The sequence below is a fragment of the Bos javanicus genome, chromosome 3 (assembly GCF_032452875.1).
Source record: "Bos javanicus breed banteng chromosome 3, ARS-OSU_banteng_1.0, whole genome shotgun sequence".
NCBI lineage: Eukaryota > Metazoa > Chordata > Mammalia > Artiodactyla > Bovidae > Bos > Bos javanicus.
In genome coordinates this window covers 106,017,956-106,132,721 of record NC_083870.1, presented here as the reverse complement: position 1 = coordinate 106,132,721, position 114,766 = coordinate 106,017,956, and the positions used below count along the sequence as shown (strand labels likewise).

At 44.1% G+C, this 114,766-nt stretch overlaps 2 protein-coding genes, 1 long non-coding RNA gene, 1 other non-coding gene and 1 pseudogene across 4 annotated transcripts; 1 reads left to right on the top strand and 4 right to left on the bottom strand.

Annotated features, from left to right (window-relative positions):
* Positions 1–587: 587 nt before the first annotated feature.
* Positions 588–14,148, bottom strand: LOC133244774 (large ribosomal subunit protein eL19-like; annotated as a pseudogene).
* A 14-nt stretch (positions 14,149–14,162) lies between these two features.
* On the top strand, positions 14,163–57,904 carry ZMPSTE24 (zinc metallopeptidase STE24). The gene is made up of 10 exons (XM_061412377.1): positions 14,163–14,490; positions 16,413–16,559; positions 24,750–24,836; positions 30,157–30,273; positions 30,990–31,142; positions 32,442–32,583; positions 37,103–37,287; positions 51,518–51,622; positions 53,221–53,364; positions 56,206–57,904. Exons 1-10 carry the CDS (start codon positions 14,368–14,370, stop codon positions 56,428–56,430), a joined length of 1,428 nt encoding a protein of 475 aa, XP_061268361.1. The 5' UTR covers positions 14,163–14,367; the 3' UTR covers positions 56,431–57,904.
* On the bottom strand, positions 21,730–21,801 carry TRNAR-ACG (transfer RNA arginine (anticodon ACG)). Its single transcript has one exon. It is a non-coding gene; the product is annotated as a tRNA-Arg (tRNA).
* Positions 49,314–56,206, bottom strand: LOC133244775 (uncharacterized). The gene is made up of 2 exons (XR_009735515.1): positions 55,753–56,206; positions 49,314–55,155 (listed from the first exon to the last, which is right to left on the bottom strand). It is a non-coding gene; the product is annotated as an uncharacterized LOC133244775 (long non-coding RNA).
* A 13,537-nt stretch (positions 57,905–71,441) lies between the features above and the next one.
* Positions 71,442–86,676, bottom strand: COL9A2 (collagen type IX alpha 2 chain). Its single transcript, XM_061412370.1, has 32 exons — positions 86,475–86,676; positions 85,148–85,222; positions 83,912–83,947; positions 83,766–83,828; positions 82,669–82,722; positions 82,509–82,544; positions 82,393–82,416; positions 82,010–82,063; positions 81,665–81,718; positions 81,497–81,544; positions 81,213–81,269; positions 81,076–81,129; positions 80,689–80,742; positions 80,269–80,322; positions 80,107–80,160; positions 79,933–79,986; positions 78,692–78,745; positions 78,243–78,296; positions 77,955–78,008; positions 76,952–76,996; positions 76,536–76,589; positions 75,743–75,796; positions 75,427–75,480; positions 75,270–75,341; positions 75,010–75,045; positions 74,798–74,842; positions 74,676–74,708; positions 74,324–74,470; positions 73,999–74,053; positions 73,495–73,683; positions 72,663–72,740; positions 71,442–72,217 (listed from the first exon to the last, which is right to left on the bottom strand). Exons 1-32 carry the CDS (start codon positions 86,544–86,546, stop codon positions 72,018–72,020), a joined length of 2,067 nt encoding a protein of 688 aa, XP_061268354.1. The 5' UTR covers positions 86,547–86,676; the 3' UTR covers positions 71,442–72,017.
* Between the last annotated feature and the right edge of the window lie 28,090 nt (positions 86,677–114,766).

The window sequence follows — 114,766 nt, the reverse complement described above, 5'->3', positions numbered from 1 at the left end:
AAATTACCCAGCCCATAAAAAATAACCATGTCATATTTCAGGGTCTCTTGCTTTCTGAGATGGCCCAATCACTGTCTGTGGGGCATGCTTCTCTCTAAACAAATCCATTTCTTACCTATCACTTTGTCTTTCACTGAATTCTTTCTGCTCTGAGACACAAAGAACCTGATCCTCAGTAAGTCCAGACACCAGGTGAGTGATTCTAATGAAAAGACCATGGATTCAAGTTCCAATCAGAGGTGTACCATTTCAATGTCAGGTAATGAAGGGCCTTAAATTTCATACCATTACTCTTGGAAATGGCCCAGTATAGATTTTTAAACAGGGGAGTAACATACATTTGGTAGTCTGTGCGGGAGACAGAGGATACAATGAGCAAGATGCAAAAGAAACTGAGGGGGATCACCTTGTTCCTGGCTCTCAGTTCACGAAAAGATAGGTGATTCACACCACAATCATAAGAGACTGATACCAAATACTCATTCCTAGTGGGGGAGGGTCATTCTTTTCTTGAGATCAAATCACTTATGTAAAACACATCAATTAAGAGATCTTGGATGCTTGGCAAGCAGAGAATCAAGGCAAAATAGAGAAAAGGTTTGAGAGCTACTTTACCATTCAGGTTAGATGGGGTACATGAACTGCCTTATACCGGTGGCCACCACTCTAAGGAGGAGAATCCTTACTCACCAAATTCAGTCTCTCTTCTTTGGCAAAACCCAGACAACGGCCTGTTTTGAGGCTTCCATGTCAGTCTCCACACAGGCCAGCCCATCTATTTTTTTTTTGGTAGATGAAGGCTTGTTTTTTATTGATTTGTGCAGTTGCTGAGGCCACTGTACAGAGAAGAAGGGGAGAACTTTATTTCTTGGTCTCTTCCTTCTTGGACAGAGTCTTGATGACCTCCTCCTTTTTGGTCTGGAGATGCTCTTCATGGTGCTTGCGGGCTTCCTTGGTCTTAGACCTGCAGGCCTCAGCCTGGTTCACCAGAAGTTTCTTTTGAGTCTTGTCTGCCTTCAGCTTGTGGATATGTTCCATGGGGATCTGCTTGTTTATGAACACGTTATCCTTCACCTTCAGGTACAGGCTGTGATATATGTGGTGGTTAATCTTCTTGGATTCATGGTATCAGCTGAGCAGCTGGCACAGAATTATCATCCTCCTCATCCAGGTTAGCTTCTCGGGCATTTGAGCATTCTTCCCATTCTGGCTCAGAGGGTAAAGTGTCTGCCTACAATGCGGGAGACCGGGGTTTGATCCCTGGGTCAGGAAGATCCCCTGGAGAAGGAAATGACAACCCACTCCAGTACTCTTGCCTGGAAAATCCCATGGATGGAGGAGCCTGGTAGGCTACAGTCCATGGGGTTGCAGAGTTGGATACGACTGAGCGACTTCACTTTCAGTACCCTTTTGCTTACCTATGCCTATATGCCTGCCCTTCCGGCAAGCCAAGGTGTTTTTCCGGCATCAACCCCAGGAATGGACAGTCACAGGCTTCCCCATGATCAGCCCATCTTTGATCAGCTTCCACATCTGCTGATGGGAGTTGGCATTGGCGATTTCATTAGTCTCACTGGGGTCCAGCCAGACCTTCTTTTTGCCACAAAAGAGGACTCTGGAGGCAAGCCTCTCCTGAAGTCTAAGCATACTCATGGCTGCAGCTGCAGCGGCCAAAAAAAAAAATGTATTTTTTTTCACTGATGAATTGACATTTATGGAGCCCCTTTCTTATGCCAGGTCAGGGCTAAAGTTACAAAGGATGAATAGGGGCTGCCTCATGGAGCTCTCCAGCCCATCTATCAATACTATTTTTCTGCAAAGAGGAACAAGTTATTACTCACTTTCCATGATTCACTTCTCTAGAGCTACACCCCTACCAACCAAGTCCCAGGCACAAACATTTCTCACCTGGATCTTCTATGAATTGAGCTCCTAACTGGACTCCCTACTTTCATCTTTGTCCCCTTTCAATTTATTCTTTACAGAGTAGCTGAAAACATCATATTACTCCTTTTATCAAAACTTTTTAATGGCTTATTATTTCCTTCTGCGTAAAGGTCAAATTCTTAAGTAAAAGCCTATGCATTATGGCATGACTGCACACTCCCCGCTCCTTCTTACTTTTCCCATTCTTTCCCCAGTCTCTTCCTTCTCAAATATGCTAAACATTGTCAGACCTCAAGGCCTTTTTGCTCTTGCTGTTCACTGTGCATGGCACACTTATCCCAGCCCCACAGTTTTTCTCTTACTTTCTTTGGGTCTGTCTGTACTCAAATGTCAGCTAATCTTGTAAACAGATAACATATGGGGCCCTCAGAGAAAAAGAACCAGGCATGGCTTTCTTGACATAAGAGAATCCATTTTTGGCCTAAGCCATTTTGTGATCTAAGCCTGGCCAAAATGGTTGCCCTTGAACAGGTCTTGGTAATTAATGAGCTTAAATCATGTTCCGATGTCAGATCTGGACCATAAAGAAGGCAAAACGCCAATTAATAATGCTTTTGAACTGTGGAGAGTCCCTTGAATTTGAGAGTCCCTTGGACAGCAAGGAGATGAAACTAGTCTATCCTAAAGCAAATCAACCCTGAATATTCACTGGAAGGACTGATGCTGAAGCTGAAGCTCCAATACTTTGGCCACCTGATGCAAAGAGTCAACTCAGTGGAAAAGACCCAGATGATGGGAAAGATTGAGGGCAAGAGAAGGGGGTGACAGAGGATTAGATGGTTGGGTGGCATCACTGACTCAATGGACATGAGTTTGAACAAACTCTGGGAAATAGTGAAGGACAGGGAAGCCTGACATGCTGCAGTTCATGGGGTCACAAAGAGTGGGACAGGACTTAGCGACTGAACAGCAACAACAAGGGAACAAAAGAAGGCAGGAACAAAGGAAAAGCAGCCAAGAAACAGTGCTGCTGCTGCTGCTGCTAAGTCACTTCAGTCGTGTCCGACTCTGTGCGATCCCATAAACGGCAGCCCACCCGGCTCCCCCGTCCCTGGGATTCTCCAGGCAAGAACACTGGAGTGGGTTGCCATTTCCTTCTCCAGTGCATGAAAGTGAAAAGTGAAAGTGAAGTTGCTCATTCGTGTCCGACCCTAGCGACCCCATGGACTACAGCCTACCAGGCTCCTCCGCCCATGGGATTTTCCAGGCAAGAGTACTGGAGTGGGGTGCCATCGCCTTCTCCACAAGAAACAATTGTTGAGTGCTAAAACAGAGCCTTTTAACAATCTGATCTATATCTTTGAGCTGTTCTTCAGGCACTGAGGTCTCCACCTTAGTGGCTTCCCTTGTGGATCAGATGGTAAAGAATCTGCCTGCAATGCAGGAGAGCTGGGTTTGATCCCTGAGCTGATAAGATCCCCTGGACAAGGTAATGGCTACCCACTCCTGTATTCTTGCCTGGAGAAGTTCATGGATAGAGGAGCCTGGTGGGCTATAGTCTATGGGATGGCAAAGAGTTGGACACAATTGAGGAACTAACACACAAGGTTTCCACCCAGGTGGAGGATGGTAACTGTCAATACATGCAAAGATCCCAAACTGGTTGGAAACTAAGGAATGATAATGTTGACCTGTTTTGACCCTCAATCAACTAAAGCTTGGGTTCTGGCAAGCTTTGCCCCAATTCTATGCTGAATTCTCTTTAGCTTGAGCCCCTTCATGAATATTCATGTTCCCACAGTTCAGAACTTCCCCAGTTTTGCTGTTTGGGGAGATACTGCTGTAGGGAAAAATCCATGGTGTCCTCCTTACTTGCTGTAAGAAATAAATCATACTTTCTCCCACTCTTTGGCTTGCTTGTGTCTTTTTTGTTGTTTTTGTTTTTGGCTGCACCATATGGCTTGCAAGATCTTAGTTCTCTGACTAGGGACTGAACCTGGGTCCTCAGCAGTGAAAGCAAAGAGTCCTAACCACTGTGATAGGAATGTGTGTGATAAGTCACTTCAGTCGTGTCTGCCTCTTTTCAAACTTATACAGTGAAGCCCGCTAGGCTCCTCTATCCATTGGATTTTCCAGGCAAGACTCATTTCAGTTCAGTTCAGTCAGTCAGTCATGTCCGACTCTTTGCGACCCCATGATTCACAGCACGCCAGGCCTCCCTGTCCATCACCAACTCCCAGAGTTCACTCAGACTCACGTCCATCGAGTCAGTGATGCCATCCAGCCATCTCATCCTCTGTCATCCCCTTCTCCTCCTGCTCCCAATCCCTCCCAGCATCAGAGTCTTTTCCAATGAGTCAACTCTTCACATGAGGTGGCCAAAGTATTGGAGTTTCAGCTTTAGCATCATTCCTTCCAAAGAAATCCCAGGGCTGATCTCCTTCAGAATGGACTGGTTGGATCTCCTTGCAGTCCAAGGGACTCTCAAGAGTCTTCTCCAACACCACAGTACAAAAGCATCAATTCTTCAGCACTCAGCCTTCTTCACATGACCACTGGAAAAACCATAACCTTGACTAGATGAACCTTTGTTGGCAAAGTAATGTCTCTGCTTTTGAATATGCTATCTAGGTTGGTCATAACTTTTCTTCCAAGGAGTAAGCGTCTTTTAATTTCATGGCTGCAGTCACCATCTGTAGTGATTTTGGAGCCCCAAAAAATAAAGTCTGACACTGTTTCCACTGTTTACTCATCTATTTCCCATGAAGTGATGGGACCAGATGCCATGATCTTCATTTTCTGAATGTTGAGCTTTAAGCCAACTTTTTCACTCTCCACTTTCACTTTCATCAAGAGGCTTTTGAGTTCCTCTTCACTTTCTGCCATAAGGGTGATATCATCTGCATATCTGAGGTTATTGATATTTCTCCCGGCAATCTTGATTCCAGGTTGTGCTTCTTCCAGCCCAGCGTTTCTCATGATGTACTCTGCATAGAAGTTAAATAAGTACGGTGACAATATACAGCCTTGACGTACTCCTTTTCCTATTTGGAACCAGTCTGTTGTTCCATGTCCAGTTCTAACTTTTGCTTCCTGACCTGCATATAGGTTTATCAAGAGGCAGGTCAGGAGGTCTGGTATTCCCATCTCTTTCAGAATTTTCCACAGTTTATTGTTATCCACACAGTCAAAGGCTTTGGCATAGTCAATAAAGCAGAAATAGATGTTTTTCTGAAACTCTTTTGCTTTTTCCATGATCCAGCAGATGTTGGCAATTTGATCTCTGGTTCCTCTGCCTTTTCTAAAATCAGCTTGAACATCTGGAAGTTCACGGTTCACATACTGCTGAAGCCTGGCTTGGAGAATTTTGAGCATTACTTTACTAGTGTGTGAGATGAGTGCAACTGTGCGGTAGTTTGAACATTGCCTTTGGCATTGCCTTTCTTTGGGATTGGAAAGAAAACTGACCTTTTCCAGTCCTGTGGCCACTGCTGAGTTTTCCAAATTTGCTGGCATCTTGAGTGCAGCACTTTCACAGCATCATCTTTCAGGATTTGGAATAGCTCAACTGGAATTCCATCACCTCCACTAGCTTTGTTTGTAGTGATGCTTTCTAAGGCCCACTTGACTTCACATTCCAGGATGTCTGGTTAAAACCAACAAATAAAAGAATACTGGAGTGGGTTGCCATGTCCTCCACTAGGGGATCTTTCTCACCCAGGGATTGAACCTGCGTCTCTTATGTCTCCTGCACTGGCAGATGGATTCTTTACCACTAGTGCCACCTGGGAATAGGAATAGAATAGTTATACAGGTAGCTGTGAAAGTTCCAGTTTCTAAGTCATATCCAACTCTTTGTGACCCCCATGGATTGCAGCACACCAGGCTTCCTTGTCCTTCACTCTCTCCTACAGTTTGCCCAAATTCATGTCCAGTGAGTTGGTGATGCTATCTAACCATCTCATCCTCTGTAACCGCCTTCTCCCTCTGCCTTCAATATTTCCCAGCACTGTTACCCAAAGGTGTGTGGGGGGTGGGGTCCAGCTGCTCAGTGCTCAAAAGCCAATAAGCAGACCAGGTTGGTGGAAAGTTAAGTTTGCTTTATTTCAGATGCCGGCAACCGTGTGTGTGGGGGGTGGGGGTAGGGTGGCAGACATCTGTCCAAAGGCCAATTCCCCCCAGCTTCCTGCCAATAAGGTAGTGGTGAGAGTTTTTATAAATAGAGTGCGTTGGGGGGCAGTGGGTTACATGCAGAAATAGCACAGTCATCTCTAACAGTCATGTTCAATTGGTCATCAGTGGTCTGACCAGCATCATCTTGGTTGTTTTAGGAATAGTTAAATCTTCAATTTTAGGGTGCATTTGTTCCCATTTCTTTGAGGTCAATTCTCAGAACTGTGGAAGCTCAAGTCCTGGGTACAGTCTGGTCAGCATGTAGTTAACTTCTCCACCTGGTGTTTTGGTATCTGTAAGACAGCTCACAGGATATGGCTCAGAACATTATCTATAGCTCTTGAGAAAGAACTAAAGGTCCTTGACTATGCTTAATGACTACATTATTATTAGTCTCCTTTGTTTTCCTGTTTCCACATTTCTCACTTCTCTGATTACACTTATTTTTTGACTAAAGTTTTCCACAGGCAAAAGGCAGGCGGAGGACATGGTGTGGGGTCAAGGACCATATGGTCCTGCTCCATTTCAACATCAGGGTCTTTTCCAATGAGTTGGCTCTTTGCATCAAGGGGTCAAAGTATTGAAGCCACGTCCAGTGAATATCCAGGGTTGATTTCCTTTAGGACTTTGGGAGAACACTGTATGTCAGTGATCACTCAAGAAAGCTATCAGAACAAGATCACGAAACTAAGTAGTCTTGCTTAACTATAAAGCCAATAAGAGCACAAGATATGCCTCCAGGTTATTAGGTAAAAGAAAAATGTCACTACCCTTCTACTGATTTGAGTAAGCACTACGAGAACCCTAGTTTTACCTCATAGGGTCAGACGCTGTCTTCCCAATATGAAGGAGGAGCTAATGATGTAAACCTGATGTCTACTCAAACAAGGGGGTCTTTCCTACTCCAAAACTTTCCTTTGATTATAAAATTGTAGCCCACTTAATCCTTAGGGCAGAGCTCCCTCGCCTGCCCACTTTCATCTCTTTCAAGCTTCCTATATTAATAAATCTACTTCTTGCCTATCAGTTTGTCTCTCAAGGAATTCTTTCTGTGATGAGACATCAAGAACTTGAGCTTCACTAAGTCCTGAAATCAGGTGTGTGATCTTAGTTGGAAGACCATGGGTTTTGCCAGGGTTCAAGTCTCAATCTGACATGAACAGTTTCAACTGGACTGCCAGGGGATTCCCATTGGTTGTGTTCTTTGGCTTGATACCCACCATAAAGACTGGTGACCCAGTCTTTTACATAAGAACCTGAGAGGTTTTCCTTGACCATCTAATATGAAATAGTGCCCATCCCAACACTGCATCCTTCTTTCCCTACTTTTTATTCATAGAACTTATCACATCCTCAGCTTTTACTGCTGTATACGTGCTTCTTAGCTATCAACTGGTCATCCACTTCAGCCCACTAAGAAAGTTAAGTTTCAGGAGAGGAAGGGGCTTTGTTTGGTTCACTGTAGTATCCTCAGCACCTAGAACACTGTCTAGTACTTAGTAGACATATATTTGTTAAATAAATGATTAAATTCCAGTTTGACTTTTAGAAACCTCATACCAGCTTTCTGATCCTCTGTCTCCTCAGACTAATGGTGACAGATCAACTAAGGTGTGATTCTCCCAAGTATGGTGAGCTAGTAGTTAGTCTTTATTGGGCACTAACTAAGGGCCAGACACATGACTAAAAGCTTTACATGATTTTCTTCATTTAATCCTCACAAAATGAGGGGGTAAATACCATTATTCTCATTTTACTGGTAAGGAAATGATGCACAGAGGTTTACGTTATTAATATGTGGTATAGCTGTGAAGTCCTAGCATGCAAACAGTGACCCTACGTCTGTACCCTTAGCCACACAGTCTGGGTGGCAGGGGCTTCTGTGAGGCTCTGAACTGAATGCAGCAGGCTGGATGGACCCAGAGAGGAGACAAGATTGAAGAGGACACAGCAATGAAAGTCCAAGAGAGCATTTTGAGAAAAATGTTTATCTCCTTTCATTTTTAAGTTGAGATCTAATTTGTCTTCTAAAAGAAGGCCGACGACCAAACAATTGATGCTTTCCAACTGTGGTGCTGGAGAATACTCTTGAAAGTCCCTTGGACTGAAAGGAGATAAAATCAGTCAATCCTAAAGGAAATCAACCCTGAATATTCATTGGAAGGACTGATGCTGAAGCTGAAGTTCTAACACTTTGGCTACCTAACCTTGAAGAGCAGACTCGTTAGAAAAGACCCTGATGCTGGGAAAGATTGAAAAAGACCCTGATGCTGGGAAAGATTGAAGGCAAAAGAGAGCGGCAGAGGATAAGATGGTTAGATAGCATCACTGACTCAGTGGTCATGAATTTGAGCAAGCTATGGGAGATAGTGAAGAACAGGAAAGGACAGCACACCAGGGGGTGCGGTCGATGGGGATGCAAAGAATCATACACGACTTAGTGACTGAACAATATCTAACAGTTTTCATCATAAATTGAAATAGTTGCAATGTATGTAAATCCTGGAAAACTGTCAGTCAGTTCAGTTGCTCAGTTGTGTCCAACTCTGCAACCCCATGGACTGCAGCACTACAGGCTTCGCTGTCCATCACCAACTACCGGAGCTTACTCAAACTCATGTCCATCGAGTTGGTGATGCCATCCTACCATCTCATCCTCTGTCGTCCCCTTCTCCTCCTGCCTTCAATCTTTCCCACATCAGGGTCTTTTCCAGTGAGTCATTTCTTTGCATCAGGGGGCCAAAGAATTGGAGTTTCAGCTTCAGCATCAGTCCTTCCAATGAATATTCAGGACTGATTTGCTTTAGGATGGACTGGTTGGATCTCCTTGTAGTCCAAGGGACTCTCAAGAGTCTTCTCCAACACCACAGTTCAAAAGCATCAATTCTTTGGCGCTCAGTCTTCTTCATGGTCCAACTTTCACATCCATACGTGACTACTGGAAAAACCATAGCTTTGACTAGATGGACCTTTGTTGGCAAAGTAATGTCTCTGCTTTTTAATATGCTATCTAGGTTGGTCATAATGTTTCTTCCAAGGAACAAGCGTCTTTTAATGGCTGCAGTCACCACCTGCAGTGATTTTGGAGCCCCCAAAATGAAGTCTGTCACTGTTTCCATTGTTTACCCATCTATTTGCCTTGAAGTGATGGGATCACTGACTTGATGGACATGAGTTTGGGTAAATTCTGGGAGTTGGTGATGGACAGGGAGGCCTGGCGTGCTGCAGTCCATGGGGTCACAGTCAGACACAACTGAGCAACTGAACTGAACTGATGGGACCAGATGTCATGATCTTAGTTTTCTGAATATTGAGTTTTAAGCCAACTTTTTCCACCCTCCTCTCACTTTCATCAAGAGGCTCTTTAGTTCTATACTTTCTGCCATTAGGGTGCTGTCATCTGCATATCTGAGGTTATTGATATTTCTCCTGGAAATCTTGATTCTGGCTTGTGCTTCATCCAGCCCAGCATTTCTCATGATGTACTCTACATAAAATTTAAATAAGCAGGGTGACAATATACAGCCTTGACGTACTCCTTCCCCAATTTAGAACCAGTCTGTTGTTCCCTGTCCGGTTCCTAACTGTTGCTTCTTGACCTACATACAGATTTCTCAGGAGGCAGCTCAGGTGGTCTGGTATTTCCATCGCTTTAAGAATTTTTCAGTTTGCTGTGATCCACAGTCAAAGGTTTTGGCATAGTCAATGAAGCGGAAGTAGATGTTTTTTCTGGAACTCTCTTGCTTTTTCGATGTAATTGTAAATTGTAAATAATGATGATTTAAGATAAAATCTAAATCATTAGTCATAATATATCCAACAGGATCTACATAACAACCGAATAACCATCATCCAGTTAAAATTACATAAATGAGGTCTTCAACATTCTGTAATTCTACTGTTTTTCTACAACTTATATTTATGTTCTACTTCCCCATAGAATGGTATCCAAATGTAATACGTTTTATGTTTGAAAAACATTTTACTGATCACGTCTTTGCAATAAAAATATGTATATAGGTAAAACTTTAAAATATTTCCTGTAATCGTTTGACTGTATTAGAAAGAATTCTTCTGAACTAATTATTATAGTCATCCTTAACATGTAACTGCTAAAAATGACATGATTACAAATTTGATAATACATAAACATAAAAGGTAAAATTCTACTGGAAATGCAACTCTCGGTGAGATAGATGGGGTTTCTCTATCAATTAATTCATGTATCTAAATGACTACTTCTTACTGTTAGATAAAAGGGTTCCCTTTCAATTTTATTTCTTCTTTTAGTTGATACAGTGCTGAGGAATATTACTCACAAAAATATATGATAATGCTGGTAGTTTTGTTAGAAGAATATTAATCAGTTCTTTGGTTTTATGGACAAAAAAATACTGCCTGCTATTTCAGTAAACAAAGAATGTTACCTATAAGAATTCCCTGCTGCCCCAGTGGTTAGGAATTTGTGCTTTCACTACAGTGGTGCTGGATTCAAATCCTGGTCAGGGAACTAAGATCCTGCAAGCTGCACATGGTCAAAAAACAAGAAAACATCAACAGCAAAAACAGAGAATGTTGCCTGTCATCACATCATCAGCTACTGCAGCTGCCCCAACATTGTGCCCTGAGAGGAATTTAGGATGGAGAAAATGAGCATACTGGCCCTGGATAGTAAAACATATATCAAAAGGAATAATTACAATGAGCCCAGAGTCTTACATATTCCCATTAACGGAGAATTGATGCTTTTGAACTGTTGTGTTGGAGAAGACTCTTGAGAGTCCCTTGGACTGCAAGAAGATCCAACCAGTCCATCCTAAAGGAAATCAGTCCTGAATATTCATTGGAAGGACTGATGCCGAAGCTGAAACGCCAATACTTCGGCCACTTGATGCAAAGAACTGTAGCGCTACAGTCCATGGGGTCGCAGAGCTGGACATGACTGAGTGATTGAACCGAACTGATTCACAGAGAAGCACTGAAACTATTAACTTGAGATGCCTGTTTTTTGTGCTTAGCAGTAATCTTTTCGTGTTTGACTACATGTTGTTTTTTCCCCAGCAAAAACTCACTTATCCTGGTTATCCCTTACTTCTTTGAAACAGTCCCTCAGAGTTCTGAAAGGCCTTCCCAGGTTATAGTCTTCAGCAACGTCCTCAAAAAAAACCATAATTCTCAGCTTTTAGGTTTTGCATTTTTTTTCACCGGACAGTTTCCTTCTGACTTTATGTCAAAAATCCAATAGTGTTCCTTCATCAGCTGACACTTCAATTAGCTCCACCACTAATTTTGTTGAAACGAAGAACTTATAACCATCTGACTTGCAAAAAAAATTGTTATGCTGTCATTAGGTTCCTTAACTTTCTCAAGGGACCTTTAATTATACTGATCACTCTCACTGAGAGGCATTTAGGAAGAGATGAGAAATTCGAGATACTGTTAATTGCAACACATCTTTAGCATTAAAATATCACTTTAAATATATCTTAGCTGCAGCTGCAGCTCAATTTATTGTAAATAAGAATCATGCAAATTAGCAAGGCCAGTCTCTTTGTCAAACTAGCTAAATCAGACTTCATTTAGAAAAATTTTCAAGTCAAATCAATGTGCTAACAGGTGTTATTGTGACCACAAGTCATTTGTAAATTTCAAGACACACATGGCACTGAGTTTTGATAGAAATCTGTTCTTAGATAAGGAGTAAAGCTCTTTCACTTGAGGTATTTTTTTAACTTTTCATTTTATATTGGAGTATAACTGATACAATGTTATTGACACTTCCAGGTGCACAGCAAAGCCACTCAGCTGTATATATGCATATATTCTCCCCCTCCCCTGTAACCAATCATCAGTTTGTTCTCTGTGAGTCTGTTTTGCAAATAAGTTCATTTGTATCATTTCTTTTCAGGTTTTGCATATAAGCAATATCATATTAGGATACTCCTCTTTCTGTGGCTTCACTATGATCTCTTGTTCATGCATGTTGCTGCAAATGACATTATTCCTAATGGATGTGTAATATTCCATTATATAAATACACACACACACACACACACACACACACACACCATGTCTTCTTTATCCATTCCTCTGTTGGTTGATATTTAGGTTGCTTCCCTGCACTGGCTATTGTAAACAGTACTCCAGTGAACTTTGGTTGTATGTATCCTTTCAGATCGTGTTTTTCTCTGGATATATGCCCAGGAATGGGACTGCAGGATATGGTAGCTGTTTTTAAAGGAAACTCCATACTGTTCTCCGGAGAAGGCAATGGCACCCCACTCCAGTATTCTTGCCTGGAAAATCCCATGGATGGAGGAGTCTGATAGGCTGCAGTCCATGGGGTTGCTAAGAGTTGGACATGACTGAGCAACTTCACTTTCACTTTTCACTTTCATGCATTGGAGAAGGAAGTGGCAACCCACTCCAGTGTTCTTGCCTGGAGAATCCCAGGGATGGGGGAGCCTGGTAGACTGCCGTCTCTGGGGTCGCACAGAGTCAGACACAACTGAAGCGACTTAGCAGCAGCAGCAGCAGCCACACTGTTCTCCATAGTGGCTGTATCAATTTAAATTCCCAATTTAAATTTAAACAGTGTAGGAGAGTTCCTCAGAGAAGGCAATGGCACCCAACTCCAGTACTCTTGCCTGGAAAATCCCATGGACGGAGGAGCCTGGTAGGCTGCAGTCCATGGGGTCGCTAGGAGTCAGACACGACTGAGCGACTTCCCTTTCACTTTTCACTTTCATGCATTGGAGAAGGAAATGGCAACCCACTCCAGTGTTCTTGCCTGGAGAATCTCAGGAACGGGGGAGCCTGCTGTGCTGCCGTCTCTGGGGTCGCACAGAGTCGGACACAACCGAAGCGACTTAGCAGCAGCAGCAGCAGCAGCAGCAGCAGGAGAGCTCCTTCACTTCAGGTATGTCTAACCTAGCTCTTTGCTTTAATCCAGGTCACACTCTCTTTGGCAAAATGCCACCTCTGACTTCACTTGGGATGGGAGCGCTGAGATTTTTAAATGAAAATTCCCGCATGCTGCAACTACTGAGCCAGCCTGCTGCAACTAGCAAAACCCCCAGTTAGGTCTTAAGACTTTCACTGCTGTTGCCTGGGTTCAATTCCTGGTGAGGAACTAAGAGCCTCTAAGAGGTTGTTGTTTAGTCGCTAAGTGTTGTCCAACTCTTTTGAGACCCCATGGACTGTAGCGCCCGCCCCTACCCGTCCCCCCTCCCCCGCTTCCCCCTCCCCCAGACTCCTCGGTCCATGGAATTTCCCTGGTAAGCATATTGGAATGGGTTGCCATTTCCTCCTCCAAAGGGGTCTTCCAGACCCAGCGATTGAGCCTGCAACTCCTGTGTCTCCTACATTGGCAGGTGGATTCTTTACCACTAAGCCACCCGGTAGCCCATACCTTGCCTTACCGCTTCCATTTGGCTGTTCCTCAGTTGTATTCTTATAACAAACCTGTAATGTAAGTGAGGTGTTTTCCTTAGTTCTGTGGGACGTTCTAGAAAATTTTTGAACCTAACCGGTACAAAGTGGCAAAAGAAAACAAATTTCTTACTACGGCCCACTCTCTAACATGCCTAAATTCAGAACAGCTCAATAAAGTAAAAATATTACACTTACAATGTCTACTCCCACTCTTAACTATTGCTTTAAAGTTTCCCCGGGATGCACACCATGGTCTGCGAAGCACCAGTTTAGAGGAATGATTTCTAGAGCCTGGGAAGCCGGCTCGTCTTCCGTTTTTCCTCAGGGCTGGAACAGCGGTCCACTCTGTTCGTTCCCACTTAGCCCCAAATACAATGGACTGGTCCTGGCCGCGGAAAGTACAGCAGAGACTGTAGCCCAACCAGGACAAGACCCGGAACAAGAAGTAATTTCCCCTCTGGAGGCTAGAAAGCGGAGATCCCGCCACACTGCCCCGGATAGACAGGAAACGGGAACCCTTAGCAGGCACCCGGCGTGAAGTGGAGGGGGGAAATGTCGGTGCAACGCAGCAACAGGGACGCTGGGGCTGGCGGAGGCCGGAAATCAGCGTCAGGATCTTCCTCAGGCCGGAAGTGAGAAAGGTGGGGCTTGTCTTGCTCCTGCAGACACTAGGCGGCCCTAGGGGGCGTCAGCATGGGGAAGAGTGTCTGTGTAACACTGCGGGCTGAGAGGAGGGAATTGGATGGGCGGGGTGTCGGTATAGGGGCGTTCGGGAGGGACGCGTATTGCTGTGACACTGCGGGGACTCTCTGAGGGGACGGGTGTCGGTGTGGCACCAGTACACGCTGAAGGAGCCGGCGGAACCGGGTGGCCATGGGGATGTGGGCATTGCTGGACGCGATGTGGGAGATGCCGGCCGAGAAGCGTATCTTCGGGGCCGTGCTGCTCTTCTCCTGGACAGTGTATCTCTGGGAGACCTTCCTAGCACAGCGGCAGGTGAGCCTAGACAGGGCCCACCTGACCCCGACACCCGGCCTGCCTAGGCCAGCCTCGTTCTCCACTCCAAGTCCCTGGATGATTGCTGCGGCCACAGCAGCAACCTTGACGTGATGGGTCCCTGTGAGCCTCCTATCTTGGCCCGATGGCGGGGTAGGCCTTGAGGGAATCTGGTGCTTCAGGATGTTTTCCGCAACGTGGTCATGGGCCCCAGGCTGATTAGGGCCTGGTGAAAGGGGAATCAGGGCTTCCGCCTTGTCAGGCCTGAGCTCTTGTACCTACCCCACAACTTCCTGAAGATTCTCGGACCCAGACTTACCTCCTTTATGTTTGGCAGCAACCCATAAGCCTTCAGAAGGAAGGTGCTAAAAGTTTAGAATCACAGCTTCCCCATGACATTTGTGTCTCGCTTAACCATAGGACGAGGAAGCCGTTTTCTGAAAATAAAGATTTCTCAGTCCTTCCAAGACCCTGAACTCTTTTCCCTTAAAAAAAGAAACACATATGTTGGTTTTTGCCCAAAGAACAGTATTTTCTTAAAAGCATATTTATTGTTTTTGTTCAAACAGTAAAGTAGAAAGTTACCTAGTAACAGTTCCCTGGAGATAATCAGAATTAACAGTTTGATGGATTACAGATCAGAACTTTTTTTTTTTTTTCTGGCAGCACGGTACTATTGGAGGGATCTTAGATTCTCTACTCGCCCTGGCAGTGGAAGGGCAGAAGTCCCAACCACTTAACCATCAGGGAATTCCTGAAATGTGAACTTTTAAATGAGATAGATTTTTAAGTGTAATTGACCAGTCTTTCACTGCTGGTTTTCTTCTATGTTGGCACTGAATTGTCAACTGTGATGGTTAGGAAAACCTTTCCTTTTTTAATTGCTGGAAACTTTTTCTTGAGCATTACATTTTTTTCTCCTCTGCAAATTTTTCCTCTCAGATTGCATTCTGTATGAATCTTTAAATCGAAAATTTTAATTTTTCTATGTCTGTCAATGTTTGGATTCTATCTAGATTTCTTTTTTTTAGTCCATGATATCCAAAGAGGTGTTAAGCTGTATAGCAGTAGGTTCTCTGACTAAGCTCTTAGGATACCTTCATTAGTACAAAATCTTTAGGCCTAGAGGAATACCTTTGCAGAAAGTAAGCACACAGAATGTAGTGTCTAAATTGAAGATGGGTTATTGAACATCTACCTATCTTTAATAATAAGCCTAGTTATAGTAACTACTTTTTGGTAGTCTTCTTTATTCAATTATGCTTTAATGTAACACCAACTACCAAGGGTTTGTTAAGGTATCCAATAATAAATAGAAAAGCCATTTGTTATAAAACCATTGTAGAAAATGCTGTCCATTATATTATGTGGAATCTGTTCCCTCTATTATGTACCATGGGCTGAAATTACTTTTTAGAGTTTGGTATAATAAGAGTTTCTCTCTTGAGGACCTGATCTGTTTCTGTCATTTTTCAAATTTCCCTTAATTTGGCTTCTAGAATCAAATTTAATGACTAGTCCCTGTAGCTGTTAATACCCATGGTTAGCATATTTACTTTCTTCTATCCAGGGATTTGTTTTCTGTGTGATAGGATATATATTATTCCTGGAATGATTGGTAGCCTTTGTAATGTTACAATTTTGGTTTACCTGTGCAAACTTAAGTGTGATGACAGCTTTGATTTTATTTTCACCTGGTCACCTAGTTTCAGGTTTTCTCCTTTTACTTTCTTCACCAGTTGTTTTTAACGGTCAGTGTATTTGATCAATGCAGTATTTGTGCACGTATAGAGCAAATTCATCAGGCTTAAGTGGCAAGTTAATGTTATAAGCCAGTCAATGTTTGATTGTAAACAACTATTGTAATAAGTAACAAGTTGGCTTGACTGTTTCCTTAAGGTGTTTTCTTCAAAATATTTCAGAGACGGGTATATAAAACTACAACTCATGTACCGCTGGAGTTGGGACAGATCATGGATTCAGAAACATTTGAGAAATCTCGACTGTATCAGCTGGATAAAAGTACTTTCAGCTTCTGGTCAGGACTCTATTCAGAGGTTGAAGGCACTGTGAGTACCTTACTTCTTGGAGAGACAATCTCTCAAATTATTTAATACCTTGTAACGTTTATTTTCATTTTTGTGTTCTGTGACACAAAAGAGGGTAGGTACCACACCTACAAGTCCCAGAATACTTTCTTAACCTTTACTGTTGATAGTAATGAGTGGGAGCAAAAGAGGCAGAAACATAACTGTCTATAGACAGTTGAAAATTGTGGAATATGGTAACTGTTACCCTGAGGCCACACAGGAAAAAGGAACCTTACATTGTTAAGTTATTTTTGTAGCAGTTTCAGCTTATCTTCTTGCCTCATTCATGACTCTAACCCATCTTCCACATTGCAGCCCAAGGAATCCTGAAGCACAATTCTGATCATGTTATTCTACGTAAAACCTTTTGCTGGCTCACTGGGGCCACTCACTCATATGTTTCCTTCAGAGTAAAGTCTAAATTTCCTGGCATGATTTAAGGGGTCCTTTTGACTGGGGCATTGCTTACTTGAGCCTCATCTTTTTATTCCTTCCCCCAAATTCTTCCCACTTCTTTATTGTCCATCTCACACCCAGATTGGTTTCTTATGACCTTGAGTCTTTTCACATGCTGGTATCTCTGTCTGGGCTGGCCTTCCTGTCCCCCTTCATCTCCACTCTTACACTGGGGCCTGATTCCTACTCTTCCACTAGGATCTGAGACATCATATCTTCTAAGAAACTCTTTGAAATTTCCCCATCCCTCAAGTCTGGGTTAGGCAGCATCCCATCATTATTCCCATCAGAGTACTTACTTAGCACATTGTATTGAATTTGCCTGTTTGGATGACAGACTGGTAGTTCCTTAAAGACAGGGTACTTTAAAGTCTTGTTTATCATTTTATACCAAGTATCTGGCATATAATAAGCATATAATTCATATTTACTGAATGAAGTAATGAGTGACAGATAGTTTTTACTTAGTAAAACAGGGCCGGTCTTTCCCCATGCTAAAAGAAGAGAGGCTGTACAGTACCAAGCTGTTTCTCTGTTTTCTTCTTGTGATCTTTCCTGGCCCCTGACCCTGGTACTTTTTTAGCCAATTTTCCTAACTGCCCCTCCACAGATATCTGTATGTCTGTTTCTGTACTGTCTGTGTATATAAAACTGTGCTTTACACATAAAATGAGTAAGATTTCTTCACACCCGCACCCATAAGACTGATTCTTGGTTTTCCACCCCTGAGAACCATGGACCCTGGAGAAGGAAATGGCAGCCCGCTCCAGTATTCTTGCCTGGAAAATCCCATGGACAGAGGAGCCTGACAAGCTATGTCCATGGGATCACAAAGAGTTGGACATGACTGAGCAAGTAAACAGCAGGAACAATGGAAAGTGCGTACTGTTGAGGTTTAGAGCTGACTGAACTGCAGTGGCTTGAGTTTGAATTTAAGCTCAATCATACTAGCTTTGTGACCTCAAGCAAGTCATTCAACATTTCTGTGCCTAAAATTTTCCATTAAAATTGTGTGGTAGTAATAGTTTCTCATTGATGTGTTGTTGAGAGGATTGAAATTAGTTAATATACATAGGATGCTGAGAACAAGGTCAGATCCACTGTAAATGCTCCGTGAGTGTTGTCTATTGTGTTTTTTATCATCATAGTCATGGTTGTCACTAACCCCCAGAAGTCTTTTATTTATTTACATTTTTATTATTTTTATTTATTTATTTTTTAAAGACAGATCTGCTACTCTTTATCTATTTATAAAACTTAGTTTAAAACTCAGCACCATTCTGTTATTCTGAAATGTGACTCATTCTATGTATCTATCATATATCTAACTGAGCCAAAACACCATACTCTACTTATTTCATTAGGCACAAAATTAAGTTATATAAGTTAAATTTTGTTGAAGTTTTTAAGAGCTACTATTGATAAATAGTACAATATAGAGTGATATATACATGAATAGAATCCATAAGTTTATATTAATGAAAAATGGGTATATATTCTTTTTTTAAAAAAGACTAGACTGTTTTTTAGAGCAGTTTTAGGTTGACAGCAAAACTGAGTAAAAAGTGCAGACATCCCCATACACCCTGAGCCCCCACATATGTGCAGAACTCTCCCACTGTCAACATCCTGAGTCACAGTGACACATTCGTTTCAATGGATTAACCTACACTGACACATCGATATCACTCAGAGTCCATAATTACATTGCCTTGGTGTTTCCCATTCTGTAGGTTTGGACAAAAGTATAATGACAAATATCCGCCATTACTGTACCATACAAAACAGTCTCACTGGCCTGTGCTCTGCCTGTTCGTCCCTGCCTGCCCGCTCATCCTTGGCAACAGCTGATCTTTTTATTATTCCCACAGTTTTGCCTTTTCCAGAATGTCATGTAATTGGAATCTTATAGCTTATAACCTTTTTAGATTGGCTTCTTTCACTTAGTAATAGGCACTCAAGTCTCCTGTGTCTTTTCATGGCTTGATTTTATACTCTTTTTAAGAGAATATTCTGTCATAATTTCTCCAGAACTCTTTTAGATCCCTCAATATCACTAAGAGAAAGATTCCTAAATTGAAAATAAGGTTTTAGGTACTTTGACTGTAAGCATCTTTGCTGCAAACATTTTCTTCACATAACCAATTGACTGTAAGGCATTTTTGCCATAAAAGATAAAATAATGAAAAATAAAAGAGGGACATTAAAAAAGACATAATGAAGCATGTAAAATTGATACCAAAATTAAGACATTATTGCAAAATGTAGAACTTTGAATGCATTTAAAATGTGTGTGAATTCATGTCAATACTGTGTAATAACTAATATTATTTTGTAAATTGTACATAAGCATTTTTGTCTTCCAAGTCTTTTGTTCATAGTATTGTATACATTTTTTTCTTGTTGATTTGTCTCATTGTTTAGTATTGCACTTTTTCACTAAAACTTATTCCTTTGTTAAGAGAAGTACTGGTTTACAAATCCTAGGATGCATATTTGTAACTGAGCCCTATATTGCTTTGTTAAAGCCTCTCTACTGTATTTTTTTCTGGTGTATTGTAATATGTCCACTGATAGATGTTCCAAAATTCTATGGGAAATATGGGTTCAATTGTGCACCTTTGAGACCCTCAGTGCCTCTTTCTCCTGTGAAGTAGTGTGTTTCAAAGTAAGAAGCCAAATCAGTAAAGCCATCAATAACATCACTAACTGAAGGTTATGCTAACTAATTTTAGGCAGTTGAAACCAAATTGTCAACCCCCAAACTGTCAACCAGTTGTTTTATCTTTCATAAGAAATTTCTTTACAGCCAGTTGGTTATGCAGTGAAAATGTTTGCAGCAACATATTTAAGGCAAAGAAGCTTATGGCAAAAATACAGACACGTGAAAGTAATTGAGATTGGCTACCATAACTGTTTCATCAGTAAACGAAACCAGCTGTTTGTAGCTTTGTTAAATGATTATAGAATTGTCTATTAAGTCACAAAATTTGCATTGACAAATATGTATTATTAAGACTAGTGTGGTTAGAACCAAGTTGTTAGGAAGCTTTCTAATTTCCTTAAGATTCTGGAAAGTGGCAAAGATTCTGGAAGAGGCATTTTAGAAAAATTAATAAATGGTCTGAAAAATAAAATTATATTGCCTTTTGGGGTACACAGTGATTGCTAGTAATTAGTCTTTTCGGAATTGACTTTTTATTATTTTTACTAGTCCAAGCCAAGTTTATTTACTGCGATATTGAAGATTAATATTAAAACTCAGTGCCTTCCAGCCAAACCAGGAAAAATATACATGTGTGATATATGTGAATTGTATCTGGTTTTGGCTAATTTATCTGAAGCATTTCTTCTATTAGAGACATGGTCCAAGTAGGAAATCAGCCTTCAGATGCAAGTAGAGGGGTAGAATTAGACACTGTCCTTTCCCCTCATTGATGTCTGATTCTTTGAAATTCATTCACTTAACCCCTACAAGGCCATTATACAATGACAGGGAAAATATTTTCAGTCTCCTTGGCTGTCACATAAACCATTCTAGGAAAGATGGGTGGTAGCTTGTTTATTGTGCTTAGTGTCCATGGGAATGGCTCAGTTTGTTCTAGGAGATGACAGAGGTTAGGAGAATCCATATATAGAATGAGAGACCTTTGTAATGTGCTATGGCTCAAACTAGAAGCTGTACTGATGGGCTAAAGCTGGAACAGTAACAGTCATCTTCATAATAATTGTGTGAGTTGTGATTTTCACTTCATATATTGCTTTTATATTTATGGTTTTGTTTGATGTTAACAACAATGCTCTGAGGTTCTAGAAGGGCTTCCCAGGTGACACTAGTAAAGAACTGGCCTGTTATCACAGCAGATGTAAGAGACACGGGTTCAATCCCTTGGTCAGGAAGATCCTCTGGAGGAGGGCATGGAGCAAGAATACTCCAGTATTCTTGCCTGGAGAATCCCATGGACAGAGGAGCCTGGGAGTACAGTCCATAGGGTCACACAGAGTTGGACATGACTGAAGCGACTTAGCCACACACACACTGAGGTAGAAAGTATATAGGCATTATTATTCTCTTTTTATGGATGAGAAGGCAAAGGCTCAGAGAAATTAAACAGCTTGGCCATATAATGGCCAGGTGACCCTCACTGCCAAATGAGAGAACGGAGTTTCAGACTCTGTTCTTCTGAATCTGAAAAAGAAACCATTCTTGAAACTCTCGGACTGGCAACATGGATATAGTAAATTTATCCTTGGGGAATTAGTAAACTATATTTGCCATTAGATAAGAAGCGTTTTGTGTTACTTTGAAATCCTGTTCTGTTTGAAAGCAAGTTCATTAGTTCCCATTGTGTTGATTAAAATTAATTGGTTTGTAAGCTTTGGTCACAAAGAAAAAGTACAAAAACTAAATTAGACTTTCTTGCTGTGCTACTTTCTACCCAAGGGAACATAAGAGGCCCATGTGACCAATTACAGATGCCACTGTTCACACAAACGTGACAAAGCACCCGGATATAAAATGTCCCCCCTCTCTGAGACGAGCTTTCCCGCTATCTCATAGTGATAGTGAAGTCGCTTAGTCGTGTCCCACTCTTTGCGACCCCATGGACAGTAGCCAACCAAGCTCCTCCATCCATGGAATTTTCCAGGCAAGAATACTGGAGTGGGTTGCCATTTCCTTTTCCAGGGGATCTTCCCGACCCAGGGATTGAACCTGGGTCTCCCGCATCGTAGGCAGACGCTTTACCATCTGAGCCACCAGGGAGGGCCTGCTATCTCATAGTCGTCACTAAAGAGCCCTCTCAAGAAATGGAATGGTTGGGGAGTAGAGTAGGGCAGAGTGGAAAAATTTCAAACTAGCTTCTCTAATTTCTGATCAGTTCTGAGTGAGCAGTTCATCCTCTTTGAGTCTCATTTTTTCTCCTCTTTTAAGATGAGAAGCAGATAGATTAGTATTGTATTTCATATGATTTGTGACAAGGACTGAGTAAGATAATATAAATGAAGCAATTAGTACAGTACTCAACACAAAGCAATGACTTAGTCTTTGGGTTTCTCTGGGCAAGTTACTTTAACATTTCTGAGTGTCAGTCGCCTTATCTATAAGATAGAGATTACTGTGCTCCCTAGCCTGGCTGCTTTTCAAGACTTTAGTGAAATAATATATGTGAAAGCAGGTGACTTGTTTTTCTTGGCATCATTAGTTCTTTTTAAAGGACACCTGTCTATACAGAGAAACTTTATGGTTGGCTGTGTTTTGTTTTTTGTTCCCCAAAGCATGCCAAACAACATTAGCATTAGCTGTTTCCAGATGCATTCAGAGTTCATATTAAAGCTACCCTTGACACTTACTTAAAAGCTGGACTTTTAATCATAGGTGTTCCAGCCTTTTCCCCAAAGCATTATAAATCCTTAATTCTGCATTATTTATTAGTATTGAGAATAGGATGAAGGAAATGCCATTCCAAGTCAATTAGTTCAACAAGTGGAGCATATACCACACAGAGTGGTGCCAAAGCATGTCCTCTGGGAAAATAGTTTATATCCAAGATTGAGTTAGTTAAAATGGAAACGATGGATATAGAGTTAAGGGGGCCTTACTTTTAAAAAGCAGTTTATTAAAATAGTGATTTTCAGACCTTGGTTGTACACCGCATATAACTGGAGACTGACTCTTGGGCCCCTCTCCCAGTTTCTGATTCTGGTTCTAAGGTGGAGCCGGAGACGTATTTCTAGCAGATTCCCAGGCAATGCTGATGCTGTTCCAGAGACCATATTTGAAACCTGTGGTATTATATCAATCCCCTGCATACTGGTAAAACTCCAAAAGATGGGGACTTCTCTCGTGGTCCAGTGGTTAAAAATCTGCCTTGCAGTGCAGGGAATGTGAGTTCGACCCCTGGTTGGGGAACTAAGATCTCACATGCTGCTGGGCAGCTAAGCCCACACAGCGTAACTACTGAGCCTGCGTGCCGCAACAAAAGATCCCACGTGCTGCAACTAAGACCTGAGGTAGCCAAATAAATATTTTTAAAAATCTGAAAGATGAATAGATCAAGTATGAGTGAGATAGTGGAAAACAGGAATGCTCTAATGGGAGTATAATTTGGTATAAACACTTTAGAGAACAGGCTGATAATGCCAAATAAAGTTAAAACTCACCACATATGGATCTAAAAAGATGTAGAGTGTAAAAAGCAAGTTGTAGAATGATAAATACAATATGATCTCATTTATATATATTCTTAAAAAGCATAGGTAAACCACTATATTAGGCTTCCCTGGTGGCTCCAGTGGTAAAGAATCCTCCTGCCAGGCAGGAGAGGCAGGTTTGATCTCTGGGTTGAGAAGATCCCCTGGCAAAGGAAATGGCAGCCCACCCCAGTATTCTTGCCCAGGAAATCCCATGGACAGAGTAGCCTGGCAGACTACAGTCTATGGGGTCAGACAGAGTCAGACATGACTTAGCAATTAAACAATACCACTAGCACCAAACCACTATGTTATTTATGGATACATATATAAAAATGGAAAGTGGATTGGAAGGACACCTGTGCAATATATGATAATGCCCCAAATTCTCAAAGCCACAAGGAACCATGTCTGAATGGATGGGAATATTGTGCTTCTGACCAAGGAGTGTGATCATTGTGTTTCCAAGGTTTCATGGTGAAAAAACAAGATATTGACTCCTCTTGGACAAAATGCTTCCACAAACTTGGTATCTGTTGTGAGAAGTCATGTTTTGTAAGCATATATTCTTTTCACATTTTTGAAAACTGCTCCCTCATTCATATGTCTTGTTGGTTTGGTGAATATCTCTGTTCACTTTATCTGCTCAAGACAAAGGGTGGTGCTGAGAAAGGGGCCTACTCCTGTGAAACCCTGATTCCCACCTCAGGATTCTCTTTTTCCTTATCCAGAGATGGCTCTGATAGCCTATTCTGTCCCCCAGTTTGGTAGGTGGACATGTTTAGTTACACCAATACTAATACTTTGTTCTAACCAAGAGAGCTGTTTCCTTTCAAGGAGAAGCCAGTTATGGAGCCATAGAGCCTGGCCTAAATCCAATTTCTGTCACTCGTAGGAGTTTTGATAAGTTGACTCAGTCATTCTAAGCTTAGTTCCTGATTCTTAAGGTCTTTTGTGGTCTTTTGACAAAAGTTTTTTTTTTCTCTCTCTCTCTCTCTCTCTAAACAGCTTTATTGAGATAAAATAACATATACAATTCATCCATATAAAATGTATAGGCGAAAAACTTTTGCTTAACAGTCTAACCTTAGTATCTCAGTTGGTTTCTATTTGTCTAAATGTGTGTTTTATCCTAAATAAGATAGGTCTCTCTCTCTCTTTTTTTTTTTAACATACTCTCATATGGTAGTTTCTGCTGCTGCTGCTAAGTCGCTTCAGTCGTGTCCGACTCTGTGCGACCCCATAGACGGCAGCCCACCAGGATCCCCGGTACCTGGGATTCTCCAGGCAAGAACACTGGAGTGGGTTGCCATTTCCTTCTCCAATGCATGAAAGTGAAAAGTGAAAGGGAAGTCGCTCAGTCGTGTCCGACTCTTCGCGACCTCATGGACTGCAGCCTCTACCAGGCTCCTCCGTCCATGGGATTTTCCAGGCAAGAGTACTGGAGTGGGGTGCCATCGCCTTCTCCAATGGTAGTTTCTAGTACTGCTTAAATGTGACCAACATATGCTTGTTTTACAGCTTATTCTTCTCTTTGGAGGAATTCCGTACCTTTGGAGAGTCTCTGGGCGCTTCTGTGGTTGTGCTGGCTTTGGACCAGAATATGAGGTATGTCATTCATTAGCATATATTTGTCAGTCTTTTCTTCTTCCTTGGCCAGCTTTCTACTCAAGTTAATTTTTTGGCTTCTATCTAATGAAGGGTTCTCTGTGTAGTTCTCATCCACTTACGTTAAGATAATATACATTACTGTAGTAAACTCCAGAATTTCAATGGCTTATCACAGTAGTTTATTTCTCAATGACATAATAGTCCAGTGTGAGTATTTTGGTAGTCGACAGGTGACATCCTTTTATGTGGTAAGCCAGAGACCCAGTCTCTTCTTATATGGCTCTGCCACTCCCTAAGTGCCCCTATGTTCTCTTCATCCAACAGGCAGAAGGAATGGAGGGTGGAGAAAGTGCATCCCCTTCTTAACCTCCTTGTCTCCGAAGTGATACCTGTCCTTGGCATTCACATTTCTTTGGTGAACCAGTCATTTAGTCTCAGTTGCAAGGGAGCTAGGTAATGTAGCCTCTGGGTAGGCAGCTGATTCTTAGAAACTTCTTTCTGCAATCAGTGAAAAGTAAAGCATGAATTTTGTTGAACTTATGCTAAGCAGATCCCTGTGCTACACATGTATAGCAGATACTTTCAACAGAGACAGAATGTATCTCCTAGTGTCTCCACTGAGCTCCTTGAGTTGGCGGCCCACTTCTGGGAATTCTAGGTACAGTGTTGGAATCAAAGCCTTAGACCTGAGACTTTGCCTATAATGGATGCTGGGACACTGTTTTTGACTTTTTCTTGGTAATTGGTCTGTTCTCTCCTTCCTGTTTATATGAAATGATGCGTTTCTTCAACATGACATGTATAGGTACCTTGGGCTTTAATTCAGCTCATCCTGTGTCCCTTTTTGTATACCATTTTCTAAGGAAGCCAAACTCTTTTAAGACCTCCTCTTCCTGTGATATCTCTGTATTTTTGTAGACATGTCCTGACCTGCCATTGCACTATTGCTGTTTACTTGCTTGTTCTCTGCATTGTTTTGTAAACAGTTTAAGGTGGTTTTCTGTAAACATGGCTGGTTCCTAAGAGGCCTTCTTTGACCACTTTCAGCTACAATGTCATCCTTCTGGCACTCTTCAGTGAAGCACATCGCCTTATTTTATTTTCTTTACAAATGCATTTACCACTGTCTGCATTTATCATTACTGTCTGAGCCACCAGGGAAGCCCTCCATTTATCTTATTGTTTATTTGTTTACTTTTGATCTATCACCCTGACAAAACTTTTAGGTTATAAGGGGACAGAGACCTTACATATTTTCTTCACTGCTGTGACTTGTGCCTAGAACAATGCTAGTCACAGAGTAGGTACTTCATAAATATTTGTTGAATTAATGAACCCAATCTATATACATACATATAAAAATATTCCTTACCTTAACAGGAAGTTTTTTATATAATGTTCTTAGACATTATCTTTGCATTTAACAATGTTTTAGAGCTCTCTTTCTGTCTGTGTATATAAATCTTCATTTTCTTTGATGGGTGCCTGGTACTGGCAGCAGTCCTCACTCAGCACCATTCTGATATACACACATTTCCATTTCCTTGGTTTAGTTAATAACACCAGCCCCTCAGCAGTTTTGAATTTCACTTACCACAATATGTTATGTGCATAACTGCGTAAAGTACAAGTTCCCTGCTAGCTCTTCAGTTCACAAATCACTGTGCAAATAACAGATGCTCATACAGTGACTGATCACATCACTCTTCAAATTCTGCCAGTGGCTGGTCACTGCCCAACTGCTGTTCAGTGATTCAGAGTGTGCAGTTGTGTTGTCTCCTGTCTCCCAGCTATAAACCCACATGACATTTCACAAAGATGGATCACTGAAAGAGGGAATTGGCCAACAAAGATGAAAGTATAGGGACTTCCCTGGTGGCCCAGTGGTTAAGAGTCTGCCTTCCAATGCAGGGGACTTGGGTTCCTGCTCTGGGAAGATCTCACATGTCATGAAGCAACTAAGCCTGTGTGTGACACGACTGGAGAGCCCATCTGCTCTGAAGCCCATGTGCTGCAACTGGAGAGAAGCCTGCAGGCTGCAACAAAGAGCCTGTGTACCACAGCTAAGACCTGATGCAGCCAAATGAATAAATACTTAAAAAAAAAAAAAAGTAAAGAAAGATTGGTATTGAAATTCACATCTAATGTACATGGTATAGAAGAAAGAGCTGATCAAATTCTTACCTAAAACAGCTCTTCTTGGTTTATGTTTTTTCACAGTGTATGAAGTATTAAAATACCTCTTTCTTGGATCCCAATAGTCCTTATTATATACATGATATTCTTATTTTTGCCAGTTGGACAGGGAGAAAACAATATTGTACTATTATTTCATATAACTTATTGTTGAATGGAAAAGTCAGTAATGAAGCAGCATATGAAAGTAAAAGTATGTGAATATCCATACAGATTTTTCATATAACTAGTGTCCTAGTGATGAATATTTAAGTTGGTTCAGTTTTTCTTGATTGCGTATAGAGGTGTCCATTGTTGCAGACAGGTTTCACATCTCTGAGAAACCTGAACTAGTGCATACCAAAATTTGAAAAGTAGTTTCCTCTGGAGAGAATTTTGGCAATTTTTATTTCCTTATTTTTGCTTATCTCTTAAAATTCAGTAGTAAGCATGTACTTCTTATATAATGAAGACCAATTTCTTCACTAAAAAAAGAAGAGGACTAAGTGGATCTCAACATATCCTTAGGCATAGGTAGTGTGTTTTTCGACAGGACTTTCTGCTTTCCGGGATTCCCGGATAGCTCAGTTGGTAAAGAATCTGCCTGCATTGTGGGAGACCTGGGTTCGATCCCTGGGATGGGAAGATCCCCTGGAGAAGGGAAGGGTTATCCACTCTAGTAAACTGGCCTAGAGAATTCCATGGACTGTATGGTCCAGGGGGTTGCAAAGAGTCAGACACGACTGAGTGACTTGCACTCACTTTTCTGCTTTCAAGAATACCAACAAGTGGTCTCATAATTAGTGTCCTTACTTTTTGACAGTGAGATGTGGCCCAACCTTTTCCAGCAAGTGCTCAACTTAAAGACTCAGAACGCTCTAGAGTTCTGTTGCCACGTTATGAATATGAGCTGGAATGAGTAGGTTCATCTCAGACAAGAGATGAAGTGTGCCATCAGGCCATTTTGGTCTGGATCACTCTACCCTCATGGCACAGGACTTTATAATATTCTGTGTCCTGGAACCTTAAGTTATTCACTTATGGCGCTAGAGCCCAGATCATGTTGCCTTTGAGAAGCTATAAGTCAAAACCCTTTCCCCTCACTGCCCAGTAGATCTTGTTTCTAAGATATTTTCTCCTTTCTGAGTTAGAATTAGGGTTCTTCTGAGAAAAGTCCTGGGTGTTTCTGTATACTCCAGTTTTCCCAGTGTGACTGTCACACCTCCTTTTTTCAACTAAAGTATTAATATCTTCCTCAACTCAATCATTTTTCTAAATGCTGGCTTACAGTTATCTGTTAGGAGTAGAAGGGTCTTAGAAAAGAGTAGTGAAAAGTAGCATTTTGGGATTGGATTATGAAAATCGTTAAAAGCATAATGAGTTTGCAGTCTTTTAGAGCCCTTACAAATTTTTTAAGTAGAGAAGTGGCATTTTAGATTCATCTGAGGTGTGTGTAGGATGGATTGGAAGGGGAGGGATTGATAATAGGCAGGGAATGGTGCCGGCTGTTTTAGTGTTTAAGGCAAAATCATTTAAAACACCCTTGGAATCTTAGTGTTTAAGGGGGAAATAAGCCCAGTGATTAGGGAATTAGACCTATATTAATTAATTATTTGGCTACATCACACGCAGGATCTTTTTTGTAGCACCCAGACTCTCTAGTTGTGGCACATGGGCTCTGGAGCTTGTGGCCTTCTGAAGTTGCAGCAAGCATATCCTGTACCAAGATTACATTATGCTCTGTTATTTAATATGGTTATATTTTTTGAAGATGGAATTCTGACTCAGTAGTTTTGAAGAAGGTCCTGGAATCTGTTTTGTTTGTTTTTAAAAAATATCTCATTTCCCATTTGGGGACAAATGCTGAAATAAATCACCTGCATGTTGTAGCCAAATCTCCTTTCTTCCTCTTCCCTTCTCCCTTTTTCTATGTTTAGAAACACAGTGGCTGCATCTTTACTAACAAATCACATATGCTTTGGTGGTATACTCCCATTTAAAAGAATTCCGTTTTAAGGGCTACCCTGGTGGCACATTGGATAAGAATCTGCCTGCCAGTGTAGGAGACACAGGTTTGATCCTAGTCCAGGAAGATCTCACATGCCTTGGGGCAACTAAGCCCAAGTACCGCAACTATTGAGCCTGTACTCTCGAGCCAGTGAGCTGCAACTACTGAGCTACCTGCAGCTGCTGAAGCCTGCAAGCCCTATAGCCTGTGCTCCATAAGAGAGGCCACTGCACTGAGAAGCCCACACACTGCAACTGGAGAGTAGCCCCTGGTCACGGCAACTAGAGAAAAACCCACGCGTCAGTGAAGACCCAGCACAGCAAAGAATTAATTAATTTTTTTTAAAAGAAAGAATTCAGTTGTCCACTGGGGAGTAAGAGGGAAAGTGCTAATGTGGTGGGAGGGAAAGAGAGGGTTCTGTTTGCTTCATTGCCCTTTCCCCTTCCCCACAAGTCCCTTTATGCTAATTAGTCCTTGTCTGCCACTATCATAGGAAAACATTTGTGAAGAGAAATGAGGCAGTTCTTAGCTTTTGATTTCCTAAGGATCTGTTGTAAAGGCAATGAAAGGAATCCTTGAGAACAATTGTCTCTCTTGGATTCGGGCTCTGTGAAAATTTCAGCACATTCTGCCCCACCTGCCCTGGCCCAGCTTTTCAGATGCTCCATTATGTTTCTCTAGGCCCATCATCTTGTCATCTTTCACTTTCAGGATGCTCTTTTCTTTCTCCTTGCTTTTACAAATTCTGTGGAATTCCTCTTTGTCTCTTCTGTTCCACTAATTTATCTCTTTCTTCAGAGTAGCACTCCCAGTCTCATCAGCTTTGTAGCCTCTTGAATTCATCAGCATATGTGGCTGTCTCTCACTTTTAAGTTCTTTTAACCATTTTGTCTGTATGACTTCAAGTTAACTTTCATATGCTGCCTGTGTAATTAAAGAAGTATTTTATTGCCCTCCTATCTTACAAATAAGCCCTGAGGGTGGAGGTGATGTTTTAGACCTTGTGTTACCCATAGAATCAAGCACATTGAGTTATAGTAAGTACTTAGTGTATACTCATTGATTTGTTCCCTAGTAATTTGTTTGAGGAATGAATTAATATTAAAAAACTGCCTTTTTTCCTCTTGTGTTTAGATCACTCAGTCCTTGGTGTTTCTGCTGTTGGCTACACTTTTCAGTGCATTGACTGGTTTGCCTTGGAGTCTTTATAATACTTTTGTGATAGAAGAAAAGCATGGTTTCAATCAACAGGTAAAATAGAGAATACAATGTTCTCTTTTCAGTGTGAAGCTCATTTGTACTTCTGTCCTCTGCTGGTAGTAATTAAAACATAATTTTCTGTTTTGGAGAAGGAAATGGCAACCCACTCCAGTATTCTTGCCTGGACAATCCCATGGACAGAAGAACCCTGCCAGTCCATGGGGTCACAAAGAGTAGGACACGACTGAGTGACTAACAACAACAACAATTTGCTATTTTACAGCATGAATTAATCTAGAAAAAGGGAATTGCAGATATGGTAAAGATCATAGTTTAAGGTCTTGCCATAAACTCTTCTACTACTAACATCTAGTGTTTTTCAGCTGCTGCTGCTGCTGCTGCTAAGTCGCTTCATTCGTGTCCAACTCTGTGCGACCCTAGAGACGGCAGCCCACCAGGCTCCGCCATCCCTGGAATTCTCCAGGCAAGAACACTGGAGTGGGTTGCCATTTCCTTCTCCAATGCATGAAAGTGAAAAGTGAAAGTGAAGTCGCTCAGTCATGTCCGACTAATAACATTTAAATAAGTTCATTTTAAACTGTAAAATGCAGGGCATTGACTTATTCTCTTAGGCCACCTGTTGTCATATAGTCTTTATATGACTGCCTTTTCATTTTTAAAATTGCTTTAATAATGTATCCGTTTTATTCACTCATTATTTTAAAAGCAGTTTCTCAGTTTCTTGTGATGACTTTTTATTTTTTCAGACTTTGGGGTTCTTCATGAAAGATGCGATCAAGAAATTTGTTGTGACTCAGTGCATTTTATTACCTGTATCTTCACTTCTACTTTACATTATTAAAATTGGGGGAGACTATTTTTTTATTTATGCCTGGCTGTTCACACTAGTTGTGTCTCTGGTGAGTGAAATCTTTGTTTCGATTTTCTTTTACAAAGTGTACCTTGGTGAGATATCTGTGATTTAATCTTTGTTAGCATCTATATGGTTCTTAAGAAGCAGAAGAAATATAAATAGGTGCTCATATAAATTCCCTTTTTGTTTTCTGCTTTTAGCTATAGAAATAGGAGAGCTGACTCTGACCATAGATTTTCCCCTCCTTATACTGACTCTTACAGATTCTAGAAGCTAGTTGTTAGTTACTTTTAATTATCCAGTTGTTAGGCAGTTTGGGGCTGTGCATTTGTGAGTTGCCACCAGAGTGATGACTGACAATTTTGATGACCCTTGACTGAGCTCCAGTGTCTAAAAACCGTGGATATTTTGAAGAGAGAATAGATGTAAGTGGGATAAGAAGAAGAAAGCATAACCGTATTTGTTTTCTTCTGCCCTCCTTCCCCGCATTTCCCTTCCTCCTTCTTCCCTTTTCCCTCTACTTCTCCGTCCCCTGTGCCCCTCCCTTTTCCCTGTCTCCTCCCTTTTCTTTCCCCAGCTCCCTCTTCTTCCTTCTCAGCCTCCTCCCTCTCCTTCTTCCTTTCCTCTCCCCCATTATCCCTGCCTCCCGTGTTCTTTTCCTCTTCTCTTTCCCAAATTCTAAACTGCTTCATGGCACAAACACTATGTACAACCCAATCAAAATGCTCTAGTAACAGCCCCCAGAAAATACACCTATCAGCTCTTCAGCTGCACTCGTGATGAGGTTACCGTGATGCTCACCATTTCACTTCCAGCCAGTGGGTTATAACTGCAAAACGGGTGCTAGTTGGACTTACAAATATATGTTGTATGGCTAATTGAAACTAGAGGGGAGAGAGCACAAGAAATGCTCCCAAATGCTTAAAGAAGTGCTGTTTCAGCCAGTGTGTACAATTGTGAACTGCAAGTCATTAGTGTTAGCAGGCAGATTAAGCTCTAGTAGTTCTTTTTTTAGCAAACACTTCAAGTCTATTATGATTACCCTGAAAGAATTCCAGGTTATGATGGGCTTATGAAGTGTCAGAAATACCCAAGATAGTTTTGAACAGACCATTTGGCTTCTTAATTATTATCATCTAGGGACTACTCATTTTGATTTATTTCATCAAACGCATATTAAGTGCTTACTGTCTGGTACCGTTTGGGGCTGGGGATACCAGAACAAATAAGATAAGGTCCCTGTTTTCAGGGCTGGGAATTACATAATTGTTTTTGTATTGAATTTGTATAGTGAGTCGTTTCTCTTTAAGGACATAATCAGGTTGTTCTAACATTTGTTTTTCAGGTGCTTGTCACCATCTATGCTGATTACATTGCCCCTTTATTTGACAAATTCACCCCTCTTCCCGAGGGAAAGCTGAAACAAGAAATCGAAGTCATGGCGAAGAGTATTGACTTCCCTTTGACTAAGGTGTATGTTGTTGAAGGTAAGGCTCCCTGGGGTAAGAAGGTTTTATTTGAGTAATTTGTTTTAGTTGAATACTTTATTCTTAAAACTTTAATAAAAGATCATGTCAGTTGGTTTTGGGGGGGGTTGTTTGTTTTTGTTATTTAAAGATTAGGATTTTCCATTTTGGCTTTTGAAGATTTATAAGAATTGATAACATAGTCCAGGGATAGAAACTGGTGGCCTGATGCCAAATCCTGCTCTTGCCTCTAGCTGTGTTTGTTTGGCTTTACAGTATTGCTCATTCGGGGCCAAGGCCTTTTTCACTCCTTGTTATGTCATGATACTAGACTGATTTATTCACTTCTGCTGCCTACCTGGCTTCTTTAGGTAATGGAATTGGACTCTGGCTTTGGACTCAGATCCCATTGGCACTGGTTTGGGGGCTTGGAAACAAAACCAGTGTTATTGGCTTTATCTCCCCCAAGACTTCCAGTGTTCACCTGCAAATTACCCAAGGCTGGTACCACTGAGTACTTTATATTAGTTATATTCTGCTTTTCTGATGACTGCCTTTGAGAGTTAAGCCATCTACGTTAGCTTGTGTAAGACTACTAAAGTCTCAAGGAGTCTTTCATCAAGGAAAGATGAATTAACAGTAACCAGAAGAGTAAAGAAATCTTAGACATTTGGTGGCCAACTGAAGGCACAGTTGGAACGTGTCTATGGGGAAATGGTAGAAAAATAAACCAATGCATACTACTTCTTTAGCCTCTGAGATTATTATTCTTTTAATTAATATTAAACTAGTAGCACAATGATGAGTATATTAGAACAATCTCTGAGGCACTTTTACTGAGGGAGCAACCTAAGTTGCCGACCACTTAAGTTATAATCAGAAAATGTGAATGCTAATGCTATGGCAATAGAGGTAATTGAGAAGATATGTGAAATATACTATCAGTACTATATGATTTTAGCTGAAATAGAGAAGGCTTTATGGAGGGTTATATGGGACTTTACGGGAAAATCAAGATTTGAGTAGTGGGGGTAGCATTTCAGAGGTCAGGTTGTGGAGCCAACAGGCTTGGGTTTAAATTCTAGTTCTATGACACAGTCCCTTTTTGACTTTAGGGCACTTACCTCTGCTAAACAGAAGTTACTCATCTGTAATGCATATTTTTGTTGTTGTTAATAATGGTAACAATCCTCAAAAATATTTTGAGTGAATGAATGTTGTCACTAACAGTAGCAACACATATTATGGATTTGTAAACTGAAAGGAAAAACCAAGTGAAAAACCAGTAGTCTTGCTCTCAGAAAACATCAGAGAGCAGGTACTGCACAGAGAATTAAACTGGTGTGAAGTGACGAAGAATGGCTGAGTAGATGCTTTAGATTAGGTCATTAGACAAGACTTCTCCAAGCAAATGAGTTTAAACTGAGATCTGAAGGAAGGAGCCATCCATGGGGAGACTGTCCAGAGCTTGATATTTTCAAGAAAAAAGTCCAGTGTGGCTGCCGCATGGCAGGAAAGTGTTTTGACATAAAATCTGAGACATAGGCAAGAGTCAGACCACATAGGCCTTTGTAAATCAGGGTAAGAATCTTGAATTTTCAGTCCACAGATAAAGCTATGGAAGGTTTTAGGCAGGAAAGTGACATGGCCTTGGTTTTTACTTTTTAACCTATCTTAGGTTGCTATATAGAGAAGTTGGTAGGGAGGCTAGAGTAGAAGCAGTGTGAGCAGTCAGAAGGCTGGTGCCGTTCAGGAGGAGAGAATGGTTATTAGACTAGAGTAGTCTATCCTGATGGCTCAGTGGTAAAGAATCCACCTGCCAGTGTAGGAGACCTGGGTTCGATTCCTGGATCAGAAAGATTCCCTGGAGGAAGAAATAGCAGCCCACTCCAGTATGCTTGCCTGGGAAATCCCATGGACAGAGGAGCCTGGTGGGCTACAGTCCATGGGGTTGCAAGGAATTGGACACAATTTAGCGACTGAACCTCAACAACAGTAGTAATTGATGGAGAGAAGTGGGTGTATCACGGATGTGTTTTAGAGGTAGGGTTGATGGAACTTGATAATAGATGACATGTAAAGGAATAAGGGAGCAAGAGATCTCAAAGATAATGACTTAGATTTTTGGCCTAAATGATTGGATAAATGATAGGCTACTGAGATGGGAAAAAACTGGGAGAAGAACAAGTATGTGAGAGTTGAAGTTCTGCTAGGTGTGTTATAATTTGAGATACCTATTGAATATTGTACCAGAGTTCTACAAGCAATAATTAGTTGCAAGTCAGCCATAGAAACCAACTATGGTTAATTTAACGTGAAAAATTCCTTATTGAAACAATATTTGATAAGTCACAAGATCACAGGAAAGTTAAATTTGCCAAACTTGGGAAATGGGCTCTTCACTGGGAGACTAGGAACTCAGAATCACCCTGAAGAACCAGTCTGGTGAGGACACTGCTGTTGGAGTTTAGCAGTTTGCATCTCTAACACCCTCCCACTAGCACCTGCAGAATTAATTTCTCACTGCCCTGCTTCCTCGTGTAATTAGCTACTATTCAGAGTCCCCAGTGGGTGCATCTGATGGACTGAGCCAGGGCACTGGGCTAGCTGTCAGGAGTGCTGGGGAAGCAGATATCCAGCTTTTTTGGATTTCTTAAATGAGAAGCAATCTCTCACAAGGCTTGCATGATGCCAAATTCCCTAAATCCTGCAAGGGGATTCTAATACTGGTCAGGGAGAAAATGACACATGAGAATATAAACAACAAAGATGCACTATAGACGTCCTTGTGGAGATGTAGGCTTGTCAAATAGGCAGCTGGATATGAGTCCAGAGTTCTAGGGAGAGGCCAGGGCTGGACATAATGGTCTGGAAAGTATCTGGCATGTAGATACTTCCATGGATGAGGGCATTCAGAGAAGAGAAGGGGGCTCAGGTCAGGGTCAGCTGAGGGGGAAGAGTGGGCAAAGGAGGCTGAGGAGGAGAGACCACTGAGGTAGGAAGAAAATGAGGAGAAGATGGTGTTTCTATTGGGATAAGAGAAGAAAGTGTTTCAAGGAGGGAATGCTCAACTGTATCAGATGCTGCTGAGAGGTTGATTAAGATAAGACATCATAAACAAAAGATAAAGAGACAGCTGGCAGTGCCATACAATCACATAGGACATTTTGGTGTTCAGAATTCTCAGATATGTTACTTCATACCTCAAATGGTATGATAAATCTATTCAGTAAACAAGCATTATTGAATAAATGCTACATGCAAGGCACAGTGATACAAGAGCTTATGGTCTTAAACTTCAGTGAGTATAAGAATTCCCTGGAGAATCTGTTAAAAGATTCCTTGGCCCCATTCCCAGACATTTTGACTTATTGGATATTTCTACTGTTTATGTCTAACAAGTACCTGTAGGTGATTTTGGTGTAGGCATTCTTTGGGCCATACTTTGAGATCCTTGGGCCAGTGGGAGATACTAAGACATTAATTTTGTTTTGCTTATCTGCCTATTTCCATAGATAACTTCAGATAACTTCTAAGAAATATTTTTAAAGTAATTAAAAAATTAGGAAAGATAGAAATGAAATAGAAATATAAGATGCAGATACACAACTTTCCAGATGCTAAGATCCTATATCATTGATAAAATTGGACCACATGTTTGGCTCTTAACTTCCAGGCAATCAAACCAAAAAGTCCTAGCCTCATATCATAAACAGGAAAATAAAGCTTAAAGAAATTAAGAAAGTTTCTTGCATTTATACAAATAATACATGGCAGAGCCAAGATTGGAACTTAAAGTTTATTGTTAACCAATAAATTCACTGCACATGACAGAACATAAAATATAATGAAAATAAAGAAAAATATAAAGAAGAAAATAAATATCAACCATAGTTTAGCTACTGTTAGCCACTGCTAAAAATTTAGGGCTTTTTTTCTAGTTGATTTTAAGATAGTTTTAATTTTTTCTGATTAAATAAGTATACTTACTTTAAAAGCTTTGGAAGAGAAGAAAGTGTAAAGGAGGGAACAAAAATCCATGTTTCTATAAGCCAGTGATAAACACTTCAGTATTTTAATATATTTCTTAATAGGCTTGTGTTAGGCTTTTCTATTTACATGTACATTTTTTCACAACAGTAATGGAATTTTGTATACACGAAGTTTTATATCCTTTTCAGTATGTTGGTGAGCTTTTCCTATCTTGTTAAAATATTTTAAAAGTATAGTTTTTTTCTGGCTGCTTAAAATTCCAACTCATAGCTTTATCATAATTGAATCATTCCACGACCATTGGATATTTAGGCTTTATTTATTTATTGTTAGAAAGCTGCAACGAGCATAAATATTTGTTATTATGACTGAAGAGAAACAGACACTCTCCACTGCTGGTAGTGATTTATGTTGATATAATATTCTTCAGGTATTAAACAATTTGAAAATGTTAACGTCCTTTCCAGTAATTCGGTTTCTAGGCATCTCTCCAAAAGACCCCAGACTTTTTAATTATTTTCCATGCTTTGAACTGTCTTTTCCTTAGGATCTAAACGCTCTTCCCACAGCAATGCTTATTTTTATGGCTTCTTCAAGAACAAGCGAATAGTTTTGTTTGACACTCTACTAGAAGAGTATTCTGTACTAAACAAAGACATCCAGGAGGAGTCTGGCATGGAACCCCGCAATGATGGAGAAGGGGACAGTGAAGAAATAAAAGCTAAAGTTAAAGTGAGTTCTTCTTTTCCTAAGAGACCCTGGCTTAGTTTTTATAAACAGTTTCTGTGACAGCTCAAAATAACCTTAATTTCTATGTAGTGAGTGTTGAACTCAGGGAGACTATCAAATAAAAATATAACTGCCCCTTTATAATTATGGTATTTGGGAAAGAATATCACTGTTGTTACATGTTAACTATCTTTCAAGCTTTCACAGAATGTTCACAAGTATAAGATAGGAAAATTTGTATGATTATAAACTGTTTTTAAAACAGGGACTTTATATATAATTCCTGATATGTTTATGATTGAAGAATTCCCACAGACAAGATAAAGAGGAGATAATAATCATCTCATTTTTAACTTCACTGAGAATATAGTAATTATAGGCTTTGGTGATGGAGAGACTTAAATCTGAATCCTGTTGTCATTTAGTAGCTGTGCATTTTGGAGTATACTGTGTAACTTTGTCAGTTTTCTTTTGTTTGCTTAAACATTTATGAATTGTAAACTCTGCTGAGATACTTTCTTTGGAATTCAGAAACGAAGAGGGAAACCTTGCTGTCAAGGAGCTTATAGTCTAAAGGGGAGAAAGTCATACAAGCACAGCTCCATATGGTAGCAGCAGCAGCAAAGCTATATATACTGGATGCAGTGATAGCATAAGAGAAGAGATTTCTTTAATCTGACCTTATAGTCTGAGAAAGCTTCTTCTGAATCTTCTAGATGAGGTCAACTGATGGTAATTAGCAAAATCTAATGGCACCCCACTCCAGTACTCTTGCTTGGAAAATCCCATGGACGGAGGAGCCTGGTAGGCTGCAATCCATGGGGTCGCTAAGAGTTGGACACGACTGAGCGACTTCACTTTCATTTTCATGCATTGGAGAAGGAAATGGCAACCCACTCCAGTGTTCTTGCCTGGAGAATCCCAGGGACGGGGGAGCCTGGTGGGCTGCCGTCTATGGGGTCGCACAGAGTCGGACACGACTGAAGTGACTTAGCAAAGTATACCAAGACTAAATGGGGAAGGGGAGACAGTGATAAGAAAACAATATATGTTTAATCAGAAACAGTCTCTAGTAGTTGCATATGTGATGGGACGCGTCATCGGCTTTGATGGCATTCAGAGATGGTTTGAGATCTGTGTAACTGTGCAAATAAGTTAAGCTCTCTAAATCTTTGATTTCTTAACTGATAGACAATGCCAGCAGGGGCTCTCATCTTGAAACTATTGACATCTTGGACCAGATAGTTTTTCACTGTGGGAGGCTGTCTTGTGCCTCATGAGATGTTTAGCAGCATCCTTGGCCTCTCCCTACCAGGTGCCAGTATCAGTCCCTCCTTTCCCAGCAATTGTGACAATGGAAAATGTCACTAGATATTCCCAGATGTCCCCAGGGTTGGGAGAAAGGAGGCAAGATCACTGCTAGTTGAAAAACACTGAGATAAAGATGCCTACCTTTTAGGGTTGTGAAGATTAAATGAAATAATACATGAGAAAAACCTGTGTACTCTGAGTACCAGTAGAAAAAACTGTTATCATTGAGCATCTGTTTTGATTTTAAAGAGATGGTCTAATAGAGTGCCTGGACTGTTATAAATATCTAGATGGAACAAAATGTGAAGGGGTTAAATAGCGTTGGATGAGGGTTAACTCTTTGGATTGTATTTTTTTTTTAATAGATTTATTTTATCAGGCTATTGGGATAAAAGTCATTTTGGTCTGACCAAGGATCATAGGATTTTAAGCTAGTAAGAGCTCTTAAGGTCATCTTATAGATAGGAAAACTGAAGTCCAGAAAGAGTAACCAGGTAAGAACACTGGGGAATCATGCACGTTCAGCAGGTCAACTTGCTGAAGTGGTATCTACATACAGGGTAGATGACGATAGCCAGACCTGCGTGTTAGATAGTGGTCTGCTGGTTTCAAGCAATCTAATGAAATTACTGACCTTTAGTATCTATGAGGGAGAAGGCAATGGCAACCCACTCCAGTACTCTTGCCTGGAAAATCCCATGGACGGAGGGGCCTGGCGGGCTGCAGTCCGTGGGGTTGCTAGGAGTCGGACGGGACTGAGCAACTTAACTTTCACTTTTCACTTTCATGCATTGGAGAAGGAAATGGCAACCCACTCCAGTGTTCTTGCCTGGAGAATCCCAGGGACGGGGGAGCTTGGTGGGCTGCCATCTATGGGGTCGCACAGAGTCGGACACAACTGAAGCGACTTAGCAGCAGCAGTATCTATGAGACCCTGGAGGAGGAAATGACAGCCCACTTAGTATTCTTGCCTGGAGAATCCCATGGGCAGAGGAGCCTGGTGGGCTACAGTCCATGGGGTCACAAAGAGTCGGACATGACTGAAGTGACTTAACACATCTAACACAGTATCTATGAGAACAGTATTCTTTGGTTTAGCAATCTTAGAAAAGGTTTGGTTTAGATCTTAGAAAAGGTTAGTCTTTTGAACTATGTTGAGTGGAGTTTGAGTTATTTTGCTAGCTTCTTAAAGAGCCTGCTTTATTTCATTGATAGCTGCAAAAATTTAATTTTTTAAAATTAAAAAAAATTTTGTTTGTGGTTGTGCCAGGTCTTCATTGCTGCATGCAGGCTTTCTCTGGTTGTGGTGAGTGGAGGCTACTCTTTGTTGTGGCATGCAGCCTTTCCATTGCTTCTCTTGTTGTGGAGCACAGGCTTCAGTAGATGTGACACGTGGGTTCAGTAGTTATGGCATACAGGCTTAATTGCTCCTCAGTATGTGGAATCTTCCCAGACCAGGGATTGAACCAGTGTCCCCTGCTTTGGCAGGCAGATTCTTATCCACTGTACCACGAGGAAGTCCAGATGCAAATATTTTAGCATGTATGTATAAATTACATAGTCTTGCCCTAGAGAACCTGTAGTAGAGGAGACTAGATGTGGCTCATAGTTTAAGGCAGGGGGTGGTAAATAAGTGGCTGAAATAGTGTGACTTTTAGAAATTAAGAAATGAATGCAGATTCTAATGGTTAGACAGATTTCTTAAAAGAGAGGAAATATTTGAACTAGGCAGAATTTTGACTTGGGGCTGGAGCTTTTCAGGATGAAGATATGCAATGAATAAAGCTATAAAAACAACTGCACAATGGCTATTCTAAGACTAATGAATAAATGGATTCTTGCAGAAGGGGATAGAAAGGTAGGCCGGGACCAGTTTGTAAAGTACTTCTTCCTGAAGACATTCTAGTGGTTGTTTTCAGTGACCTGAAAAGTTTTGATTGATTTGGGTAGAGGCCAAGGGGCTTCCCTGGTGTTTCAGATGATAAAGAATCTGCCTGCAATGCAGGAGACCCAGGTTCAATCCCTGGGTCAGGAAGATCCCTTGGGAGAAAGAGGCCAAAGCTTGTTTTAGGAAGTTTAAGATTTGATGGCAACATATATGATAGAGCAAAGATTAGAGGCAAAGGGGACTACTAGGGACTTACTGCATCAGGATCACCAAGATAGGCATGAAATAAGGGCCTACACTAGAGTGAGAGGTCAGAATAAGTGTGGAGTCATAATAAAAGATGGATTTAAAGGACTTATGGTGATTGCTATTGTGGAGACTGAAGGAGAAAGTCAAAGATTGACCCAAATCTCATGTATTGCTTTTTAGTGCATGTATACAGGTGAGGTGATTTTGGTAGGATATCAATATTTGAAATTTGAATGGCTATATGTGTATTAATGAATATTAGGAAAAAGATCAAACTAGTGTATCATGATTTCATGAAAATTGTCATTTGGGATAAGGCTAAGTTAAAAAGTGAATTTATTTTTAAAAAGATATTAAATAATCACACAGCGGATACACAAGTGTGGCAGAAGTTTAGGATATAGTGGTTTATTCAGCACCTGCTACTGTATACCTACTACACATATTAATACAACACAGTGGGGAATGCAGAAATGATTTTAAGTCTGGAGAGTGTAGAGAGGATGAAGTGTTTCAATTTGAGCAGATGTTTAAAGAAGAAAACTAAATCCCTCTTCTTAGAGATAAATATTATTAACATTTCGATGAGTATCTCTATACTGGCTATTCACATTTTAAAAGAAGTCTAGGAGACTTTCTCCCTGCAGTTTATCCTTCAGAAGACAAATTCAGTAATTAGAACAACCTGTCTCAAAAGCATTTTAAGTGAAAGGAAAAATTTAAATATATAAAAACTGTCCCTTTATAGAAGAAAACAAGTATTTCCCCAGCAAGAGCTAGGGTCATGTGAATGTCTTCCCAGTTGATAAGTATAATAGAAAGAGGACAAGATCCATAGGTGTGAATTTGGGTTTTACCCACTGCTTATTAGCATGATAATCTTAAGACATTTTAACTTTCTGCCGTCTCTAAAATGAAGATAGTACTTCCCATCTTGCCCAGCTTGCTGTTGTGAGGATCCAATGAATCAGCTTGTGAATTTTATTTTATGAAAAGGAAAGTGCTATAGAAAAGAGAAAGATACTTATTTTTTTTCTTATATGTAAAATTAGCATGGGAAGAAAAGAAAATCCAATTTTATCTTAAGAATCTATTACAAATAAAAAAGTTTCATTTTTGCAAAAATGACCCTTATTTAAGCTCTTGTCATTCCATATCTTTGAACATGACTCCATGGAGTTCTGAATAGCTTCCTAAATGCAGACATCAAACCAAGATACAAGAGCCTATGTTTTCTTATAGAGACCTGCTTGTTTTATAAAAGGATTAATTCATAGTTCAGATTAAGAAGCAATGAGGCTGATGATAGCTGCCTTGTAGTAGTGGAGATTAACAAACTGTTTGTAAAATATCTAATAATACAATGTCTGGTTCATAGGTCATTTAATGAATGGAAACTGTTATCATTATTATTAAACATAGCAGCCTATTTTGCTTATTACTAAAGTAATAGATAAATTAGAAAACATGAGTAATCCAACTAACCATAAACATATATCTATTTCTGTGGTTTTTTTTTTATTAAAAATCATTTTTCCTCTTATTGGGTATATGGGTTTCCAGTTTTTTACTGTTAAAAATATTCTTGCAATGAATATTTTTGTATGGAAATCTTCAGTTACATCTCTTAATTTCCCCCTTAGAATAGATGTCTATTAATTAGTGCTTTGTTCTTCCCTCTTGATGGCCATTCCCTGAAGGCACAGGTACACGTGTTTCTTAGCCATTTAAGAAACTAGGCTAGTTAGCTCTTTCTTTACTTTCTCCACCAAGTGTATTCTGACCTAGATTCTGATCTTTAAAAGGAAAAGAGATAGTAAATGTAAAAGCTGTCTTGCCAATCACTTTTAATCTATCCCTCTTTTTCATGCATCTACCCAGCCTTGTTTTTAAGTGGTCATTTTCCTTAAAGATGAGGAATTGGTGAAGAAATGGAAAACTGGTAGAATAGCTGGATTCCAGTATTTTGCTGCCTGTGTTCCCATTAGGTTGTGTTTTTCTAAGGTGTAGAAAACAAAATCAGTTCCATGTTCATCTGTTTGTACTTCACTCTTTTAAGTAGCTGGAGTTTATTTCAAAACTGTTAGCCTTCACTTTCTAGAATATATATTCTCTCATTGCTTGCTGCAGAACTGATAAGTCTCCCATAGATGAAGCTTTTTTTTTTAAGCTTTTTTATTATTTTGTTTAAATTTTTATATCTTTGTTGACATTTATTTGCTTGATGTCTTAATTGATACGATGTGTTAACATTCTCTATTATGATACATTTGTCAGATTTTCTTTGTAAGTCTGATAATTTTGAATGAATATATCCTGAGGCGTTAGTATTAGGAACATATACATTTAGAATTATGTGTCCTCCAGGTAAATTGAATCTTTTATCATTCTTTTGTTACTTTCTTTAATAATCCTTTTTGCCTTTAAGTTGATTTCGTCTGGTGTTAATACAGCGACACCATATAACTATTGGTTAATATTTGCTGGATGTCATCCTTTAACTTTTTAAAAATAGTATCGAGATAGAATTTACCATTGTAACCATTTTAAAGTGTACAATTTAGTGTTTTTTAAGTATATTCTTAATGTGCAGCCATCACCATATCACTTTCATCCTTTTACTTTTAACCTTACCATGTGTATTTGTCTCACACATAGATATACTTTGTGGTTATGGTTGCTTTTAAATCCAAACTGACACTAGCTTTTTTTTGACTAGCTTTGTTTGTTCACATATATTGTGATTACAGATATATTTTAAATTGTTTCTGCCATATTATTTTATGCCCTTTTTTCCCCTTTATCCTTTTCATATCCCCGCACCCCACCTCCACCCCAAACATACATCTCCTTCTGCTTTATTTTTAGAAATGATGGAAGGTTTTTAAAAAATTACATTTGAGTTTTCATTTAGGTTTGAAGGTTCATATGTGACTGTTCTTTTATGGTTGCTGTTAAAAATAAATCATGCCCACAAAGCCTAAAATCTTAAAATATACAATATCTTCACTGCTTCCTAAACAATCCAGGAACCTTAAATAAACAGTTTGATCTAATGACCCCTTTCATGTTATATTTTAGTTTTATCTTGTTCATTTTTCTTTTTTCTTTTTGGCTGCATGCAGCATGTGTGATCTTAGCTCCCCGACCAGGGATCAAACCCACGTCCCTTGCAGTGGAAGAATGGAGTCTTAACCACTGGATCACCAGGGAAGCCCCTCACACATTCCTTTTAGAAATTACTTTGCTTCTTCCAGAAGTATATGCTTTAGAAATTTCTTTTTTTTTTTTTCATTTTATTTATTTATTTTTTTAACTTAACAATAATGTATTGGTTTTGCCATATATCAAAATGAATCCGCCACAGGTATACATGTGTTCCCCATCCTGAACCCTCCTCCCTCCTCCCTCCCCGTACCATCCCTCTGGGTCGTCCCAGTGCACCAGCCCCAAGCATCCAGTATCGTGCATCGAACCTGGACTGGCGACTCATTTCATATGTGATATTATACATGTTTCAATGCCATTCTCCCAAATCATCTCACCTTCTCTCTCTCCCACAGAGTCCAAAAGACTCTTCTATACATCAGTGTCTCTTTTGCTGTCTCGTATACAGGGTTATTGTTACCATCTTTCTAAATTCCATATATATGCGTTAGTATACTGCATTAGTGTTTTTCTTTCTGGCTTACTTCACTCTGTATAATAGGCTCCAGTTTCATCCACCTCATTAGAACTGGTTCAAATGTATTCTTTTTAATGGCTGAGTAATACTCCATTGTATATATGTAGAAATTTCTTCGGAAAATTCTGGTTTTGTTTTTATTTTGCTCTCATTCTTGATGTCAATCCAAGATTGACAGCTGTTTCTCCTAGCACTTTAAAGATACCGTTCTATTTTGTTCTGGTTTCCTTTGTTCCTGTTGAAAAAGTCTGCTCTGAGCTTAGTTGTCTTTTACTTATTTATTTTTTAGTTCTTTCTGGTTATTCTTAAGATTTCTCTTTGATTTTTGTGTTGTGCAAGTATGAACTTTATCCCAGTCCTGCTTGGGATGTATTGTAGCTCCTATAAGGACTCATGTCTTTTCCTGAAGTTTAAAAAATTTTTTCCATTATATCTTTTTTTGTTTTGTTTTATTTATTTATTTATTTTTAAATGTATTTATTTTAATTGGAGGCTTACTTTACAATATTGTATTGGTTTTGCCATACATTGACATGAATCCGCCACGGGTTTTATCTTTGAGTATTGCTTCTTTCCCATTCTCCCCAGTTTATCTTTCTGGAATTCCAGTTAGATGAATGTTATACCATCTCATTCTGTCTCCCACAGATGCTGACACTTTTAAATTTGTCTCTTGGAGCTCCACATTCCAGTTCATAGATTCTTTCTTTAGCTATATTTAGTCTGTTCTTTGACCAGTCCATTGTGTTTTAAAGTTCTGTTTGGTTCTTTTTGAAATCAGTCATTTCTGGTAGCCTCTTTTTCCTTTCTCATGTTTTCAGTTCCCTTGTTTGTATGTTTGCTGTGCTAAGTCGCTTCAGTCATGTCTGACTCTTTGCGACCCCAGGGACTATAGCCTTCCAGGCTTCTCTATCCATGGAGTTCTCCAGGCAAGAATACTGGAGTGGGTAGTCATTCCCTTCTCCAGGGGATCTTCCCGACCCAGGGATTGAACCCGCATCTCTTACATCTCCTGCATTAGCAGGCAAGTTCTTTACCACTAGCGCCACCTGGGAAGCCCACCCTTCTTTGTTTATTTCATATTCTGTATCTGATGGTTCCATTATCTGAAGTCTTAAGGAACTACTGCAACCCTGTATTGTTTCTGCTAACTCTTATTTACTGTGGCTTGTTTTCTGAAGTGTTTGATAATTTTTACTGTAAATTCATAATAGTTCAGTAATCTTAACCTTCAGGAATCTTGAAGGGTCTGGGTTTAGGGTATATTCCTTAATAGAGCATTTGCATTTGCTTCTATCAGTTGCCCCTAGTGCTAGCAAGCCAGCTTGGCATTTTCTGGTCCGTGCAGATAATGTTTTTGACTTTTTTTTCTTTCTTTTTTGCCACGCATGCCATTGGGCATGCAGAATCTTAGTTCCCCAACCAGGAATCAAATCCACACCCCCTGCATTGGAAGTGTGGAGTCTTAACCACTGGACTACCAGGGAAGTCCCATGATTTTAATTTCAATAAGAGACTTTTGTTTTTCTCCACTTTAGGTGAGCTTGACACAATTGGGTTATTTTGCCAGCATTTTTTCCCTCTAGCTCACTCTTTGACTCAGAGTATAGCCGTTCATAGTTTTATACAAGGAATGTTAATTTCAACTCCTCAGCTTTGGCTTTTCCTTACTTTAAAGTAAACTTAACTGTATGTTTAAAAGGATATTTGTTTTACCTTATTAAGCATTTTTTAGATGTTTTTCAGAGTATGTGTGTATTGGTGAGTGAATGTAGGTATGCACATGTGAGTGTGTGTATAAGAAATTGTTCATTGTGTCTTGGCACTATTTAAATTGAACCTGGAAAGTTTATAAACAATGAGAGTTTTATTTGGCTTTGTAAACATTATATTGTGTCATTCATATGACCACCTATCATTTATGTTTATTTTAAAAGCAGTACTATAACAATATACAAATGATTACATATTTGTTAACTAAAAATTATTTATTTGATAAATGTTGAATAATTTATTTTTCTATCTATACTTGTGTAAAAGTTGAAAGCACAGGTCTCTGGCATCAGACTACTTGGCTTCAAATCCCAGGTTTTCTGTTTATTGGCTTGTGGCCATAGGAAAATTAGCTAACCTCTCTGTACCTAGATTTTCTCATCTGTAAAGTGGTAATAAGTATTCTTAATTCATATCATGATTATGATGTATAAATAATACAGTATATAGCACAGAGGGCCTGGTACATAGTCAGTGTTTGGTACATGTTAGCAACATTTGTTGTTATTTTTTTTTTTTTTTTAATCTTTCCTGACCTATTCTTCATGTGTGTTGAAAGAAAAAAAAAATATATGCATGTGTGTATGTATATTTTTGTGTGTATATATATATGTATTTACATATATGTATTTTTAATGTTGGTTTGAGGAGCTATGATAAAATTAAGGAAGTAGAAGTCCAATAAATTTTAACGTTAAATTTAACTTTATTAAAGTAATACAAACATATTGTTTAAAAGTTAAGAGTACAAAAAAGCATATGATGAAATACAGTAGTTTCCTGTTCCTCCCTTCTCTGTGCCTCTCACCCCGTCAGGCTCCTCTCCCTACGGATTTCAGCTCTGTTAGCTTCTTCTGACATTTATGCACATCATTTATATATACAATGTATGTATACTATTATCTACTGACACTGTCTTGCCTTTTAGTCATGGTAGACGAGGATTTAGCTCTTGGCCTAACATGTGCTCTGCTCCTACCTTCCCCCAATTCTTCCAGTATAGTCCAGTTACAGTTCTTGTGTGTGTGTGTTTAATTTATTTAGTTTTAATTGAGGGATAATTGCTTTACAATATTGTGTTGGTTTCTGCCATACATCAACGTAAGTCAGCTGTAGGTGTACGTATGTCCCCTTCTTTGAACCTCCCTCCCACCTCCCGCCCCATCCTGTCCCTCTAGGTTGTCACGGAGCCCCAGTTTGAGTTCCCTGAGCCGTACAGCACGTTCCCACTGTCTGTCTTCTGTATATGGTAGTGTGCTATTTCCATGCTACTCTCCATTCATCCCACTCTTTCCTTCCACCCCCCAACATGCACCCCACCCCCCACCCCATCCATAAGTCTGTTCTCTATGTCCGTCTCTCAGCCAATATCAAAACACTATTGAAAACGTTATTGTTAAACAATATTGTACCTTTTCACTGCTGAGAATATGTTACCTTTTTTTCCCTCTTGCTTAATAATTGCTTAAAAAAAAAAAAGTGCTTAGTGTTCCTTTTTCTTTTTGCTAATTCTTCTCACAACTTCTGCCATGTCCCAATATAATTTCCTACAAGGTTAATTGCATCATTAACCTTATTAGTTTTAGTCCCCCTCATCCCTCCTACACCCTGGGAGAGAGCTCTGTTCTCTTTCTTTGGGGTATTTCTCTGAAGTCCTGCTCTCAGCTCTCATAGCAGACCTCCCTGTGGTTATTCTTTTATATTTGGCTGTGCCAGGTCTTAGTTGCGGCGTGTGGGGTGGCATGTGGGATCTAGTTCCCTTACCAGGGGTCAAACCCAGGCCGCCTGCTTTGGGAGCACTGAGTCTTAGCCACAGGACCACCAGGCCATTCTTGTATTCCTTTTCCTTTTCTTTAGGTTGAAATCCATGTTGATCTACTGTATTCTCTGAATAGTGTGCATCTTCTACAAGTTTCTTCAGCTTAAAAGGATGCTATGGTGACTGAAAGAGTGCGATCATGGCAGTCCTCAACAGATTGTCTTTTGCACATTGTTCAAATCCGAATGGGTTTTCCTCTTTTATCTGGTGTACAGTTGTCATTCTGGGGTTGCCCTTTACCGTTAGAGATTCCCTTCACTTCTCTCCTTCACTGGGTCTCCTGTGTTCTGTATTCCATGACTTTTTGTTCTTAATTTACTCCTTCATTTTAGTAAAGAACATCCTCCAGCACCTTCCTGAGAAAGGTTGTGTAGTAAAGTAAAGTTTTTGAGTTCTTGCATCAAAATGCCTTCATTTTTCTGTCACATTTTTTTCCTGTCACTTGACTGGGGTTTAGATTTCTAGATTGAAAATACTTTTTCCTCAGGATTTTGAAGGCACTGTTCCATCACCATCTTGATTCCAACATTGCTGGCGAGGTGTCTGAAACCATTCAAATTACTGATCCTTAGTATGTTACCTTTGGAGAAGGCAATGGCAGCCCACTCCAGTACTCTTGCCTGGAAAATCCCATGGATGGAGGAGCCTGGTGGGCTATAGTCCATGGGGTCACTAAGAGTCAGACACGTGGAGCGACTTTACTTTCACTTGGAGATACTTTCAATACTTTCATGCATTGGAGAAGGAAATGGCATCCCACTCCAGTGTTCTTGCCTGGAGAATCCCACGGACAGGGGGGCCTGGTGGGCTGCCATTTCTGGGGTCGCACAGAGTCGGACACGACTGAAGCGACTTAGCAGCAGCAGCAGTATGTTACCTTATTTTATTCTTCTGGAAAATTGTTGAATCCTTTCTCTGTGTTCTGAAATTTCACATACCTTGGTGTGTGCCTTTTGTTTTTTAAAATTGAAGTATAGTTGATATACAATATTACACTAGTTTCCAGTGTACGACCTTGTGAGTCTGTTTTTACCCATTGTATTGGGTATGTATTTGGCCCTTTTAATTTGGAAGTTGAAGTTCATTGGTTCTAGGAGACTTATTGAAATTATTTTGTTGATGATTTTCTCCTCTCTATTTTTTCTATTCTTTCTTTTCAGAGTTCTATTATTTGAGTGTTGGCTTCCTTATACTGAACTTTCTTACCTTTTCTTCCCTGCTTTTCCATTTGCTTATCTCTTTCTTCTATTTTCTGGGAGATACATCATCTTCCAATCATTCTATTAAGCTTTAATTTCTAAGAATTATTTTTCTCTGTCCCTTTTTTTTTTTTTTTTGCTGCTCTAGGTCATCGTTGCTGCATACAGGCTTTCTCTAGTTGCGACCAGCGAGGGCGGCTCTCTAGTTGTGGTGCACCGGCTTCTCACTGCAGCAGCTTCTCTTGTTGCAGAGCACGAGCTTTAAAGCACAGGCTCGGTAGTTGTGGTGCACAGGCTTAGTTGCCCTGAGATATGTGGCATCTTCCTAGGACCAAACCTATGTCCTCTGCTTTGGCAGTTGGATTCTTAACCACTGGACCACCAGGGAAGTCCTGAATTTCCCATTTTTTAGAGTATCTTCAGTTTTTCCATGAAAGCAGTATCTCTCTAAATTTTCTCCTTAGGTGATTTGTTTCTTCCATATTGCATTTTTTCTGTATCTGGTCTTCCATCTTGACTCTTACCTTGTGTATCTTATAATATATACAATTGCTTGTCTACTTCTTAGTAAGAGAATGGGCTTCCCTAGTGGCTCAGTTGGGAAAGAATCTGCCCGCAATGCAGGAGACCTGGGTTCAGTCCCTGGGTCGGGAAGATTCCCTGGAGAAGGAAGTGGCAACCCACTCCAATACTCTGGCCTGGAAAATTCCATGGACAGGAGCCAGGCAGGCTGTGGTCCATGGATCGCAAAGAATCAGACACGACTGTGCAACTTTCACCTTCTTTGAGTTTAGTAAGAGAATGGGACTAAAAGCCTGGTTGGGTTCTCTGCGCCTGTACATAAGGTTTATCAACTTTGAGCTTCACTGTGGTATGTCCTAGGGGTGCTTGCAGTTGGGGAATTCCTGTTAGGATCTCCTGGTCTTTCCTGGTAGAGGGATCAGAGTTCCCAGGGAGTACTCTTCCAGGCTTTTGTCTGGAGGGCAGTGTTTTGAAAGCCAGGTATGAGGAGAGGGCTAGCTTGGGAGAGGGAGTGCTCAGTAGTCAGTGTACCATACATACCATTAGGTAAGCAAATCCACGGTCTGTTGCTGGTGTTCTCAGGCCTTCAACTATGCTGAACTTCCAGCTGAAGTGTCCTTTTCTTTGCCCTATCCAAAACGAGCTTTTCAGGCTTTTGCCAGGATGAGGGACGAGCAATTGCCTTTTGCTTGAGTGTGGAGTTGGAGAGGAATCTGTACCATTTCTCAAACAGCTCTCACCCAATTCTTATATTTGCCACAACCTCTTCCTGTTCCTCCCAGTTCAGAAGTACCTGGGTCCTTTGAAGACACTGCAGTGTAAATCAGACTGGTTCTATATATTTTCTCCACTGCTGGCTTATGATTCAACTTTCTTGACCTGCCTAGTCCATATTTATTTGTCTGCTTTCCTGCTTCCAAAATCTTGTTACTATTGCCAGCTCTCCTGTTTTCCCTATCCTGTTTATGTCTTAAAACAAACAAACAAACTCTTGATTGCAGTTTTACTGGGGTTTTTGGAGGGAATAAAATTAGATGTGAATGTTCCTTCTGCCATTTTAACTTGGAGGTCTCAGTTTTTAAAATGGCAATACATGGTGTTTTTGAAGGTCACAAGTGACATGTACTTATTTGTAGATAATTTGGAAAATAGGAATCATCTGAGGTAGTTAAACATCACTGTATTTCTACCATACAGAAAAAACTGTTAACATTTTGATATGCTTTCAGTCTGTTTTCTTTATTTGGGTATTTTTACATACACATTTGTCTTTTTTCATGATTGGAATCATACTATTTATTTTTAGTTTTGTTTCCTGCTTTCTTCACCTAATGAACCATGTTCCCATGTCAGAACATACTCTTTCAAAACGTTTCTAATGGATGCATAATATGAATGTTGTTTGACACTATCATGAGCAGTTTCCCATGTTATAACATAATCTTTGAAAGCAAAATTTCTAGTGGGATTATAATATGGCTGTTACATGACTTTGTCATGATTTATTTAACTCTTGTCCTATTGATAAAGATTTATAGTTTTTCTAACCTAAATTAGACTCATGCAGTCAGAATATGTGTGTCTGGTTCATGATTCTATGTTTGAGCTTAACCCAGTATCTAATGTGGAGTGGCTGGAGGAATGTTTTGTTCAGTGAATGAACAGTTTTGCACGAAAGTCTGATTGTTTCCTTAAGTTAGACTCTAAAAAGGACTCTTACTTGGTTAAAAGGGATAAACTTTTTGAAGTTTCTTGATAGTTTATTTTCAATTTGTTCTTTGATTCAGAATAAGAAACAAGGATGTAAAAACGAGGAGGTGCTTGCTGTACTAGGCCATGAGCTGGGGCACTGGAAATTGGGACACACAGTCAAAAATATCATTATTAGCCAGGTAAGTCTGGAGTAATTCTCTCTCTACCCCTTTTTTCTTGGCCACACTGCCAGCTTCTCCAACCAGGGATCAAATCCATGCCCCCTGCAGTAGAAGCACAGAATCTTAACCACTGGACCACTAGGGAAGTCCTGACAATTGTCTTTTTATGGCAGGAGAGTCAAACAATAAGCATAGCAGGCATGAGAGTTCACGTAGTAGAGAAGTGAAGACAGACTCTGTAGCCGGGCTTCACGTTACAGCTTGCTGACTTACTGCCTTTGTGACCTCAGGCGAGCTCCTGAGCCTCGCTCTGCCTCCATTCCCATTGAGTGGTGATACCTCATAAGACTGAAAGAATTAAATGAGTTAATACATGTAAAGAGTTTGGAGTAGTACCTGAAATGTGGTAAGTACTACATAAATATTTATTGTTGTTAGCAGTTGCTCAGCTGTAGGAGCTGTGAAGATCAAAAGGAGCCTAGATAAGTTGGACATTAAAATGCTTTTTAAAAAACATTTTTTCTCTTTTAAAAAAGTCATTGTACAAACATTGAAAAGAAATTGAAAAAAGTAGTAAATATAAAGGAGAAAATACTTTCTGTAACATTCCTCTTTTGGGTATTTATACCACTAAACCAACAGAGTGACCGTAGTTTTCAGGCTCTGAGTGAAATAGCACTCTTGTTTTTTTGACTGGTTCTGAGCATGTATGGTCTCAGATGCGTCTTTAATGGTCTTTGTAGCTTTCTAAAAGGTCAGCTGGTTCTGGGTGATGGATCGCATGGGAAGGCTTGTGTACCTGCTCCTATCGGCACTTTTCTGTTGCCTTACATCTGTAGGTATAAAAATGAGTGCCTTGGATGGAAGCTATGTTGTATGGATACATGGCAGTGAGTAAGACATTAAGTCCAAATGCACATTTATTTAAGTACTCAGTTTAATAAGGAAAATCACTGCTCCATTCATGAAAGAAGGGGTCCAATAGCCTACTGTGAGGGTAGTGGGCTGATCCCGGAGGTGCCTCATCAGGGCTGGAGTTGATTGCCTCTTCTAATAGATTGGGCACTTCAGCTGGAGCCAGTGGGCAATGTCTGCATTGTTGATTAATGCATTGACTCAATCCCTGTCACCATGGCCACTCTGTTCATGAGCAATTGACCAAATCCTAGAGTGGCTGGGCAGAGAAGCTGGCTAACATCCACAGAGCAGGTATCTTCTCCACCTGAGCATTGACAGAGCCTCCTCTGCTGTGGAATCGTTTCGGTGAAGATTCTCATTAGACCTAAGTATTATCATACTCTGGGCTAGTTTTGGAAGTTTTCCCACATACCTTTTTTCCACATCTCCTTGTTAGCTGTCCTCTAGTTTGTTCCAAGGCCCTAATCACCCAGCTAAACCAATATTTGCTCACTAATAACGAATTAGTATATATATACCCTCAACTCAGGCCCTCTCTACTTTTAGAATAAAAGTAAAACTATAAAACCACCTAAGTAACTTTTCCTGTGGTCACGTTAACATCGTTCTTAAAAATCACAGCATGATGTCTTGTTCTACTGATCCCACAATGAAATTAGGTTAGTAATAACTTAGAAATTTTGTATCCTTCTTTCTAGATGAATTCTTTCCTGTGTTTTTTCTTGTTTGCTGTATTAATTGGTCGAAAGGAGCTTTTTGTTGCATTTGGTTTTAATGACAGCCAGCCCACTCTGATTGGACTATTGATCATCTTCCAGTTTATTTTTTCACCTTATAATGAGGTAATGTATAATCTTTAAAATTATCACACATATGCTCTTGTCTATTGCAAATCTAGAACCTTGAGAGTAGTGAAAAAAGAAACAAACAAAACTATAGTTTTACCAAGCAAGTTTAGTCCCTTGATTTATTGGCCAGTATAAGAATGTAGCAGAAAAACCCAGACCCAAATAAAAGGTGCTTCTATATTGTTAGGGGAAAAAAAGTGGAGAATTAGACTTTAGTGGTGAAAACCTCGATGTAGCATGTACCTCAGAGACTTGGTAGATGGAAATTAACTATTGGAACACTATGTCCTAGACCACATTTTGTTAAGTACTGGCAAAAATCTGTATGTGAGGGGACAAAACAACTGATAATTGAGTGTGTGTATGACTGGATAAGACAGATTGTATGACAGTGTTCCTGTGGTTGCATTTCCTGACCACCTGCTTCATAATAGACTTAGCATCTGACTCCAGATCCTCTGAAGAAAAGTTGGATGTTTTATGGTAAGCAAAGTTTGAGAACCACTGCTCCATGACTGCTCAGTAGGGGAACGCTGTATATGTGATAAGACATGGATTAATGAGACTGTATATGAATAAATCCAGTGATGGCAGCATACTAATTGATTAAGCTTCCAGAGTAAGCCAAGAGATCAGGGATCTTGAGATATCTCCATTCAGAAGAATTCTTTCTTTGGGACAAGTTGTAGAGTTAAGGTTTTAACTTTCTCCTTAAAAGGGGGGGTAGGGTGAGGTATAAGGCACCAGGAAAGAAAAACAGGGAGGAAGAGATCATGTTTGTATAGCATTGTCCACAGAATGTGCATTTATTTTCCAGAGAAGTAAGATTTATTATCATTAAACTCTAAATGTTTTAATTTTTTAACTTTTGTTGAGAATACTTATAAAGTGCTGTATGCTGATTGTTACTTCTTAAAGAGGTTATAGAACCGCTTGTAATGATACTGTGGAGAAGGAAATGGCAACCCATTCCAGTATTCTTGCTTGGAGAATCCCATGAACAGAGGAACCTGACAGGCTACAGCCCATGGGACATAACTTAGCGACTAAACTACCACCATAATGATATTGTCATTTCTGTCTTCAGTCACAATTCAGGAATGTCTTAAAGACACTGAGCTATGTGTATGAAATATCCCAGAATCTTCTGCTCTTTATGCAGTCATGCTGTTTATATAACTAATTTTCTTATAATCTCTTCGCTGACTGTCAAGCTAATAATCCTTGCTAATGTCAGTGTACCTTTCTGATATGGTCATTATTTGTTTCTAATTTTCTTCTTCAACCAACTATAGACTGGGAAATCAGATAATCAAACTCATTAGGTAAAAGTTACTGGATTCTGACTGAGTGTATAAGTGTCCTCTGGTAAGTAAGGCACCAGTAATGTTAATCTGCTTTGGGCATCTAATTTGGCCTCTCAGTTTTTGGTTTTATCTCCTTTATTTTGAGTAGTTGAGTTCACATCAAAAAATAGCTAAGTAAATGTGGGATATTAGAGTGATTTGAAATATAATTAATTTAGAGATATTAGCAACTGTTTTAAAAACCTCAATGAGCCCAGGGTATTCATTTCAAAAAGACTAAGTAGTTAAACAGAAAAACATACGTTTATGTCCACATTTAAGAGGTCATAAGAAGAAAGTGATATTTTCTTGGGAAATGGGAAACATGCCTTATCAAAAGGATTTGAAAACCTACAGTGGAGCAGGTGGGCGCGGGCTAGTGTCTGCTCAGGGTTTATTTGTGTCACAGTGAGGTTCAAGGGACAGCTGCCCTGGGACCCTTGAAATCAGGAGACACGTAGACAGACAGATTAGTTAATGATTATAACCCAAAAAGTACATTCAAGATCTGGAAAGAAATTTCAGGTAGGAGCCAGGTATTAGCTTTGAACATGTCTAAGAAGATATCAGGAGCTCCCAGACTTTATGCTGAAGCTCTGGATCTGCTGATGGCAATATGAGGTACAGTTGAGAGACTTTAAACTTTCTTTTTGCTTTATTGCCTGATGTATCTTAAGGTAAGAAATAGACATCATGTCATCCAACTTATAATATTAATACTTCAGTATGCAAATAAATAATTTTTCCCTCAGAAATTTCTATTTTCAAATGAAACTTGTCCCCTTCCTAGTAGTCACCCTCAGAGACTGAATATTTATTCTAATGAAGCTACCATAGCTCAGAACACTCTAGAAAATTCTATTTTGAGGCCATCATTAGAGGCTATAGTGTGTGTGTATACATGTATATATATCTATACATGTATACTTGGAATATTCTCAGTGAAGACTGTTGTTAACATCTAAAGATGGATAAGTGAGCAAGAATATTTTTTTTAATGGAAAAAAGAGTCTGAATATAAATCACCACATCTTACCTCTGAGAAAGATGGTGTCATGGGCTTTGGAGTCATCGAGAATGTCAGCACTATCACCTTCTGTTGTGTGACCACAAATAAGTTGTCTCACTGCTGAGACACCCCTTCTTCATCTGTAAACAGGAGTAAGAGTAATCACCTTGTAGGATGCTGGAGAATGTAAAATGCCGACTCAGTGCTTGGCCCATGGCAGGTTCTCAGAAATCAGTATCTCTTCATTAAGATTGACATGTCTTTGGATATATGTCTGTTTCTGGTCTATCTGCTTAAAGAGGGAAAGGCTCAATTTCTAATAATTCCCCCACCCTAGGGTCTCCAGAACACAAGTGAGGTTTCTTTTGGCTTGCTGTTTCTCTTGTCCTGAGCTGAACTTCCTCTGCAGTATTGGCTCATGAAAGCTTTAGTAACAACAAAGAGGGGAAGTGGTTAAAATGCTTTTATTTCCTTTTTCAGGTTCTTTCTTTTTGCCTAACAGTCCTCAGCCGCAGATTTGAGTTTCAAGCTGATGCATTTGCCAAGAAACTTGGGAAGGCCAAAGACTTATATTCTGCTTTAATCAAACTAAACAAAGACAACTTGGGATTCCCTGTTTCTGACTGGTTGTTTTCCATGTGGCATTATTCTCATCCTCCACTACTAGAGAGACTTCAAGCTCTGAAAAATTCAAAACAAGACTGAGTTGCCCAGGGTCTGCAACTGAAGACATTTCTGATTATTTTCTGTCCTGGCAGCATGTTCTGGCTCTTGATGTTTTTAACTTTTTTTTTTTTTTAAGGAAAAATGATTAAGTACAGAAAAGCCAAGCTTTAAATACATTTAATATCTCATTTCAAAAATGATTTTAATAATCCATTTCTTAAAGAAAACACTGGATGAAATTTTGAGGCTTAATGTTTTTAAAGGCATAGTTTTATCTTTAAAATCTAGTTTACCATCAACTTGTAAAATTATTTGAGAAAATACAGAACTTGTTTTATTTACATGTTTATATGGAACCTGCATATAAGGTATTTGGGGGCATATGTTTAAAAGGGAACACCACCTCTGAATTCTCTCTGTAAGGCAGAAACAGTGGTCCCGAATCACTGTGCTCATACCTAAGTTGAAACTTATTTCTACTTTTATGCTGTTATGATTTAAGCTGGCCAATCAGTGTTTTAAATAAGGAAGAAAGATAATTCGTAAGGCTGATGTTATACAACTGAAAGTAGTTAGAAATATGCTCTCTACTATTCTACCAAATTTCTCTGTTCCCTTTCTCGTTATACACTGATCAGGAATTTCTGATATTTTAAAATTAGAAATTATGTACAGAGTATTTTAGATCATTGGGTTTTCTTTTTGTTTTTTAGAAAATTTCAGTCTATCTTTCTTTCCACCTGGTGGGTATGATCCCATTAGGGATAATATAGTATTATCCCAAACATTCATACTCTTAAGTATTCAATAAATTGTGCATCCTTTTGCTTAGCAGAAATTGCCATATCAAACAGGTTTTGCTGTTAAAAGTGGGAGAATTGTGGAAAGAAGAAATGACATTTTAAGAGACATAAGGGTGAAATACTGATGATTCTCTTATGATGTTACAGGAAAAAATATAATTTTCTATCTCTTTGGACAGAAAAGTTTCTGTTTTTATTTTTCTAATTTTTACCAGTAAGTCATGAGTACTATTTTATTTAATCAAGCCTAATTCCATTTTAGAAAATTATAGTTCTTGATATGCAGGCAATTTTTATTTTCAAGACAAACGTTATGAAAGATTTCCAGTTTCTGAAGCTGCATGTTTGACTCAAATCTCCGTTCACTTTCTGAATGAGACCCAACTTTGTGCCCAGAGTCCCACCCACTGGTGATGTATATACTTCCTGGGCATTTATTCCAAAGTGGGATCAACTGTGTGCACTTGGCCTCTGGCCAGAAAGTCTTTTGCTTAGCTGATATTTGGATGATGTCTCTACATGGAAACAATAAAAATAAGCCTCTAGTTTAGTATCGCATTATTTATTTTCCTAAGGAACAGTCCTATGATTTTATCCAGCATCTTTTACCTATGAATTCATGCTGTGATAACTGCCTTTCCTTCCTTTCTTGCCTTTAAATACAAATTTCAGTTCTACACCAGTGAAACATTAAAAATTGCCAATGCAGATTGATGTACTCTGTCTTTGATTTGACAAAATCTGTCTGTCATTTGTTACCTAGGATGTATGCTTATTACACTAGAGGAGCTGAGTGCTAGTAGTGAAGAGTAGAAGGAACAGCCATAGTGCTGCGTGGTGGCAGGACCATTGCTGTACCTCACTCAGAGCCCTCTTAACTGCCTTCCTCCTGCTCCACTCCAGAGCGTTACCAGTTCTTGCTGACGTCTCCTCGGAAGCGTCATTCAGAACCATCCTTCTCCATTCCCGTAACTTCTCATTGTCTTGGTCTGTTTGGTCTACTCCAGCTGCCTCTTCAGTCTTCCTTTTGTCACATGAGTGTATGTTCCTCGGTTCTTTGTCTCGTCACAACAAAGATTTGGAGCGACGGACATTAAAGCCCTCGGCGCGTCACAGCTCTTAGGTCTTGGACAAACTGTGCTACAGCTCTTAAGCAAATCAGTGTTACAGCTCTATTTTATTTAGAAGATAGCAGGAGAATCCAAGACTTGAAGAGAAGAGAATGGAGGAGTGTGTGGGGAGGGAGGGAGGGAGAGAGAGAGAGAGCGCATGCACGCGGGAGAGAGAGTCCGTGAGAAAACGCTTTGGCTCCTCCTTTTGTATGTTTTTTTTCTCCACCTGGGCCTGCCCTATGCAAATTGGGCTTAGCCAGGAGTACTGTTTGTTGTGCCTGAAGTTTTCACTCTGGTCCTTGGACCTTCCTTTGACCTTCCTTGTCTTAGCCACCGCCATTTTGGACTCCTTTTCCCTATTCTACCTACCTAACATTCCCCCCTCAAGAGATGGGACGCCCAATTCTTTGGGAATAGGGGCGTCGAGGTCTTTCTGGCTACTTCCTGCTGAACTGGGGTGGCGAGGGGTATTGGGCCTCCCCCTCTTGCTAGTCTCAAGCCTCAGAGTCCTTATAGCAGTGTCCAAGGGTTTGTGATATTTTCTGTGGTCAGCTGTAGTTTTATATCTTTGTTGAACTGGCACTGCATGTTGTAGCTGGTTGACAGGTGTATTGAGTGTCCTCTTCTGTTTTCTTCCACGGCTTGACTCGTGAGTAGTGAATCCAGGAGTCATGTCCTGGTACCTTGACTGCTGTGGGGGTAGAAAGTATTACAGGTTAGGGGCCCTTACATATGGGCTGGAGTTGAGCCTTTGGGGACCCATCTTTCCAGACTTTAATTAGGACTTGAGTTCCTGGAGCATATAGTGGTGACTCTTTAGAATCTTTTGGGTCCTGGTTCATACCCCACAAGGGTATATCCTGTTGGAATTGCCCAATGGCTATGGTGTAAGACTGGAGGGTCTGAACCTCTGGATCTAGGAAGAAGTCATTGACGTAAACAAAAGGTCTCCCATATAGCATCTCATAAGGACTAAGACCAACCTGTTCCTTAGGGGCAATGCAGGTGCAGAGGAGAGCTATTGGTAAAGCCTCCTTCCATCCCAGGGAGGTCTCCTGGGTTCTCTTTTATCGCTGATTTTAAGAATTGATTGGCTCTTTCTACTTTTCCTGAAGATTGAGGCCTCCAGGCACAATGGAGATAATAAGTAATGCCCAATTCTTTCGAGACTCCTTGGGAGACCTTAGAAGTAAATGATGTCCCGTTGTCACTTTGTAATGACCTGGGCAGACCAAATCTTGGAATGATTTCATGGAGCAGTTTTTTAACTACCTCCTCAGCCTTCTTGGTCCGGGTGGGAAAGACTTCAATCCATCCTGTGAATGTATCTATAATAAGTAATAGGTATTTATAACCTTGAGAAACTGGCATCTGGGTGAAGTCCATCTGCCAGTCCTCTCCTGGGTAGGCCCCGTGTCATTGGATGGGCTGGGCCAGTGGGGTCTTCGAGCTCCTTGGAGGTTGTTTAATTGGCAAGTGGGACAAGAGGAGACCACCTGTCTTATTATAGTTGTTTGGAGGCCTGTTCCTCTGAAGGACCTTTCTAGTAATATTTGGAGGGCCTTTTCTCCTAAATGAGTAGTGGCATGTAAGGAGTTAACCAACTTCCATTGGAGGTTTCCAGGCAGAAAAAGGAGTCCCTCCTTTTGGAACCACCCCATATGATCTTCTGGAAAGCCCTCACTCTTAGCTTTAAGAGTCTCACCTTCAGTATATGAAGGAGTTTCTGGCAAATTAGTCTGTGGAACTTAGATGGCAATCCCTATTAGGTCATGGTTCTGTAATGCTGTTCTCCTAGCTGCCTGATCAGCTTCTTGGTTCCCTCGTGCCACTTCTGTGCTCCCTTTTTGGTTTCCTTTACAGTGGGAGACAAACCTCAGTAGGCAGATGGACTGCCTCCAAGAGTCGAAGAATCTGATCACCATATTTGATTGGGGACCCTCGGGTGGTCAAGTGGCCCCTTTCTTTCCAAATAGCCGCATATGCATGTAGCACCAGAAAGGCATACTTGGAGTCAGTGTAAATGGCTATTCTTTTTCCTTTTCCCAGCTCTAAAGCTCGAGTCAGGGCTATGAGCTCAGCTCATTGGGCTGAAGTACCTGGTGGCAGAGGCTTAGCCTCTATGGTCTCAAAATTAGAGACTACTGCATACCCGGCTCTTCTTTTTCCATCCAAGACAAAGCTGCTTCCATCAGTGTGCCAGATTTCCTCAGGATTGGTCAGAAGATCTGACAATCCCTCTCGGGGTTTTGTCCAGTGGTCCAAGGTTTCTAGACAAGAGTGAAATGGGAGAGAGCCCTTGGGGGTAGGTAGGAGGGTGGCTGGGTTAAGAACCTCACAAGGGGATATAATGAGGCCTGGATTTTCCATCAGCATTACTTGATATCTGAGGATTCTTTGATCAGACATCCATAAATGTCCTCTCCCATTTAGGAGTTGTTTTACTTGGTGGCTGGTAAAAATAGTTAGTTTGCCCCCAAAGGAGATTTTTAAAGCATCTTCTATCATGATTGTAATAGCTACAAGATTTCGAAGGCAGGGGGACCAACCTTGGGTAGTTGGATCGAGCCTCTTGGACAAGTAAGCTACAGGCTGGGGCTCAGACCCCAACTTTTGAGTTAACACTCCCAAGGCTATTCCCTCTCTTTCATGGACATAAAGTTGGAATGCTTTTTCTGGGTCTGGCAACCTCAAGGCAGCTGCCTGAGTTAAGGCCTGTTTTATTGTAGCCTCTGCCTCCTTTTGAGGAGTTCCCCGCATCAGTGGGATTGAATCATCTCATCCCTTTAAGCTTTCATATAAGGGCTGGGCAGTTAGACCATAGTTGGATATCCAGATTCTACAATAACCAGTTAGCCCCAGGAAAGCTCACAATTGTTTTTGAGTCGTGGGGGAGGGCAACTGGAGGATTCCTTGTACCCGATCAGAGGACAGCCTCCTGGACCCGTGTGTAATCTGAACTCCCAGATAAGTGACCTTTGTCTCGACCATCTGTGCCTTAGCATGGGAGACTTTATATCCCCTTTCTGCCAAGAAGTTTAGAACCTGAATTGCATGTTATTGGGCACTTTTCTCATCTGGAGAGCAGATTAGTAGGTCATCTACGTATTGTAATATTTTCCCATTAGGTCCCAGGTCTAGATCTAGGAGATCCTGGCTAAGGGCCTGTCCAAACAGGTGGGGGCTATCTCTGAACCCCTGAGGTAATACTGTCCAAGTCATCTGTTGGTGTTTTTCTCCTGGAGCTTCCCACTCAAAGGCAAAAAGGTATTGGGATTCTTTAGCCAGTGGTATGCAAAAAAATGCATCTTTTGAGATCCAAGACTGTAAACCACTTGGCACTGGGTGGGATTTCTCCCAAGATTACATAGGGATTGGGTACTGTGGGATGGAGGAGGGCTACAGCTTCATTTATGATCTGGAGACCTTGAACCATTCACCAGGTTCCGTCTTTTTTCTTTACTGAGAGGATTGGGGTGTTACATGGCGAACTGGTGGGGACCAATAGCCCACAAGCAAGGAATTTATTTATTAATGGCTGTAGCCCCTCCCGAGCCTCTCTTTTGAGAGGATATTGTTTCCAGTTAGGAAACCGAGTAGGATCTGGGAGGACAATGATGACCGGTTCAGCTTGGTGGGCTCGTCCAGGAATCCCCTGGTCCCACACCTGGGGGTTAATTTTGTCTTCCCATAGTTTTTGGTCCCTCTCTATTGAAGGTATAATGGGTTCTTCAGTAGTAACCAGGAGCTTTAGAGCTCTAGGGGCTGAAAAGCTTCCCATCACAAGGGTGGTCCCCAGTTTAGTGAGTATATCTCTTCCCAATAAGGGGGTAGGACACTCAGGGACCACCAGAAACTGGTGGGAAAATATTTGTCCATCCCAGCAACAATGAAGTGCTCAGGTGAATCTTTTAGTAGTTGCTTTTCCTGTAGCACCCAAAATGGTACAGGTTTGGGAAGAGAAGGCTCCGGAGTAGGAGATCAAGAAGAGTAGGTAGCCCCTGTGTCAACCAAGAAATTCTCGGACCTACCTGCCACATCCAGTTGCACCCTTGGCTCCAGCCCCGTGATGGTTATCTGTGACAGGCGGCTGGCTGGAGTGGGCTGCTTCAGTCCTCTTGAACCATCGTGAGGGTAGGCTTGGCGCTTGACCTTGAGGCTCTTGGCACTTCACCTTGAGGGTCCCGAGGGCAGAGTGCCGCCCAATGTCCCAGTTGATGGCATTTGTGGCAAGCCGTTCTAGGAGACTTGTCACGGTTTGGACACTCTTTGGCCCAATGCCCTGCCTGTCTACAGATCAGGCATCTGTCTTGTGCCTTGTCCTTCAAGGACTCGGGGTTTGCCATAGGGCTTCTCTGGAGGGCGGCCAGCATCTGGGCATGCCTTGTCTCTTTCTTTCTCTCCTTCTCCTGGGCCTTGGCCTCCTTCTCCTGTTGTCTGTTATAAAAGGTATTGGTGGCTGTCTGGACCATCTCATCTAAAGAGGCAGCAGGGTCCTGCTGTTGTAGCTGCTGTAACTTAATTCTGATATCTGATGCACATTGGGACAGGAATTTGTCCTTTAAAATCACCCATCCCTCGTAAGAGTCTAAGTCCAGGTTGGTAAACTTCTGGAGTGCCTCTTTTAGCCTTTCCAGAAAGGCAATGGGGTTCTCATTGGGCTCTTGAGTTATTGCTGAGACTGGGCACAGTCCCACAAGTAATAGACTTCTTTATGTTTCCATGGGTGGACTTCCTTAGGAGCTTTCTTTCACCTCCTTAGGGGTGAGTCTTTCTGAAGCTTATCCTACCTAGAACTGTTGCAACCTGAGAGCCAGGCGTCCCTGGGTCAGGGTGCAGATCCCCAGGCAGGCTGAGGCGTGACAGCCTCCTAGAGATCCAATCCCCGGGCAGGTCGAGGCGTGACGACCTCCTGGGCCCCTGGGACTAGAGGATCCCCGAATAGGTTGAGGCGTGACAACCTTTCGAAGACCGATCCCTAGGCAGGTCAAGGCGTGATGACCTCCTGGGACCCCCCCGGACTGGAGTTTGGGCATCCCCAAGATCTCCAGTGTGACCAGTATTGGGTAGGATTAGGGGGTTGGATATTACAGAGTATTTCCCTCCCAAGGCCAGCTATTTTCTGGTTGTCTCTCCAGAAGATTGTAGAGGCAACCTTGTGGGTCTGGATGGGGCTCAGGAAAAGAGCATGAAACAGAAGGGAAGGGGGCAGAGCACAAACTTTGAAAGAATGACATAGCACAAGGGTATAATGTAAGCCAATTAAAATCAATTGGGTCCAAGATGACAAGTCAAATTCAAGTAAACCTTCATCCCCAATCTATAAACCAAGAGACACACCCAGAGGTGGCAGGACAGCTCCAAGGCACAAGGTCAGAAGAGGGAGGAGTGGGTGGTTCCCCAATGGCTGGGATGATCCTCTCACTCATTAGCATATGAATTCCATCCCCTCACAAAACCTAGCCAGGCCTAATACCATGGCCTCAGCCCTTGCCTTCGGCAATGGTTCACACCCTGAAGGGTGGATTCTTTCTGGATCCTAACAAATCTACCTCTTATGCTTTGTCTTTCAGTGAATTTTTGCAATGAGACATCAGAGTCTGAGTTTCATTAGTTTTGGCCAGGCTTGAGTCCCGGGAGAGAGCTGAAGGACAGGAGGAAAAAGCAGTGGGAAAAACATGCCAAGGAATCCCCTTCATAGCCCGCCGGAAAATTTGCTAAATATCTGACCCGTGCTCACAGTTTCATTGGTCTGATCTTTGGCACAGAGAAGAGAAAGGACAGAAGAACCCCCACCGGCTTGTGTAACAGCTACTGGGGCTCAGCAGATAGCGCCTTTGGGACATGCTGAGGAGTAGCCTCTCCAGAGTCCCTCAATTGTGCCCCTGCTGCCCGCCTGTTCGCGGGAGGTTCGAGGAAACAAGAAACGAGAGACTGTGAAGGTCCCTCCAGCCATAGGAGCAAGGACCTCTTACCTTAACTGGAGGTCTTCTGGAATCTGAGACTGGGCCACGTGAGCTTTCTGCTGAGTTCGGTTTTCGTTGTCCCGGTTTCCAGCACGATGGGCCTTCCCCTGCGCTGGGTTTCTTCACCTTCCGCTTCTAGCGCGGGAGCGTCGCTGAGTTGGGCTCCTGCTGTGCTTGGCCTCTTCCACGTAGAGGTTGTTTCAGCCAGGTTATATCCAAGTCATGGCACCATAGATGTCACGCGAGTGTATGTTCCTCGGTTCTTTGTCTTGTCACAACAAAGATTTGGAGCGACGGACATTAAAGCCCTCGGCGCGTCACAGCTCTTAGGTCTTGGACAAACCGTGCTACAGCTCTTAAGCAAATCAGTGTTACAGCTCTATTTTATTTAGAAGATAGCAGGAGAATCCAAGACTTGAAGAGAAGAGAGTGGAGGAGTGCGTGGGGAGGGAGGGAGAAAGAGTGAGAGAGATAGAGTGCATGCACGTGGGAGAGAGAGTCCGTGAGAAAACGCTTTGGCTCCTCCTTTTGTATGTTTTTTTTCAACCCCCGGGGCCTGCCCTATGCAAATTGGGCTTAGCCAGGAGTGCTGTTTGTTCTGCCTGAAGTTTTCACTCTGGTCCTCAGACCTTCCTTTGACCTTCCTTGTCTTTTAGCCACCGCCATTTTGGACTCCTTTTCCCTATTCTACCTACCTAACACTTTCATGTGGCAGCAATAACTAGCTTTTTAATACGTGATTGTTTTGACCTGGTCCCCTAGAGTTTATGGTGGAGAAGGCAATAGCATCCCAGTCCAGTACTCTTGCCTGGAAAATCCCATGGATGGAGGAGCCTGGTAGGCTGCAGTCCATGGGGTCGCACAGAGTCGGACATGACTGAGCAACTTCACTTTCACTTTTCACTTCCATGCATTGGAGAAGGAAATGGCAACCCACTCCAGTGTTCCTGCCTAGAGAACCCCAGGGACGGCAGAGCCTGGTGGGCTGCCGTCTATGGGGTTGCACAGAGTCGGACACAACTGAAGTGACTTAGCAGCAGCAGCAGCTACAGTTTATGGGAGGCCTAGGGATGGCCAGAGGCTACTACTGGTAGGTTCCTGAGGTATTGGCCATTCAAGGGAGGGAGAAAGGCCAGCCAAGGAGGGAAGGAGGTTGTACTCTGTACCCTAATAGTTGGTGGACAGAATGAAGTAGATCAATGCCTCAGATAAAATGGCATGGCCTCAGCGGGGTTGATTTCTGAATCTAAGGCAGAGTCCTTGCTGTGTGTATATACTGCCTTTGTCTGACTTGGTCCTCTGCTAAAGTCTGTGAGCTACTAGTAAGTGATAACCTCTGTTTAGGAGAGGAGCTGGGATCAAGTCAGTGATTTTAATACCAATGATGGTCCCAGCTTGCCGTTTAACCTGTATATCCTCATGGTCACCCCTAATCCTTTGTGTGGTAACTCCCCTCCCTGAGGTCTCCTTCTTCCACTCGGTCTTTGTCATCCATCTTTTGGTTTCTTTTGTGCATATGTACTTCATGTAGTTTTGATTGTTTTGAGAGTTCTACCGTCATTTGCAGAAAAGTTTTCCCATAGAAGAAAGCTTACCTTGAGGGCCTTAAGTTCTGTCTTAGATGCCATACAAAGAAAAAGTACAGAGAACCCCTTTCCAAAAACTCCTGACTCAGGATCATGATGATGTGAGCAAGTAACTTCTGTGCCAGGCTATGTACAGTCTGGTGGATGAGCAGGAACAATCCACAGTGGGATGGCATAGCCCTGTTCAGATAATATGGATAGGGAGACCTCTGCTCTTCTCTTATCCAGGATGGTTTCCAGGGAGGAGGATTTCCCAAACAATTTGAACAGATAGGAAGATACCTCCATGTGTCCTAAAACCCTGTGAAGCCAGGACTGTTCCCACCCAGCGAGGAGGATGAAGCCTGCACCTTCAGGAGAGAGCTCCCCTCTGGCTGTCTGCCTGATGAATGACAAACAGGGAAGCTCCACTTAGGCTGAGGACCCAGGGCAGGGCTCTAGAATGTAACACACGACTTACTAGGGAGCCCTTGGGTAAGAAGCTGACTGAGCTTTTATGTCTCTCATCTGTTATTTAGTCAGCACATATGGTGCCCCACACGGTACCAAGCTCTGCTCTAGGTGCTGCAGGATGGGTGAGCAAATAAACCATAGAAAGAGCCCCACCTCATGGAGTTTACATTCTAGGGTGGAGAAACAGACAATCAAAATAGAAATTAGATAGTAATACATGTCTTAGAGAAAAAGGAAGGCCTGAGGTGTTTGTGGGGTAGGAGGGAAGTTGTGGAAGTTGTAATTTTAAACAGGATGGTTGTAAAAAGGTATCACTGAAGGTGATGTTTGAACAACGCCCTGAAGGAAGGGAGTGAGTGATCCCTACAGGTGTTTGGGGGAAGAGCATTCCAGGAAGAGTGAACATGAACAGCAAGTGTAAAAGCCTTGATCTGGGAGTAAGCCTGGTGTTTTAGAGACACCATGAGGCCAGAGAGGCTGGGATGGGGTGTTCTAAGGAGATACGGCAGGAGATAGTCTGAGGGGCAGACATGCAGCAGACTTAGAGGGCCTTGTAGGCCACTGGAGGGACTCAGGCTTTGGTAGACTGCAGAGGGGAAGCCATTGGAGGGCTCCGGGCCAGGGAGTGGCATGATCTAAGTGTTAACAGGATCGCTGGTTACTAGGGTGAGGAGCAAAGGTACAAGCTGGGGACTAGTTGGGAAGCTCTTGCAATACTTCCAGCAAAAAAGTAAAAATGGATACTAGGGTAGTAGGGAAGTGATGAGAAGTGGTTGGATTCTGGAATTTTGAAGGCTGAGCCAACAGGATTTGCTGATGGATCAGACCGAGGTACAAGAAAGAGTAGAGTAGAGAATGTCTCCAGCATATTTAGCTTAAGTCACAGAGAGGATGGCATTGCCAGTAACCGAGATGGCGAGCAGGGGGATTTGGAGGGGCAGACCATCTTAACATTTTTCTCATGTTAAAATTGAGATATCTACAGACCTCTAACGGGGGATGTTGAGTGAGCAGTCCGATAAATGAATTAAGGGGAGAGATTCAAGCCAGGGAGTTTAGGAGGAATTTAAAGCCACTAAACTGAATGAGACCACAAGAGGAGTGAGAGAAAAAGATGTGTCCCAGTCATGTGGTCCTCTGACTTTCACATGCTGGGGAGATGAGAGACCCAGCAAAGGAATCTGAGTAGGACACGGTGGTGAGCTAGAAGCCAAAGTTTGTTTTAACTTTTTAAAAACAACTTTTTATTCCCATAAAAAGGAGGAAAAATATGGGATGGTAGCTGTAAGGAGACATGGGATTGAGAGAGACTCATTTTTTAACATGACAAATGGGGATAATACCTGGTTTTTTGAGCTATCTTAAGGGTTGAACGAGATCACGTTTGCAGGGCATTTAACACAACAGATAATAAGAGCTCGATAACTGATTAATAACAATGATAATGATATTAATAATTCATCATAATTGCTATGGTGTAAATAAGCACAAAAACAGAAGTGCCTAACGCAGCTGGCAGTTGGGGTGAGGAGAGGGTTACTAGAGGACACGATTAACTTTTCAAAGAGAAGGAATCAGTTGGACACGGTCAAGGGGGTGCAAAACTATGAGAACATGGGGTACTTGGGACTATGAGATGTTAGCGTGAGAAGTGAGGCTGGAGAGGAAGAGGGCCACGTGTAAAGGCCTGTGTGCCATAATAAAGCAAATGGATATTATCCTGAATAATACAATCAGGCATTTAGCAGATATGTATTAAATCCCTGCTAAATGCCATACATTGTTGTAGGCTCTGAGGGTACAGCAGGGAATAGGACAAGATCCCCTGCTTCATGGAGCTTATATTCTTGTTGAAGAGACAAAGAACAGCACTCAAAGAATGAATGAATAAATATTTGCTAAACAAATGAGTGAAAAGGTGGTCAACAGGTTGGAGATGAATTTGCAAGACAAGGTGAAGGCAGATAGAGTTACAGATGATGCAGGTTTCACAGTCCTGGGTACTAGGTGGATGGTAGAACTAGATACTAAGATAAGGGACCCTGAGGAGCAGGTTAGGGGCAGGGGGCAACCAGTTTTGGATGAGTTGAGTTTGAGGTGCTTAGTAGAAAGGTATTCAAAGGGGCAGAGGACACATTTCTCCTCATCCACTATAATTGGTTGTAACCTCATGAACAGCATGAGAGTGGCAGCTCCAAAATCACTGCAGATGGTGACTGTAGCCATGAAATTAAAAGACGCTTACTCCTTGGAAGGAAAGTTATGACAACCTAGACAACATATTAAAAAGCAGAGACATTACTTTGCCAACAAAAGTCCGTCTAGTCAAGGCTATGGTTTTTCCTGTAGTCATGTATGGATGTGAGAGTTGGACTATAAAGAAAGCTGAGTGTCGAAGAATTGATGCTTTGGAACTGTGGTACTGGAGAAGTCTCCTAGGACTGCAAGGAGATCCAACCAGTCCATCCTAAAGATCAGTCCTGGGTGTTCATTGGAAGGACTGATATTGAAGCTGAAACTCCAATACTTTGGCCACCTGAAGTGAAGAGCTGACTCATTTGAAAAGACCCTGATGCTGGGAAAGATTGAGGGCAGGAGGAGAAGGGGATGACAGAGGATGAGATGGTTGGATGGCATCACTGACTCAATGGACATGGGTTTAGGGAGACTCCGGGAATTGGTGATGGACAGGGAGGCCTGGCGTGCTGCGGTTCATGGGGTCGCAAAGAGTCAGACACAACTGAGCGACTATAAACACAACCTCATCTCTCACATTACTGCCTGAGCTCCGTCTCCCGTCAGATCCGCAGTGGTATTATATTCTCACAGGAGCATGAACCCTTCTGTGAACTGCACATGCAAAGGATCTAGATTGCTCGCTCCTTATGAGAATCATCTCAAAACCATCCCCTCTAATCCCCTGTCTGTGGAAAAATTGTCTTCCAAGAAACCAGTCCCTGGTGCCAGAAAGGCTGGGGACTGCTGCTCTGGACCATCTTAAGAAATGCCTCAGCCACACACAAGCTGAGACCAAATCCCTTCCTGGTTTGATGATTGGTGAGGTCCTCTCTGAGCATCCTGAACATGGTTATACATTCACTGAATCACTATTTTATTGAGTACCTGCTATGTGCCAGGCACTGTTTTGTTTTTGTCTTTGAAAGTCTTTTATTTTTCTCTTTACACATGATTTTTTCCCTACGTATAGAGTATGTATGCATATATGTATCTTTGGTGAAACGTTTAAATTCTACTCAGCACATTTTGATTATATAGTCTTATCAACTATATAGTCACTTATGTTTTACATAAGCTCCCTACCAGGCACTGTTCTATGTGGTGGGGAATGGAGTGGCCTATGAGACCAGAGTTTCTGCCTTTATGTGTTATTTGTTGTATATGTTGAATAGGGACAAGTGCTAAGGAAAAATAGTAAAACCCAAGATGAATATCAATACTGGGGTAGGGATGAGAAGGTCACTTTTGAGTAAAGACCTGACCTGAGATCACGGACTATATTTTGGCAAAGAGCTTTCCAGGTTCAGAGCATAAATAGCATGCATGTGGCACAGCATGTTTGAGGAGCAGTGCAGGGGCTCGAGCAGCTGGAAGGAAACAAACCAGGGTCCAAGCATGGACATGAGATCAGAGAGGCTTGTAGATCACAGTAAGGATGTGGGTTTTTCCTGAGTGAATCACCTCCAGAAAGTATCAGAAAGGCTACCTGTCACTAGTCCCTGGGAGTCAGCCCCCTTTTGGCTCCTTCAAATGCCTCTGAGTCATAAGGAATGAAGTGTAACCCTGCTTAAGATCTGTGAATCATGTAATTCAAATCCTCCAGTAGACCTACTCAGAGAAAGTCACAGAAAGGGACAAGAAAGGAGGCCAGGAAACCTCAAGGACTAAGTAGACTGGCTCTTTAAGCCCAAAGACTCAAGCACCAGGACAAGTAAAGAGCCACGGCTTTGGAAAGGAGAATGCTTCCATCAGGTATGATGACCTGGGAGCCGGCTCGGGCCGGTCTTCACTGCCCTCTGCAGCCCTCATCCGCTTCCCCTGCACTGAACGCTCAATTCTTTCTGCATTCCAAGTGTCCCCCCAGCGGCCTATGGCAGCAGCAGGGCCTTCTGAGGGGCCTGGGATGCTGTGATTCAGGGTTTGCGAAAGCACTGGGGGTGAAGTCAGCTCTGTGGGCCCCAGGGCTACCTAAGAGTAGCCCTCTGTCCCTGGAGGGGTAAAGGAGCTGAGAAGTCACCCATGGTGTGTGTGTGTATGGAGGCAGGGGAGACTGTTGAGGGGAGTCCTGGCCTCTGCTGGTCAGGGGAAGAGAAGGCTGCTTCAATACAAATGGGGACATGCAGCCAAGTTTGGGGTGAGGTGTAGGAGGGCCCAGACTTCATCAGATGCTGGGACCTCAGGCTGGAGTTCTTATGTCTCCTGGAGGGAGCCAGCACAACTCTTCAATAATGGAGCCAAGGGGTTGGTCACTCGCTGAATTTCAACAGCTCCCACCATCACATGGGTCGGAGGCACCTGCCACACCCTTTTCTGCTCCTGCTGCTTGGAGTAGCCTTGCTGGCCTACACAGTTAGTGAGGCTGGGAGCCCCCAGCCGGTCACATCCGAGCCAGTCTCCCCTGGATGTCCTCAGTGAGAGTGGCGAGACCGAATGTCACTTCTGCTCTCATCATCCAGGTTCAGGCCTGTTTTTCTCATGGACCTGGTAACCCCTGGAAGAGCCAGGTCCTCCCATCTTTGGCTGCCAGCTCCTGCCCCAAGACCAGCACACGCTGACTGCCAGAACTCACAGAGGACCTCCTGTGGGCCAGGCTCTGGCGAGACACTGGGTACTCTCTACAGGATAAACGAGGCAACCTGGGTCCTTGCCCAGCTGTACAAAGGCTGGGAAGGGATCTGCCCACAGCGAGATAGCAGGTCACCATCCTGACTCTACCTGCAGTGTTTCCCACAGGTGTTCCTAAAATAGGCCAGGCCACCCTCTCAGTTCAGGATGTGCCCACAGGAAAGCACCCCACCTTCCACCCTCCCCCTTCAGGAACCCCTGACCATCCTGCTCAGGTCGTGGGGGCCCACCCCTAACCTACGAAAAATTAAGCTCAGCACTCACATCTTGGCTTGTACCCAAGTTGAGGGTTTTTATTTACAGAAAGGCCTGGGTGGATCTAGGGTTTGGTGGGAAAGGGTGATGCCAGGAAGGGAAGGGAGATGGGTGTTTAAATACTCAGATGGGAGGAAGGCAGGTAGGAAGCAGAGGACTGGCTTAGGGATGGTCCCCTCCGGGCAGTCACCCAGTAAGCCTGGGGGTGAAAACGGGATCAGGAACTAGCAAAGGCCTCGGTCCACTTGCCCCAAGGAAAAGATGGCCAGTGGAGGATGATGCAGATTAAGGACACATTTGTTTTGATGACATCCAAGCAGTGCTCCAGGAACGAAGGCCACCCCATCCTCTCTGGACCGTGGACTCTCCAGTGCCATGTGCCCTGTTGGCCTCACCTTTTCATCTGATGCCCTCCCTTCCCTTCCCCCATGTTTTAGAATTTCCTTTTCCTCAGGACTCCTGGATCCCAGATGGAAGGTCCTGGAAAAGCTAGTTTCCTGGACTGAGGCATGGGGTGCATGTCCACCCAGAGGGGCCTGAGTCCTTTCCCCCCCAGGATGCCCACTGGGCTCTGTCTTGGCCTGATGCTCATGGCCCCTTGATGGATCCAGGCTCCGTGAGGCGTCCAGAGGCATAGGCTGAGGCTCCAAGGCAGGCTGCAGGTTCACAGAAGCCTGGCAGCCCAATGGGGCCTGGCAGGCCAGGTCGACCTGCCTCTCCTGGGGCCCCTGGAGCCCCTCGATCTCCATCTTTGCCGTTGATTGCCTGACCAGGCCGGCCAGGCAGTCCTATGGAAGGGAAAAGGTCAAGACATCAAGGCCTCCTCCTATCTCGGCCTTCGAATTCCTCAGTCTCTCAGGGAAACTGAAGTCAAGGACACCATAGAAAGAAGGGACTCTGCCTCAGACACGGTTCTAAGAGAGTCATGTCTCATGGTGCGTTACTCCCAGTCAGTGAGTCGGGGGAATAAAGGCCCCTTCCCTTCCCTCCGTGAAGCAGATTTTTGTGTAACCCAGGAAGTCCTCAGAATCCCAGCTGTCCAGTTCCCAGCCAGACCTGACCCAGAGGCTCCCGGCTGCTCCAAAGGGATGCAAAAATTGGATGCGTGGAACTGAGTTGGCCTCATGTTGTGAGAGCATGAGGGAGGCCTCCATGGAAGAGATCCAGTTGTCTCAGGTCATTAATCCCAGGACTGAGGGACAGGACTGCTACTGGGCAGGGCCAGGGTCTTACCTGGGATCCCCGGGGGCCCAGGCATCCCAGGGTGCCCACGGCCAACTTCTCCCTGATCACCCTTCTCTCCACGTTTTCCTGCAGAGAAAGAACCGAGCCTTAATTTTTCAGAATAGGAAAATTTTTTTTTCTTCTTTGCTTGCTATTTAATTTCTATTTCACACACAACAATTATTTCAGACAGTTGGAAATGACTGCAGAACTGATTAAACAAAGGCAAGTCCAAAGGATGGAAAACTATAAAGCTGATAAAGTTCATTACAGGAAAGTGTCTGATAATGTCAACAGTCGGCATTTAGTATATACCAACTCCATGTAAATTACCTCTAAATGTAATCCTCCTGGCAACTATGAGATTGTTGCTATAAATATCTCCATTTCACAGATGATAAATCTAAGACCCAGGAATATTAATGGGTAACTTGTCCAAGAGCCACAATGAGAAAGTGAGAGAGTCTGGACTCACACCTGCTCTGACTCAAGCTTGCCTTCTTTACTGTTTTGTTCATCTGCCTCCCCACTTCTAGAGACATGGAGGGATGTTTATGGAGCATCACTAAGTCAATTTAAAATCGAAACAACATCCCTCCCCCCAAAAAAAACCCCCCAGACTATAAATTAGTACATTTGTTTCTATCAATTTGCTACTGAGAAAGCAAGCCCAGGTGTTACATGGGAGAGCCATGGGTGAGAACTGTATACCTCATCCTAGGAAGGGGAATGATGAAAGATAGAAAACAGGAGGCTGAGCCATCAGCCGGCATAACTGAGACCCCAGGTGGCTGGTCTTGGCCAAATCGCCATCTCCTGGCCACCACAGAATAGCACTTACCCTTGGGCCCAGTGTTGCCAATCTGACCCACAGCTCCCACGATGCCAGGAACACCCCGAGGGCCAGGGTGCCCATGGGGTCCCTGTTTGCCTGGGTACCCAGGAGGCCCAGGGGGTCCTGGGGGACCCATCATCCCAGTCGCACCCAGGGCCTCCCGCTTGGCACTCACAGCCATTTCTGCCAATTGCTCTGGAGAGAGGGATGAGACAGAGAAGTCTGTAAGATGGGTGTGGCTCAGAAAAACTGGGAAGGCAGAGCATCCTGGCCTCTGGCCATGAGGTGTGCAGACAGAACAGCCAGGGGTCAACCTCCCCCTTCCTCAGGCTGTTCTGCAGACATCAAAGGTCCTGAGTGGGTGAGGACATAGGTAGGGTCCCCAACCCCTTGGAGGCAGAGCTGGAATGGCCACCCACGGCTCGTGACTCTCCCACAAGGCCACATGGAGAGTCTTCTGAAGGGTGGCGATGCCCTGGAGGTGAGAAGGAGGAGCTGGTGCCCCCTCACCTTGCAGCATCTTCAGCACCACGTCCTCGATGTGCTGGTCACTAGCATCTCGGCCCTGAAAGCAGAGGACGTCTTTCAGGAAGAAGCCCCTGGCTGCCAGGTCTGACTGCTCTGCTGCTATGACCCCTTCCTGTTCCCATTTTCTCACCCGAGGTATTTTCAGCATCTGACTGAAATCCCTCCAGCACCCACTCCCATCCTCTCTGATCTGGGGCTTGGTACCAGCCTCAGGGAAGGAACTCCCAGCCTTTGAGGGGATAAGCAGCAAGCAACCCAAAGAGGCGCGTTCCCTAAGAGACTCCTCTTCCCCTGGAGGCCAACTCACCGCCACGCCCTGCCTCCCGGGCTGTCCGGGCAAGCCTCGGTCTCCAACCAGTCCTCGAGGGCCCGGAGGCCCCGGGTAGCCCTGCACCCCCGGGGCGCCCGCATCTCCGCTGGGGCCGGGGTAGCCAGGTTCTCCGCGGACTCCTTGCTGCGGGGCGGGTTGGGTAACCAGCGGGAATCAGGAGACAAACGCGCAGGGGTGGGGGTTGGGGTTATGCAGGAGTAGGGGAAGGATGGGGTTGGGGGCAGGGAAGCTGGGGGAGTCACGATCCTAGTCCCCAGCGGCGCTGAGGCAATGGGGGTGGGGGGGCGGCAGAAGCGGGGAAACGTGGCGTCACAGCTACAGGACTCACCTGTCCCTTGGGTCCTGGCTCGCCTGACTCGCCCTGTAGGCACAAGGAGGTGCTGTCCCGAGGCGGTGGGGTACCCGGGCCCGCCCGCTGCTCCCCTCCTCCACCCCGCGCAGCCCGCTCACCTTCTCGCCTTTCTCTCCTGGGAGGCCAGCCACGCCCGGGTCGCCCTGCAGATTGAGACAGGGTCAGATCGCGGTGGCCCCGCATGGCGTAGGTGCGGGGGCTGCACTGGCCTGTGACACTCCCGCTCCCCCATCCCGATGCGATGCGAGGGATGCCCTGATTGGTGGGGGTGAGGGGGTTTGGGGGGGGAAGGCGGGTTTCTGGCACTCACCACTCCACCGCGGGGCCCGGTCTTCCCTGGGGAACCCTGTTGAAATTGGGGAGTCCAGAGCCTGGTGAGCTCGGATCTAGGGCAGGCTGGGCCCACAGGTCCCCCCAATCTAGGCTCCCAGCCACAGCCCCCTCTGAAGCTCCACCTCGCTCCCCAGGGCTCCTGGGGACCGGCAGAGGGTCATTTTTCCAGGTGGATTTGACCCCTCCCTCAGAATCTGAAGGCCTCTTTCCCTTGTATTTTTCAGTCCCAGTTAGTACCTTGTCTCCCTTGATGCCTGGCAAGCCTTGGGGCCCTGGAATTCCGGGAGGACCCTGTTCCCCTTTGGGGCCCTGAGGAGAAAAGAAACCAGAGGAATAAGTCAGACAAGGTGCCCAGACATACTCCCAGAGCCCATCTCAGCTGCTCTGTACTTACCTGCCGACCTTGAGGGCCTGGCTGCCCCACTGGCCCCCTCTCACCGTGGTCACCCTGAAATGGAAAGTGAAGGTCACATCCCAGCCATCAGCGGGGCAGCCTCTCCCTGCCAGATCCCAGACCCTGCATGGTCAGAGCGCCCTCTATTCCTGCTGTCACCACCATGGAGGTCCTTGGCTCCACTTCACAGACCAGCAAACTGAGGTCCTGGCTGGGAGGCCTCACGATGGAGCCTTGAGAGGACCAAGATCCTGCGTCCAGCAGTGCCAGCTGCTGCAGAGGCCCCCAGGGAGGGACCACTGTGCCAGGCACTTACCTTCTGCCCCATGATGCCCTGGGGACCGATTTCTCCTCGAGGCCCTGGCTCTCCCTGGGGGACAGAGAAATTCGGAGGTGAGCAGTAGCCTGGAGGATCCCTCCTTTCCACACCTGACCAACCCCTACCCACTCCTGGGGCTCAGCTAATTTGCTTCATCAGGGAAGACTTCCTTCACCTTCTTTCTTTGGGTCCCTGTCCTTTTCCTTCATAAGACCCAATACATTCGGAGTCTTTATTTAATTCAATGTCTTTCTCACAAATCCGTAAGCTCTATGTAAATAGGAGACTGTCTATCTCAGTGTCTAGTGGGTTTCAGATATTTGGTGAATGTTTGTGCAATGAGTGATGGAGAAGGAAATGGCAACCCACTCCAGTACTCTTGCCTGGAAAATCCCATGGACGGAGAGCGTGGTAGGCTACAGTCCATGGGGTCGCAAAGAGTTGGACATGACTGAGTGACTTCACTTTCTTTCTTTTCTTTCTTTTATGCAATGAGTAAATGACTCTGCCTGCTGGATTGTCAGCCCCAGTCATCTGGAGAGGTCATACCCCAGGACAGAAGCACCCCATCCTCTCTGCACTGTAGGGAAACAGGGGCGGAGAGAGAGGAGAGCTTTCCTGGGTCAGCGGCAGAGTCCTGACTGGCCCCGAGGGCACTCTGAAGCTAGGGCTCCACTGCAGAGTCTCACTCTGGCCCCACATGCTAAAAGCAGAGTCCTCAGGCCTGGAGGGAGGGTTGGGGAGGAAGCAAAGCAAGAAGAGCCCTTGAGTCAGAGGAGGGGGCACTTACCTCCTTCCCGGGGGGACCAGAGACTCCAGGGAAGCCCTGCCGGCCCGGCTCACCCTGTAGGAAAAGAGTTCTAAGGTCAGTCTGTGTAGCCTAGTCAGGCCCTTGGCCTTGGAGAAGCCGGGTGAACCCTAAACAGACTCTGGAACCAAATGAGTTGAGAAGCGGAGCGGGTTCTTAGGTCCTCTGGACTCCACTGACTTGCAGCCATGCCATCCTGTTCTCTAGCCAGGATGAGAGGTGGGAGGGAGGCAACAGGAGGGAGGTGATCAGCCCCAGTGAACCTGTGTTTAGGCCCGGTCTCTGAGCCTGAGAAGGCCTGGGCCTTGCAGTCTTTAAGCCCTGCCCCTGGCCCCTGCCCTCAGGCTCCCTTGCTCAGATGAAGCCTACTCTCTGCCCCCAGGCTAGGGTCTCCTTACCTTGTCTCCAGGGCCTCCTTTTGTCCCAGGCATACCAGGCACACCCTGTAGAAGGAAGCTGATGTCAGTTTCTCCCCTGGCAGCAGGGAGCCCTGAGCATCTGCTATTTTGTCTCCCAGATTCCTCTCTCGCCTTGTGGGAGCTGAAGAGCAGAAGGCCCAGCCGTGAACTTGACTGTGCTAGCCCCGAATCCCCGGTGAGACAGGAGATAGGGACAGAAGGACCTGCTTTCCAAGGCCTGTGGTCCACGGGGAGAAGAGGAGCACACGCGAGTGCACACAGGAACAGTCTGCATGTGGATATGTTAGCAGTCCTCAACCTAAGTATCCCTGGCAGGGAAGGATAGGGGTTCCCAGAAGGTGGGGGCGGAGGTGGGCCTGAATTGTGAGAAGACTCAGAGATGGGAAGGGCATTCCAATAAGAGGGACCGGTAAAGGCCTGAAGGTGTGGCGGTAGAAAAGCTAAAGCTCTGTTGAGAAGGCAGAGGGTGAAGAGGGGCAGTGGCTGACGGGTCAGATTATGGTGGTCCTAGGATGCTAAGATGAGCTGTGAGGATGAGGAGTGTAGCTATCCTGGTCTTAACTGTTCCCCTGCCACTTCCTGCACCTCAGTGACTCTGCTGAATAACTGGACAGAATGACATTTTCCTGGAGGCAGTGGTGGGGGCGGGTTGGGGGAGTTGGGGAACAGGGAGGGTGGGGCACCATGGAAGGTATTTAGCAGGGAAACCGTCAGATTCCACTTAGCTAACATGGAGGGTTGGTATAATCTAAGAGAAGGCTAGGGCAGCTGTCCAAATGATGAGGCCTAACCCAGGCCAGCGTTGGTGAGAAGGCCTGAGCTGAGCAGGGACAAGGTCCAGAGCACAAGTCCTGGGTATGTGACTTCCACCTCATCAGCCACTCACGCCACTTTGGGGAAGTGGGCCACAGAGTGCCTGGCCTCTTGGTGGAGGAGAAGCGACTTGCCCTTGGCGGCCCCCACGGCTCCACCCTGTACTCACCGCTAGGCCCTGGTGGCCTGGGTTTCCCGGCCGCCCTGCCTGTCCTGCACTGCCCTACAAGAGACAGAACCAGAGGCATAAATGAGAGCTCCAGCCAGGGGGGGTCCATGGCCCCCACCCGAGTGCAGGCTGGGAAGCTGAGGCCCCGAAGCGAGAAGGAATGTGTTGGTGACACATCTAAGGCTCCCAGGCTGCGAGGCCTCCAGCCTCAGTGCAGTGAAGCTCAGAGCCTCAGCTGGGAGGACCCCAGACCCTCACCCCCATCCCAGGGGCCGTCCCCACTCGTACCTTCACTCCAGGCGTGCCTGGGGTCCCATCCTTGCCGTCGATGCCTGGGGGTCCCTGCTCAGCAGGAAAGTTGAAGGGAGAGTCACAATGGGGGGATGCCTGGGGTCAGGGCCCCCATCCATGTCCCTCTGTGGGGGGCAGTGTGCAGGTGGGAAGTGGGCCTGGTTGGCTTGGGAAGCCCCAGCAGCTAACTGGGGGAGCGGAATGGAAGTGGGAAGGGATTTCAGGGGATGGGTGACAGTCCTTCGCTTGTGTGGGTGATGAGTGTCTCAAGACCCCTCCTACATCACCACTCTATTTACAGGTGAAAAAAATTGAGGCGCAGAAAGAGGGCATTTCCCGAGGTGACAGAGCCAGCCCACTGGCAACAGAGTTCAGTCTAGAACCCCAGGCTCCTCCTCCTCTGGGGGCTTGGAGACCCGCCTGGACCCTGCCCTCTGTCTACTTACGGTTGCTCCCTTTGGGCCTGTTATTCCCTGGGGTCCTCGAACTCCTTGGCTCCCCTGCAAAGTAGACAGAGAGCAGACCACCTTCAGGACCACCTTCAGATTCAGCCTTCAGGAGGCTGAATCCCAGTCTGGCTATTCAGAGAACTGCTGAGAACAGTGACCTCAGAGTCCCAGGGCCCCTATGGCACAGGCCATGTTGGGTAGGGGCTGGTGGAGAGGGTCCTAGTTGTGTGACTTTGCCCTGGACCCAGCTGGAGGGAGCAGAGGTGGGCATCAAGCAGGCTGCGCAGGAGTAGCGGCAGGACAGGGGAGGAGCCAGTGTGACCCACCAAGGCCCTGAGTGACACCGATGTGAAGAAACCCAGCAACCAAAGACAATGTGTGGACTTGGTTTGGGTCTTGATTTGAACAAGAACCCTGAAAAGACATTGTTGAAATCATTGTGAAAAATTGAGCACAAGCTGATGATTAGATGCTGTTCAGGAATAACTGGATAATTTTGCTTGTGTGATTGATAGTGATATTGTGGTTATGTGCGGAACCTTATTTTTAAGAGATACATTGAGAAGTGAAATGGGTAATACGACATAATGTTAAGAATTTGCTTGAAAATATCAGAGCAAAGGAAAGAAAGAGAGAAGGGAATGGATAAAGTGAGTGTGGCAAAAGATTAGTTTGGGGAGAGAGGGACATAAGGGCTCACTATATTATTCTCCCTACTTTTGCATATGTTTAAAGACTTGCATAAATAAAAAAAATACAACTAACAATAACAAAAAAACCCCTAACTTTACTTTCTGCTCAATTTTTCTGTAAACTCAAAATTGCTCAGAAGAAATACTCTTATTAATTTTAAAAAGGAGAGCATTAAGAGAACTGGGATCTGGGCCAAATCTCATTAGCCCCATGACTGATTTGCTGGAATTTCATTGTCTGGCCTGGTAACTATGGGACTGGATCCTACAGCTTCTCCCTGAGCCTGAAGTTGACCAGCAGTAGGTGGGGCTTGGAGGAAGGAGCTGCTGGGCTAGCTGGGCTACGGGCACAGATGTTCCCCCCTCACATCAGCCACCCACATATACAGACAGACAGAATAACACATGGGCACGGGCGTCTACATGTGCACACACGCAGACACACATGTGCACCTCAGTGTATCCACTTGAGCCTTGGGTGGAGCTGAGTCCACCCAGTTCTCCCCCGCAGGGCCCTGACTGCAACAGGGGTGACTGAGGACTCACCACATCACCCTTCTCTCCAGCTCGGCCCGGTGGTCCCCGTGGACCTTCCTCACCCTAGTAGGAAGGACAGAGAGAAATCCAAGTTACATGGGCTCAGGGAACTCACATCCTTTGCAGCCCCAGAAGCTGCGTCCAGGGGAGGAAAGTAGGGGCAGGGAGTAGGAGCAGACTCACAGGTGACCCGGCTGCGCCGATGGAGCCCACCATGCCTTTGTACCCCTGAGGGCCCTGGGGAGAGGAGAGATTGTGGGTCAGTCTTGGCTGGACCCCAGAGGCCAGAGAGCTAGTCCCGGCAGCTCTTTCTTGCAGGACACCCCCCACCCCAGACCCACTCACCGTCTCTCCTTTGGGTCCTGCCATGCCTGGGTAGCCCCTGACACCCTGGGGACCCTGTCAAGACAGAAGAATAACAGTGATGGCAACTAGAAGGCCCACGTTGTGACACCTTCCCTAAACCCCAGCCCAGTCTTCGAGACGTCTCCCTAAGGCAGGCACAGAGTCCCTGTCACAGATGGTCAGTGAGACTCGGAGATGCTAGGGACTCGCCAGACACAGTGGCAGAACCAGGGCCTCAGCTGAGCCTTTTGGCTGACAGCAGCCTTGGTTCCAGTCCCCCAGGGTCTCACAGCCAGCCTCACCCAGAGCCTCACCAGCTGGACACAGGCATCTCTTCCGCCAGTTAGAGGCCAGAGCAAGGGAATGACTCGACTAAGGTCTCCTGGGGGGATAAGGTGGGGCGGGGAAAGTGTTCCTTACCGGTGGTCCAGGGATGCCTTGCTCTCCAGAGGCACCCACATCTCCCTTGGGACCCTAAGGGCCAGGAAAGAGAGATCAGATAGGCAGGCAGATCGAGAGACAAATATTCAGACAACCAAAGACAACATCCTCTTCTCAGCAAGAGCAGACAGGAAGGCGTCCTGGAAAGCATAGGGTCCCAGGGATGACAGATAGGGAAATGGGGGCACAGCAAGGGAAGGAGCTTGCCCAGGGACATACTGACTTAGCGCCTTGGCCTCCTGCCTCCCAGTTCAAGGCTTCATCCCCGAAGCCCCACATTTGAAGGGAAGGGAGAAGGATGCGAGGAGGCTCCAATAGGGCCCTCTCCAAACACACTCTCCCACGGCCCTCTGCCCTCGTACTCACCGGCTTCCCCTGGCGGCCGGAATCTCCCAGAAGCCCGCGTCTGCCTGGATGCCCCTGTGGGGAAGGAGAGAGCTTAGAGTAACGTCCCGTCCCCCCCTCCCCTGCTCCACCCTCCGAGACTTGGGCCAGAAGCTCACCTTCACGCCCTGCAGCCCTGGGGGCCCTTTCACGCCCGCTGGACAGTTGGTTGGACACTGGAAGAGAAATTCCGCAGGGTTCTGTGTCACTGGCCTGCCCCAGGCCAACAGGGCAGTGCTTCCCAAGACCTCTCCTCCGCCCGCACCTGGCTGCACCTCTCCGGTACAGTCTCTCCGGGTCTCCAGGGACCCTACCGTCGGAAGGAACCTGTCTCCTTGCCCGCCCCTCTCAAGATGACCCGCCCCTTCTCCGGACTAGCCCCGCCCCAGGCCCCGCCTCTCACCAGGAAATCCGCGCTGCCTTCCAGACCCTGAATGGTTCCAGGGCGGCCCTGAGAAAAGATGTGTGGAGATGGAACCTGACTCGAACCCTCCTCTCCCCAGTCTTGTGCCGAAGACCTTTGTCCTTCCCCAGCCCCACCCTGCCATGTGGGAGGCCTGAGGACACTTACCGGTTTCCCAGGGGGTCCCGGAGGCCCTGATGGTCCCTCTGGTCCAGGATCCCCCTGGAAGCAAGAAAGGCCCAAATCATACCCTTGTCCAGCCTTGGCTAGGTCACCTCTGCCCCCTGCTCCAGTTCCCGCTACTGCCCTGTCCATCCTGCCCTCCAGGTCCCCTCCTGAGATCTGGGGAGATCAAAGCCTGATCTGCAGAGGACGCCCCGCCATTGGCTGCCCCAGACCCGGAGGAGATTCCTGGTGGCCAGAAGCAGGCCCAGGAACTCCTGGAGAGGTTCTCAGCTTGCGCTTGAACGCAGAGGGCAAGACAGAGTGAGCAGAGGAGTGGCTGGGGCTCACCTTGGGGCCTGTGAGTCCAATCTCACCAGGGAGGCCAACAGGTCCAGGTGGTCCCTACGAACAGAGACATCAGTGGCTAGAATGCCTCAGAGGGTTAGCCCAGCCCTGCCACAAAGATAGAAACAGGTGCCCAGAGCCCCTTTCCCCACTTTCACTTTGCAACCAGCCCCAAAGAAGCAGACAAATTAGGACAAATTAGGGCTTTAAGGACCAGAGAATTTCAGAGTCAGTGGATAGGCCCAGGGTTCTCTGACAAGTTGGCCCATTTCTGACACCATCACAGTATGCTGGCCCCTCCCCATGCTGGCCAGTCCCCTGGAAGCCCTTCTCAACTCTCCCCCTCTGAAAGTCCCAGGGACCCTGCCCCATCCCTGAGGACTTACAGGAGGTCCGGCGAAGCCAGGGCCCTGAAACAGAAGGAAAGATTAGGTTCGTGGCTCCTTTTACAAATCCCCCTACCTACAAAGGGTCCCTTAAAGCCACTGCAGGTTATACTCACCGGCAGGCCAGGGGGACCTGGGAGCCCAGGCTGGCCCTGCAAAAGCAATAGGAGAGGCTCAGAGGCTGGGGTCTCCTGCATTTCTGCTCCTCTCTGCCACAGCCCCTCCTAAACTCTGGTACCTAGATTGCCCATGCTGAACCCCTAACAGGCCACTTGCCTTGACTCCAGGGATCCCTGCAGGACCGGGCTCCCCCTTGGCTCCAGTTAGACCCTGGAGAAGAAAAAGAAGATACATCTGTGAGGGGCAAACCTGCTCCCTGACCAGTGGGAGGACAGGGTGGGTCCAGAGGTCTCTCCTGGTTGGGCCCAGGCTGCCTTTCGTCACACTGCATGAAGGCCTATGGGCATCAACACCTCACTTTCCTTTCTTCCAGTTCCCACACTAGCCCTTGATGATTATCCTCTTTTGAAAGGTAAGAACCCAAGGCCCAAAGATTTGTTAGCCCAGACCTCACATCTCCAGTCTAGGAATCTAGAAAACCTAGATAGATATGGGTCTGGATTAGCCATTTTCTTAATGTCTGCCCTTGACAGCTTATTCTGAGCCTTAGTATTCTCATCTGCAAAATGGGTTAATAATCAATGCTTGCTTCTCTGGGTGGTTATGAAAATCGATGTGTAAGGCAATATGCTTTGTAATCTTTGCAGGGTATGGATGAGTTGGAGCGACCCTGTGGCTGCTCACAGCCCTAATGGGCACTTCTTGAGCCAGCAGGCCATTCATGGGGGGCCACTTTTTCCTCCCATCTTTTAGTGACTGACTCAAGTGTCTCCCCAACCAGATGACTTCCCAATAACCGTGTCCAGGAGCCAGTGACCTTGGAGCCTGTGTCCAGGAGCCTGTGACCTTGAGCCCATGAACCCCTGGAACTGCATGCTCTCAACCAAATGATGTTCTTCTCTTGAGTAGTGCCTGGGGCTGTAAGGGGGTGGGGTGGGGAAGGGTAAAGGGGAGGAAAGGAGAGGATGCAAAAGGGCAGCTCTGCCCAGAGAATTAAGTGTAATACTTGGAGGCCAGAAATGTGAGGCTAAATTCTGACTGCTGCTAAGTCCTCTGGATGCCCATCTGCCCTTGATTCAGTGCTCCTGGTGTGGGTGTGAGGTCAGAAGCCACATGAGGGTAAGGGGAACTCACAGCTGTAGAGTCTCCATTATGCTCTGCACAGCAGATCAGGGAAGATGCCAGAACTGGGTTTTGGAAGTCAGGGGGTGGAGCCCTAGCCTACTCTACCTGACGCTCAGGTAGGTACTCACATCTATCCCGGGCTTCCCGTCTGGCCCATCTGTTCCCGCTTTGCCAGGCTCTCCCTTAGGTCCCTTGAAAACAGAGGTGGAGCAAATATTAGCCACAGGCAGGAAAGACCTGGAAGCATCAAAGGTCAAAGGGAAAAAGCACTCACCGGAGGGCCAGCTTTCCCAGGGGGCCCTTTGTCACCCTGCAAGATATAAGTTGTTGAGAAAGCTTACCGTGGCTTGTGCAACCCCAGATGGGCACACACAAGCCCTGGTTGACCTGCCCACATGCTCCTCTCCTTTTCTGTCCTGGGTCCTCTCAAACCTCGTGCTTTTTAGGAAAATAGCTCCCTTTCTTTCAAGAAAACCATAGGTGGATTGAGACCAACCCCATGCAGGCTGGAGAGAGTGATATCAACATGCAAGTGAGTTCTGGACATGCCAGTGTTGGGACGGTGCCAGTCATGAGATCTGTGAATGGGTTGCCTCGGAGAGCGGTGCCTCTTGGATTTGAGCAAGTGTGAGAAGAAACTTTGGGGCTTTTAGGAAAACACGAAGAGAAGGTGAGCGAAGGGGGCAGTGGTAGACTGGGGTCAGGAGAATGAGATGCGGCAGGGGCAGGGACCAAGGGGGCAGCTTCAATCTGTCCCCAAGGCAGGAAGGACCTCCTTCCCCTGTGACAAAGGATCCTCGATGGAGAACAGACGTGGCCTGTGGAATCACATTCAGCCCCAGAGAGACCTCCAGGCATTTCAGGGCCTCTGGCGGCCAGAGAGCCTGGCAGGGGCCCAGCGCCCGTGTTTGGAGGGTGGGGGCACCAAGTTGAATAGAAAGCTGTGGAGATGGGTAAATATGGGGCTGACCTCGTGGGGGAGCATCCAGAATGAGGTATTTAACTCTCACCACGGTGGGGAGAGCAGGGAAGGAGCCCAGCTGCTTCTAAATCGGGAAGAAAAATGTAAAGGGAAGAGACTGGAGTCTGGCCCCCGCTGGACAGCGGTCTGGCCAAGCCTCCCAAGCTACCCTGAAGAGGCACCCAGACGTGCCAGGGGGCAGCGCGCGGAGTTAAGGCGTCTCCCACCCCCAAACGGGAGGAGGGGGCGGGGGATGAGGAATCGCTGTGAGCTGTGGCAGGTAGACCGAACAGCAGCTCCTTGTCCACCAGCAGCTATAACGGGCTCTGCCGCTCCAGGCTGGTTTGAGGTTTTTGTAGAACAAACGGGCTCCTTGTGGGGCAGGCCGGCGCTGCCTACTGGCAACTGGGGGCACTGCACCTCCAGGCACCGACCTCACCGCCGCCACCCCCTGCCTCCACTCCCAGAGCACACAAAATTCCCCTTTGTCCGCAGCCTCTCGCCCCCCGCCCCCCCTCTCCCGGTCCCGGTCCCGGGTTAGAGACTCACGTCGATTCCGTCGGATCCAGGCACTCCCGGTGGCCCTGGGGGCCCCGGAGGCCCCGGCTCTCCTGGCAGACCTCTCTGAAAACACAAAGCGGGCAGCCCTCAGACACTGCAGGGAACTGGGCGTCCAGGGGCGCACGTCCCCCCTGAGGAGCCGTGAACTCCCCTTCACTGAGAACACACTGTGGACCTTTACATATATTATCTTATTGACTGGTTCAGAACTCTGAGCCGAGACTAACGAGCCCCAGTTTGCAGGTGAGGAAACAGGCTCCGAAAGATCACAGGAGGTAAACTGTGGAGCTAGAATTCCGCCCTAGGTTTGCCCAGCTCCTTCCACTGTACCGCGCTGCCCCTGCGCCGTCGTGGGTGGAGAATAGAAGGAGCTGCTGATGACTCAAATAACGGATGGTTAAGGAAGACGGTACCTAGAGATGCTTGATCCTCAATGAACGGTTGCTTGGATTATTTTTAGATGGACGACAGATATTGAAGATGGATAGGTACCCCTCTACCTCTCCCCCTGGTGAGGATAAAGCCCGACAGGAAAGTTGGGGAGGTGCAGAAAGATGGGGCCGTTGAGGGTGTCTAGGGAGGGCAAGCCTGTTCTCTCCTCCTTCCGAGAGCATCCGTCTCCCAGCACCGCTCCTCCGTCCTCAGTTGGATGGCGCTCTTAACGCGATCCATCCTAGACCCAGGCAGGGGTCCGGCGTTTGCCAGGTGCCCGCGCTCCCATCCCCACCCCCAGACCGAGAAGTGCCAGGTTGGCGCCCCACGGTCGAGCTGCGAACCGCCCAAGGCCCCAGACGGCGCCCCGGCCCGGCCCCTCCGCGCCCGCGTCGCGTGAGGCCCCCCTGCCCCCAGCCGGCCCTCGGAAGTGAGACGCGGGAGCGCTAGCCCGGCGGATAGCGTCAGCCGAGCGGGAGCGGCGTCTGGCTGGAGCCGGCGCCCCCTGGGAGGCGGCGGGGGCGGAGGATCCCGAGCTCCGTGAATGGGCACCATTGTCTCCGCCGCCACCTGGGCTCTCCAGGCTGCCAGGACGCGGCGCCAGCTCCTGCTCCACGCCGCCGGGCCCGGGCAGGGCCGAGCATCTCCGGACAGGGTCCCTCTGGCTCCCCGGCTCGTCCACCTCTTTTCACGGTGCCGAGATCTCCACCCCCGACCCCATTTGTGCCCCTACTGAAGGAACGTGAGCGGCTGCCCCTCAGGCGAGGGGGTGTCAATAGAGGGTGGGGGTCAAGCCGAACACTCCACCAGACCCCACGACCCGGAACCCCGGACCCAGATCCCGCATTCCGGAGCCCGGAGCGGGAGTGGCTGCAGGACTTACGATCTGCGCCAGGGCGAGCCCCAGCACCTGCAGGAGAACCAGGAGGCTACGGGGGTCGGCTGCGGGGGCCATGGCGGGCGTCGGGCTCGAGGTGGACTGATGCGGGCACCACGCACGCACCGACGGCTGAAGCTCCTGGCGCGACGGCTCCGGCTGCTCTCGGACCCGGCGGGCCGGGCCTCCTGAATATGCGGCTGGGCGGGGCGGGGGGCCCGCGGGGTCTGTCACCTGAGAGGACCCGGGGAGGGAGGCTGGCGTTCCCGGCTCAGCTCCGCCCCGCTCTGTCCAGCCGCCAGCGCCCACCCTCCATCCTCTCGCCCGGCTTCCCGGAGGCCTCGGCCGGGTGATCCGAAGAGCGGCCAGGGTGCGGGACCGGGACCATGGCTCCGTTCCTCTATAAAGAGGAAGAGGGCCGTCCGAGTTGCCTGTCCAGCCCGATCTCCGGGACCCAGCCGGTTTCCCCGACCCGCAGTCTGCCTCCCATCACTTTGCGCCTTGTCCTCAGCCACTTCAGCCTGCGAGCCCGGGCCTGGGTGCCCTGGTCCAGGGCCCAGGCCGAGGACACCGCAGGTTCTGCCGACCTTGTAGCAGGCTTTGCCCAGCTCTCCATCCACCTTGTTCCTCTCCACCTACGATCAATCAGGCCTCGTCCCTATTAAAACATACCGCAGAGGATGAGATGTTTGGATGGCATCATCCACTTGATGGCCGTGAGTCTGGGCAAACTCGGGGAAGTAGTGAAGGACAGGGAAGCCGGGTGTGCTGTAGTCCCTGGGGTCGGTCAGCAAAGAGCTGGACAAGACTGAGCGACTGAGCAGCAACAACAACGGCCCTTCCTGGGTCAGCCATGCTATGAACACCCCTTCACCTTCTCCCCCTGGCTTCACTGCTAATACTAGCCAAGCTGTCTGCACCCCATTTCTAAACTTCCTCATCTCCCTCTCCTCTCTGTGTTTCCACCCCAGCTGGGAGACCAGTGAGGCTCTTTAGTCCTCCAGTCATGATGCTGTTGGCACCTGGGTCTGCCTTGGCCATTCTATCCTTGAAGTCTTCACTGCCCAGGTGTCCACCATTCAACCCTCCTCCTCCTCCTTCCACTTACTCATCCTTCTTAAAAAAAAAAATTTTTTTTTTGTTTGGCTGCTCTGGGTCTTAGTTGCAATACTCCAGATCTTTGATCTTTGCTGGAGCATGTGGAATCTTTAGTTGAATCATGTGGAATCTAGTTCCCTGAACAGGTATTGAACCAAGGTCCCCTGAATTGGGAGTGCTGAGTCTTAGGCCACTGGAACACCAGGCAAATCCCAAGCACTTCTCCTTCTATTGCTTTTTCTTCTCTGCAGCTCCCTTAAGCACCAGGGTCTGTAGGATTGACCATTTCTCTACCTCCAGGTGATCTCCTTCATGTTCACAGAAACAACCCGCACCTTATTTACCAGAGTTTCCAAAACCTACTTGTCAAGAGTAGCCTCTCTCCAGTCTCCTGCCTTCTCTTTCATTCACTTAAGCAATGTCGGTTTAGCGCTTTGGTGTCTGACTCTGTCACTAAGTATGACCACAGGCCCTAAAATATGAAGTCTTTGCTGTCATTGTTGTTTAGTTGCTAAGTTGTGTCTGATTCTTTCGCAGCCCCATAGACTGTAGCCTGCCAGACCCCTCAGTTCATGGGATTCTCTAGGCAAGAATACTGGAGTGAGTTGCCATTTCCTTCTCCAGGGGATCTTTCTGACCCAGGGATCGAACTTGCGTCTCCTGCATTAGCAGGCATATTCTTTACCACTGAGCCACTTGGTAAGTCTCAGATTGCTCTTCTTTAAAAGGAGATAATAGTAGTCCCTATCTTATGGGGTTTTGTGAAGATTGAATGAGATGATGCATATGAAGTATTTAACCTAACAAGCAGCACATAGTAGGTGCTTGCTACATTTCTGCTTTCATTATGATTTATTGAGGACTCTCTGTATCAGTCCTGTTGTGTGGGGAAGACAACCACAAGCAGGTCAGCTAAAATAGTGAAGGAGAGTACTCTCTGGAACCTGGGAAAGTTCAACTCCATTAGGCATGTTGGCAAAGGGCCCTGCACTTTGAAAACTGTCCCTGAGTTTGGGAGAAAGGGTTTGAGAGAACTGAATTGCTCTACCCTACAGAGTGAAGGAGAATTAGGAGTTTGCAGGAAGTAAGATGAGAGGAGGAGAGAGAGAGCTGGTGGGCACTGCCTGGGTGCGTGGAATTATATGTAAAGGATTTCTAAGTAACAAGATGTCCAAAGTTGTTGGTTTCATGTTGTTCATTTCTTCCTCTCTTTGTGGGCTGAACACACGAAAGTCTCTGGGGAGTAAGTGTGGTTTTTTTTCCTGTATGGAAAGATGGAAAGGGGATGAGCTTCATCTTTGAACAGGACACATGAGTGTATTCATTGTCTATTGCAGCATAACAAACCATCTAAAAACTGAGTGGCTTAAAACAACCACTGCTCAGCTTGGAAATTCAGGAATGGCTCTGTTGGTTGGTTTTTCACTTGAGGTCTGTTATGAGGTTGCAGTCAGATGGTGGCTGGAGCTGAAGTCACCAGAAGGCTTTTTCACTCACGTGTCTGGTGTCTGTACTGGGAATCCTTCAATAACGGGCTGGAATAAGTGGAATTTCTTGGGTGTCTCTCTCCTTGATCCCTTTGTGGGCTTGCCACAAGGTCTCTCCCACGTGGCAGCTTCAGTGTATCTGAACTTCTTACACAGCAGCTCAGAGATAGTGGGACCAGACTATAGCAGAACTGCCACCCAGGAGCTAGTTTTGGAAGTCACACTGAGTTAACTTCACTGAATTCTTTTGGTCCAGGCAATTACAAAGATTTGCCCAGTTTCAAGGAGAAAGAACAGGGACTCCCACACTTGATGGAGTGTCACTGACACATTTCAAGAGCATGGGGGCCCAAGCAAGATCTTATGGTGAGTACTCCTGGGTATGCTTGCCACCAGCTTTTATGTCTCAAGAGAGAGCCGCAGCCTCCCCAGGAGACCCTCCAAGACCAGCAGGAAGAAGCAGAGACATGAGGAATGCACATGCGCAAAAGACCACGTGAAGACACAGTGACGAGGCAGCCATTGCAACACGAGAAGGGAGAGGTCTCAAGAGAAACCAATCCTGCCAGCACCTTGACCTTGAATTACCAACCTCCAGAACTGTGAGAAAATAAACTTCTGTTGTTTAAGCAAAAAAACCAACAAAACAAAAAACAGCATGGGAGATGGAACATATATTGGTGCAGCTATTTTTGGAAAATGCAATCTACCATACTTGGGCTTATAAAATGAACCAATTCAGCGGAAGGCTAAGCTCCAAGTAGGAGCTGATCAAGAGAAATCTTAGACACAAGTCATGAACCAGAGGTTCCGGCCAATCTCATATAGCTATTAAGGAGCAGGGAATAAATGGAGAGTCGTATATTGACATTCCTGAATAGGAAGACTCAACATTGCAAAGATGTCAGCTTAGTGTATGAATTCCACGCAAACCCAATCAAAATTGGAATGCAGTTTTTAAACACTAATTTTATTCACTTATTTTTGGCTGTGCGGGCTCTTCTCCAGTTGCAGCGAGCTGCAGCTTCTCTTTGTTGTGGTGCAGGGGCTTCTCATTGCTGTGGCTCCTCCTGTTGCAGAGCACAGGCTCTACAGCGTGCAGGCCTCGGGAGTGGCAGCACATGGCCTCAGTAGCTGTGGTTTCCAGGCTTAGTTGCTCTGTGGCATGTGGCGTCTTCCCAGATCAGGGTGCAAATCCGTGCCTCCTGCATTGGCAGGTGGATTCTTTACCACTGAATCACCAGGGAAATCACATTTAATCTATGATAAAGACATATATATTTAGTTTATGATAAATGTTAAATTTAAGGTCACTGAGGAAAGGGTAGATTAGTCAAAAATTTTTGAAGTAATTGGATAGTCAGAAAAAAAAGTCAGTTTTATAGTAAGGAAAACTTTTCTGAGCAATAAACAAAACCATGAAAAGATGTCTAAATTTGACTTCGTAACACTTTTAAAATGTCTTTATATTAAACATGTTTAGATAAAATTAAAAACAAAAAAGGAAATATTCATCATGTACATTATCAAAGACTTAATCTGAATAACATACAAAAGATTCTTACAAGTCAATAAAACAAGCTCTGACAAACACTTCAAAGGATTATCTAATTCGAATCTTCTACAAGCTTTTTAGAGAATGGAAAAATAAGTAACACTCTCAAGCTCATTTTATGTGGCTAATAAAACCCTGATATCCAAAGCAGTGATGGAGCATAACAGAAAGGAATATTGGAGGCCGATTTGTCCTATGAACACAGATGGAAAAATCCTATTTAAAATATTAGCACATTGAGTATAGCAATCTATTAAAGGAAACATCATGACCAAGTTGATTTTATACTGGGTTTAAAATTAGAAAACCTATTAATGTGATTCACCACATTATTAAAGAAGCTTAAGATCATTTCAAAATGCCAAAAAAAGAAACTCAAATGTCTGCTCTTGTCTTTCCACCTGCCATAGACATTACCTTTATTCTCTTCAAGAATAACCTGGAAATGGGGGCCCAAGAAGCCAGATAGTAGACCAGAAGGAAATGTTGACATCACACCCTTTCACCCTCATCTCTCCCAACGGATTCACAAAGCCTGGACACAACATCATTAGTCATTCAGATCAGATCAGATCAGTCACTCAGTTGTGTCCGACTCTTTGCGACCCCATGAATCGCAGCACACCAGGCCTCCCTGTCCATCACCAACTCCCGGAGTTCACTCAGACTCACGTCCATCGAGTCAGTGATGCCATCCAGCCATCTCATCCTCTGGCGTCCCCTTCTCCTCCTGCCCCCAATCCCTCCCAGCATCAGAGTCTTTTCCAATGAGTCAACTCTTTGCATGAGGTGGCCAAAGTACTGGAGTTTCAGCTTTAGCATCATTCCTTCCAAAGAAATCCCAGGGCTGATCTCCTTCAGAATGGACCAGTTGGATCTCTTTGCAGTCCAAGGGACTCTCAAGAGTCTTCTCCAACACCACAGTTCAAAAGCATCAATTCTTCAGCACTCAGCTTTCTTCACAGTCCAACTCTCGCATCCATACATGACCACTGGAAAAACCATAGCCTTGACTAGACGGACCTTTGTTGGCAAAGTAATGTCTCTGCTTTTGAATATGCTATCTAGGTTGGTCATAACTTTCCTTCCAAGGAGTAAGCGTCTTTTAATTTCATGGCTGCAGTCACCATCTGCAGTGATTTTGGAGCCCAGAAAAATAAAGTCTGACACTGTTTCCACTGTTTCCCCATCTATTTCCCATGAAGTGATGGGACTGGATGCCATGATCTTCATTTTCTGAATGTTGAGCTTTAAGCCAACTTTTTCACTCTCCACTTTCACTTTCATCAAGAGGCTTTTTAGTTCCTCTTCACTTTCTGCCATAATGGTGGTGTCATCTGCATATCTGAGGTTATTGATATTTCTCCTGGCAATCTTGATTCCAGCTTGTGTTTCTTCCAGTCCAGCGTTTCTCATGATGTACTCTGCATAGAAGTTAAATAAACAGGGTGACAATATACAGCCTTGACGAACTCCTTTTCCTATTTGGAATCAGTCTGTTGTTCCATGTCCAGTTCTAACTGTTGCTTCCTGACCTGCATACAGATTTCTCAAGAGGCAGATCAGGTGGTCTGGTATTCCCATCTCTTGAAGAATTTTCCACAGTTTATTGTGATCCACACAGTCAAAGGCTTTGGCATAGTCAATAAAGCAGAAATAGATGTTTTTTTGGAACTCTCTTGCTTTTTCGATGATCCAGCGGATGTTGGCAATTTGATCTCTGGTTCCTCTGCCTTTTCTAAAACCAGCTTGAACATCAGGAAGTTCACGGTTCACATATTGCTGAAACCTGGCTTGGAGAATTTTGAGCATTACTTTACTAGCGTGTGAGATGAGTGCAATTGTGCGGTAGTTTGAGCATTCTTTGGCATTGCCTTTCTTTGGGATTGGAATGAAAACCGACCTTTTCCAGTCCTGTGGCCACTGCTGAGTTTTCCAAATTTGCTGGCATCTTGAGTGCAGCACTTTCACAGCATCATCTTTCAGGATTTGGAATAGCTCAACTGGAATTCTATCACCTCCACTAGCTTTGTTTGTAGTGATGCTTTCTAAGGCCCACTTGACTTCACATTCCAGGATGTCTGGCTCTAGGTCAGTGATCACACCATCGTGATTATCTGAGTCGTGAAGATCTTTTTTGTACAGTTCTTCTGTGTATTCTTGCCATCTCTTCTTAATATCTTCTGCTTCTTTTAGGTCCATACCATTTCTGTCCTTTATCGAGCTCATCTTTGCATGAAATGTTCCTTTGGTATCTCTGACTTTCTTGAAGAGATCCCTAGTCTTTCCCATTCTGTTGTTTCCCTCTATTTCTTTGCATTGATCGCTGAAGAAGGCTTTCTTATCTCTTCTTGCTATTCTTTGGAACTCTGCATTCAGATGTTTATATCTTTCCTTTTCTCCTTTGCTTTTCACTTCTCTTCTTTTCACAGCTATTTGTAAAGCCTCCCCAGACAGCCATTTTGCTTTTTTGCATTTCTTTTCTATGGGAATGGTCTTGATCCCTGTCTCCTGTACAATGTCACGAACCTCATTCCATAGTTCATCAGGCACTCTATCTATCAGATCTAGGCCCTTAAATCTATTTCTCACTTCCACTGTATAATCATAAGGGACTTGATTTAGGTCACACCTGAATGGTCTAGTGGTTTTCCCTACTTTCTTCAATTTAGCTCTGAATTTGGCAATAAGGAGTTCATGGTCTGAGCCACATCTGTCTCTAATCTTTCTGAAACTCCAATTACACACATATTAGAGCTTTTAATAGTGTCCCATAGGTCACGAAGTTTGTGATTACTTTTCCGCAATCTTTTATTTTCCTTTGTGATTCAGGTTGCTTGATTCCTGTTATTTTGTCTTATAGTTATGGATTATTTCTTTGTGTCAAATCTGCTATTAATATAGCCAATACATTTTAAAATTTTAGATGTTATATTTTTCATTTCTAGGCTTTCCACGTCATTCTTTTTTATTGTTTCCAAGTCTCCCCTGAGCTTCCTCATTTTTTAACCTAATGTAAGTAATCATCCTTTCTTGTGGACTCTTAAACATATTTTTCATGGTTATTTTAACGTCCTTGGCTGCTAATTCCAGTATATGAGTTGCCTATGGCTCTGTTCCTATTGATTTATTTTTCTATTTGACTATGAGTCACATTTCTTGATTCTGTTGTATATGTACATATAGTGAACATGAGTGATGTGTTATAGAGACTCTGAATTTCATAACATTCCTCCAAAGAATGTCAAATATTCTTAAGCCAACAATTAAATTACTGGAGGATCATCTTGAATTTGTGGATTTTTAGTTTTACTCTTTGTTAAAATAAGTCTACTTTTGCTTTTGGTCCTAGTTCTGGGGTCTAACTCTTAGTTATAGGATATATAGCTTTTTCCTAAGGTGTGGTCCTTTTGAGACCTTAATAGAATGTCCTGGGTACTTACTGAGAATTTCTAACCTGGCATAATTTAACTCTAAACTGTCTTCTTACAGTGGGAAGTAGCTAAAATCTTTGCTCAGTTCTCTCATCCTTCATTACCGACTTCCCTGTGGGGTACTTGTAGTCTTGTTCATGCATGTGCTGTTCAAGGTTAGCCAAGGATTAGAACTCAACATTCAAAAGGCTAAGATCATGGCATCTGGTTCTAATCACTTCATGGAAAGTAGATGGAGAAACAATGAAAACAGTGACACTTTTATTTTCTTGGGCTCTAAAATCACTGCAGACGGTGACTGCAGCCATGAAATTAAAAGATGCTTGCTCCTTGGAAGAAAAGCTATGAGAAACCTACACAGCATATTAAAAAACAGAGACATCACTTTGCTGACGAAAGTCTGTATAGTCAAAGCTATGGTTTTTCTAGTAGTCACGTACGGATATGAGAGTTTGATCTTAATGCTGAACGCCAAAGAATTGATGCTTTTGAACTGTGGTGTTGGAGAAGACTCTTGAGAGTTCCTTGGACTGCAAGGAGATCAAACCAGTCAATCCTAAAGGAAATCAACCCTGAATATTCATTGGAAGGACTGATGCTGAAGCTGAAGCTCCAATACTTTGGCCACATGATGTGATGAGCCAACTCATTGGAAAAGACCCTGATGCTGGGAAAGATTGAGGGCAGAAGGAGAAGGGGATGACAGAGGATGAGATGGTTGGATGGCCTCATCAACTTAATGGACATGAGTTTGCGCGAGCTCTGGGAGATGGTGAAAGACATGGAGACCTGGTGTGCTGCGGTCCATGGGGTTGGAAAGAGTCGGACAAGACTGACAGACTGAGCAACAGCAAAGGATTAGAGGGCAGCTTATGCATAGAGTTTTGGCCGTCTCTCCTTTTGGCTCTTTCGTTTCTGGAGCTTTCCCCTCAATTTTAGACACTGTGATAATCCTGAACCTTGCCCTCTGATTTATCAAACAATAGGGTTCTGGATTTCTGCCTGAGTTTTAGCTTCCCTGTGCTGTGAAGATTGGGGAATACCCTCAGCAGAAAATCCACATTCAGTGTAGCTCCTTTATTTTAAAATTTATTTATTTGTTTTACTTTTGCTTGTGTTGGGTCTTCATTGCTGCTCCTGGGCTTTCTCTAGTCGCCAAGAGCATGAAGTACTCTGTAGCTGCGGCGCATGGCTTCTCACTGCAGTGGTCTCTCCTGTGAAGCGCAGGCTCCAGGTGCGCGAGCTTCAGTAGTTGAGACATGTGGGCTCAGTAGTTGAGATTTGCAGGCTTAGTTACTCCTCAGCAAGTAGGATCTTCCTGAACCAGGGCTCGAACCCACGTCCCCTGCATTGGCAGGCAGACTCTTATCCACTGTACCACCAGGAAGTCCCTCCCTTGTTTTAAATGCTGAACTCTTCCTTCAGTTTATGCCTGCTTCTGGTCACTTTCCTGTTCCATAGTTCAGTTTTTATGTTAAATATTTTGACATCCACTGTTACCAGAACTGGAACTCAGCCCAGTTTAGGAATTTAACAACTATTTAGTGAACACCTGCTTTATACTGGGTAGGTATAACTTTCAGACAAGGCAATGGCACCCTACTCCAGTACTCTTGCCTGGAAAATCCCATGGACAGAGGAGCCTGGAAGGCTGTAGTCCATGGGGTTGCTGAGGGTCGGGCACGACTGAGCGACTTCACTTTCACTTTTCACTTTGCTGCATTGGAGAAGGAAATGGCAACCCGCTCCAGTGTTCTTGCCTGGAGAATCCCAGGGATTGGGGGAGCCTGATGGGCTGCCATCTATGGGGTCGCACAGAGTCGGACACGACTGAAGCGACTTAGCAGCAGCAGGTATAACTTTGAACAAGGTAGACACTTCACAGAGCTCACACCTGGGGCTGGGAGTTCAGATAAAAAGGAAGCCTACTGTGTGAGGGAAACTTGGAGGAGAAACAAAATGTTGTCTCTGTACACAGACACTGTTCTGTACACTACAGAGGATGTGCTTATCTTTAGCTGGTCCTTAAAGACTCCACCCCCAGAAACTAAGCCTCTACAACCTGGATTAGCCCAGAGAATATGAACATTGTTTTAAAAAATGTTCATTTCACTAATATTTCCCAAGGACCTACTTACTATGTGTTGGGCCTGAAGCGTGAAGAATTAATTAAATGACAAAAATCATAAAAATGGTAGCTAGAAATGACTACTAAGAAAAGCATTCATCATGATATATTTGTATTGTAATAATATAATTATGTATTTATAAGAACATACAAAGCACTTGCTATCAGACAGACATTGCACTCCTGTGTTATGTGCATTTGATTAAGTCTCAGAACCCCTCAATGAGATAGGTCCCTTGATTACTCCCATTTCATGAAAAGAAGACTGAGGCTTGGAGAAATGATTTGCCCAAGAATGCTCAGCCGGGTTTCCACAGTTTCTGCCTTATGGTAGGTACCAGGAATGTGCATTTTCTCCCTTTTCCACTGAGATCACAGAGTATGGCTGTGCAATTTGAGCTCCGCACAAAAGTGGACGACAGAGCGAGGTGTGGAATGAAATCCGTCCCTGCCACAAGCCACTGATGCTCCTGGTCCTTGTGGCGCTGGTGGTAAAGAACCCGCCTGCCAACGCAGGAGACGCAAGAGACGTGGGTTCAATTCCTGGGTTGGGGAGATCCCCGGGAGAAGGGAATGGCAACCCACTCCAGTGTTCTTGTCTGGAGAATCCCACGGACAGAGGAGCCTGGCGGGCTACAGTCCTTGGGGGTCCCAAAGAGTCGGACATGACTGAGCAACTGAGTGTGAGCACAGCTCTCCTTACAGGCAAATTCTTAAGTCTTCTTTTTGACTTAAGGCCTGGAGCACTCAAGTTTACAATCCTCAGGCCTCTTATCTCTAAACTTCCAATCTCCTGATCCTTTCTCTGCATTTTTATGGGAAGGAAGTCAGGAAGAAAAGGCAGGCTCCCTTCCCCACCCATTCCTCCCTCCCTGGGAGAGCCCAACTCCTTTGCTGTTGTTCAGTCGCTCAGTCTTGTCTGACTCTTTGCGACCCCATGAACTGGAGCAGGCCAGGCTTCCCTGTCCTTCACCATCTCCCGAAGCTTGCTCAAACTCATGTCCATTCACTCAGTGATGCCATCCAACCATCTCATCCTCTGTCATCCCTTTCTCCTCTTGCCCTCAATCTTTCCCAGCATCAGGGTCTTTTCCTGAGTCAGCTCTTCGCATCAGGTGGCCAAAGTATTGGAGCTTCAGCCTCAGCATCAGTCCTTCCAATGAATATTCAGGATTGATTTCCTTTAGGGTTGACTGGTTTGATCTCCTTGCAGTCCAAGGAACTGTCAAGAGAAGCATCACTTCTTCAGCGCTCCTGGCCTGCCGGAATCAGGCTTCTGGTACTCTGCCGCCACCTAGTGGTTATTGGCCGCATCACACCATGCTGAAAACAAGGTGAATGGAAAGCCCCCTTTTCTCAGGCAGAAGAATCTTAGAGAGATGGAAAGGAGAGAGAAGATAAAACACGGTGGGAACTCAGAGAGCGAAAAGACCACGACTTCTGGGGAACTGCGACTTAGAATTTGTATTCAGCTAGACTTGGGTCGTGATTCTACCACAAACTGTGTGACCTCGGGCAAGTCATGTCACCTCTTTGAGCCTGTTTCCTCATTTGTAAATGGAGCGAACACTCATGCCTCTTGATGGCCATGAAGTGCTTAGCATAGTGCCCAGCAAGCTTTGGATAGTTATTTTAGATAGAAGGAACTTTGTAAGCAAAGGCAGGGAACAGGATGAATGTTCAGAACACCAGGTAGATGACATGATCCCTCTTCCCTGCTGGCGTGGGGTGAGGGTGGGAGGCACAGGTCTCTTAGCCATAGCAAAGTGGGGGGAGCTGGAAGCCCTTCCTGGAATCAGCTGCGTGTTCTAAGCTGAGCCTCCGTCTTAAGCAGGTTTGCTCCCCTGAAGTCCAGCAGTCCTCATATAAACCTGGACAGAAAATGCCAACTGTCATACTTCCTTCTCAAGCGTCAACGAAGCTCCTCCAAATTCCTTGACCTGCCAGATCCTGGTTCTGGTTCCATTTCTCCCCCTATTTTTTTCCATCTGAGTCCTTCTCAGTTCTGGTATGACGCTGGTAAACCACAGTGCTGGATTTCCCTGAGCTATGAAGTGAAGTGAAAGTCGCTCAGTCGTGTCCGACTCTTTGCGACCCCATGGACTACATGTTTACCAGTCCATCCCCGCTGCAACCCTGGACTCCATTCTCTTTTGCTTGAATTTGAGTTTTTTGTTTGAATTTGTCTGAATTGGACTCTTTGCCTAGGTTTGGCCCCTTGTTTGTTTCCTGTGTTCTCTTCTGGGAGGTCCAGGGCACCTTCTTGAGGCTTTCCCGATTCTTTGGTTCATAACCCCTTTCCTCCATCTTCAAGACCAGAAGAATTACATCTCTCAGACCATTCTTTCATGGATTTCTCTCTTCTGTTCTCTTCTTCCACTTTTCTTTCTTTAAAAAAATCACATTTTCTTGTGATTGCATTGGACCCACTGGTGTAATCTAGGGTAATCTCTCCATCTCAAGATCCTTAACTTCATGCTATCTACAAAGACTCTCTTGCCATGTAGTTTAACAGATACACAGACTCTGGGGATTAGGATGTGGACATCTTTCAGTTCAGTTCAGTCCCTCAGTCATGTCTGACTCTTTGCGACCCCATGAAATGCAGCACGCCAGGCCTCCCTGTCCATCACCAACTCCCGGAGTCTACCCAAACCCATGTCCATTGAGTCGTTGATGCCATGCAACCATCTCATCCTCTGTCGTCCCCTTCTCCTCCTGCCCTCAACCTTTCCCAGCATCAGGGTCTTTTCAAATGAGTCAGCTCTTCGCATCAGGTGGCCAAAGTATTGGAGTTTCAGCTTCAACATCAGTCCTTCCAATGGACATCTCTGGAGGGCTATTATTCTACCTACCATAGTCTTCTCTCTGCTTTCGAAACATTTGTGTCTGTCCTACATGAAAAATACATTCACCTATTCAAAGTTCCCTCAAAGTCTCAGCCTTTCACATTATCAACTCAAAGTCCAAAAATTTCATCCAAATCTCTCAAGCTCAAAAGTCCCAAATCTCATCATTGAAATTATCTGTGTTAGAAATTGGATGACACTCAGTATAATCTATCCTGAGGCGAAGTTTCTCTCCATCTGTGGACTTGTGAAACTAGAAAACAAGTTTTCTGCTCCCAAAATAGAATGGTGGTGCTGGCATAAGGCACAGTTATAGACATTTGCATGCAAAAAGAGAGAAAAAGAAAAGATAAAGGAATCGCCAGTCCCAAGCAATTTCAAAATTAAGTTGAACAAACTCCGTTAGATTTCAAGGCTTAGGAATAATACTCTGAAGCTCAAGGTTCAGCCCTCTGGGCCTACAGCTTTGCCTTCTGAGCCATTTTTCCTTTTTCTTTAAAGATAGCACCTGTTTCAGATTTCCCTGGTGGCTCAGATAGTAAAAGCATCTGCCTACAACTCAGGAGACCCAGGTTTGATCCCTGGGTTGGAAGATCCCTTGGAGAAGGAAATGGCAACCCACTTCAGTACTCTTCCCTTGAAAATCTCATGGACAGAGGAGCCTGGTAGGCTACAGTCCATGGGGTCGCAAAGAGTTGGACACGACTTCACTTTCACTTTCACTTTTCAGGCTAGATTTTTTTTTAAGATTTTATTATACATAGATACATTTTAATATTTATTTTTGTATTTTCATTCTGTTCATGGGGTTCTCAAGGCAAGAATGCTGAAGTGGTTTGCCATTCCCTTCTCCAGTGGACCACGTTTTGTCCAGAAAGGAGTACGATAAGGCTGTATATGGTCACCCTGCTTATTTAACTTATATGCAGAGTACATCATGCAAAATGCTGGGTTGGATGAAGCACAAGCTGGAATCAAGATTGCTAGGAGAAATATCAATAACCTCAGATACACAGATGACACCACCACAGATGACAGAAAGCGAAGAAGAACTAAAGAGCGTCTTGATGAAAGTGAAAGAGGAGAGTGAAAAAATAGGCTTAAAACTCAGCATTCAGAAAACTAAGATCATGGCATCCGGTCCCATCACTTCCCAGCAAATAGATGGGGAAACAATGGAAACAGTGAGATATTTTATTTTTTTTTGGCTCCAAAATCTCTGCAGATGGTGACTGCAGCCATGAAATTAAAAGGCGCTTGCTCCTTGGAAGAAAAGCTATGACCAGCATATTAAAGCTAGACAGCATATTAAAAAGCTAGACAGCATATTAAAAAGCAGAGACATTACTTTGCCAACAAAGGTCCGTCTAGTCAAAGCTATGGCTTTTCCAGTAGTCATGTATGGATGTGAGAGTTGGATCATGAACAAAGCTGAGCGCTGAAGAATTGATGCTTTTGAACTGTGGTGTTGGAGGAGACTCTTGACAGTCCCTTGGACTGCAAGGAGATCCAACCAGTCCATCCTAAAGAAAATCAGTCCTGAATATTCACTGGAAGGACTGATGCTGAAGCTGAAACTCCAATACTTTGGCCACCTGATGCAAAGAGCTGACTCAGTTGAAAAGATCCTGATGCTGGGAAAGACTGAAGGCGGGAGGAGAAGGGGACAGCAGAGTATGAGATGGTTGGATGGCATCACCAACTCGATGGACATGAGTTTGAGTAAGCTCTGGGAGTTGGTGATGGACAGGGAAGCTTGGCGTGTGGCAGCCCATGGGGTCTCAGAGTCGGACACGACCGAGCAACTGAACTGAACTGAATATTTATTTATTTATTATGTTTGGTTGCTGTGTGTAGGCTTTCTCGAGTTGCAGTGAGCAGAGACTACTCTTCATTGGGGTGCATAGGCTTCTGATTGCGGTTGTGTCTCTTGCGGAGCACAGCCTCGAGGTGCACAGGCTCCAGTAGTTGCAGCACCAAGGTTCAGTGGTTGTGGCACATGGACTTAGCTGCTCCACAGCATGCGAAATCTTCCCAGACCAGAGATTGAAGCCAGGTACCTTGTATTGGCAGATAGATTCTTATCCAGTGGACCACCAGGGAAGTCCCTCAAGGCTAGTTTTATCAGCCTGTTTCTTGTCTATAGAATTTTGGGAGTTGTGTAGTCTTTTATTTCATTCTCTCTGTCCCTTTCAGCCCAAGTTCCACTGTTTCTCCTGGTGTAAAGTTCTCAAGAACTTTGTAGGTCTCTCATGTATGTCCCAAGAATGCCCTCCATTAGACAAGAAGATCCATAGATCTTCTCTAGATAATTTCATTTCTATTTTTGGCTTCTGTTGAGATACTTGAGGGGAATCTGTGGGTTACATACTTCATCTCTCCAAAAAACCTTGTGTGACTGAATACTCCAGTCTTTTGATCTTTCAGAGAAATTAATAAAGATTGTCGAACACATACTCAGCTTTTCCCCTCCAGGAGCTTTCCTGGCAGTGAATCTTTTCATGTTAATATCATATGCAATTTAGATAGGCTGCTGCTGCTGCTGCTAAGTCACTTCAGTCGTGTCCGACTCTGTGCGACCCCATAGACGGCAGCCCACCAGGCTCCCCCGTCCCTGGGATTCTCCAGGCAAGAACACTGGAGTGGGTTGCCATTTCCTTCTCCAATGCAGGGAAGTGAAAAGCGAAAGTGAAGTCGCTCAGTCGTGTCTGACTCTTAGCGACCCCATGGACTGCAGCCCACCAGGCTCCTCCGTCCACAGGATTTTCTAGGCAACAGTACTAGAGTGGGTTGCCATTGCCTTAGGCTGAGAACTCCCCAAATCAAGTCCTGGTTCTAATTTGTTGGTGGGTTCTTCCCTCAGTTTATCTGTTTTCCCTCTCATTTTACCAAAAGTAACAAGAAACCAGGCCACACCCTTCAACTCTTTGCTTGGAAATCTCCTCAGCTAAATATCTGAGTTCATTGTTGATTAAGTTCTGCTTTCCACAGAACTGCAGGGCACACAGTTCTAATTTGGGCGGGGGTGGGGAGTTTCTGAGTATCGCCCTTTCCTCTAGTTTCCAATGACACGTCCCTGTCTCCTCCGAGCAGAGCTCTCACAGGCAGCGCCTCTAGGACCCATACTGCTACAGGTTTATTCATGTGCTTCAGGTATTCTTCAAGTTGTGTTGTTTTCTTGGCCGTGCTTTTTTCTGAGTCCCCGCCGGCAGTCCACTCATATTTCTCTTAAGGTCTGTCCAAGGTGATCCGGGGTGTTTTGGTTCATATCCCTGAGTTGTTCTTGCCTCTTCCCACTGTCCAACTCCAAAGTCACTTCCACTTGTTTAGGCATCTGCTAGAGCAGATGTTATTAGTTCTTATGGCTGTTGTAAAAAATTACCACAAACTTAGTGACCGAGAACAGCAGAAGTTTGTTATGTCAAAATTCTGTGGGTCAGAAGTCCAACGCTGGGCTAAGATCAAGAGGTGAGCACAGCTGCTTTCCTTTCTGGAGACCCTAGTGGAGAGTCTATTTCCTTTCCTTTTCTGCCTTCTTTTTCTCTCCCTCTCTTTTTTTAATTTTGGCCACACCATGTGGCATGTGAGATCCTAGTTCCCTGACCAGGGATCAAACCTGTGCTCCCTGCATTGGGTGCAGAATCTTAACCACTGGACTGCCAGAGAAGTCTCCTTTTTCTACCTTCTAAGGGCTTCCACATTCCTTGGCTCACAGTCTCTCCCTTCCATTTCTCACAGTCAGTGGTGTAACATCTTTCTTACCATTCTTCCATAGCAAAAGCTCCTCTGCCTCTCTCTTCTGTTCCTCACCCCACACTTTCACTTTTAAGAATGTTTGTGATTAAACTGAACTCATCTGCTTAATCTAGGATCGTCTCCTCATCTCAGGAGCATTAATTTAATCATGCCTGCAAAATCCCTTTGGTCACAGAATGTAACATATTCATAAATTCCAGAGATTAGGATGTAAACATCTTTGGGAGGTCATTATTCTGTCTACCACCATACCCATGCAAATTTTCGCCAGCATGGCCTCCCCAAACAAATTCAATCATGTTAGTCTCCTGCTTAAAATTCTTAAAATGAGTTTTGCCTTGGGGGCATGATGCTGAGTGAAAGAAGCCAGACTGAGAAAGAAAACAACCATATGATCTCACTTATATGTGGAACCAAAAAAAGAAAAACAAAAAACTTCATGGATACAGACAACAGATTGGTGGTGGCCAGAGGCAGGGACTGGTGATGGTGGGGTGGGTGAAATAGGCGAAGGGGGTCAAAGGTATAAACTTCCAGTTGTAAAATAAGTAATCCTTGGAAACATAGTGTCCAGCATGATGGCGATAGTTAATAATACTGTATTACACAAGTGAAAGTTGCTAAGAGACTAAATCTTACATGTTGTTTATCACACACACACAAAATTGAAACTATGTGTGGTGATGGATGCTAAGTAGACTTATTTCGGTGATCATTCCATGATATATATAAATATCAAAAGATGCTGTACACCTGAAACTAATATATGTCAATTATACCTCAGTTAAAAAACCCAAAACCAACAATAGAAAAAAACCTCCTAAGTGGCTCCCTGTAGACCTTGGGATGGACTTCCCAAGTGGTGCTAGTGGTAAAGAACCTGCCTGCAAGGCAGGAGACGTGGGTTCGATCCGTGGATCAGGAAGATGCTCTGGAGGAGGCAGTGGCAACTCACTCCAGTATTCTTGGCTGGAGAATCTCATGGACAGAGGAGCCTGGCAGGCTATTGTCCAGAGGGTCACAAGGAGTCAGACACGAATGAGTGACTGAGCACGGACCTCGGGTTACTGAACAGATTCCTACTGTAGCTGAAGATGGACACTCTCACCTTCCCCGTCTGTCCAGCCTCAAGCACCCTACTATACAGCTACACTGAACTGCTGCAGCTGTAGAGTTCCATGACCAAGGTCACTGTTCATCAAGTTCAGTAGCAGGTCTAGTCGAGCATCATCCTCTTCTGGACCTTCCCTGGGTTAGTTGTCCCCCTGCAACACCCTCCACTTTCCCCAAGGCAGGGTGTGACCCGTGGACTTTTCAGTCCCTCCCGCTAGATTGTAAGTCTGTGAGGCCAGGGACTGTGCCTGCCCAGCTGCTGTGTCCTATCTATGTGTGGTCCCGCCAGGGTCCACTATGAAGTAGGTTCTTCCTGAGTTTGCTTTGAGAAGTAATGGACACGATTCCTTCCAGCTCACACATTCTGTTCTGTGAACTCTCACTGCAGGGTATGCTGGAGGATTTTGGCAGAGGTGTCCAAGGCAGTCATCGTGCTTGTGGGAGTGATGCGAGCTTTGAATGACAGAGGCAGAAGTGGGAGTGTTGGGTGCCCAGACTCTTGCCTCTTTAATGACTGTGCTGCTGATTCCCAGCTCAGAAGGCAACGCTTCCAGCCCCAACTGTCACACCCTGGGATATTCAAGGAGTTTCCTTTCTGCTGATGGAAAGGAGACTTCTCAACTCTAAAGGTTCACATTTATTTGTTTTAATTTTGTGCGTGTGAAAAACAAAATAATAAGTAACATCCAGATTCCCACCTCTTAAAAATGCTTTATTTCTCAAGCTCTGTCTCTCTACCCACACAGACACACACACACACATGTAATCTGCTTTTCTTCAACATATCATGGATTTAATTGATCAGTACATACTCTTTTTTTAATGCCTGCATCTAGTGTATACAATCACGTAGTGTTAAAACCATATCCCACAAATGAAGGACTTTGTTGTGGCTTCCAATTATTGGTTTTTGCAGTTGCCAATGTTCTCCAATCTGAACCTTAGGAACAATCCATCCCCAATCAAATTCAAATCTGTTTTTGCTCAGCTTCTCCTCTTACCCTGCCTCTATCTTGCCTTCTACACAAATTTCTGTCCTTTCCCACGTTTTTTATTCCAAACCAGGTACAGGTAGAGAGAGGAAGCGGAAGAGGCCAGAGGAAAAGGTTGAAGCCTCGAGCCTTTGGAGGTTTGGCCAGGGAGAGGCCTGGAGAATAGAGAGTGAAGTGTGGCTGCGGCTTCCCTTCAACGCCCTTTGGGAAATAAAGCACTGGAATTTCTTTCTACTGGCACTTGATTATTTTTATTTTTTTAATTACAAACCCTTTTTATTTTGTATTGGGGTATAGTCGTTTAACAATGTTGTGGTAGTTTCTGGTGTACAGCAAAGTACCTGGTGTGCATATGCATGTCTGCATTGTCCCCCAATCTCCCCTCCCACTCAGGCTGCCACGTAACATTGAGCAGAGTTCCATGTGCTATGGAGTAGGACCTAGTCAGTTATCCATTTTAAATATAGCAGCATGTACATGTTCATCCCAAACTCCTAATTATCCCTTACCCCCATTCTTCTCCCTGGCAACCATAAGTTTGTTTTCGAAGTCTGTGAGCCTGTTTCTGTTTTAAAAGTAGGTTCATTTGTATCGTTTCTTTTCAGATTCCACATATAAGAAATGTCATATGATATTCCTCCTTCTCTGTATGATTTACTTTACTCAGTATGACAATCTCTAGGCCTATCCATGGCTGCAAATGGCATTATTTCATTTTTTTTAACAGCTGAGTAATGTTCCATTGTATCTAAGTACCAAATCTTCTTTATCCATTCCTCTGTTGATGGACATTTAGGTTAGGTTACTTCCACGTCTTGGCTGTTGTAAACAGTGTTGCAATGAACATGAGGTGCATGCATCTTTTCAGATCATGTTTTTCTCTGGATATATGCCCAGGAGTGGGATTGCAGGGTCATATGGTAGCTCTATTTTTGTTTTTTTTTTTTAGGAATTCCATACTGTTAGGAATTTTTTAGGAATTTTTTAGGAATTCCATACTGTAGTGGCTGCACCAATCTACATTGCCACCAACAGTGTCACCAACAGTGTAGGTGGCACACTACATCTCCACACCCTCTCCAGCATTCATTGTTCATGGATTGTTTGATAATAGCCATTTTGGCTGGTACAATGGATGAGATCTCATTGTAGTTTTGATTTGCATAATTAGTGATGTTGAACATCTTTTCATGAACTGGCACTTGATTTTGACCGCTGAACATTTTTTCTGAAATATAGTTGATTTACAATATTGTGTTAGCTTCAGGTGCACGGCAAAGTGATTCTGTTATACATGAGTATTAATAGGTATATATCTGTATTCTTTTTCCTAGATTCTTTTCCATTAGAGTTTGTTACAAGATATTGGATATAGTCCTTGTGCTATACAGTAAATCCTTGTTTATCTATTTTATATATAGTAGTGTGCATCTGTTAATCCCATAGTCCTAATTTGTCCCCCACTCCCCTTTCCCTTTAGTAACCATAAATTTGTTTTCTATGTCTGTGAGTCTGTTTCTATTTTGTATATAGATTCATTTGCATCATATTTAGAGTCTGCCTATAAGTGATATCATATAATATTTGTCTTTGTCTGACTTCATACGTATGATGATCTTTAGGTCCACCCATGATTGCTGAGCATCTTTGAATGTGACTCCATGTAAATACTGGGCTGCTTGGGTGTTAGGATTACCAAACAATACTGCAGTGGATCCCACTGACTGTGCTTCTTAATGTGTTTTTGCTATTATTTCTGTAGGATCCATCACCAGAGGAGGACTCCCTTGTTTAGTAGTATGTGCATTTAAATATCACTCCAAAAAAGGTATCGAACCACTTTCCAAAAAGCCTGTAGCCCCTTTTATGCTCCCACCATGGTTTGTGAACCTGGACATTTTTCTACACCCTCACCAACACCAGACCTTATCTATCTTTCATGTGTTTGCTACTGTGATAGGAAAAACACGCACTAGCCAAGTAATTGCTTTTCTTTTTATTAGTAGGGAGGTTGTGCCAGACATTTCAATGACACAGTTTTGATGAAGTTGACATTTTCACTCTATGTTTATGAATATGAATGTTTTACTCAGAATTGTACCCCGGATGTTACAGACCTAATACTTTCAATTCCTCCAGAGTTCCAATGAGTTATCCAGAATTGTACCATAAATGGCAACACTAGGCTTAGCAATCAGCTCTCGTAAACTTTAATTCAAAAAAGATACATACACCTCAACGTTCATAGCAGCACTGTTTACAATAACCAAGACATGGAAGCAACCTAAATGTCCGCTAACAGATGAATGGATGAAGTAGGTGTGGTACATATATACAGTGGAATACCGTGTTGTTCAGTCACTCAGACATGTCCAACTCTTTGCAACCCCATGGATGGCAGCACGCCAGGCTCCCCTCTCCTTCACAGTATCCTGGAGTTTGCTCAAACTCATGTCCCATTGATGCCATCCAACCATCTCATCCTCTGCCATCCCCTTCTCCTCCTGCTTTCAGTCTTTCCCAGCATCAGGGTGTTTTCCAATGAGTTCGCCCTTGGCATCAGGTGGCCAAAGTATTGGAGCTGCAGCTTCAGCATCAGTCCTTCCAGTGAATAGTCAGGACTGATTTCCTTTAGGATTGACTAGTTTGATCTCCTTGCTGTCCAAGTGACTCTCAAGAATCTTCTCCAGCACCACAGTTTGAAGGCATCAATTCTTTGGTAGTCAGACTATTTTATAGTCCAGTTCTCACATCTGTACATGATTACTGGAAAAACCATAACTTTGAATATATGGATCTTTGTAGACAAAGTAATGTCTCTGCTTTTTAATATGCTGTCTAAGTTTGTCATTGCTCCTCTTCCAAGGAGCAAGTGTTTTTTAATTCCACAGCTACAGTCACTGTCCACAGTGATTTTGGAGCCCCTTGTTTCCCCATTTCCCATGAAGTGATGGGACCAGATGCCATGATCTTAGTTTTCTGAATGTTGAGCTTCAAGCCAACTTTTTCACTTTCCTCTTTCATTTTCATCAAGAGGATCTTTAGTTCTTCTTCACTTTCTGCCATAAGGGTGATGTCATCTGCATATCTGAGGTTATTGATATTTCTCACAGCAATCTTGATTCCAGCTTGTGCTTCATCCAGCCCAGCATTTCTCATAATGTCCTCTGCATATAAGTTAAATAAGCAGGGTGACAATATACAGCCTTGACATACTCCTTTTCCTATTTGGAACCAGTCTGTTGTTCCATGTCCAGTTCTAACTGTTGCTTCCTGACCTGCATACAGGTTTCTCAAGAGGCAGATCAGGTGGTCTGGTATTCCCATCTCTTTCAGAATTTTCCACAGTTTATTGTGATCCACACAGTCAAAGGCTTTGGCATAGTTAAGCAGAAATAGATGTTTTTCTGGAACTCTCTTGCTTTTTCCATGATCCAGCAGATGTTGGCAATTTGATCTCTGGTTCCTCTGCCTTTTCTAAAACCAGCTTGAACATCTGGAATTTCATGGTTCACATATTGCTGAAGACTGTTGAAGCCTTGGAAAATTTTGAGGATTACTTTACTAGTGTGTGAGATGAGTGCAATTTTGTGGTAGTTTGAGCATTTTTTGGCATTGCCTTTCTTTGGGATTGGAATGAAAACTGACCTTTTCTAGTCCTGTGGCCACTGCTGAGTTTTCCAAATTTGCTGACATATTGAGTGCAGCACTTTCACAGCATCATCTTTCAGGATTTGAAATAGCTCAACTGGAATTCCATCACCTCCACTAGCTTTGTTCATAGTGATGCTTCCTAAGGCCCATTTGACTTCACATTCCAGGATGTCTTATGCTAGGTGAGTGATCACACCATCGTGATTATCTGGGTTGTGAAGATCTTTTTTGTACAGTTCTTCTGTGTATTCTTGCCACCTCTTCTTAATATCTTCTGCTTCTGTTAGGTCCATACCATTTCTGTCCTTTATTGAGCCCATCTTTGCATGAAATGTTCCCTTGGTATCTCTAATTTGGAAACTCCCAGAATCATCCTTTAATCCCATATTAAAGATGAGGATGCCAAGGCACACAGAAGTTAAGTAGGTTGCCTGCAGTCACGCAGAGAGTAAGTGGAAAGCTCTTCATTATTTCTCATCCTCATGACAACACGTACAGTGTTATTTTCTCTGCAATTCAAACACCCATTTTCCATCCTTTCTAAGGTCACTCACAGGAGCACCTTTCCCAGTATGGCATCTCACAGGCACTTGTTGGAAATAGCAGAGGGTTGGTGAGTCAGATAGACAGCAAGGATTTTCTCCAACCTTTCCAGAGAGTCCAGGTTTGAGGGGTGGACAGTACTCCCTACAGGTCTTCTCAGAGGAAGTGTGGGTAAATTCCCCACCAGTAAGGGGGAGCAGGTGTCTGTTCATGAGATTCCTGTCTCAAGAAGTCAGGTGTCAGTGAGTACTTCAAGAGCAGACCAAAGCTCAACAAAGGGTGATACATCTGTTTACTGGTAAGAGACAAAACCAAGGCGAAGATTGTTTTACTGGCGCAAAACTGAACTTGTGTGGCAATTTGCAAATCTGGGCTACTTCCTGTTTAGGCACAGGTTGTGTAATATACTTGGTAATAGGGCCCCATCTTGCTAGATCAAGGGACATTCCCACCCAGCTCAAGGGTGCTGACAGTTACCTGGAGGTCTGTTGAGTCTACTGGATGAATAATTTAAGGATGTGGTACTTGAAGGGCTGAGAACCCAAAAGCTGTCTTAAACTCAGGAATTGATTGAAAAGAACCAAAAGAACACCATTGTCAAACAGCTTAGTTCTGTGAAGAACGTTTCTGTATAATCTTCTAAAACATTTTTTATAAAGTAATTTCTCTGAGTTAAGAAAAATAATAATATTCTGTCCTACTATGCTGGTTCATACATACAAAAAAGATCTTCATGACCCAGATAGTCACGATGGTGTGATCACTCACCTAGCATCAGACATCCTGGAATGTGAAGTCAAATGGGCCTTAGGAAGCATCACTATGAACAAAGCTAGTGGAGGTGATGGAATTCCAGTTGAGCTATTTCAAATCCTGAAAGATGATGCTGTGAAAGTGCTGCACTCAATATGTCAGCAAATTTGGAAAACTCAGCAGTGGCCACAGGACTGGAAAAAGTCAGTTTTCATTCCAATCCCAAAGAAAGGCAATGCCAAAGAATGCTCAAACTACCACACAATTGCACTCATCTCACACACTAGTAAAGTAATCCTCAAAATTCTCCAAGCCAGGCTTCAGCAATACATGAACCGTGAACTTCCAGATGTTCAAGCTGGTTTTAGAAAAGGCAGAGGAACCAGAGATCAAATTGCCAACATCTGCTGGATCATGGAAAAAGCAAGAAAGTTCCAGAAAAACATCTATTTTTGCTTTATTAACTATGCCAAAGCCTTTGACTGTGTGGATCACAATAAACTGTGGAAAATTCTGAAAGAGATGGGAATACCAGACCACCTGATCTGCCTCTTGAGAAACCTGTATGCAGGTCAGGAAGCAACAGTTAGAACTGGACATGGACAACAGACCGGTTCCAAATAGGAAAAGGAGTACGTCAAGGCTGTATATTGTCACCCCGCTTATTTAACTTATATGAAGAGTACATCATGAGAAACACTGGGCTGGAGGAAGCACAAGCTGGAATCAAGATTGCCAGGAAAAATATCAATAACGTCAGACATGCAGATGACATCACCCTTATGGCAGAAAGTGAAGAAGAACTAAAGATCCTCTTGATGAAAATGAAAGAGGAAAGTGAAAAAGTTGGCTTGAAGCTCAACATTCAGAAAACTAAGATCATGGCATCTGGTCCCATCACTTCGTGGCAAATAGATGGGGAAACAGTGGCTGACTTTATTTTTCTGGGCTCTAAAATCACTGCAGATGGTGATTGCAGCCATGAAATTGAAAGATGCTTACTCCTTGGAAGGAAAGCTATGACCAACCTTTTCAATATACTGAAAAGCAGAGACATTACTTTGCCAACAAAGGTCCGTCTAGTCAAGGCTATGGTTTTTCCAGTGGTCATGTATGGATGTGAGAGTTGAACTATAAAGAAAGCTGAGCGCTGAAGAATTGATGCTTTTGAACTGTGGTGTTGGAGAAGACTCTTGAGAGTCCCTTGGACTGCAAGGAGATCCAACCAGTCCAACCTAAAGGAATCAGTCCTGAATATTCATTGGAAGGACTGATGCTAAAGCTGAAGCTTCAATACTTTGGTCACCTGATGCGAAGAGCTGACTCATTTGAAAAGACCTTGATGCTGGGAAAGATTGAGGGCAGGAGGAGGAGGGGATGACAGAGGATGAGATGGTTGGATGGCATCAACGACTCAATGGACATGGGTTTGGGTAGACTCCAGCAGTTGGTGATGAACCGTGTGCTGTGGTTCATGGGATTGCAAAGAGTCGGACATGACTGAGTGACTGAACTGAACTGATGCTGGTTCATTCATCATAAGTAGTGGTTGTAAGCTGCCAGAGTTAAAAGACTTCTGAAGACACAAGGGAGGGAAGATCTCACTGATCCTACTCTTAAAAAAAAATATATATATATATATAAATATTTATAAATATAAATTAATATAAATATAATATATATTATATAGTAATATATATATATATATATATATTTTTTTAAGAGTAGGATCAGTGAAATCTCTTCCCTCCCTTGTGTCTTCAGATATTTATTTGGCCACACCAGGTCTTAGTTGCGCACACAGGACCTTCAGTCTTCATTGTAGCATGTGGGAATCTTAGTTCCCTGACCAGGGATGGAACCCGGCACCACATGCATTAGGAGTGTGGAGTCTCAGCACACTGCACCACCACAGAAGTCCCCAGTTAATCCTACTCTTTATGGGGAATCATAGGGACAAGTCACAGGTGACAAGTTCTTTTGCACTTATTCCACTTGCCTTGGAAACATTCACTCCTGTTCCATTTTTCTGGTGACTTCTTGGTGCAAAGTGTGCCATTCTGGAGTGTCCCAGCCTTGAGGGATAGCAGTGGTTCTTACATTGTAGATGTTCCATCTCCTCCTTTCTCATCATGTGAAAGAGGCGATAGAGGCCAGGACTGAGAGGTTTGTGGAAAGAAGAGGAACTGTAGGGCCTAGCAGGTGTTTCTCACACACTGGAGGAATACCCACCTCTCTGGGCATCTGTTGGAGAGTGCCCACTTCAGAGATTTCACAGGAAAGGACTCTGGACAGGAAAATGGAACTCTGGTGCTAGTCTGAGCTCTGTCCTTCTCTAGTTAACCTGGACCTAGAACCTGGTTGGAGTCTGAATTTATTCTGGTGATAAATACAAAGTCTAATGACTAATTCTTTGACTCCTCAAAGAAGTGATTCTTAACCTCATTTGGGTTGTATATATCTTAGCAAAATTTAGGGCCCACTCCTCAGAAAAGGTAACACATCTGTACGGCCATGAAGTCCGTGTTCTAATTTCAGAAGATTGACAAGGTTTAAAGTCTACTCTTGCCTGAAAAATCCCATGGACGGAGGAGCCTGGTGGGCTGCAGTTCATGGGGTCGCTAAGAGTCGGACACGACTTAGCGACTTCAGTTTCACTTCTCACCTTCATGCATTGGAGAAGGAAATGGCAACCCACTCCAGTGTTCTTGCCTGGAGAATCCCAGGGACGGGGGAGCCTGGTGGGCTGCCGTCTGTGGGGTCGCACAGAGTCGGACACGACTGAAGCGACTTAGCAGCAGCAGCAGCAAAGTCCATCTGCGGGCCCAGGTTAAGACATCCTCCAAGCTTTAATGATATCAGAAACAGTGTAGAGCTCAGCTGCCGGGAGCCGGCGAGAGACATTCCATTCGTGACAAAGGTCATGAGGAAGGAGGCTCGGCATACGCAAAGGCGGGATCGATCCTCAGGAGTCCCCCCGGATATTCTCGAGCATCTACCCCAAAAAAACCAGAGTCTGCCTACTTTATTGCTTTGTGCTCTCACCTCTGACTTTACTGGGGGCTGTCCCCCACCACCATCTCGCTCTCTCTGTCAAAGAGTTAACTTACAGCTCCAATTAATAAAGTTCCTGGGCAATTAGGAGTGTTTAAATCCAAACCCCTCAGATAGCTCTCTAATTCGCCTGACAAGTTTACCCGGACTCCTACAGCTATGCATACGATTGTTTACAGTCTCCCAGCCTGAGAGGCACAGGAAGCTTAAGATATTCAAATAGCTTAGAACCTCTCAGAGAGTTAGAAACTGTCAGAATAAACTAGTAAAGGATTTCATTGATGAGCCAATGCTTGTTGCCAAGTTTTCACATCCCCTGAATTGTATCCTTGAATGTGTATTAATTAATATAGTTGGTATCTAGAAAAAATAAGTAGTGGCCTTGGTGTTAGTAACTTTAGACCCTTAAGGTAATAAATTCTTTCCTTTGTTGTAAACCCATTACACATCCACCCTACAGGAATGCAATTTTATCTTCGGAAGATGGTGCCAAACCTTAAAATAATTACTCTTAGAGAAAATAAGTCTTTGTTGATAAGTCCTTGTCAAGAGTCATAAAATGTTAATAGGCCTTCTGGTCAGAAGATGATGTAAATCACCTAAACCATTTGTAAACGATAAATTTGCAGGAAAGAAACCCTGGTTTTTGATAAGGATCAAAAACTGCTGACTTTGCATCCCCTATTATCCTCTATGTGTAACTTAGGGTATAAAAGTCCCTGTTGAAAATAAAGCTACGGGCCTTGCTCACCAGAGCTTGGTCTCCCCATGTCATTCTTTTCACATTCTGGCTGAAGTCTCCATCTGGAGTGTGGATATCCTCTGCGACCATTTATTTGCCTGGGCTTCTAAGACCCACTCAAGAAGGTGTCTAAGGTGGGGCACCTTCCGCTATTCGAGAGGGCGCCTGCGGCCTCCATGGTCAGAGATAACCTGGTGTCACGGGTTATATTGATTTTCCGCGTAAACCAAGCTACTCAGCCTCTTTTCTCCACTGAATTTTCCTACTGAGCTATCCTCATTCTATTACTCTTTATATCTCTAATTACCATTTGAATAGGTCGCCGACGCTGTCTCCCCTTCAAATACCCTGGATCAGCCGGGGCTGGACCTCGGCACTCAACCTCCTCAGCAAAGCACACAAGGCCCTTTATAATATGGCCCTTTGCTCTTTCTCCAGCTTCTCGTAATGCTCATCACCTGGACCCTTTCTAACAATTCACTGTTCTCCTTTCCCACCCCTGCTCTTTCAGGAATACTCAGTTGTTGTTGTTTTTTTTTCTGCCTCGACTGTCCTGCTTGATTGCCTAGAAACTAACTCTATTAAGATAGAGTTAAGCACTCCTTTTTGTATGTTAGGTGTACCAAAACAGGGCATCTTGATGGGCTGTTTGATCAACGGTATCAAAGCAGTCACTATGTCAAATCTCCATGTTAACATGTAAAACAGTGTTTCTTTCAGCCAGTGTGGCAGGACAGGATTTTCTGTCCCCTCTTTCCCCTGGGCAGGGATTCTTTCTGCATAATGAATTATGGTAAGAAACACCATGCCATAAGAAACAGATAATATTAATAAGAATTCAATTTCTATGTCTTGTAGATTTTCCCATCTGAAGAATTTGCCAAGTTCTAAGACTATTTTGAGGACTTAGGTGGTGCTAGTGGTAAACAATTCTCCTGCCAATGTAGGAGATGCAAGAGATGCGGGTTCCATCTCTGGATGGGGAAGATCCCCTGGAGAAGGAAAAGGCACCCCACTCCAGTATTCCTGCCTTGAAAATTCCATGGGCTGAGGAGCCTGGTGGGCAACAGTCCAGGGGACTGCAAAGAGTGGGCGTGAAAGAGTGAGCACGCACACACAAAGCTATTTTTGCAGAAGAGT

Coding starts and splice junctions, on each gene's coding strand:
- ZMPSTE24 (XM_061412377.1), top strand. CDS start 14,368: ATGGGGATGTGGGCATTGCTGGACGCGATGTGGGAGATGCCGGCCGAG. Junction 30,274..30,989: donor AGCATGGTTTCAATCAACAG/GTAAAATAGAGA, acceptor TTATTTTTTCAG/ACTTTGGGGTTCTTCATGAA. Junction 37,288..51,517: donor AAATAAAAGCTAAAGTTAAA/GTGAGTTCTTCT, acceptor TCTTTGATTCAG/AATAAGAAACAAGGATGTAA.
- COL9A2 (XM_061412370.1), bottom strand. CDS start 86,546: ATGGCCCCCGCAGCCGACCCCCGTAGCCTCCTGGTTCTCCTGCAGGTG. Junction 82,417..82,508: donor CAGGTCCCCCTGGCCTGCCG/GTGAGTATAACC, acceptor CTTCTGTTTCAG/GGCCCTGGCTTCGCCGGACC. Junction 74,054..74,323: donor CCGGGAGGCAGGGCGTGGCG/GTGAGTTGGCCT, acceptor CTCTGCTTTCAG/GGCCGAGATGCTAGTGACCA.